Consider the following 123,025-nt stretch of genomic DNA (forward strand, 5'->3'; position numbering starts at 1 on the left):
TAGAGTATTGAATTTAACAAATTTCGTTTTCTTACTGATTAATAGAAAGCTACTAACACTAAATTCATTTTCTATTTTCGAGAGAACTTTGTTAACTTCATCATTTTTTAATTGACTTACTTTTATTTTAGGAGCTAGTTATGTTTTATTAGGAAACAATACTGTATCTTTGTTGCCTTAAACATAAGGGAGGTAAGGTATCATTTACATAAATAAGGAACAAAAATAGACTTAGAGCAGATCCTTGAGAGTTGCCTGTTTTCATGTTCAATAGACTTGAATATTTAAATAAGATTTTTCAGTTAAAAAATCAGAAAATATAGGGCAATGCATACTGTATGTTTTGTTTTTTAAAGGTACATTATTTTAATATTTTTTTATAAGCATCTTTTTGTCATAATATAAGCTTAATAACGATTCCGCCATTTGTTTTAAAATAATATAATATATTTTTTTTAAAAGTTTATAAATCTGTCTTTACAGTTCTTACACTTTGATAAATTTCCAGTTTACATTTTTGATCTTTGATTTATTGTATAGTCGCTTTTATATATATATATATATATATATATTATGGACAAAAAACGAAAGAAGAAGACAAATTGTCTGTTACATATTTTTTAGTTTGTAGTTGAATTTTCATAACTGGGCAAAAACCTATACTGGCTTGTCTTGGTCTTCCATTGTTAAGACTGTCAGGGTCTGGGTCAGAGAGCATTGGCATAGGGCTTCACTCGTTTATTTTTGTCCCTCCAGACCCAGGTCCTAACTCATACCTCGTTTCCATCCTAACAACTCAGAGAAATACAAAAGATTGGACACGTTTAAAAGACTTAAAAATATATCACATGGGAAATAATTTTTAAAGCAAACCTAATTTATTTTAAAATACTTATGTGTAATTATGATTATATATACAATAACCGACAATTGTATTTCAATTTACAACTCAATATCAAAACAAATCGACAAAAGATGAAACAAATTGAAGAATATTTCAACGTTGTCATTATCAAACAGATAAGGCAATTTAAACTACAAAATACTACGTCGGACCAGTTATATGCAAATAGTAAATATAACAGTATCAGCTTATAGTAAGCATTTACATTTCTTTCGCATGTGTTAACATGGGAAATTGTTAGATATAAAATATTTTCTGTATTGGTTTTATAATCAGACAAATATTTATTTAAATTGTATATCATTGTGTGATTTGCATGTACGTGCATATTAATCCAATGCTAAAGATTAGATATGTCTCAAAATTTTCGCTTTTCCAGTTTAAATATATACAAATAAACTCTCTTTCTAATTAAATAGAAAAATAAAATGAAAATCAAGTATAGCTTTATTATTCTCATATTTATTATACGGATAGAAACCATCCAACGGTTGCGGAATGCGGCACACTTAATTTTTCTAACGGACTTCGGGTCGAAAAGCGTGCGTCGCAAGCGCGAGGACCATGTAGTACGGGTCGCGGGGGAGCGGGCGCGAGGTATCGGCTGTAGTACGACGGCCCGCATTTCTCGTAAAGGAAGCGACCCTGGCGCGGTCATTGCTCGACGCGGCCGCATTCCTCGCCCCCGCCCGCCGGCCCTCTGCGGCGCCTGCGCATCAATGAACGGCGCGCGCGCATTGCCGCATCCATATTCGATTCGCCCTATCTCATTCTCGCAACAATCCGCTTTTGGCCCTTCCTTCCCTTCTGTAATAGTTGTTATCAAACTGTTTTGAGCTTCTCTTCAACTATAAATAGTTACTTAGTTACATTAGAGGATTTTAGATTAAGAACAGTAGTAATAGTACAAATTAATGAAATACACTATTTGTAACGTAATTATTCTCAAATATAAAATATAAAGATTCGTAATACTTTAAGCTATGATAATATTTAAAATATTCAATATTTTATTCGATTTAAGAGATTTATTATCCCATGAATATTTTATCAAGGAAAAATAAAAAATACGTAAATGCTATTGCTTCCAGTCTAATTTGGTATGTAGGTAAGTGCAATCTTATTTTTAACATTTAATGTAACTCTTATTGATTTAATAAAAAACGTTTCCTATCGTGTTATTTTTTAAGGTTTTTATGTCGTTGATCTATGAAACCGTGAGAACTGAATCGTTAGTTATTAACCATAAACCTATTATTTTTTTTTCGTTTTTTAATTAAATATTGTTGTCATCTCAGTTGTGATTTGGATGTCAAATAAAATTTTATTAAATGTTTTTTTACATATATAGTATATATATAGTAATATTACAAATTTTCTTACCATATTAGGCTTCTATAATCAAGTATCGATAATTGTTACTCGATTTTTACTCATTAATAGGTAAGTACATAACCTTTTTTGATTCACATTTTTTTTATTATTATATCAAAGAGTTTTTAATTAAAATATCTGTTATAAAGAAATCCAATTAAATTTATAAATACTTCATGTTATAACAAACTCTAAGTTAAATCAATATAATAAAATAGAACTATGTACAAAAAATTAATTATTTAGTTGATAAATTACTAAAAAATTTAGTATTTAATAATTTACCATTCGTTACTATACATAAATATTCATATTATCACTTTGATTATCTTATAACATTTGTAGTTCAAAACAAAATACCAAAAAAAGGCTTCTGGATTCCAATAATAACTTAACCAATTTTTTAAATAATTTTTGTTCTTCTTTTTATCATTACGAAAATAAGCCCTGATGCTTCGTTAATATTTTGAATGTATCGAAATTTCTCAAAGCTTCTCATAAAGTTCAATGTCAGTTGTTGCCTGCTCCAAAGGACATAAGAGCTTTGTAAATTAGTTTCGCTTTTCTTTAAATATAGTAACCGTTCACATTAGCTAGCGTATGCGATTACGCGCAATATTGGAAGCTTGTTTTTAACTGTACGGTATAGAAAAATGAACAACCTCTCTGGTAACGCATAAGAATGCAGATAAATAGCATTAGTGAGGAATACTCTCTGATCTAGTTCGTTAGCGATCTATTCATAGACAAATCCTGAACTAAATTAGTTCAATAGTATCCGAGATTAACCCAGACTAGACGGACACGTGACAAGAGATTATTTAATGTAGCCATGTTTCCCCTTACTTGTATGCATCAGTCATCGCTTTGCCAAACTAAAAGTCAAATGACCAATTTTGCTCTCTTTTATCTGCATCATTAGTAGAGACATTGTCAGTACTGCCCTTAAGCCACTGTGTCTTAATTACACTAGCTTTTTAATTACGGTTATATTAATTCTTTGGATGCATAATACGTTATAAATATGCAAAATGTAATACCTCTAAAATTGTATAAGGTATATATATCTATGGAAGTTTTTGTTTTCTAATAAACCACCTCCCAGTGCCACCTACCTAATCTACACCATCTAGTAACCATGTCACACTGAAACACATTCCAGCCGTTTAGGAGTTCAGTGGCATACACAAGGACAGAAGAATTATAATATACATAATTCATAGACAAGGAATATTAATAACTCCCTAATTATAACAAATTATAATAATAGTATAAGTTTAGTAATTATATATTATACAAACGTAAAGAGAAAAGAGTTCAGTTCTTTTTTATTATCGTGCGTTAACTTTTTGACAAGAGCACGTTTTTTATGGTGGTTGCTTTAGGAATAAGAAATGAGACAAAGGAGTGCGTTATAAACATAAAATAATAATTTAAAACTAAAACCCATTGTGACATTCATCTTCTACGTTATTGGACAAATAGCTTTTAAGACCATTACTTTTTAATTTTTTTTATTACGCCTAGTTATTTCTCAATACAAATACTTTATCATTCTTAAAGCACTTTCAATTTCTTTCCTTTCATCTATATTAAAACAAAATCATTATAAAAAATATTATTAATAATTATTCACATTGTTTACTCGCTAAAATTGTTTCTTATCTGCCTATGTTATGTCTATACAAGTATGTATGTATGATTTTAATTAATCACGTTATAATAGATTTCAATCACTGCAACCGGCTGTGTTTTATGTGATTGTGAATTTTTACCTGTATAATAATTTCGATGAAATTAAACAATAAATATATGTAATATTAAAAAAAATAAAAGATTTACCTGCTTTATCAAAATTATTATTAATATTTCGAGTTAATTGAACAAATGGTGCCAAATACATAATTATTCGCATCTAAATTATACTATTTATTGTTATACCTACTCATGTATATTTAAATGTAATAACACAGCCATAGAACAACATATATCCTGATCGAATCCATGACGCTTCAATATTTAATTCATACTAAATATAAACTATAAATTAAGAGAGGAATCGAAATATAATAAAAGTTCGTTGTATATGCACGTACTCGTCCGCAATATTAATTTAATTTATGTACTACTAGCTGCTCATCCCGACTACACTCAGATATATAATCTTTAGGTAAATAACCCATAAACTTTCTCGATAAATGGGCTATCTAACACTGAAATATTTTATCAAATACCAGTTATATATATATCCTGCTCCTGAGATTAGCGCTTTCAACCAAACAAATTCTTCAGTTTTGTGTTATTAGTAGAGGTATAGATGTAAATTGTTATTCATAATAAATCTCTTACGTGAATGTATAACAAATAATCAATAGATAGAGAATGACCAAACTAAGCCGTAAGTTTGTAACCATTAAGGGAAGAGCAATTGTAAATGGTTTACGGGAGCTATCGAAAGCGTCCACCGCAGCTTGTCCAACGGCTTTTCGCTTTGTGGCAAGGCGCGCGGTCAACGCTCGGCAAACTGCCGGACTTACAGGTTGAACATGGGGCAATGGAATCCGCGGGGGACAAAAAAGAACTCGCCCGCGCCGCGCCCGCCGCGCGCACTTCTCGACTACTAAACGGCAACGGCACATGGCTGCGTCTTCGTTGTCGTCGAATATGTATTACGCTGAATTATCTTACTCGACCCCGCTATAAACTTACACATATTGGTCTAATCTTCTAATATATTTAAATTCCTATTAAGCATGAGTGATACACAGCCTATTAGCAAGAAAAATATTAAAATAATGGTATAGTTAAACAAACATTTATTTATTTCATATATTTATTGAAAATATTATTATATACGTATATGTTTATTTTTATATATTAGTATTCTAGATACTAATAGGCAAAAACTATAAATTGAATATTAAGTAACAGTTTCTTAAATTTATCACACAACTGGCTACGAATTAGCCAGTTAGAATCTCCCGAAAAACTAACCAAAATCGCATAATTAGTAATTGACAAGAGCCAAAAATACCGAGAAGTGATGTTAGTCAACAAAACATGACATTATAAATGGGACAATTAGCGAACTAGACGTTCAAAGCAGACAAGCAACAGACGAAAGAAAGGCGGGCAGGCAAAAGGAACTAATTTGAAGAAGAAAAGATCTAGAATAATACATACATTCTCTTGGGTGAGAAACTATACTTATTGTATATAGATATTATACTTATTCTCTTCATAAATAACAGGTACTTTATCTTTAATTAAGAATTTATATGAATGAATATATCGGGACTGATCGGATATACTTATAATTAAAATATTGATTATTTGAGAAAGGATAAAGCCATCTTGACGAACTTAATACATATGAGTGCGTTTATCATCAACTGCGAAAAAATAGACCAATGATGTAATATTTGACGTGTAAATGTTTCCAGTCCATAAAATGAAATAAATATGGTCATATTATTATTTACTTATTAAATTACAAACTTTTTTGTATAACACAACCCTAACACTGTACCACCTTTTATCTTGATACGTTAAGTAGTTTTATTTATAATATCTGGTATTTAAGGTAATTATTTGTAATCGAAGTGGTACCGAGTCCTCCTAGTAGCTTTATATAAGGAGGACTATATGTTTTTACTAGGAGTACTCTCATTGTTATTTGGGTAATTAAGTAATCCCGCTTAATTCATTATCCAAGCTGGCATTAACTGAAGGTAATAAACGTGGCGTGTTTTGTTTACACGCAATGTAATTTGTCTACTGTTTGTGTGCATTAACAGGTGTGGTTCAGATGAGTTTATCATTTTCTTGTCAACTATAGCAATTATTGCATAATTATAGCAACGTGTTGACGGTGTGAGTGATCAATGTCTTAACAAAAGCAAGAAAGTATCTTTATAACGGCTTAATTTTCGCCATATTGACGTTTTGATATCTATAAGTTTATTTGTAAGCATACGTGTATTTCTCTAAAGTTTGTCTTTCTAATTCAGGATGACATCACACAAAAATCATCACTCAATTTAAATTATTTAGAGGATCTTTATTGCATAATGTAAATGTATGTAAGCATTCCAATAGATTCCATATAGATGATGTACTGCTTGGGTCCACGTCTCTATACACCGAACACAGTCACTGTGCTCTACCAATTGACATGAAGATCGGTTTAACAATAAAAAAAGTTTATGTGTTTTGGCGCCATCTAGCGGCGAGTTACAACAATGTGGATAGTATAAAATCGTACTCCATTAAAATACTTTAATGCTGTGCCAAATTTCATGGCAAACGGTCAAAGGGGGACAAAGTCCATTAATCTTGATTTTATAATACATTTTTATTTATAAGATTTGGAAATAGGTAAGAGCAAATATATTACGCACCTTTATATTTTTTAAAGTAAAAAAATATCATTATTAAATACTCGATATGCTTACTGACTATCAAAGCAGTCAACCGATTATTGAATGTCTTTTATATGAATATTGCAATTAATATAACAATAATAATGCACTAGGAATTTTGATTTATTAATAAAAATTAGAACTTTGCCAATGAGAATTACTTCTTATGTTTTTCATTTTTTATTTTAAATATAATAATCTACTAAAGTATACCCAATATTGTGTGCGGTTCTTGTAATTAATAGGTACATATCATCTTTTTTCAGAATAAGAATTCATGACTACTTTTTTGTAATAATTATGGTAATTTGTCGAGATATTATGCACTTTTTACAATAGACAGTTAAAAAAAATACTAAAAAACGTTCAAATTTAACAAATTGTTTTCCTTTCAATTACAGCATTTCAATTAAATTAAATATTTATAAAAATAAAAACATATTCATGTGTTTATAATGATAATATTAAACATTTGTGTGTGCGTGGCGCCTATATATTATCAATAAGTAAATATATATATTTATTTTATTAAATCTTTGTTTTTTTTACTGTTTCTTCATATTTATTGATATATTGGTCTCCTTTAATTATAAATTATTTTAAAAAATGCAAAATTCAATGTTTCACATCTGCCGGTCGTCTTGCGATGGCCACATTTTTGTTATTTTCACTACGGAGCTCTTTATTATTATCTGAACTAATGATAAGTAATATATATACTAGTAATAGGCAAATAGTCGGTTCTGATTGGCATAGAATGGCAAATTTTATTATTTAGTCAAAAATATTAATACAAGTACATTTACGATAACGAAATCCTTTCAGTTTATATTCATCATATCTAAATTTATACCTCAATTTTCAATAATGTATATTATATTTATTATTATTTATAACTAGTTTAGAATCATATTATGTAGGGTTATTAACACTTACTTTTAATAATTTGCCAATCATGCTACCAAAACCAAAAGGTCTTTCTCTTATTCTCGGAAGAGCGGTCAATTTTTTATGTAGAATTCTCATAAATGCGGACGCTACAGTGCATTCCAGGACCGAGCCCTTTCGGCAAGTCTTTTGCAATTTCGGATGGTTACGCCTTATTTTGTGCCATTGAACCCAACTGACTTAACTCAGGACGCTAAATTAAGCATAATAACAAATTGCTGCTATTGCGTTATATCTCTCGGCTATAGTAAAGTTTAAAGATAAATTACAAAATCAAAAACACTATTAAATAATTACAATAGATTATTTTTTTCAATGTAGAAAACTGTTTGACTATTTAGAAAAGGCGTCAGCAAATATTAATAAAAATTATAAATTTAGGTTTACTATTTTAATGCATAACTCACAATAAAAATGGTAATAATTTCATGAACGAGTTCAGCCACGGTCGCCAAAATATTTAACCACCTGGAGTAATTACTGGAACGATGACTAGCTTACTGAGTGAAAGCAGTCTTGTCAGTAGTCGTATAATGAAATAAAAAAAACTTAAAACTAAAAATTAAGTTACAATACATATAACGTTAAAAATTTTGGATTTAATCGTAATTAGGTATTATTAGGCTTAGACATCGAATAAAGAAAAAGTATATATACCACGATGGTAAAGATTTTTTCAGCCTCAGAGTGATTTCATCTGCGGTTTTCATCTGAGAACAGAGAGAACAGGTTGACTTTAGACCACCTCTTTCTGGCAAGCAATTGCAGGTAACGGTTCATGCAAAAAGTTGCACGTCGAATTTGGTTTGTTTGCAGTTTTTCTGGTTCAAGGAAAATTTAAAACGAATGTTGATGTTCTTATATTTCATTTTATTTTAGTTTCAACTGTAGTTAATAGGAATACTATGAATACTCGTTATGTACCACAATTAGAATAAATTTTATCATTTAATCAAATTAATTTAAATAATACCAATAAATACTTCACGATAATCAGTTTAAAAAAGAAGACGCAAAAGAGTAAAACAAAAACGAATAAATCGACTCGCTTTCCCATTTTTCATTTTACGGCACCATAAAAACCTAAAAAAATCTATACATATGAATATATGTACTTACAAATTTGTTCATACCGATAGAACTTATATTATATCGCTTAGACCCTTGACAAAAATAAGCTATTAATGATGAAAATCCTTTTCGACTAAATATTACCTTCCTAGAAAACTTTCTAGAGAACTGTTTCCTAGAAAATTGATATTATTGAAGTCAACAACCCCAGATGTGGCTTCCCTGTATTCAACTTCGCTTCAAATTTTTGTTTCTTTGGGTTAATTTGGGTTTGCTTTAAAGATTAAGTGTTGTATTTTAACTTTACATGAACCACACATGATTTGTTATTTTCGAAAGATGCAAATTGATTACTGCAGTACCCATTGCATATTTTTGAAGAATAGTTTCAGGGGTACTTTTTATTTTAAGCGTTTTTTTTTTATGTAGGAAGTTATTTTACTAGCTTTGTCACACTATTTTACCTGCATTCAATTTGTGAGAATCGATTTGTGAATTTATTATATACACTTAAAAACAATTAGCCATTCCATAGATAAGGTATCTGGCATAAATAACGCGGTTAATCACACACTAGCTTTATAGTGTAAAAAATATAATGATATAGACTTTTATGCTGTTTAATATACTAATCCTTTATAATATAATGGTAGTCTACAGTACGTACAATAAAGTTTACAATTCCCAATATTAGTTCCCTCAACTCATCAGAAACTAAATGATAACTCTCTATTCTATCTCCACTCAAATTGAATGCAGTGTTTGCCCAGCCATAATTACGAGATCACTCACAAGAAGTCGCTACTTATCTAATTACTTGTCTCTGGTTCCGGATACAAGTCAATGACCGAACATCGTCGGAAATAGATACTCCCATAGTGTTCCGCCTGCTATGGAGTATTATTGAATTGCCTTAGACAATTAATATTCTATGAGACTAACGCTGAGGATTATTATAATGTACTCGCTATATGATTTTATGTAAAATCGAAATACATTTTAGGTTTATTTAATAAGAAAACATCAAAATAAGCTTCTTTGTTGATCTTCAAACATTTATTATTGATTCAACTTTTATACTGGAGTTAACTTATAAATTGTGTTACTACATTTTACGTATCAAATTTGCTTTATGAATGAATTACAACGAAACAATTCAGGAAATATGTTTATTTTAAAGTTATCTGAAAATTCTGATATAATTGTTTACATTTAGTTTGTTGACATTTGTATTACGATATTAATGATGATGTTTGATTAACACTAACGGGCGTTGTAACAATATTATTCAGGTAACAATTGATTTTAATGTTTAACTTTGGTATTCCAATGATGTTATAATGTTTATATTTACGAGTGATATTCGTTCCCCAATATAAATCACAAACAAATTCACCAGTAAAATTAATTTCTTATACATAGAATGCTTCTATTTACTTTCTATCCATTTATACCTATTACTAGCTGTTGCACGCGGCTTTGCTCAAGTGGAAGTTGAATATATTTACAGATTAACTAAAAAATTACGTTAATTTAAGACCACATTGGTGTGTATTTCACCTCCTTAGGGGTAGAATTACCAAAATTTCTTCCTTAGTAAGTATCTACTCAATAAAACGATGCTACTCACCAAATTTCATGGCCCTAACTGTAATAGTTTACGCTCGGCAATGATGAATCAGTCACACAGGGCATGTTATTTTATAGGTATAGATTAATAATCTTATGTAATGTATGTTTTAAGAGTAATTTGTATAGATTTGTATATTATTTCTCTGTATAATATTTTATACTTACTAACATACTTATGTTACCTATCTAAGTTCAAATCTGAATATGTTATACTATAAAAATCTCTTCTAAGAACACTAGAACACTTAACTAGGTAATCACACTAAACTAACAATTATAAAGAGTAAGAAAAAATCATTCCTATGTTTGTTTTGCCGCTTCTCGTAAAAACTACTAATCCATTTAATACGGAACATATGATCCATTCATTTTATACTTAAAAACGGACATATACTGTATACTATGTTAATATGTTGCATATTAATATTTATATAGAGCTTAATATGCCGACCTACTCGGGAGAAAATTGGCAAATCAGGCGCTTCCGAAACAACGCTCCGAAAACACAAAAGCTGTATATGAGATGAATTCAATATACATATGAGATGACTACAAATGAAACGGCGACAGCGAGTATTACTGAAAATGTACTTTTTCAGTCTATATTACGTTAATAATAATATAATCGGTTATTTTTAATAAAGCATTAATTATTGGTGGACTTGTGGTGTCATATACTTAACTAAAATTAAACAGATCAATAATAAAAATAATAACTCAGATAGATGATTAGTTCCGGGCGAAACAATCTTATTTGTCAGCTGCGTAAAGTAGATAAACAATAGTTTCAATAGTATAATCACAAATAATAAACGGTCACAGAAACACGTTAAATTCGCCAGGAACATTTACGTGGACTTGCTCCTTAAAAGTCCCACTACTGGCCTAACGCCTCCATTACTTATAATGAGATGGCATAGAGCTTATTCCACTATACTACCCTATAGCGGATTGGTTATGCTCGTGGCATATTTTCATTCAACACATGCAGGTTTCCTCAAGATATTTTCCTTACCCGCTGAGCGCGAAATAGAAACACAAATTAAGGACATAAAATCAGAGGTATTAAAACGTAATCTTCGAATTGATCTAACATTGCCCTTTGGTCACCATTATGTCTATCCATGCACTGTCTTTACTGACATGCACGTTTTCTTCGAAAATTTTTATTCCCAAATTTGTCAATACTACTACAACAAAAGGAATAACTATAAAATGATTTACTTATGGGAAACTTTATGAAAAAAAAATGCATACGAAATTGCAAAAATATAGATTACTATCGTCATCATTATTTAGTGATGACGTTGTGTTTTTTTCCTATATTGTGTGTGTCTCAATAGTGTCAGTTTTTTTATAAAAGTAAAAGTATTCTTCTCTTCTAACTGTGTTTAATGCAGAGCTGTGGCGTCATATTCGGGATGATAAATAACGAATCCTTAGTGTTTTCTTTATGGAGCCCTCCCATTGAAGAAAAACAAACAATCGACTTCACTATTTGCAGTGCAATCTTCATCATCATCAGCCTATGTCAGTCCACTGAACATAGGCCTCTCCCACTTGAGCTTGAGCTTGAGCTTGATCTTCAACTGTCCTCGTCCAATCTCTGACTGTCGGCTCACGCCCTGTAATATTTAGCTACCAACGGTCTTCCCTCAAGGATTCTTGATTGATTAGTCTGGTCCACCAGTCATCTGACTTGTGGCACATGTGCCTACGGCCACTTCAGCTTGCTGATTCGCTGAGCTACTTGACTTGGTTTGTTCTCTGATGAATAACTTCGTCTCAGATCCACCCCTAAGAAAAACTCTAAATACAGCTTACTTCAAAGATGGCTGTGTGATCTTAAAAGGATAGGCAAGCTTTTCAGAATCTGTTGGAAATCCTTCAACGTTTGCAAATAGTGGGTAAAAGATGTTGTGAAAGATAATGTGATACGCCATGTATATATAACACAGAAGCAATATTGGTCGATAGTTTGTCAAATGAATTCTGACACCATTCTTGAAAAACAGAATAACTTCGCATCTTTTCTATGTTCAGTTAGCGGTGTGTGTAAAGTATAAAATAAGCTATAAAAATTTCTAATTCCCGAGAGAAACTTCGGCCTAAAAGCGGCCCAGTACCCGCTACCTTGCTAAGTGGCTTGGCAAAAGCTGTACAAAAACTTATCTATTGATTTAAATCAATATAAATAAACTGTCAACGCGTGGCGCGTTTGAAACAATTTGAACAAAATAGCTTTTAAAAAGTTACATTCACCAAAAATGTTGAGATACAACCATACGGAAATAGACATTTAAAAATATTTAGCATTTTTTTCAAACGTTTTACCAAAGATGTATGTAGTTTCATATAAATTATATAATGATTTTTAATCTTGACTTCAAGTTTTAAGTCTTTAGCTTCAATCTCTTCGAAATTCTGAACGTCGAAATTGCGCCTCAGGTTTTTGTTTAACCTGATTAACTAGCTAAAGAGTATGCAACTTAATTCAACGAATATCGTACTATCCGCTAATGTTTCTTATCACCACAACCAAAATACATTACGGACTTATAAGAAGCGTTCTGCACTGCATCGAATGACTGAAAATGAGAGGCTCATATAGTGTCATGGCTTCAACTAACTAAGTGTAAAGGCGATGGTTTCTTATTGTTATTTATTTTTATTTATGGCAATGGTTGGCGGACGAGCATATGGGCCACCTGATGGTAAGTGGTCACCACCGCCCATAGACAAAGGCGCTGTAAGAAATATTAACCATTCCATACATCACTTATGCGCCACCAACCTTGGGAACTAAGATGTTATGTCCCTCGTGCCTGTGATTACACTGGCTCACTCACCCTTCTAACCGGAACACAACAGTACAGTGTACTGTTATTTGGCGGTAGAATATCTGATGAGTGGGTGGTACCTACCCAGACGGGCTTGCACAAAGCCCTACCACCAAGTAAAAAGAAAAAGTTCATTAGTTTTCTATGTTGTCTTGAGTCTGGGTGCTTGTGGTAGCGTCGTTTCTTCTGATTTCCATAACACAAGTGATTTAGCTACTTACATTGGGATCAGAGTATCGGATGTGATGTTGTCCAATATTAAAAAAAAAAATGCGCTAAGTCCTGGGCGTAATTCTACGTTTAGATGAAACAAGTGACCTTCCTTCCACACAATCGGGAAGAATCTTGAAGTGGGACATAAAAATATTATTTGGAGTATTGCAACATATTTGCGGCATTTGAATTATGATCCAGAAAATTATTTTTACTCATTTGTAGAACAAATCTGTATAACTGTCAAAATGCTTAGAATAGGCCACACCAAAACCTCTACCTAAACGAAATAGAAACGTCAACGACAGAGGATATAAGAACTACCAACATCCACCAACGATTGAGTTAGGCGATTAGATCCCACGCACATCCCTCCTCAGATTTCAATCAGCTGAAAAACGGTGAGCGCGAATACATTGACCTCAGTAGTATAAATGTGGTATTTTTTATGGTAACCAACTACAGGCGCCTAGGGATACGTTTCCGCAATGCAAACGGATCAATGAGTGAAAAAATATCAACAGGAGTTGCACTGCAAACAACGGGCAGTATAATAAAAAACCATGAAGCACATAATATTCGATGTACTTAGCGAATTCGCAATAGCTGGACTCAAGAATCATCTACTGCGTACGCGCTATCAAAGCAATCTTTCTAATTGATAGAAGTGCAAAAAAGTTGTAGTTCGCACTACTATACAAAGAACTATACCAGAAGTAAGTAAAGGCTTATAAAAGATGAGATTTGAAGAAACGAAGATGATTTGTTATTTGCTCGTAAATGAATAATATTCCACAGGTGCCACTTAAGAAAAAATACATTTCACACCCTACAAAAAATCTCCACACCATGGGATGGTTTTCTAACAACCAAAGGCATGAAGATATGGTTAGAAAACCTCAGAAGAACAATCACAGATGGAAAGCGATCCTTTTGGTACAGGGAAGTGCCAAATAAACATTATCTATCGTTGGATTAACGGACCATGAATGTAAAGAAGACAATATACGAACGAACAACGAAGTGAAAAGAGACTTAATTGTTAGGATCACCTACCAGGCAGGCGGGTGTCAACGAGGCGAAGAAGCGTCGATACTCGTATAAGGCATTAGAGAGCAAGATCGAACCCAACACAATCAGATTTTGGTCGACAAGTCACTCATGAAGTACTTCAGAGCCATCATGGCGATAATTATGGTTCACACAGATGCTCAATGGAGCGCATTACCCTTGTGGTCCTCGCAATAGAGTTATACACATAATAATTTTATAAAATATCATATAATTCAGAAAAATAATAAAGTTTGCTGGCTCTGCCTTTAAAACTCTATACTTTTATGCACTCAAAAAACCCTCATAATACAAGTGGTACAATGCCTAGATTCCGAGACGGTCATCCTCACCAAAAGTTTGACAGGAATACTACCATCGCATAGCAGTGTATCCCATATAGTTTGTACAATATTGCGTCCTCGTATTTTATACCAATGACGACGAAGACGTCGTTCACAAAATTTATGCGAATAGACAAACAAAGAAACGGAAAGCCAAGAACGCGAGATAATTGACATGCAGTACTGCACAAGTATTCAATTGTGAGCGATACTTTTCGCGTCAAAACAAGCTCATCGGATAGTCAATAAAATTCGATAGCACAATTTATACAAAAAAACAAACAAACATGTTACAATTGTACTAAAATTGATCCTTCCAGAAGCATTCAGGCTGTAAATGGAAACTTTTTGCATTAGACGAGTCTCATACTCAGTGAGATCAAATGCTTTACAAATACTTAAATAATTTTCATTTATGAATTGTTTTATATGTTAAATAAAAATAAATAAATAATGCACAATAATCTGTCAAAATGTATATAGACGTAATAAAAATGTAAAGAAATTATGTTTTGTTTTATCTGAACTACTAATAAGATCAATATTCAACATATAACTTTGCCAGACGATGGAAGGCGTGGTATTCTTATTAAACTATTTAATTTATACATATGTATCAAAATACAAACTTATTTCTATCGTATCTATTGTTTATTATTTTTGCTACATAAAATCAGTATTTAACCTTACTCTTAATTTTATTTCACCATAGGTAAATAAATACTCAATGATGACAACCTAGCAATATTTGATAACAAAGTTGGAATGCGATCAGTCTAAAACATCCATCAACGGTGCAGACTTAAAACAATTTTGAAAAGTTACTAAACCATATATTTTAATTAATACTTTTGCGATATTTTTCACTTTTAAGAATTATATAGATATTTTTTATCAGAAAGCAGTCAAATCGGTAAGTAAACTGCATTTGTATAATAATATAATTGAGAAGGTCTTGAACTTATTTATACAATACAGTTTTTTCGAGTTATTAAGGATGACTTATTCAGTGTCTGAAAAACTATATGTCAAAAAGATATGGGGGAGTTACCTCAAAACAATACAACAGTTTCAAACCGGTCATGCCATTTCCGAGTAATTGCTGTCATATATAAAATTGTAACATACGTTCGGCAAAATATAAGCTCCTCCTTTTACTTTGTATTCAACCACGGGTAGCGGCCAGTGTGTTATATTTTATAGTAACTTATATATTTTTGAGAAGGACAAGATGTTATATTCTACTAGAAGGGCGGGGCGCGGCGTGTTGACTATATACGATCTCGCTAGAAGACTGTTCGAGGCTGTTAATTACTCTCTAATTATCAAGCTTCAATCGTAATATCCTACAAGACAAATGGGCAAACGTTTTGTTAGCAAAACCCTTCCAAAGGTTTTTTTATAAAAGTTACAATATTCCATCCTCTTTAGAATTCAATGCAATAAATTTTTATTTGATGTTACGCAAATCTCATAAAAAATTTCTTTAACGAATGTTGTTAGTTTTCAGGTATCTTAGCACGTTTATACATTTCTTTTTAAATAACACTGATCATTTAATGCGTATTAGGTAACTACTCCTATCAATTGGAAAATTAAGAACGATTGAAAAATTTACATGCTAAATCGGTCGCCAACTTACCGCAGATATTCGTGCTTCAGGTTAAAATTGTAATTGCGCGTTATTCTAAGGCTAATAGTGCGTACTATTGTGGAATTTAGTGCGGAGACTAGCGTATTTATAAACTTTTCAACTTATTAACTTCAGACAATAATGTAACTACATTCATGTGATGACATTATATAACTAATATTAAATATTACTTAAATAAAATAAAAATGAAATAATCTACCTACAAAATTATTATTTATTTTAATAGATTTATGTAAATATCAAAGGAATTTTAAGGAAAATAAAAAAGGAAGGTTCTAATCTGTTTCAAAAATTGTTTAGAACGTTTGTGGGTAATTAAGAAGATTTTTATTTCATAATTATGTAATTGAAAATGCATGAGGCAAATAATTAAATACAAAAAATACATATAAGCTACTTGAAACACAAACAAGCAACAGCGTAAATACTCAAATAGGACAACCTCTATCATGTTCTACGTCGATCGCCTACGCCGGTCGCCGCGCCCAGGGCCGATGATGGAACAATCAAACTCTCTGCTGTTAAACGTTCGAACGCGATAATAGGCAAAAGGGCAAGCGAGAAACTAGCTCGCGATATCTCGACATAAACAAAAGTCGCGCGACAGGCAACGAGGGCGAGTCTCAGAAGCTAGCGGTGTCCGCTGTACCGCATAGTATTCGATGTGAACGCGGTCGTAGAGTTCCGCGAGTAGGTGGGTCGGCTGATCTCTCCGACGGCATTGCAATGCACATCCGGGCCGGTCGATACGGGCGGCGACTTGCGCGCTACCGCGGCGTCCTCGTCACCCCGCACCGCTATCGCGGCCCCCTCGGTCCCCACGTCTTGGATTCCCCTCCATGGCGACTCATATCGATTCGTGCGCTTGATAATTATTAACTGCTTGTTGCGAATATGTTCTCTTACATTATGATAAAAAAGCTCCTAAGGTTAAGAGACAATAAGAAGAAAGTACAAACTTCCGTTGTGATTATCCGCAAACACAAGACACAGATGTTTTAATAATATAATGGCATAATTAAACCATGACTTGCTCGACATCAATTATCTGTTTAAACATTTTAGAAAATTTGATTATATTTTCAAACATTTCTTTGCCATACCCGTTCATAATTGTTTTGGGCGAGCCTTATTAATTAAGGCCATCTTCAGTAATTACATATTCAAGAAGAAATTTAGCCTTGGATACCGATAATAATTGGGCCACGCTATAGGCGTAACCCAGTCATAAAGTCATTGCCTCTGGTTCCGTGTATTCTTTCTTTGCTAATCTATTCGCTCTCACGTGAATTAATACTCGTAAAAGAAGCTTAAATGAAATCAAACAAAATCTATTTGCAACTTGATACTCTTTTATTTATAGCAATGACATAGCAATCTATTTCCAGGCCGTTTCTTAGCAATTATATGAAATATTAATTAAAATCGATAAATTTCCTTCGTCGTATGGTATAAGTACACATAGTTACAAGTAAAATGGGGTGATCACTTAGGCTTTTAACTATAAATATAACTGATATATTAAGTCGATTACAACCTTTGTTTCATTTTAAATATAAAATTTTATAATTTCAATTTGATGTCTATTAAAAAAATATATGATCATAATAATTGCTATGTAAATATATTGTACAAAATTATCGAGTAAATTTTAAGCATAGATGATTAATTACAATCGCTCGTATCGTAGTATAAGCTGTCAATTGCGTTCTTTCATTCATTAATGAAACTACTATGCATTGATATATTATTACTATCATTCATATTTTCACTATAGAGAGCTACTACAGAGCTGAAATTTCTGTTATGCTAGACACAGAAATAATATGAACGTATATTTTCAATAAAAAACTTACGTGTGGTATCTTTAATGTATTTTGAGTCTTCAATGTTCATTACCATAAGTCATAAATTATATACTAAGTTTCAGAAAATATAAAGGTACCGGTATTTAAAAATATCTAGTACAAACTAACGAAATGACTGAAATAAATGTAATATTAATTATTAGATTAGATTTTTTTTTTGACTTCTCATTTTTAAGCAGTTTTTTATATGTGATTAGTGTATTTTTATAAAAAGACTTAAACATTTTCACTAGTTACTAAATTAAGATTGTGAGTCGCTACCCGTTACTTCGCCTACGTATTTTATTGATTTTTCAGATAAACTTTGACACCCCTATCATACCTTATCCCTCCTGTATATTTTGAAGCGAGATGGCTTAATGGTAATAGAACCGAAGACGGCGTGTTCCGGCGGTTGCCCGGGTAACCCAGGTGACAAGCACTACTGAGTTTTAATGTGTTTAATTTGTTTGTAAGCTTCGTCTCGTGATCGGTGGTGAAGGGAAATATCGTCAGGACAACCTGCATGTATCATATGCATTTCTGCAATGAGGTGGAATAAACTGATTCGTTATCAAACTTAAGTACGGTTCATTTAAATTTGGACAATTAGGGAAATACCTATAACTAGGGAAATACCAGTTACCTACTGATTTAACTTCAGATAGCAAAGCACAAACATCCTGCGTTTTAATTTACACGTCTTTACACTATATAAAACAAAGTTGCGTCCCACCGTCTGTACACTTAGATCTTTTAAACTATGCAACGGATTATAATGCGATTTTTATTAATAAACGGAGTGATTTATAAATAATAAGAGGTTATGTATAATGCATATTATAGAGAAGCCACAATGTGCCACTAACCTTGGGATCAAAATGCCCTATTACCTGCAGTCACCCATCAAACCGAAACACAGCAATACCAAGTATTGTTGTTTGGCGGTAGAATCTGTGATGAGTACGTACCTAGTCGAGCCTACGCAAACCCCTACATTATGACGACGCATAACAAATACAAATGTATTTTTTTTTAGAATTCAAATTCAATTTCTTTATTGCGTACTAGGTACTAGGTACGAAATAGATACTTATTTTAGTAATAGATAATACAACGCTCATATAATCAAATTCTTTTAAGCATGCAATACTTTTTAACGTCTACTAATTGTCTTACACGATATAATTAAAGTTTAAAATTATATATATTTCAGTTTAACATCCATATATTAACATTTTACGGGCAACCAACTGGCATTCAAATATTAAACGCAAGGTAGGTAATACTTGTGTAGATCAATACTAAGTCATTTAATTGAAACCGAGCTGACCGGGTTATGGAGTAACCTATTTATAGTGACTAAATATCAAAGTATATGTAAACTATGAACTATTTTGTAATAACGGTTTACTTCGAAATATATATTTGAGTGACGTGAATAATTGTTTAGAGTAATGATTTTGTTTATTTTTATGCTTCTGTCGCATTTGTATTTCATAAACTAGAAATACCGTTTTCAGTGGTCAGAGGAACTCGAATTTATTTTATGAATTCGTCATACGTTAGTGGGACTTTTCGCTATCCAATCGCTTTGATTAAAATAAAATCTACCTAAAAGCCACAGGGGCAACACAAGTCACAGCAAGATTACTAACACAAATTTTATTTTTCAATTCCCGTATCGAAAAGTAAACCAAAAATATCTCTTGCATCCCGGATCCATATCAACCAAAACAAAATTAAAACGAATCTCCCTGTATGAACTCGTACTGTCGTCGAGATTGGCTTTTGCAGAAACGAATCTAATTCCAAGTCGTCTTGCGACTTCTCTTGACCTTTAATTTCCGATATCGACCGTCTACCAGAGATGTTAAGGCCAGAAGAGCAGATTTCAATAAATTCAAATATGAAAAATATTCTCAATTACTAAATGATATAAGTAGGTAAGTATATATATTTTTTTAAATTATAGATTAAAGTAATTTTTTTTTAAATCACACCATGGGCTTTTTACCAAAGAGTATGTTTTGCTAAAATACTATAAAGTACTTCGAATATATGTGTTTTATTTGTGATGAAAATATTTTAATATCGTCGAGATCAGAAAATAAATCAAATAGACGAATTATATCAATACTTTAATTATACTCTCTCTCATATTATGTTTTATTTAAAGATGACTTGCAAAAATTCATTATAAACCATTCTATATAAGAGTAAAAAAATATCTCTTAAGATGAATAAAGGTTTTGTCTTAAGGTAAAGTGATGTTTCTGTACAATCAAAAAGCAACAGTAGTATTTTAATCAGGTAATTATGGTTATAGAGAAAACTGAAAAAAAATGGATATAAATAATTCACAATTGAACACACCACCTCTTTCCTCTGTTTGTCTGTCTCTCAACAGTTACGGTATTTTATTATTAAACAGAATCCTAAATTCTAATTTTGCATTTTATTTTGAAGTGTTCATCCCCTTAATCCTTTGCAGTAAAGTATAGATGCAAATAGACTGCATTGTAAAAAATATAATAAACTATTTTTTCCAGTCAATTTGAACACTCCGCTAATTACTAACTCACTTTCAAAAAGCATTAAAAACAGCAATATTTATAATAAGCGAATGTCTGATGAACAGATATGCACCCATTTATATCATGATACAAATGGGACTTTCATCCTGCATTCTAGCAATACAGGATGTTTTATAAAAAAATCATAATTGTGAAGTGGTTTTACTGAAATACTTTTGTCTCTTTCGTGGCATAAATAAGGTGGTAGTGTTTAATTTGACCATCAATAAGAAAGTGTAATGCTTCTGTACTGAATAAAGGCATTTGAGTTTGAGTTTGAGTTTAAGAAATCACCGAGATAAGATAGGTAATAAAGGGTCAAGTATGAGCTTCGTCGATATTACTGCAAATAAATAACGATCATATTGATAAAATAGAAAAAAATATTTATATTGATAGAATATAATTTCGTTATATTTACATAGGCCCAAGCTAATCGATTAACTAAGTTTGAGTTCAATAAACTTAAAAACCAAACTAAATGCAAAGTATTTAAATATTCATGCAAAAATTTCGTTAGAAAGGTGAGTATTTAAAAATTACAATGGTGTATAAAGTTGCAAACAGATTACATTGAAGGTAAGTATGCAGTATTTGCTAACATTGGTAGCTAAGACAACTTTAAGGAAAACATTTGGTCATGAAGAAAATGGTATTTTAATTATATTATTGTAATTAAACAAAACTCTGAATGTTATATTAAAGTGATGACTGCTATTAAAATAACATTAAATACTGCGGCTTGCATAGATAAGTATATTGCATAGTAAAGATACAATTCTTAATTCAGTATAACGCAAGTATTGTAAGTATGGACAGTATATATTTCCTTATACATATAATAAAATTGGAGTGTCTGTTTGTAATATTAAAATAACCCATTTTTACTAAATGCATATGTATGTATACACGGAACATATACCAAAACAACATTTTTTACAATTTTTGTCTGTTTGTCTGTTTGTTCCGACTAATCTCTGGAACAGCTGAACCGATTTCGACGAGACTTTCATATAGCGGATGTAATAAGGAGAAACTTAGGCTTTTATTTTAGAATTATATATAGTATAAAAATAAAATCACGCTACAATATCCAAATAACTAAAATTCAAACAACGCGCACGAAGTCGCGGGCACAGCTAGTATACATTAAAAAATAAGGTACATATTCAGGTAATCAAATAGTAATGTAACAAAACTAAATGAAAAAAATATTTAGTTGTAATACGATTTAATGCAGCGCATTCGTAATAATCAAATCAAGTCTATCTTATTCAAGTAAACTTCACAACGAAGCGTTTTGAATCGTCGATATTAAAATACTACCACCGTTTCGGAAAGCAGCCTCCGGCGAGAAGAAGGCAAGAAACTCGCATAGTTGCTCTTTTCAAATAAACATATTTACAATGCTGTTTTTTTACAGTAATTAGTGTCCTGTGATAGAACCCGTGCCTAAATCCTGGAGTTTTTTCTAAAAAGTACTCTTTTAATGAATAATAAGATTTATTTAATAATAATTTGTTTATAGTATCGCAATATTAAAATCACTTCAAAATTATTATTACTTCGCAGTTGCTAATAAAAAAACAAGTAAGCAATCAGTTATAATCGAGTAGCGTATTCGTGGCACCGATCTATTTTCACTTCATATCATTCTATATATAATGTAAACTCCCACCTCGATGTCGCATTCCGCCAAAACTCACCTAAATTCCCGCCACAGAGTACTTAATCACTACGTTATTCCCGCCAAAAACGTACCTAATGGCGCCCCGAACCCGCTCAAGGATTAGCCTCTACTCTCATTGCTCGTGACGTATAATGCAACATTATATCAGTAACTTTGAATGAATTTGTAAGATTTTAGACAATAATAATTGTAACAATACAATTAATATTTAAGAAACTATTTAAAAAAAATAATAAGCCCTATTCCATCTCTTATATTATATCGTATGTATCTGATATTTGGCATATCCGACTTTACCAGAATTGACTTGAGAGACCTGATAATGTTTTTGTTAAAATATTGCTGAAATACGACTCACACCTCTAACGATGCCTTTATGAAAAGTGAATATTTGCTGACATTAAATAATTTATATTTCCATGTTACTTATAAAAACAATAGTAAGGAGAGTAAAGAATTATTATGAAATATATTTAAATTTGTAAGTTTAAAGAATTCTATTTATATTTGTTCATGTTCCAATTACGATCATTTGATTTATAAAGAAAAAAAATTGATCAAATAAAAACAAATGTATATCTCTTGAGGATTATAATTGGTATTTAAGTAATCTAAAACACATTTTATAATGCTTGCTCACTTAAAACAAGGTATTAATGCTAGATGCAAGTGCAATAAATCTCGGAAACATCTAAGTATAAAGTTATGGGAATTTTTCGAAAATTATAGATTTAGATGTCCAAGGTAGACCAGAAATTTTATGCCACGTTGAGGATTTCTTTGAGCACCGAATATTGCCAATATATATTTTCTTTAAATTAAGAAACTCCTAATATGCACAAAAAATAAAAAGTTAATTTAACATACGTGTTCACAGGTAGCGGGAAATAAAAAAGTACGAAATAGGTATGTAATTCTTAACCACCTTATAGGGACAATGAGTAAATTCCAAAAAGTGAATATCAGTGTCAGTATATCAGTGAATGCTTACTTGATCAGAAACACCGGAAAAGATCTGAGAGAAGATAATTTACCATCGAAAATGCGATGGTAAATTATCTATTATCAAAAGAAACTATTGCAAAACTTGTGTAAAAAATCTCAAAAATATTAGATCTTCTAAAATTGCAAATAAATTATATTTTACAAAGTTAAAAATTTTCTAAACTCGTAGATTATGTATTTATTAATGTTTCGTTTATTTGGTGTTAAAAACTGTAAGAAATTACTACGTAAAAAATTATTAGGTACTTTTAATACTTAATAATAACATTTCGACTCTATTTAAGCATTAAGTCTGTGAATTTTATAAAATTTAATATATGTGTTACAATTCAATCAAAGTCCACGAAAATACAAATAAAATCCCAGGGTAAAAAGTAATGCCATACAGTCGGAGACAAATTATAATAATAGGTTTCCCAATTGCATTAAGCAAAAATAAAAAATAACGATTACATTTATAGAATAAAATTTGTTTATTTTTAATTAACATTAACAAATATATTATAAAAACGGCAACTATCAAAATAATACGAAAGGAAATGTTTCATTTCTGGACTGCACATTGTACATTAGAAATAAAAAGGTAAAATACACATTTCATCAACTTTAATACATTTGTTTATTTACATAAAAAATATTAATATTAAGTCCTTAAATTTATACAAATATGAATTAAAAATAGTTACTGTATAAATCTTAACCGCGTGGAATGGTGGCAAGAATGCTAGCAGCATTTCCCCGACCATTATATTACTACTATGAACAAGAATGATAAATTATTTTTTCTATTTCAATCAATTATTTTAATATTAATTCATCTATACTCTATTCCATGTAGAGGAGGAAAAAAGCCAAATAAACAACATTTGACAGGAAATTGACACGATATCATTGGTCGAGACCGAGAGTTTGATTAATCTATGATATTTTGATATTTAAAAAAAATAACGTTTTGAACATCGACGAAACTGCAGGGTCACGTTTTTACATTGCTGCACTGGATCAATGTGAGACTACCTTAACTAACTTTAAAATATTTAACAAGTAATCACCATCATAGACAATTAATAACCGTAAACTTTCAGAGTGACCTGAAAATCTAAACCTAAATGCCTTTGTGTAGATTTTGGACAAAATATACGCATTATAACAAATAGCCATGAAAATATGATGAAATAATAATACTTTAAAGAAAATAGAAAACCGATGTAGGACTTTGCTTTATTGCTTCATTATCGTTGACAGACTTAAATAGTTTTCGACAATAAAATATTTTAAAAATTATTATATTATGTACTGTCATTCGATAATAATAATATTTTATGCTTTATTTGTATTTAGCTTAGATACAGATTATATTAAGATTAAAAAAACCGCATTACGCCAGTGTCAAGCGTATAAAGTATAAAATTTCACAATTATCTGTGGATATTCCCCTACCAAGAAGTAAGAACCAACCATTACGGAGACGGGAGAAGCCGATTTATGTTTTTATTTTTAGTGTTTTATTAATTTAATTTATTAAGTTTCTTTGTTACTTCTTTAGCCTATTGAAAATAAAATAATGACTTGGGGCTTTGTTACGTGTGGTCCAAATGAGGCACTCGTTGTATCAGGTAAGTGCTCTCGCCCACTTGACTAATTATTAACCTACACTATATACATTTTTTTAGTAATCATATTCAAATGTTTTATACAAATGCACGAGCGATTGTTCTTAATAGCTTAGCGATTATTTAATAGCGGTTTTATTTCAGCCGCTAGTGTGACGCCAGTTAGACACTAGTATAAATTATATTTCATCAAAATCATTTTATTAATCGTAACAAACCCGTTTTTAATCAGATATACATTATTGACAATATATGGAAATAAATAGTAACAAATAACAATTGTGTAGCATTTGTTTTAAGGTTTTTTCTTAATAATAGTTTCAATCTGTTATCATAAATTGTGAGTCAATAAGATTATGTAAATAATCACTCATTATTTATCAACATTCAAAGCTTTTTATTTGTTATACATCAATATTTTAATCCTATGTATTCTAAAAAAAATTTAAAAAATAAACATTATGTAGATGGTTGATGAAATGTTGATGAAAAATTATAACTCATTTGATATACATAAACATATTCAAGAAATAAAAGATAATTTTTCCTCAAGACTTCAATGTTACTACAAAGTAATGTATTTTCCTTTTAAAAGTTCATTTACTGTATAAATAAGATTAGACATTGTTCTGAAAATGTAAATCAATCATTTTTTTATATTAATTTAGTAAATTGGTCAACAATTTTTTCACCATTCAAATATTACATAAAGGATGTCCTCCTTTCTTTCAAAAATTCATTGTATTTTTAATTACATAAGATGGGGGCTGGATCTGGATGTTGATTATGCCAGCACTATTTATTTCTGTTGTGTGTAAATAACAAATGTGCATCAAGTTCCTCTAAAGCTTACATATTTTTATTTCTATATTTGAAACTGCCGCTGCTCATGAATAATATAAAGAAACATAAACAGATTAAAAACACATGTACTATGAGTACACATGCATAACCATATTACTAAGAGCTTTGCTAATTTCTGATGAGATATGATTACAAATTTTTTTTATGACAAGTTATGGCTGCTATTATATATTACATTGTAAATTTAAGTACTCTATCATCATGTTATAATTAAAATTAAAAATCTTTTTAAAAATTTATACATATATATTGATATATATGAGCCTAATTTTATGAATCAAATCTGTTTTCATATTGGAATAACAATTAAATGGAAAGTTAATCAAATAATTTAAAAAAAATATAGAATAGAATAGTAAAATAGAATTTTATCTAATTTGAGTACCATTATTGTTGAGATATTATAAAATTATATAGTAGTTGTTATTACTAATATGAAAATATATATATAGTGCCCATTAATGACATTCAACAAATCATTGTATATTTAAACATAGAGCTGTGATGATATGACACAATGCAATGAAGCATTGCCTTGTGTCATATAATCATAGATACAGTGCTTATTAAGGAAGGTCTTATTGATATCTTTACTAAAACAAATATATTCATTATTTTATTTTTCGTTTATCTACTAATTTAATATTTGCAAGATGAATGAGATACTAACTAGCGGGCCTCCTCAGCTGTGCCAATTATTTTGCATTTTTTTTTTAAAGTATATGAGAAGAATGCCATCTACTTAATAATCTATATACAAATATATTATATTTATTACTATGATTCGCTTACAATTTATCTTAGAATAAATTTTACCCATATTGAGTTAGGATGACTAATGTAATATAATATTATTGATGATAATCTTATATTAATAATTTTGTTTCCCTAATGTCACATTCAATGATTTACTTTGTATAGTTTCTGTTATCTTGTTCAAAAAATAACAAAATGCATGAATGTGACCATTACATACTAAACTAAAAATATTGGTTCCATGATAAACTAGGAATTTCAATAATATCAGTTTATCTTTATTACCAGGTATTAATAAAATGGAATTGGATATTGAATAAAGGCAGATACAGCATACTACTTGTAAATTAGCAATATTATGGATTGTTTTCTGTGTTTAATATTGAATTAAAGTAACAACAAATACATTTCTTATAAAGTTAGGCAATGTATTTGTTTTAAAGTAATCTTGATAAGTTGTAAGCGATGATCTGTAATTTTTTTATATTTTTTGTTACTGTCTTCACTATAATAGCAAGCGAATGAGCAATCTTGATGAACATTACCATATGTTTGAAGCATGTACTGCAAAGTTGTCTATATATTTGATTTGAATTGAAAAAACAATTAGTTGATTTAATCAATATACTCAGAAATGTTAAGAAATTTTAATAATTATTTGAAATTTTAAACTGTGCACCACTGTAACACTTTAAGATATTAGATGGAAAGAATTTACAAAGCTTCATTGATATCTTTACTAAAACTAAGTGATTATTATAACTAAAGCATCATTTATTTTCCATCTTTTCTTGTTTTTATTACACAGGATGTTGCTATTCAAAACCTTTACTTGTGCCTGGTGGGCGGGCATTTGTATGGCCTGCAATACAGCGGGTTCAGAGAATATCACTTAACACTATGACCCTGCAAGTTGAATCTCCAACGGTCTACACTAGCCAGGGAGTTCCTATATCAGTCACAGGCATCGCACAGGTACTAATTACCTTTTTCAATTAATGTAATATGATGTAATTGGATCCAATTAACTTAAAAATAAATAGGTGTATTTTACATAAACGAACGAAACGAAGCATTTAGTTAATTCTTTGTATAAAATAGTAATTATAATAAAATATATATTTGTTTCAAAACGATTTTTTTATTGGTATATGTATAATATAATTTTTAGGTCAAAATCCAAGGTCAGAATGCTGAAATGTTGTTGTCCGCATGTGAACAATTCCTCGGTAAATCCGAACAAGAGATTCAGCACATTGCTCTCGTTACCTTAGAGGGACATCAGCGTGCTATCATGGGATCGATGACTGTTGAAGAAATATATAAAGACAGAAAAATTTTCTCAAAGAAGGTCATTTTTAAAATTATTAAGAAGTTTAATTTTTAATGTTAAACATGTACTTTGGACATAAATATATTTTTATCATTTAAGGTATTCGAAGTGGCTTCCAGTGATTTGATAAATATGGGGATCACAGTCGTATCTTACACCTTGAAAGATATAAGGGATGAAGAGGTATGGTTATATGAAAAAATTATCACTACAATATTCCCAACACCCAAATTAAAAAGTTTAAACTAAATATGTATCGAATGTTATATGTCACAGGCCAACCGCAAAGCGAAGCAGCAAATGTGTAGTCACAGCTGTACAGACGATTTCGAACGTCGTCATAATTGCTGGTTCGTGTATTCAAACACAAAACTTTGAACATTGACAATGTCACGAAAAAAAAAATATGTAAAGAAAAAGTATTTCTTATTATTGCAAAAATTAAAACAGGGTTATCTAAAAGCATTGGGTATGGCTCGTACGGCCGAAGTGAAGCGCGATGCTCGTATAGGAGAGGCGGAAGCACAAGCGGAAGCGAAAATTAAAGAAGCCATGGCGGAGGAGCAACGCATGGCTTCACGGTTCCTCAATGACACGGAGATAGCCAAGGCGCAGAGGGACTTCGAACTCAAGAAGGCTGCCTATGATGTCGAGGTGCAAACAAAGAAGGTAATCAGGAATGTTGTTTTCTTTGATTAAAGAAGTAGGCAGACTGGCAAATAGGCAACCAGATGATAAGTGGTGATTACCGCCAAAGAATTATTAACCATTCCTCACGTCGTCGATGCGCCAATTGGGACGTTTGATGTTTTTTCCCTTTTGTCTATAGTTGGACTAAATCTTCGTAAAATACTAAATATTTTATATTTCCATAAAAGTCACCGCACTTATCGCAGTGTGAAATATAGTAAAATACATAAATAACAAGTAAATTTTTTTAAACGTTTGCGAACTTTCCTCGGGAATGATGACCGTCCTAATCGACACTTTCAGCACCCCTGGATTGAGATCGCAATGCATATTGGTGCCGACAACTTAAACTAAACTAAGTTTGTAGCTTATCCTTAGTAGTCGCCGCTTGTGACCTTTTCATCAGTTTCCCCGTCGTCTCTTTAAATTATACATGAAAAAGTTAATGTGTCTGTCGTTCCTCTATGAAAAATGATGTATTTTTTAATTCAGGCTGAAGCTGAGATGGCGTACGAGTTACAAGCAGCTAAGACAAAGCAACGCATCAAGGAGGAACAGATGCAAATTGCAGTTGTGGAGCGCTCGCAAGAGATTAATGTCCAGAAGTGGGAGGTCCAGAGACGTGAGAAGGAATTAGAGGCGACTGTGCGCAGGTAACTAGTATTAAATGAAGTTTAGACTAATGTTCACACGCGTCTGTTTGTTATTAACTCTACTTGTTAAAATTCCTTTGTGGACAAATTATTCGATAGGTCTTGTCCATAGCTTTTTTTAAACCACCTACTTAAAATTTATAATTGCTATTTATATAAATATTATTCATGGATAGTGTAAATTTTTTTTTTGATACTATAGGATAATATTTTGTATACCCAATAGACCAACTTTATGTTTGTTTAAATCAGTATTGATACATTACGTTCTGTGAAGGAATTTAAGAAACAAATGACTACATAAACGTTCTAGAAGTTAGTTTAGGTGTGATACGCTGTATAGTAGTCGTGAGACATTTACTAGCCTATTAAGATAATCTAAACCAATTAATACTTGTCGCCGGTTTAGACGAGGAAACTGACAATTCGACACTAGCCGGCGTGCAAGAATGTCGTGCACTAAATAATATTCACTCATGAAATTCAATCTTCTATATATATGTATATATAATAGCGAAATACCACTCACTGATTAATTCCTTATAGGATGTAGACATCCGGATTTTACGAAACTCCCCCCTAAAGGGGGTAAAACGGTAAAAATTGTTTGTGTTCTATATTTTTCGCGCGGCTAAAGCCGCAGGTTCAGCTTGTGAATAATATATTCGTATACGTATCTAATAAGTATTGCTATCGTGGTTTTCTCTTTTGTTATACAAACAATTGATAATATAAAATAATTATTCCATTAAAAATAGATCAGGAAATAATAGATCTATTCACTCATTAAGGCCCACCTTGTTTGGAAATGTTGTTTACGGTTGTATTTGGTGTCTTCTTCATTCAAATGTCAAATCAAAGATGAAAGAAAGAGATAAGTATGTGTTTAACTGAACGTTTATTAGTAAGGAATTTATTGTCTGAGTAGTTGAGTTTTATAGGCCTTTCAATGGTCTATATATATATATATATATTATATATATATATATATATATATACTTCATTTTTTTTTTATTTTTAGTTACAACCATACGTAGATACGTCGGCGACTATTATTTATTTATTTATTTATTACTAGTCTATACTAATATAGAATATAATTCTACTTAGTCTAAATAGTACAACTATACTATTGTTATACAATTTTTCTCTTGTCTATCGCTATCATTGTCATTGTTATCATCCGCAACAATCTTAAGTAGATAGATACTGCGCAGCATAGTTTTCCGATCTAATCGCCACTCCCTTTACTTCTCGACGGCTTCTTGATTGCCGATGCTTCTCTAATTTACACTGCTATATTGATCTCGTTCTCTCTTATTTCGATCGACGCTAGAAAAGGGCGCATGCGCCTTGTGTCTGTGTAAAAACACCTTTCACCTAGATGCGATACTGCGAAAACTGCGTGGTAATATTGCTGTAGACCTGCGGCTTCGTTCCAGTTGCACTTTCTCGCTGCTATGACACTAGGTCTCGTGTATTGTTTGCGCATACTTTTCCCTTTGGAGAGAATCATATTTGAGATGGACGACATCTGCCTCTCTATATATTTCAGTATTTCTTCGGCAAATACTAGGGGTTCAGTCAGATCGGCGGCTGTATCTTAAGCGTATTGCAGATCACTGATTAGTAAAGCTTTTGTCGCATCTGTGATTCATGACCGATGCAACGTATCAGGCTTTCTCTGCTAATATTGTATTAATATTTACTTTCAAATTAATTCGTTTTAACGTAATTTTTACACTATTCTACTCCTTTGAGTTGTTTTTATAATATATATTTTATTTTATGTGCTTAATGCATACTGTTATATTATTATTTACGAAAATAACTTTCTTAAATATTTGTTTACGTTTTATTATCTCAGTATAACTTTTATGATACACAAATAAAATATTCAAGTAGATTTGAACAAGTTTTGTAATATATTTTTAGACCGGCCGAAGCAGAGAAATTCAGATTGGAGAAGTTGGCGGAAGCACACCGGCTTAAAACTGTTCTGGAAGCAGAAGCTGAAGCTGAGGCTGTAAAAGTTCGCGGTGAAGTTAGTAAAATGTTAACTTATCTCATGGGATATAACTTGGAGTATTAGAGTACTCTAACTACTAAGTTGAAAATATATATTAGAAATACTTCCTTAAAAACGAAAATCTAAAGACGCCATACCTATTTCTATCCGACTACTGCGAAATCACCACAAGATAACCTACTTACTTACTGAACTGCAATAGACAGGAAGTAATGTATTTGTGCTGGATTTTTGGATTGCGAGTTCAATGATTTCAATTGTGGTGCTGCCTTTGAATAAGATGTAACATAATTAAAATTTTAAATTATAAAAAAATAGAACATAAAAATAATAACAAAAAATAAAAAGTATTATAAGACAAGCGTGTAAATTTTTTTTTATTTGTTGCGTATAGGCTGAAGCGTATGCTATCAAAGCTAAGGCCGTGGCGGATGCAGAGCAGATGGCGAAGAAGGCAGACGCTTGGAAGGAGTATGGTTCAGCGGCTATGGTAGACATGATGCTTGAGACATTACCCAAGGTATTCATACGATATTACATTACATTTTTTATCTACTCGCTCACTCTATGTTGCAAATGAATAATTCTTAAATTGTGTATTCAAGTATTGATCATTTCCGTTGAAAAATTATTAAGTATTTAGGTAAAACGTTATAATATGGACTTTTGCTTATAAAAAATCTTGACAGATTGTAGCTCTCAATTTACAATGAAACGTATAAGGTTTCTAATAGTTTATAATTTTAACGTTATTACGGAGTCGAAACGATAGTTAAGAAAATTAAAGCTCATTGGTTTGACCATCGTATGATGTAACAATATAAAAATGTTAACATTTCAAGAGCCTCTACATGTATCTCATTGTTATGGCATTTTGCGGGCTCGTCCGGTGGGCATTTATTACGCACACCAGTGGCGACCACTGGTACTGGTGGTTCCGCTATAAACGGTTGTTTGAGTGACCATCTTATATTCAATTCTCTTATACTATACTAGCTAAATAGGTAATAGCCGATGTGATGTCCGATTCGTGTTGCATTAGAAACGTCATGGTATGAAAATGTGTTGAAATTTTCATGACAACTATAACGAACTGCCTCAGCGATAAACATAAAAGTACCTAAAAAAACCTCAAGGAGATATTCCAACATCCATGTATATACATGAGATTGGTTTTGTATTTATTGTTGTATATTTATATTCTTAAATTAAGAACAAAAATAACTTTATCATATATTTACTATCAAGTTGTGTCGAAAACGATATCATTCATCAAAAATATCTCGTGTTATCTCAGTAATCTAAAGCTCATGTTAAAATGTTATTTGCGATTACGTCGTGTTTGTTTCTACCGAAATTCCCAATATTTACATATAAAATCGACACATTTAATCTACATGAATAAAAATTAAAAAGGAGCGTATCCGTTTTAACGGCTGAACCTATTGGTATGTTTAATTTTATAGTAAAGGATAGTGTACGGGAAATAAGGCCACCTGATGGTAACTGGTAACCACCCTCATTGATACTAATATCAATTACGCGACTCCCATTGCGCTATCAACATATGGGATAATGGGAGCTAAGATGTTATGTCCCTTGGGCGTGTAGTTGCACGGGCTCATTCACCCATCAAACTGGAGCACAACTTATTATTTATGTTTGACGGTAGAATATCTGATGGGTTCTTAAATGAGATTGCACAAAGTTCCACTAAGTGATACAACAAAGTCAAAAGTCAAAGTCAAAAATCTTTATTCAATATAGAAGTGTTTACACTTGCTTATTGATTGTCAAAAATCTACCACCGGTTCGGAATTTAGCACCTCGGACCTGAGAAGAACCGGCGAAAGAAACTCAGCGGGATATATTTTGAATTTTTTTTTTAGCATACAATAATGGCTGTTATTCGCCCGATATATGTAAATATTTGCGTAAAATTTGATAATATTTTGTATTAAGTAAAAACGTCTGTAGACGGGACAGATAGTTCATATAAAAACCTTACGTAAACGTATCTAACATTATGTAATAAAATGTCAGTAGCCGTATCTCCGTAATATGGCTCAAGGCATCATGAGTCGAAATCATATTTCTTCATGTTTTGTATTTTACCAAAATAGAAAATTCAATTCAATTCTTAATTCAATTTAACATGTTATATTTTACTATATATCCATATTATAATAAAAAATTGTTTTCCGAGTTTCAATGTAAATCCAATCTTGGTAAATTAAATCAACTTTATAAATAAATTAATTTACATGGAACGTCATTTATCGTTATTGTTTATCGAGCTATTTTTCTACGCTGTTAAACTTATCACAATGTAAATAATTGATTAGACGCCTACCGCAGACGTTAATAGAAATATAAATAAAACCTACACGATCTAGCGTAGTTACGAGCTCTTAGTTACAACGATCTTTAATTTGTTGTTATATCGTTAAACTTCATAATCCTGGTCCCAGAGTCCTCGCTTCGGTTTCGCTTAGTAATTCTGGATAGATCTGTAATCGAATTGTAAAATTATATTTATACCAGTGTGTCCTAAGTAATCGAAATTTGTACGTTTTTTTATTACTCCCGTACCCCCCCCCCCGTTCGTTCGTTTATCCGTTACCCCCTGTTATCCGACATGTATATTATTATTGAATATTTTTTTAACAATCTTTGCTAATGTAAATAATGTATGATAGAGCAGGTTACAACTTGTGCGCGCCACCACTATTGTGGTCGACGTATTTTTGTTATGATTCTGATTGCTTAGTTTGAATTTGACTACATGTGATAGCGGAGTAAGATTAGTAGTTCAGACTAAAACATAAAGAATCTTCTCATAGGACATGTTATTTGTCGGATTGCAATGTACTCTTTTGTAAAAAATATCTTATTATAGAGGGACTTTAGATCTGACAAATTCGATAGTCCGAGACTGCCCTGCAAAACGTTTGTCGGCTTACCGGAAGTCCACTTTATATACTAACCGAATAATTAGCACAATTCCGTTATTATACTAGTGCGATTGAGGTATTTAGTCTAGCTTGATTTGTTTTGGTAATGCAATGTTGAAGAGGTGATATAGAGTAAATTAAACCGCATGATCTTTGTTGCACCGAGTAGGCAAAGTTTATTTATATTATGTCACGTATGTCCAACACGACTCGCTCGTCAAAAATAATTCATAATAATAATTTTGGAATCATTTGTTAATTGTTATATTTAAAAGGTCATTTTAGAATATACTAAAAATAAGCATTTGTAATTAATACTATAAATAAGCATTTGTAATTAATACTATAAATTATCCATGTAGACCTATAACGTCTATATAAAATTTCACTGTGATGGTTTTATTTTCACGGCAGCGTTACTTTCGTTTGAACAATATTGGTCTGGTATACAAAGGAAAGGATAATATATATTTGAAACCTTATTATTACTTTACTTAGCAGTCGGTTGGCACTTGTATAAATTTTGTACGTTATAGAACTCTACATTTTAAGTCTAGTCCAATATTCAGTCTTTTGCGGCAAACAGAACGTTTTCCATAAAAACCTGATTGCAGAAATTTTGTGACGGGATTACACCACTCACCTATCAGCTATTATCTAAATATCAATACTTTTTTTATCTGGTTCCCGTTTGAACTATGAGTGTCGAGTCATAGATATTGGCATAATTTAAGAAAAGCATGGGACATTATCATAGTTCATTTGGTTGAATTGGCGTTGAAAGTAACAGAAATAGTATTTGTTCCAGTGACAACGTTAACGGGCGATGTACTTATCGCCAAATGTAATTCACCCTAACTTGTCGTAGGTTGCCGCGGAGGTGGCGGCGCCACTGTCGCAGGCTCGCAAGGTGACGATGGTCTCGTGTGGCGGCGGCGACGTGGGAGCAGCGAAACTTACGGGAGAAGTACTCAGTATCGTACAATGTATTCCTGAACTCGTCAAGGGCGTCACCGGCGTCGACATATCTAAAATCAAGGTTAGTAACTCTCGTTGTCTAAACGTTCTATAATATCAGCTCAGAGACTGATGAATGAAATAGCGCAAATTATGATCCAATCGCTCTTTAATAAATAACATAAATAATGAATCGTATATAATGACAAACAATTCTGCATTTCAAATCTTAATAGTGGACTCACTCGATGAATATTAAAAAAAAATTATCCACTTTTTGATTTGAAGGGTTCGTTCGCCAACATATTAAAAGTCTAAACCTGTATCGAAAAGAATTACAACGATGAGATTAACTCTCGTTTACGTTACACGACGACATATATGTTCACTTTACGAAATATATATTAAACATATAAAACTATGATGTGGAGATTTCGAGAAATAAGTAAAATAAATGTTCAAATTTTTTACACGAAACATAAGTATTGTCATGGAAAATAGAAAACTAAAGCAGATTCTCCGGTCTTGGTTGTATATAATTTGAGTTTAATTTATAAGCAGTTCATTTTTGACTATACAAGTACTTTTATTTAATACTCTTCTCTAATTTCTGTAACAGTAGACGTCTTAAGACGTGATAACAATCAACAAGGTGTTGCGTTTACAGTAATGTCGCTTAAAGTGTTTACAAATACACTATACTGCAATTACAATACATGTAGGTATATATGTATATATGGATATCAATTACAATAGAACATTAAAAATATTTAAAATAATGTCAGCTATATTATTTTGATTCGAAATATTCTATAATTAATGTTCGATACATATATTTATTGTATTGCTATTTCAGATTAGTCTCTGTTCTGATGTTATGTAATGTGTCTTCGAGTGTGTCATTATCAAGTCGTAACCGCTAGTTATTAACAGGTACTAAGTAGTGTTACTAATAAACAATATAGATGTCTGTTCCTTCAAGTATGTATGTTGCATGGGTTAAGTGTTTCTTCAATCATTCATTCCGTTCATTTCGGTCGCCGCATTTATTTATGTGAATAATTATAATTGTATTTGTTTCACAGTTGTTTCCTTTCTTGATATATTGAAGTTTTAATCGGTACTCCGATAGTGAATCCTAACCTTTAGTCGTTATCCTGTAAATGATATATATTTTTAATTAACGTAAAACTTTTAAAATAATTTCCAAGATAGTGGTATCTGGAGCGGAGAGGTCGCGATAACTCTAGCCTTTAGCCTTATTATTAATCGCGAGTCTTGCTCAGTTCTAGTGAAATGATATATCGCATACGAATTAACCAATAATAGTTTCAAATATTTACATAAAATCTCTTATCTATGACCTCGAATATAACAACACGAAATAAATGAAAAGGTGTTTGTTTGTTAACGGCTACTTAACATTTTCCACTTCAGCAATGGTATTATTAAAAAAATATTTCACTGTAGGTACATAAAATAAATTCCCCTTAAATTTGAGTTATCACATTATTTTGTTTATTTTTGAGATAAAGCTAGGTTCAGACTTATAAGCAAAGGCTAAGAGAGTTATGTAATTAAAAAGTTGATTATATCGTCGAAGACATTAATTTCACTCGCGCACCGCGCTCGGATCCGATAACGATATCACGATTTGATAAAATTGCTTTTAATGTTGCATTTACGTACATGCTTTAAACTAACGGCTGTCGAATTTAAATAATAAATAGCACTTATTATTTTTAACACATTTCATGTAAAACTGTTCATAATCCATTTGCTACTAACGCTTGTTTTAACCGGTGCATGGTGTACGTAGACGGTGGAAGCATCTATGATCCCCACGCCCACAGCCCGCGGGGACTCGGCGAGGAAGTTACGATAACTGATCAAGACATGAGATTAGGCAACAGCAATGTCCACGAGGCAAGTATATGAGTACACGTTGAGGCGAACTGCTACACTCGCTGTCATATTGTTTGGGTGAATGTGTCACTTCATGTCTGCACACACGCACACACACACATCCTTGTATTTATGTGTAGATAATGTTTAGTTCTAGGCAAAGAAGCTATTGGTACTGTTTGATTATAAATGTATTTTTTTTAAATAAAAATGTGTGTTGAGTAATTCACATTCATGACATCTCGATATTTCTTCGCAGGGTCTTCGCGCCGTTTAAAGCCGCAATCTACGTAGAGGTAAACAGTGTTTCCTAGCCTGACGTTACAACACATTTTCTGTCCGGATATATCTGCCAAATAATATTTATATTATAACATTAGTACGTTTTCACGTGTAACTGTTATTGTGCACTCGTCTCGTATAGGAGACCGTGTCACAGTACAAGTAACAATGAACAGATCGACGTGTAATCCTGCCTCATTTTCGAATGTTGACAAACGATAATCGAAGTCGGCGTAGAACTATTCGTGCGACGAACAGACAAACAGGAACATTGATCTGATAGAAGACAAATTAACGCTTTATTCAAGTAGCTACAAAATGACTGTTATACTTATAAAATTTATACATATATTTTTTTATTTAGCTAAACGTTTGTTAGGATATATTATAATATTTAGTGTTCACGATGAAACCGTTTAGAAATTCTAAATATTAAAGCAATTTACCCATTCGTAGATGTAATTGATGTCTTTTCTGAAGATATTGTTTAGCGTATATTAGTGGATATTTAGAGTTGCGCGTGTTATTAATATATTGGCGTTCTTATCTACACGATTACGTACATTCTTATATTTATTCGATTAGTCAATTGAGTGATGTATTTTTGTATATTAATAAAATGTAATAGTTTCAGTATTAATATTTTTAATAAGCTAAACCATTTTAAAACATATTTTTAATAACATTTCATCGATACTATCATTCTAATTGATATATTTTTTTCTCGTAGATCATTAAAAGTAAATTTAATGTTTCAAGTATTAAAGTTTTCACTCAGATGCACAGCACAAAATGCACAGTTGCCCGAAACGTAAAAAGTCGATTCGAAATTGTTTAAAAAAATAAAACGATATTATTAAATTATTTCGTTTGAAACAAATTTGACTAAGTTCGTTTTCAAGATTTGTCTTATCGTTAGTGCTATGATAAACCGTATTTTGATATTTCCATCTAAGGCTGAAGGCCTCTCGCAAATATTAGGTATTTTATAATATTATAATGAAAATCTTGTTAAGAGTGTGATGTTAAGAGTACAAAGATCTGAAGCAAAAATATTCCTCGATGTCGATAGTAATAAACTAAGAGTATTTATAATGCGTTTGGGTATTCTACTTAAATGTTCTTTTAACTGTAAGTCAATACGAAGAAAGATCGAAATATAATTTATAAGATGAATACGACATAAAGATCCCATTAAATGTATAAGTACTATGTTTGTGAAAGCGTAGTATGGGAGGAAGTACCGGTGTACTGGTTCGGGGGGTGATATCTAATCTATATCGTCACTATAAAGGCCTTTTAATTGTTACTTGAATGAATTGCGGTTGAATTAATTTTTTAGTTCGTATTCGAGATATTTCCAGCGGGATTGTCGATTTGGAGTGAAATCTTGCACGGCGCGGGCATTTATACACTACTCAAATACGTCACGCAATCTAATGTTGACGTACCTACAAGACTCTGATAACATTATTTACCTCAAGAAATTTGTTGGCTTCCGTGCCATAATTATGCGAAGCAATAATCGTATTTTAATATTAAGCACCTTTTTTGTTGTTTAATTATATTTTAAGATAAGAGATAATATATTATTGTAAAATAAAATAACAATTTATTTTGATTATATTTTTGGGTGCTGTGTATTCCTTTATAATATTAATCTCTTTAGCACAAATATATTCGTTTTAGTACAACTTTTAGCTAAGATTTTTTTTAATGCTGTTCTATTTAACACGTAGGTTTAAGTGATTATTTTTCACTGCCTCTTTACATAAAAAAAAAACAAGAATTTTTCTTATTTATATTGTATGATGTATTAATATTAACCATTAGACAAGTTAGCGATACCAAATCTAAATTTATTTTAACTTGTATTGAATAACAATCATTTCTGTATTTATAATTTATAGTCAAATGATGATAAATTGTAATTAGTAAATTAACTTCTTAATTTATTCATTGCGTAAATGCCACTAAGCTTTTGCATAAACTCTACATTCTGTTAGTCTATTGCCCGCTAACGACGTCTACATTGCAGAGTATTGCGTAGCTGCGTACGCGGTGAAAAATAATACTGTTATTAGTACATTTTTTTTTAGTGTGAAGATTTAATCAATTTTGTGGTTTTACCAAAAACGAATAGTCGTGAAGTAACCTGCTTGATGTGCACTAAGAGTGGCATCAAGTTAAAATTGTGTGCGAATCCCATTTTTATTCATATAAGTGTATTGACGTGGTTTTTATTCATATTTATTCAGTAAAATTTTGAACTTAAACGCTGTTTTATTGTTAACATCCCCTTTTAATTTAAGTCTCAACAGATTCGTATCGAAAATATTTACGTATATTATTCGGCTTAGGGAACTATATTATGGCCTGCATGTTAATAAATATTATTTTAATAAAACCGATTAAAATATTCATATAAATCAAATAAGTGTGCTATTTTAGTAAATAATGTAAATTTTTTGAGTAGTTGAAATAAAATAACACGTAGTCGATACAATTTTATTGATTTATGAGCAATAGTATTATTAATATTATGAAATAAGACGAGAAGCAATCCGTATAACCAGCATACATAGTTACAATGATTTAATGACATATAATAATAAAATTACAATCTACATAAATGATAATCTACGTAATTGTACATATTATGAAAGAGATTCAATGTTTGAAATAATTAGGAATGTATGAGAAACATTACATATTACGGCTTCTGCTAAAGTTACTAGAAGGGCTTGTTCAGCGTCTAAGCAGTTAAAATAGTCAAGTGGACATGTACCTGGAAATTAAAACAAATATATTATAAGAACATTCATAAATCATTCAATTAGTTATCGTATAATTATCCGTAGCTAATTTGTACTTCGAATGAAGTGTAAATACAAATTTGCCGACTTTTATTTCTTAATTTACAACTCATTGTTTGCTTTCGTATAAAAAGCGAATTGAATTAAAGAAATAATAATTTGAATGCATAATGGTATAAATTTGTAAAAACTGCCCTCGAAAATGAAAGCGAAGATACAGAAGCTTAAAGTGAGAAAGCGTGAGATAACATAAATGAATATTTGCGGTGATGCTACACATATGCCATATGGTGAGGCAGACATACATTTGTAAAAATAATAATTGTCTTTAAAACGTGTACATGAAAAGCATTATAATTAAATTTATATGTGTACTAATTTTCAATGATTTATATCACGATATATGCTCGATCTCACAATAATGCATCGCCCGTCACCGAATCAAGCTTAAAGACTGTTGTAACTGACCTTAGCCTAGTTTAAAAGTTGCATTTCTCTCCAGAGGCGGTGAATCAAACTGCTTAAATACAAGATAAATTCATTAGATTAATTTAACTTAATAAAATTTAACATTTAAAATTACTAACAAATTACTCCTTAAAATTATTACCGATTTCGTTTGTACATTATGGTAACATTACGGTAATCGTGATTTAAATATTAAAATTCTATATATTACAATAACATTTATTTTTATAACTAATATTTATCGCGTATAAAGTTGTGATATGCGTTTTCATTATTTTACTCGTATAAATAGCTTAATTTGTAATAGAGATATAGTGCATACATTTTAGTTACAATAATTGTTAAAAAAGTACAAAAATGACACTAATTTTATTTGACTAATTATTATAAATATTTAACACTTAGCCTAGACATCATTTTTCAGAATCAGAACGACTGCTAGAAAGCAGATAGGCACTTGCTGTAAAAATAAAAATGTCCTTTAAATTTGGCATAAACGTTTTAATTCAGTATAATTATTTCGAATTTCGACATAAGCGTAAACGTTAAAATATTGCAACTCCTGTACTAGAAAATTTATAAAAAAAAATACCTTATTGATAATTATGATTTCAATCACGTTACTCTATTAGGAAAAATACAAGTTGGTTGTTAATAATTACTGTAGGAGATATTGGTATCGTAATATTTACTTGACCTTAACCCATTCATTTGGACTCGGCGCAGTGTTTTAAATAATAATAATTGGGAAGACTTTTCGGACGGTTGTCAGCCTGACCTGTGGGTTGTTTTCCTGCCACTACGAGCTCATATTACTCAGTCCTAAACGCTTGTGTTATTACTTATTATCCATCCGCAATTATAGTCCCAACCACCAGATAGCGAGAAACAAGTAAATATTTATATTTTTAATATAATTCATATATTTGGGTGGATTTATCCTTTAAAAGCTAGCTACTACTAACCTTTATATAGTTACTTGTTTAGTGCATACTATTTTCAATCAAGCGGTACGGAATTGACAATTTTAATTTATTAATCAATTAACCCATATTAATCGGATTACGTTTAATTTTCTTCATAGCTAAATTAGTAAACATAAACTACAGCGATTTTAATGTGCTATTGTTATCGTTATTAAAAAATAAATGTATATTTTTTTATTAATGAAAACTGTGCAATGGTTTTCTACGGTGTATTGAAACCATCAATAAAATTAAATCTTTATATTTATCCGGAAACTAATTCAATCTTTTGTAATGAAACAGTTTTATTAAACACCGTCTATTACGTTCCGTTTAATAAATAATAACCTACCTGCAGGTTATAATTATTTAATCAAACAATAATGCATAATTATCTTTTCGGCATTGCAAAGAGGTATTGAAAATACGATAACACTCTGATTAACTTCCTGTGTAATTTACATAATATACTTAAATTATTTCATGTTTCGCAGTAAATATTTAATTGATATTTAATAAATATTATCAAAAATATAGAATTCACCGCGATCTATCGATATCGACGTTTATTAAACAAAGAGTAAGTAGGATATTATACATAGCAAATTCAACTATCGTATTAAGATCGATCTGTTGTCGTCCAAGTCTGATGAAACTATGTATTACCATGCCAACAAAAAATGTTTGGGTTAGCTCTTTTATTAAAGAAGGTTTGTACTAAATAGTTTAGTTGGGTGGCCAAGACCGAACGCCCGACAGATGGTTATTGAAAGAATTCATAATTAAACAAACAAAATAAATATTTAAGTAAAAAAATAAATGAAAAAATGATTTCGTTAAAAAAATAAAGATATTTTTCTTATTATTATGTAATATATAGCATTAAATATATACGCGCCATGCACGCACAAGGGATTAGAGTGTGGCGGAAAGCGGACCAGACGACTTAAGAGAGCGTCATACCGAATGTCGTCACGGCATACGAGTCGTTCTTAAACTCGAGGTACGCTAATAGATGTTTCACATCAAAATTTCAAGCCACTAAGGAGCAAAGCAGTAACCATCAAAGATATTGAATACTCAGTTGTTTAGCGAAGTAGTGACTACAATTATCTGCAGTTGCAAGTGAAGTTCGCCAGTGGGGTTTTTTACGGTTATTACGGTTAGAATATAGCAACTGCGCTATCAAATATTTGTGGCCGATATTAGAAAAAATATAAGTCAGTGTTATGGACCTATACAGTAGCATGATACTCCATAATACAGATTTATCGACTTCAACATTTATTAATCTGCAACAAATATTTTATAGCAAGTTGCTATGTTCTAACCGTAACAGCCCCCACACTGGACTCGGATGTATAGTGACCACGCACTGCTCACGAGTAGTGACGACCCACTATTAGGATTACGAACTGTCGGAACGGCATGGCGTGGAACTTACTAACATTACCAAAGTACTTGCAATTATAGAGTATCATATAGAACAAGACAGTTTGTACTACCAATTAAAAAAACTAAAATATGGAAGCACAAAAAGTATGAAGATTTCTCGTCATGCTGGTGATATATTACAAGAGAAATTTCGCTTGAGATCGAAGACAGAAATAAATGCGTTATATATTTCATAGAATGCAGTTGTTTATGTACTCATCGTGTGTATAAAACGCATTTCTAATCTGAATTGAACGCGCGGTTCGGCTAGTATAATTATGTTATTTCTTAATTATGAATTTTGACAAAAAATATATCCTTCCTACTTGTAATGTGTAGGAAACCAAGAAACCTACTTTTATTTAATATACAAAACTTTATACCTTTTTAATATACGCGTGTGCACTTAAACAAACTAAAATTAAAATTTTTTCATAACACGAAGTTTATAACGATAATAATGTATAAGATTATTGGTGTATTTATATTTTGATTCGATATCAACCAAAACAAGACACGGCAAATCTACAAACATAGGAATCGTATATCGACGTTATTATTTTATTGCCTTGTAAACTTTTATTCAACGTAATTAAAAGAACATATTTTTATGTTATGCAGAAACAATTTGTGAAGACGATTGTTTTTTGAAAAGGAATGTTTTCAATTTAATTTGAATGAACGTAGTCCTTAAAATATCAAAAAATTGCTGTGACGAAACGTACGACAAACGAATGACGATTTTTTTCTGTAAACCTTTTCTATGTAAACTTTCGATTGGAATAGGCTATAGATCATACGTTATCATTTAAAATAGGTTTTGTTTATTGTACTACTTACTTAGTTATTGTTTAACACAATAACAAAAAAATCTTCATTGCTTATGAAGTAAGGTAACATTAAGCTTGATGTGACATGCATAATAAAGCCTCAATCTCTATCTACGTGCAAAATTTCATGCAGTTTGCGTTAAAAAATCCGAAAAGTGACATGAATTTTAAGTGTCTGCCAATCTTTGATATCAACTTATTTGACATGGCTGATGATTATTACTTTAATTAATAAAAAAATTCAATTTTACAAAATACAAAGCGACTAAAAGAATATGTCATGCAGAAAATACACCTTTGACACTACTGAAAATGGATGTTACAACCAAAAGCATGGCTAATTGTTTCAGGAATATAATAAAGCTAATATTTATTCTGATAGAAGGGTTTAACTTTAACAGGATTGAGCAGACTCAGTCAGAGCTACATATATTCAGTATCAATGATATCTATTTAATGGTTAGCAATTTTTCCTTGGTTAGTAAGTTTAGTTTCAATGTCAAAGACAATAAATAAATTATTTTTTATAGATGAAATTCTTAAAGGACAACAGAAAAACATTATAAATATGCAAAATTTAAATTAATGAACTAGTTTAATTGATGGATGGATGGATTGGAAGATTGTAATCGGAATGATATATCCATATATGCTGACTATAACAAAAATTCTTGACCTGTTTCCAATAATTATCTATGAAATTTTTGTAGAATATAGTAGTAAAAGTGAAGTGAAAATTCTCCAATATAAAAATTCATACAAAAATAATTGAGCGACACCCGTAGGTCGCAATTTAAGTGTAATGAGTTTTGAGTTTTTTTTTATATACATCTAATATTTGTAAAAAACTTACTATTTCTATAAGTTTATTATAAAAATACAGTTGGATAGGCACTTTCTAAGGTATAACTAAGTGTCAAGAATGAAAAAAAAGTTAACCAATAGAATAGGCACAACAACAAATGCAATATCTATGTGCCATTGTCATAACCTGATCTCAATTGTAATACTGATCATAATTTTATAGTTAAGTAAAAATTATTTAAAAAAAATCTATTTGTGTTAAAATATATATCAGTAATTGCAAGGTTAGATCTTAAGAATATGACAATATTTTCCCAAAGAAGTGACAGAGAAGGATTCATGGCTATTTTTGTAGCCAAGTGTTTGTAATTTGAATAGTGATGATAATAAAATGTTTTAAATATCCTGTTATTATTAAACTTTACCCCATGCATGTTTATATCTGCGCTTTCTAAAGAAATGTCTAGGAAAAAAATATTTTATAACTAAAACAAGCATAATAAAACAAAATATGTACAAGAGGCTTATCAATCCAATGTCTAGGTTGGAGATTGAGCTTGGAGCAGCTGCTGTTCGGGCATCTTGAATTTTTATTGTACTATAAACTCTCTGAAGATATTCATAAACTGCAGGTAAGTGCCAAGCACCTCGTGGAAGTCTACATTCTGGACACTGCGTAACACTGGGAAATTGAATTTTTGGATGTTCTGGATCCTCAGTCACGTCACCAGCTAATCTTAAGTTCACTTCGTTATGAGAAATCCACAACCAAAGTATTGCTTTATCATTTTCCTTTACATCAAAAATTCTATTCCTTGCTGCCATTGCCTGGAAATGCTGTGAGCAATCAGTACAACCAAAAAAGTTTTTCACATAGGCATGCATGGCTTTCAATACTCGTGGGGCTTCATTGCCAGGTTTTTGTGCTGCATTTATGGTTAGTGTATGAAACATGGTCCAGAGACCGCATGTATAACCTCTGTATTGCGGTTGACTGCCCTTGCACCTTATATAATCAAGATTCGATATAAAGACAGGAGCATGGACTGTTTCAAGTTGTTTTACTAACTCATACACCTCACTTCCAGTCCATTGGTTTCTACTGCTGAGGTTTTTATGTAAATCTGTAACAAATTCTTTAAGCTTTCCTCTAAATGGAAAAGCTAAAATTATAACATCTAGATACTGCAATAATGCTTCAAGGGCTTCACCACTTAAAATCTTATGCCTTGGTATTTCAGTATGTAAGCTAGTTTTTAATGTCTTTTCCAAATCATTGTAGTAGACAACATCGGAATCTAAAGATTGAGACTTTTCATGATTTGAATTAATAAGACTTTCTTCACTTGAAATTTTCCTCAAGGGCAATGCATAGTTTTTAGACTTTAAAAATATATTTATAGCTTTTTGTAAGTTCTGTTTTGTTGGATTTTTTGGTGTTAAAAGTGTAGATTCTAAGTTAGATGAAACAGCAACAAGTCCAGGAAAATGTGATACACCAGCTACATCGGCCAGTTCACTAGTGTCATATACTCTCTTCAATGTAACATGTTCATAATCATTTATATCAAGTGCCAATTCAGATCCAATGGTAGAATTATCATTCTCAAATACCAAAAAAGTGTAAAGGACATTTTTTGGAAATGGTTTTAGAGCTGAATTAAAGTCACTGTATGCTGCTATTTTAAGTGAAGGGGCAAATACTAAGCGCCCAAGAGATTGTTCACTTTGTATTTTATTAATTAATTGAGTCTTTAATTTATCAGCACTGTCTGTAGACTGTAATTTATCACCAACATTAGCATTGCTTTTAATATAGTTTTCATGTAAATATCGTAGGGAAGGATAAGCCATAACTTCAAATTGGCGGCATATTTCATTATTTTCTTCAACAGAACAATCCAGAACTGCAAGTTTTATTATGTTTTTCCATGATTCCAATTCAGAAGCTAGGCTTTTAAATTTTGGCGCAAATGCTCTACAGTGACCGCAATAACTGTTATAAAATTGGACTACATACGCATTGTTTTGCCCATATATTTTTTTATCGAAATTTTTGTTAGTCAGTATAACGACTTGATCTGATTTACTATACAATCCTTGTTTATCAATATCATCGTTATCAGGCACGACTGCAGCATATGTCAAAATAGCGGAAATATACAAAGTTAACACAAATAAATGCCAGCAATTCATTTTTTTCCGAATTTAAAACTTAACAGAACTCAATAACAGTTAAAACATGTCCATAAAAACACTTAATTTACTTTTGACTTAAATATTAACACAATTGTTTCACTTAATTATCCATGCAATAGACGCATCTTAGTTCGATTTTGAATACTGCTTAATGAATAATGAAAACACGTACATAAAAAAGTCTTAAGTTAATATAAAAAATTGTGCTGTCAACTACAGGTACAGACTGTCAACTTTCCATATTGATACTATTAATGTGTACTGACAGTTTTTTTTTTTGTACTTATAGTAGAAGCGCTAAAGTATAATATTATAGAAAAATAGGTAAAAAACCTATTATTTTTTTTATTTTAAATTGCTGACTGCATTAAATCGAAATATTTTATTAAGATATTTCATTTGTTTTAAAAAATATTATTAAAAATTGATAATTCAAAAATTTACGTCACACATTTGGCAAGCCATGGGGTTTGCCGGGTGAGTCTGGACTTGCCGATCTAACCTATGCTCCATATAATATGTACATTTTTCTAAGAAACCAACAATTTCGAAATTGTCGATATAATAGTTTCGGGATCATCCCTATTTGACGTTTAGTTTCTGCAAAAGATTTAATCTACAATAATTCCTTTTAAAAAAAGCCCTTAAATTAACTCTTTTTTTTTTAGCAAAAAAGGATAAATATATAATCAAAACTATTTTTAATGTTTTCTTAAAAGTTACGTTAGAGTATTTTTTACTCTTAACAAGGCTACCTGGAAGGTAAATTGCATGGCTTTGTAATCAATACGGTCACTATTTAAATCGCATGCGCGGAAAGCACCTAGGAAAATTCATTTTAGAAGAAGCCGCCAACGGGTTCAGTGTAATTTGTGACGAAAATCCAATTTTTGAAATCTTATTAAAGCAGGTAAGAAATAATTATAGTTCTAGTGTTAAGACAAAGTTAATTCTATTTTTCATACAGTTCAAAATAGTCAATAATATTTTACTAAAAGAAAGAAATATACAAAATATTAAGTGATTAAGTATTTGATTTAAGTAAAGGTAAAAAGATTTGGTTAAGCGTTTGGTTTCTACTATTACTGTAAACAATTAAGACAAAATTATTTGAAGCATGTACTCTTTCCTAATTTTTGTATTTGTAAGTAATCAAATATTTATGTCCCATTGCCGTAAAATTAACTTAAATGTTAAAAGCATTCTAAAAAAATAGTATTCTAGAATGTTCGAATCCTCCCATTGTCTATTTGCATTCGGTGATCGATACGACTTACTACCGCCCCTCTTGGCCCTTGCCCCTTAATAATCTGTAGTCTCTACTCTATTCTAAAATCAATAGACCCCAAACCCAATAGACAGCGCGATTGCGCGAAACGCGTGCGTGGGAAGTTTTGTATAAAATCTTATTCTATATATCTCAATATCTCAATGACGGTTTGGTTCATCTAGCTGTTTAGATTACCAAATATTATATATACTCTGTCATCTGAATCTTTCATCTGAAGTATTGGTTTTCATGGTGAAATGTGAGTGTGTTATTTTGTAATAAATTGTGACTAACTAGGCTTCAGATTTTAACATCCGCATTATTTCCTGATTCGTAAAATAATTGTAATAGTGGTAGTAAATGAATGCGAGAGTTTTTAAATATACAAAAAATGTATCCAAAATTCAGTTAAAACTTCAGATTGTTTTCTGACACTTCATACTGAATGGCATGTCTAAGAAATATATCAGTCATATGGTGACAATATAAGGCCTGAAAAATATTCTGCGTAGGTACACTACATCAGGTGAAAAGTTATGGCTATACATTAATATGAAAAATTTGTCTTGCAGTACAATTTTGTATGAAAATTTCTAGGGCGGGATTTACGACCTTCTTTAATAAACATTGATACTGCAAGAAATATGATGTATACTTAGCTACTTATCATGATCTTCATGAAGGATTTACTGACCACTTCAAAAAGTTGACAAATGCCTTTATTGAGAGTAAATGTCACATAGCATGTTTTTTGATTTTCCTTTATTCTAAAATATCAAGCCAACGACAAATATGGATCTATAGGTTTTCGGATTGTAAGGGGATCATTTCCTATTCCCAACAAACACTTAATCGTCAAAATTTAGTTGATTAAAGAAAGAGTCTGTGAAGGCAAGGAAACAGCTTGGGGCCTATAGTCTCCTTTTCGTGAGCTTTTTTACCGAATTAATTTACATATTTTTAATAATAGTACATTTTACTATTTAGAAAGTCGAAATGTCGCAAAGAAATGTGAGAAAACTGCTTGGGGCTGCAACAATCCCGCCACCAAATGAAAGTTCAGATGAAGAATATGAACCCCTCTACACCAAAAATGCAAATAAAAGCACATATGAAGGAGTGAGTTATGCTTTTTCTGTTATTCAATGAAAATTGCGAATTTTTTACTTGAACTATACCCCATTATTTTGGTTTTTATATAATATGCAACTGCTGCTGATGCGAATATTAATATGAAATAATATAATAAATATGTATAATTGCTATAAAATAATTTTGGCTAATTACTCAACTCAACTTGCGAATGTTTGTGCAAAGGAGAATGTTATAAAACTATGTATGTAAGAGTTAATAAAAAGCTTAAATTTAGATAAATGTGTTATAATGCATACATATTTCAAGAATTGTTATCACAATCAAGATTAATTTTATTTATTGACAGCTGGTCGTAAGTTCCTCTTCAGAATCGGAACATGAAGCTGTGCCTTCACCTGAAGAGTCTGCGCCTGAGGATAAAAAAGAAAACCAAAAAAGGAAGAAAAAGAAGATAAAGAAGAAGTCAACTACAGATGATGTATGAACACATTATTTAATGTAATTTTCAAATAAATTACAAGATTAGAAATTGTAACTTAATCTTTAAATAAATATTTTTTTAGCTGGATGAAATCGATAAATCTTTACTTGAGGTTAATGCATTGTTAGGGGAGCCTTCTCAGCCTCCCGCTGTTGATCCTGAACCAGAGCCAGATGTTTCACAGGCAGTGTTTGCTACTAAATACAAACACTTAAATGTTGTATATGAGTTGAATAGGATATTCGGTCGTGATAGTGATGAAGAAAACAAGAAACGGTAAACTTTTAATTTGATTATATTCATCGTGTTCATACTGATAATTATATACTTTAATAAAAACTATAATTTCGCAGACGTGGAAGGAAGCCCAATTTAAAGCGTATTCAGAGCAATACTCTAATTAAAAAGGAATATAATTTCAAAAAAGGAGGTAAGTTTTGGTCTACTTTTATTAATAGTATAAAATTTACTTTACAACTATTAGGTAATTTAATAAATTGTTTCAACTTTGATTTTTTTTAACTTTTCTACTGTAAAAGCGCTATAGAAATAATGAAATATACTAAAGTTAGGGTCCATCCTCAATAAGATGATCCATCTATTTTCTTGGTCTTCGTCTAAAGACACGAATATGTCAGTGGCAGTTTTTCAATTTATATGACCCTGTTCATATTGAGAATCGTATCCGGATTTTTAGACGGACGTTTTGCCACTGCGAAAAGCCTTTTAATTCGGGGTCGGATATAGTGTGAATGAATCTGCCGACGGTACGGCGCCAATTTTATCCTTCTACTCTGCCGTGCCCACGGATCACTTTGTAAAAATCAATTTGGCTTCTGCGCTCGTGCAACATATACGTCGATGCCTGTTTCAAAATAGCTGTCTTGTGATACAAAAGGTTGGAAAAATATAAATACAAAAACTTAAGAGTGGCCTGAGATGGCCAAGTGTTACGTGAAAAAGCACGTCTGGCCGCGCTCTTTCGCTTAAGCATGCGGTACCTCTAGTTAAGAACGGGCCCTTACTTCATAAGATGTAAAGTCATCATAGCATTGCCTTTATAAAAAAATAATCCACAGGTCTCTCCATGTCAATAGACCGACGTGAAGACGGTCTGACGTTTTTCAAATTTGACCATAGTCGCGAATATCAACGACACCACATGGAGTTTTTGATGAAGCTGCTACAAATGTATGTATAGCTCTTTAATTAAACTTTTTTGGGAGATGATTTATATTATTAAAATCTCTGATTTCGAAATTAGCAATATACATATTTTGCTCTCGACCTTTCTACTATTGCAGGCAAGCAGACGGTACTGAATAAAAGGTATACTTTTTGCGTATCTGCTTCTTAGCTTGCGTCACTTCCTTATTTTAAATATAATGAAGATTATATATATATTAAAATCGTATCTGTGTGAAAATATTGTAGCTCTAAAATATTTTTAGTAAGGTCTAAACGTGGCATCATACTTTTTTTTATATAATTATTGTTTTATAGCATAAGGTCCTATTCAATATTAGCTACAAACATGTACTATGCAATAAATTATCTTTTGTTCCCATTTTATTATTCATTCGCTGCAGCTACTCAATTGCGATTTGTATTTTTATCAGTAGCTAGCCTTTAATGAAATATATTGGGTGCAATCGAGATAGTAGAAGTATGACGGAATCCACCTAATTCACTAAAAATATTTCGGGTGTGTGGCGACCAATCGATAGCATCGATCTATGGTACAATGGAATATACAATGGAGTGTGAACGTCGATTCGTCATCGAAGTTTTATCAACAATAATTTTACCGATCAGACAAAGCTGCAACGTCAATCTATCGAACAAAGGCATCGATTGATTATCGATCGATTGGTGTGGTAACATCCCAAGTATTTTTGGCGTCTAAGATTTTAAGCCTGTTTTTTGTTAATTAAAGCAATATAATAGTGTAGTAGGTGTCATATATCATCTCAGGAGACTTTATAGTGTAAAAATATTTGCGCAGACACGGGTGCACTCGCTTTACCCTAGAGTCCATTGAAAAGGCAATCTGGCACATACAGACTGAGTTCAGGCAGAATAGTTAGATAATAGAATGTCTTTACGTGATTTCGAAGGCAGTTTTATGCAGCCAACTTTTTAAATCTGGTTGAGTTAGGAATCGTTGGCAATAAAATTTGCAGCCTTGAAAATAACCACTACATAAACACATCAAAAAAATTACACAAAAAGACATCAAAATTAAATATACAATGTGATTTAATAAAATATATTTTCATTTCCAATATAATTAAAAATAATGACTGCCTGGAGTTGTGACATGAACGAATGAGTTGTGACACCCTACTATGATAAATGTCACAACAACAATTTCCGATAATTTTATATTCTAATTATTATCTAGGTTCAAAAAACTATGAATCAACCCGCTACTAAGATCAGCTTATACGAGGGGTGATCCAAAAGTATTTCATATTTTTATTTAAAAGATAATTAGTTATTTCCAGTGCACAATAAAATAAAAATAAAATCATTTTCACTTGTTCATTTACCCACTACATTAGCATAAAAAAACACATAAATAAGCCACGTTTTCCGGGAGATATATTTATTTGAATACCAACCGTCGAAGAGATAACATCAAAATGGAAAAAAAATAAATTAGAGCTGTCAAGTACCTCTGTTTGAAAAAAATGTCTACCAAATACATATACACCGACTAAGTGGAAACATCGGGGGACTCTGCTCCTCCATATTCTACAGTTACACGTTGGGCCAAGGAGTTTAAGCTGTAACATCCACGGAAATGAATATCGCGAACCAAGTCCCTCACTGAAGATAACGTGAAAAAAGTCGAAGGTTTCGTGTTGGCAGATTGAAGAGTGCCCCTCAGGCATAGAGTTGAGGTCACAGGGATCTCATAGTGGCAGTGTTCAAAGAATCCTCACGAACGAATTTCATATGACAAAGGTCTCTGCGCGTTGGGTGCCGAGAATGTTGACCGACGAGCAAAGGAAAAAACGAGTCGACATTTCAAGGGTGAATCTCGAAAAGATTCAAGTAGAGCAGGATTTTTTTTTGTCACGTTTCGTGGCCATGGACGAGACCTGGGTTCACCACTTTGATCCTGAAACCAAACAATAATCAATGAACTGGAAGCGAGCCTCCTCACCGACGCCGAAGAAATTCAAAGTGTCAAAGTCGGCGGGAATGGTTATGGCGTCCGTTTTTCGGAACACTAAAGGAATAATGATGGTGGAATATTTAGAAAAGGGAGCCACTATTACGGGCTCTTACTACGCAGACTAATTAAGGAAAATTGCGGGAGGCCATTAAGAAAAAAGACGCGGCAAACTGAGAGTTACTGCTGTTTCACAAAGACAACGCACCATCTCTGGCCCTATTCGCCAGATCCAACTCCTAGTGGAGGGTCAAATAAATTATTTTTTTCTAAAGGAATTCTGGGTTTAGAAAAAAGATGAACAACATGTATTGACTTGTTAAGAGACTACGTAGAAAAATAAATTATTTTTGAACTATAATCTAATATGTTTAATATTCATTATCATTACTTTTGGATCACCCCCGTAAACATCATCATATTTATTATAGGACTATGTATTCCAAAAGTGCATTTTTGCATAAAAGTTTATTCGAAACTTTGAAAAGGATGCTTTGAAGCACAAGTGCGTCATAGACCCAAAATAAATCCCGCGCAATCAGATTTAGAGTGTTTGGGTCACTTGACAGAAAAAAAAAATGTATTCGGATACATAGACCCTGGAGTTTGAGTCCAGGACCTCAGGTTGTGCGGCCTTATACCAACCGGCCACTAGATAGGCCAGCAGTACTAGGCAGGCATCTCGTCTTGTATCTACTCCAGTTGGAATACCGAATCGGCTATCTGCGTTTATGTATATTTCCTCACATAACTCCTATCCTCTCGTATGTGATGTTAAGAAATAGATTTATTGCTTTACTTATTTACCTTCGCCTTGGCAGTGTTAGAATCTTCAATAAAATTACCTACGAAATGGATGTTGATGTTTTCCCTTAAGAGCGTAGTTTGTAAGCGTGGGAATTTATTTTAGATCACACACATAGATACTTTCCAATAATACAGTTGCATTATGCAGTGTATCGTACGCATCCCCGGAGACAATTAGTTGCTTGTTTTAGGTGCAACAAATAAATTAAATTTTCATTGCGCGTTCATAACGTAGGATTTATTAAAATACATTTAATTACGAGAAATGTATTAGCTATAAGATTGTCACTCGCAAACACAATTATAAATTATTTGTTAGCATAGGGTGCGGTCAGAGTGCTTTAAGATGCTCAATATACATTATGATTTTTATTGTTTCAACCGCATTCGTCTAACTAAATAATTATTATTTTCTGGATATTTTAAGGTTGGTAGGTATACCGAATTAGGGCGTAAAGTGTATAAATTTTATAAATAAAAATAGGTAAATATTAATCAAATAATTTTTTAACTAACAAAAAACTAAAAACAAAATACTTTTTCTTGGTTAAACAAGTCGTTATTTAAAAAAAAATATTTTTATGAAATAATTCAATTAAAATTATTTTATATTACACGAAAATCAGGGGGTTGGGCCGTTGACGGTATCTGGTCATGAAAGGTACTAAGTCTAGCATCAATACACAATGGAATGTATATCAACCGTTTTTTCTTAGCAATATTTTAATAAAGCATTTAAATAATAATTAGAAATTAACCAGACGAACTAAACGACATGAGTAATGGTATGTTGGCGTTTGTTTTAAATTTCGAATTTAGAGAAAAAAATAAGCAGGATAGTGCAAACATTACATTACATTCAGGTATATTCAGGTATTCACTATGTTCATCCTTACAATTTTGTACTTTTAATTCGACATTAGGGGAAAGAGGTTACCCTTCGTACACTTTTTAGATTTGATTTTCTTACTATGTGATTAATTGTCGTATTTACCTAGTTTATGTACTTAAGTGTAACAAAGATATTATAGTTTGTTACAAAAAAGTCCAAAACTATTATAAGAAGTAAAAATTAACAATTGCATCAAACGACTCTCGCGCCCCACCCTTATGCTAACTTATTTATGTGTGCGTAGACGTTTCGCGAAATTATAAGACTCCGCTCGAAATAAAAACTGACGTGCTCTCACCTTGGGCTCTGGGGAGGGACTGAAAATTTATAGACAGAAATGTCGAATAATAAGTCAAAACCGTCAAATTATTTTCTCCATACTAAAAAGTATGGACGACGAATGCCAAAAAGTAAGCAATATTTAAATAAAAATTACTATAATATTGTGTGATATAATAGAAATTAAACAAGGTGAATTTATTATTTGCACTTTTGGGTCCCCATTTAACCCAAAATACATGTATAAACTAGCCGCTAAATAGCTTAAAAAATGTTGATAGAAAAGGTCGATTTCAGTATTTGGAGTGATGTTGACGATGAATTTACTAAGTTATTGATTTTATAAATATGATCCGGTGAAACTTGAGATATATATATATTCAGATACTGAATGTATTTTTTTATCCATAATCAATGCTCCAGTTTTAAGATATTTTGAAAATAGTAAGCGCTATTTTAGCGCTCCGCAAGGACTGTCCAATTAACGTATAGGGGGCAAACGGACAAGATGTTTAACTGATGCAAAACTGATTACTACCATCCATGGATATCCGTAACCAAGGGGCTTGGGCTTGGTGCGTTGTCAGCCTTTTAGTAATGAGTAGGCTCTTTTTATGAAAATTTCTCAATTCATATCGGTTCGGAGAAATAGGTTAAGCAGTAAATGCTTTAATTATCGCGCCGCTGTAATTTTTCGGACATCGGACACGGATTCGGATAGAATTCTTATGCGATATCCCATGGTGGCAGCTGGTTGTCATTTAATCCTAACAATTCCTCGGAACAAACGACGAGTGCGTCCAGGAACACCAGAATACCCACTAAAAAACCAGCGGTACCCTCTCCTTATCTTCGGCGGGCGCCATGTGACGCCAGTGTATGCGGATGGAATTTTAAGCCAGAGCATGCATTGTCGACAATGACTTTGATGCTCCGATCCTCCAAAAAGCTGGTGATCCAGTTGCATAATTTCTCGGAAAGCTCAAAAGAAGGAAGCTTCGAACGAAGTGCTTTGTGCCATATCCTATCAAGGGCCTTAGCTAAGTCCGGAATGGCTGTTAATACCTCCCTCTAGAACTCCGCTGCTTCAGCTCATTTATGACGACCACGACGGAAACCATACTGGCGGTCGCTAATCAGCTGATGCTTCTCTAGGTACCGCAGGAGCTGACATTTCATAATGGACTATATTTAGTACACATAGCTGGCTTTAAGCGTTTGTCCTTTTTTTAGAAACTTGTATACCAAGTAGTATTTTTAAGAGTTCGGGTCTACGCCTAATGTGCTGGAAAAGTAACGTTAATACTGGTGCCAACTATGGAACACAAGAATATGATGATGACAATATGAATGTCCAAAGAAAATTGCTTTATGATCTGCACTTTGCCTGAATTTTACCTCCGGCTTCATAAAGTTGTCTAAACCTTGGCGAGAGACCACAACGCACGTGTTCCCGATGGAAAACACACGGATTTCTTCACAATGCAGCAAGTATGCTCCGATTTCGCCTTTGCAATAAGGCTTTTGAAGTACCTAGTGGCAGACTTGTGTATTTTTTTAAACGCGCTGATTTTACATCATGAGACGATGCGTCAGTCCAATCTTGGTATCATTCGCACTTTAGGCGTGAAGCCCTTTCGATGAAACGACTAAACCAAGGCTAAGATACCAAGTACCCATATCAGTGACCGAGTCTGCAACTACGTCTGGATCATCCGGCGAGAAGTAAATACACCTCCATGGGTAGTTGCAGTTATCCGGCACTGTACTCCGAACAAGACAGTGATCCGAAGAGCCAACCCGTCCAGATGAGAGGTCAACAGAAGGTCCAACAGGGAAGGTGTATGATCCTCCTCCATGTGTTTTTCTTTTTTATATCCAACCAGAGATTTGACGTATTAATGGAGATTATAATTTATTGGGATCGTATTTGGCATAAACTTTCTCCACGAGATCGCATTTTCTTATTAATATTCTCATAATAGATACTGGATTGCAGAATCTTCCAATAAGGTCATGCCGACATGCAATTATGTATAGGAGCCCAGTTTCATTTTAAGTATGTTTTACTTGTAACAAAATGAAAGTATCGAGTAATTTACGGCTGTAAATACTGTATTTGCTTTTATGCTTCAATGGTTTGCACGCTATTATTTTATTGACCTATATAGTGTACCTAGACCTAATAAGTGAACACAGCAGTTTCAGTTTGTTATTGATAAAATATTCGCACCCTTCAATTGATCTACTTACATATATACTTCTTAAAATATAGTATAAACACGTAAAATAAAGTGCGCCTCTAGCATCTAATGACACTAAAGAAATACCTTATTTGAATAAAACTGTATTATTGACTTGGTGGTAGGGCTTTTTGCAAGCCAGTCTGGGTAGGTCCCACTCACTCATCAGATATCCCACCGCCAAACAACAGTACTCAGTATCGTTGTGTTCCGGTTTGAAGGGTGAGTGAGCCAGTGTAGGTATAGGCACAAAGGACATCTTAGTTTCCAAGATTGGCGGCGCATTGGCGATGTAAGGAATGGTTAATATTTCTTTCTGCGCCTTTGTCTATGGGCGGTGGTGACCACTTACCATCAGGTGGCCCATATGCTCGACTGCTAACCTATGACATGAATACTTTAAATACTAAATACTAAAACAAATACTTTAGGTACAGTAATAGTTATACAGTATAGATATGCAGATAAAAACCTAATCGATTTTTATATTATTTGTAACGCATAAATGGATTGTAATTAAATGGACTTTCAACATTTATGATATACATTTTCGCAGGCATCTTATCACAGAAGTTGAGGACGCCCTCAAACATATGCACGTCGAGGGTCTCTTAGAGGTATATTTTAAACACTTTATACTCCATTTCAAGATATTAAGTTTTATATTAAATTTGAATTCATTCCTATTTAGGCCATAGATATGATGTTCAGAGTCGATGATAACTCGGGCGCAAATACTCTCGTGGAACATTTGATTGCCTACATGCAACATGTTGCTCATCCGTCATTCAATATTACCGACGTAAGTACGAGTCGTTAACGTGCGTGTTCATTAATAATAAAATTTAAAAAATCCTAGCTTATTATTTATAATCCCCTTTATTATATTTTTTCAATGATAATGAAATTTCAGATAAGAAATCGTCTGGAATATAAGTTCCCGGAGAACCGTCCGTTCCATATAATTCTGCTCAAGTATCTACATCTCTTGACTAACAGAGCATGTCATCGCACATCGCTTGAGATAGCTAAGCTGCTTCTCAATCTCGATCCTTGCGATCCACTTGCAGTGGTGTTCATAATAGACACGGTGGCATTGCGGGCCAGGGAACATCAATGGCTCATTGAAGCCATTGAATATCTGGATAAGGAGCGTGATGTACTATTTCTCTTTAACATCAAGTTTTCATACGCCTTAGCACACTTCCACGTCGCTACCAAGAAAAAGGGTGAGTTTACACATTACATGTTACCAGTACAATATTGATTAATTCTTTGTAATTTACTAACTATTGTTTTTTTATGTGACCATCTGACAAATAGACCACCCTAGTCATTGAACAAATAATCGATTATTAGGACTAATGATGACTATAAAAAATTAATATTAGGATATCACACTTTCAAATATAATTATATTTCGAAATTTAATTCCGATTATCAATAGCAAAACCGGATCTGACGCTCTGCGACGAGCTGTTGAAGAAAGCTATGATAGCATTCCCGTGGACTGTTAAAGAGATCCTTGAGGCTTCCAAGACCTTTTCTGAAGAGAATCTACGTAATCATGAATTCTTCGACGAATATGCGAGCGCTACGTAAGTTGAGAGCTTTTATTTTTACAAGAAAAGTAAATATTAATTAGTTTTTCAAAAATAGTCATTAAATTTGTTTTAATTTCAGAACGTCTAAGCACCTAAAGGAGCTGACTCATTTGCACGTTGCGTTTGCCGGTTCATGGTGGAACGAGCAGCCGGTGCGCGAGTGGCTCCTGAGAAATGGAACCGAATTAGTCGAAAAATACGACAACGATCCCGCTCTCAAGGTTAAGAAATATTCCATATTTTTTAAATATTTTTTTTAATTTATTTTTTGGCTTTAGGCCATTTTGCATACTCATCTGGATAGCTACCAAGTAGGTAAGCCAGTTTAGTAATAGGTACAAATGGAATTTATTTTTTCAAATAATAGAAATCAAAAGATTATTCTATTCTTGAAATTTAATTTATTATTCCATATGGGGCATTCCTTTATGATCACAGCGTTAATGATTAACTAGCAGCTATTGATATCAAGTTTAAGTAACAGCCATATTATTTGTAAGACAATTGCTTATGATTTATTCAAATCTAACGAAAAGATTCCAATCCAACCGTATATATGACGTTTGTATTGGAATCTTTTCGTCTATGTGTATGTTTGATGAATGAATAGCTGAAGAGGAAATAACATTGTTTATTATTTTAGGAAGAGGTCAAGAGGATGGAACAAGTGCGAAACACTCTATTCCGCGGCATGCCGACGGAAGTGCTGCGGCACCTCAGCGTCATAAAGTATATGGCAGATCTGCTTATCGATAGAGTAAGTAATGAATCTCTTATAACAGGAGCTTGTTATATAATCGCTGTCGAAAAGTTTGTCCCGATTTCTGATACTAAGTCAGGTCGGAATATATCGGTCTTTTAGTAAGTCTAACTCTACATTTAAAAAAAAAAAACTGAAATAATTATACATCACATTTATAAATTTGTAACTTTTATTTTAATATTGTGTTATAATAATTGTTAGGAAAATGTCTGTATCAATAATCTCTCGTAACCTTCCACAGGAGATTCCTAATGTCGAGCAAACATACAGCTTCGACCCGCACCCGGCACGGGACAGCGTCAACCGCTACAGCTACGCCACTCCGTTGAACACAGCCTATCTGCAGCTGAATTTGGACAGTGCTCTCATTACAAACTTCTTCGCATCGCTAAATCCTAACTTCGAAGTGCCGTCTCCCGAGGAGTATGTTATGAATCATATTTTCAAACAAGGCAGCTAACATGTTAATTGTTGTCTGTTTAAATAAACGCAATATAATATTTCAGATGTTAGCGATTTACTGTTAGTTTGCCATGAGCAATGAATTTTCATATATTTTGCCTTGCTTGTTTTGCTGTTATCATTATATGTCGTTATTTCATATTCGAAATCACTTTTGGTCTTGGCGACAAGGCTGCGATTAAATAGAGAAAAAAAAAACATTACCTAAATCGATTAGGTCACTTCTTTCGTTCCGTTACCTTTTATATTCGAAACAAAAGAGGAAATTGTGATAAAAACTTATTTATTCATGTTCTAGAAGATTAACAAAAGTGGCTTCAGAATTTAAATGTTATGGATGTAGCATGTTTCTTAAGAAGATTAAGCTGCGTATTCACTATGTTCGCGAACCTATAGGGCTCAGCGTTTCTGCAATCGCTCCAGTGGTGGATACGGCCACACTCTCGACGCATGCGACGTTCCATGCTCAGCAGTGAACGCTCCACAGGCTCTTGTTTAGCGAAGACTAAGCTTAGTTCAGTGAGCTATGGCTCTGTATAGATGAGGCCGTGATTTACCGATTTAGGAGTGGGCCACCAGGGCAACTCTATCTTGTGGGGGCTGGGTCCCCCCCCCCAAATAGAGATTCCAACGAGTTAACAATTTTAATATAATAGATGTTTAGACGTCGAGATATAGACAAATTATTATAATATTTTATTTACATACTATTAATGTTTTAAAAGTTACTGATACAAATAGTAAACATATTATTGACAAACCTAAGTGACAGAAATGAAAATGTCCAAATTAATTTGTAAAATAAAAATTAGAATCCCCACTATTTTATGGCCGCAGGGTCTCCAGACCTTTAAATCCGGCCCTGAGTTTAGAACTACCGACTCTGGCAACGCCATGTTAACTCAAATCTCATAAATGAATACTGTGTTCCTTGTCTCCATTAGTGCAGTTGCAGATACGTTGATTGCTGTTGGTGTACGAACTTAGTGAATAGCTATTACGTGTTTTCAATAATATCCCGTTTCCTCTAGCGTCCGTGTACACTACACGAAATCCATGCTTTTTAGCTCTTCTTAGTAATATATATATATATATCCTTATGTATACATACAAATATTCCTTCAAATGTTTCTGTTATTATGTTTGAACGGCTTTGTTTCGGTCGCTTTGTTTTATTTTATATTTGTTGTTTTCAAATTACAGATACTGAGATGAGCTACGACGTTCGAAAAATATTTCCAAAGTTACCTGAATTTTATTATTATAAGTTCAGGTAATTTTGGAAATATAAAGTAAGGTAAGATGTCCTCTGAAGTCTTGACTAACTTGTGGTTAAGTGCTAAGCTACTAAGGGTAGTTATTTTAACAAAACAATTTTATATTGTATAATTTTGTTCATATATATTGGATGGAATTTTTGTCCGTTTGTCTGTTTCATCTACAAATATAGTTAATTAATAATAATTCGATCAAGTGCATGCATGCAGTTTCGCAAGTAGTTATTTATTAATAGAAAAAAAATGTATGTTAAATAAATGTATTAGTTTGACTGTGCTAATTTTGAATGTAATTTTTGCTTTCAAATATATGGTTACGTTATATTTCAAAATTATGAAAAGGTGTTATTATAGTATTTAGTATTACAAATCATTACAGATCAATACAAAGTTTTATACATTATGAATTTGAGAAAATTATAGTAAAGTGAATTGACTGATGGAATTGATGGAATTTTCATTCAATTCCGTATATAGTTATAATGTGCGGCTTCGCGAGCTCAAGCGAGATAAATAAGATAGTATGAAAATATATTAATGCAATTATTATGGAAGAAATTTTGAATGATTATAATACATTCATATATACAATAATACGTTCGATTGTTATAGTTAGTTCAAACCACGAAGACGCGCCACATTATATTCCGCGGGGTTCGGGAGGTCATCGGGAAATTTGCTCTAATAAAATAATTGTTTGTTCTATGTTTTTTTTTTTTTTTCACTAACATTGTTCAAGATTGTCTAATTCAAATTCTTCTTGTTTTGCGCTTATCAAATTTAAAATCAAAGGAAATATAAATGCAGAATTGCCTTCACGCAAATAATATTACATTTGAAGCAAGTTTTAAGAAAATAGAACTATACGATTTAATTTATAAATATTAAGATATATCTTCAATAAGTAAAAGTCGACTACTTATTAAATGGTCTGGGTTCCTCGCATCGCGCTTGCCCTTTATCGACCGCCCTGCAAACCTGTCGAAAACATATGATGTATAGCCAAAAATTATTTTGCCAGTCTTAATTATGATCAAAATTGTTCTTAAATAACTTCCATTTAAAATAAAACTGAATCAAGGAAATAATGACGTTTGAGTTAATACACGTCGGTTTGTTGAAAAATGAGAGACATGTGTTTAAAATAGTTTAATTAAGATTTTAGTTTTAGTATAAATAAATGTCTGTAAATGTACGGGCTTTGAATCAAATATATATAAACTTACGTATAATCAGTATTAAGCGAACATTCACACTAATATACTATTCATGATATGTACATAGGTACTTTTTAATGAAACTTATTTTGGACAATAATCTTACGAATATAGATTTGATGAATGCGAGTATAAGTGCTATTTAAATTTATTTTTATACAATCATGTTTTTGATTTTCTAATATTTTATATTATTAGGTAAATACTTTCCCATTATACTCCAACATTTTTAACATTCAAGGATGTACTACGTGCTAAATAGTGGCACCAAATACACTACACTACACCTAGTAGTTGCCTTTGAATCTATTTTATCGCTTAACTTACAATTAGTGTTCGTGCATAGCAATAGAAATCACACTAGCAGCTTACATTGTACACTTGCACTGTAGCGATTTCGAAGAAGAGTAGGGCGCGTTATCGTGGTTTAAACTACTTATACGCGTTTATTTACTATATTTGTTTCACGAATATATAATAATTACTAAGTAGGTTTCATAAAAATAATATATTGGATTATATAACTGGCACTAAAACATAAAATTAATCCCTTGTAATGTTTTCGTCCTTTCAATTGTTCGCTCATGTGCGACTGCTGCTTTACAGAGTATAATGCAAGTGATCGGTCGATTATGTTATTCATGAAGATCATATCTATCAAATAAAAATATTTTCATAACGTAATATTAAATAAAAATAAATAAATATAAATATAAATATTTTTAACGTTAATTTATCCATACGTTGTCAATAAGTATTACCGGCTACGAGGTAAATGAATTGGCACAATTTATTTTCTTTTCTAAATATATTCTACGATTAATTTTGCATATAATTGTTGTAAAACCAAATTCAAAGCCATGTTATCACAACAATTAAGTTACTTGAAAAACTGTAAATGCATGTGTTATTTCAATAATTTAATTGCTTATTATTCTAATACTTTATTTAAATATATAATAATCTTTAATTGTTTAGAGCAAAATGTAGGTAAATAGTAAAAATACTATTTATATATTAACAACTTAATGCAAATACTGCATTTTGAAATAGTTTAAAACATACAAAGTTATTTAAAATTCTAATACAAAATTTATTCATTTTATTTTATTGAATCTTTAATTTTATTAAATTTTCAGGTTGCATGCGTTATATTTTTCGGGACCAACATTGAATCAACTAAGAAACGCTATAAATGTAATTGATGAGATAGATGATGAAGATAGTGAAGATGAAGAGAGCGAGGATGAAGAAAGTGACGATGGGGATGCTGCAGAGAGTTACGAAGAGGATGGCGATATCGAAGATAGTGAGGACGATGACGAGGAAGCCGAGGAGAGCCAGGAAGAAGAAGAAGAAGAAGAGGAGGAGGATGAGGAAGACGAAGACGAAGAAGATGAAGATGAAGACAGCGATGGCGATGAGTCAGCAAATGAGAGTGAAGACGAAAAATCAAATAAAAATTCATGCAACAGGATTGACGAACCGGAAGAAGTCTGGACGGACTAAGATCAAAGAGACAAAACAACAAGAAAAACATAGAGGCATACAACAACATTTGAATTTCAATTTAACTAAAGAATAAAACAATATTAATTTGTTTAGTTTCTAAACATTTTTAACAAAGGTTTATTGCCTTCGAAACAAAATTTCCTTTAGTAACTTTCTGTTATTTATCTTCTGAGATTAAGTCTTTAAAGGTTTAGGAAAATATTTTCTTCACAAAATATAATTGTATATTTCTTTATCGTCAGTGTTTTCCGCAGTAAACAGTACAAGTACTACAAATTATTTACTTATATAAAATTAAGCTTCCTTTTCACAACATACAACATAGAAATGTTAGAATTGAACAAGGAAAACTATTATTGATGATATTTATTTTGACATAATATTACTTCAGACTCCCTTTTATTTTTAAGTTAAATTATTGTTAATTTATGATTACCCGGCATTTGAGAACGAGATGGGTAATAATAAATAAATAAAGTTCTCAATACTTAACTACACGTAAAACTTAAGTATTCGATGTTTTTATGTAATAGTTGTAAGTTGGCTTACTTTGATATTTATTTATAGAGCAGTTTTGATTAACTTTTATATAATTTAAAAGAAACAACGATATTATTTTATCTATTTTATGACATATATTAAAACATCTTCATTTAAATCGTTATGCTACTGTGGTCTAAAATTAACACCAGTAGTTTATTACTTTTACTTAGCATATCAAAATCTGATGATGAATAGCAGCCAAACGAGAAATTTAAATATTTTACGTTGCACAATTTTTTAGTAATAGTTACAATATAATCAAATTAATAATAATATTATAATAATTGTAGCATTATACGACAGATATATATGTAAAGATATAGATAATGGAAATGCGTCAGTTTGAAAACCATTGTATTTATACCCTGTACAAGATAGCTTGATCTTTTTGACAGATGTCAATTTTTCTGATCGACATAACTTTACAATGACGAACATATTATTTTCTTAATTTAATGATTTTAAAAATTGTAAAAATAATTAAGAAAATACATATAATACAAAAGTTCCTAAAGATTCAAGGGTTATCCGAAAATTTTTAGACTGTTTTCTATTATATATTATTGCTTTAAAGAAAAATTTAAATAGAAACACTGAAAATAATAGACGCTTGTACAATGTTACATCAGTCGGACGGTAGGGACGCGAACAACATGCAGTAACTGCTACAAATATCGATTACAAAAAACCTTATTAAAGGTCATTGTTAAGTTATTGTTACGAAATTCCTTTTGGTTGGGGTCTCTCTGGCTAGTGGTTGGGGTCTCTTTAGCTGGTATAACTTTCTCAGAAAGATAAGTTAAAAAAAATTGAATTCTAATTTGAATTACGCATTCAATCTTTCCATCGACTGTTATATATATGTTATATTATATTTTCTGTTTCTCATCACTAGCCCGTCTGTCAAAAACATCAAGCTAACTTGAACAGGTATAACGGTGCCTCTTGATTAAAAAAATACGTTTATTTTCCATGAGAATGGCAACAATTTCTTACAATAATATGGCGTGATTGGTGCTTCGGTTTCGATATCAATTACAGTTGGTATAAACGATATTGCATAATAATCAATTTAGTGTAAAACACTATTTATTACATTATATAGAGGTCAATGTTAAGAGCATCTGTACTGAGCGAGTCGAGTCAAAGCCGCGATGGACACATCAATATACCCAATTACCTAAATCGAAGTGACGAGAAATTTATTGGAAAAATAAAATAAATATGTATAAGGTATTTTTTTATAACAAAAACTTTTCGGTGAAAAAAAAAACAAAAACTATTTTTGGGCGCCTGGCGTGTGACGCCTTTAATACGAAACTGACGGAGAACAGGTTGCATATGAAATTGTTAGACACGCGAACTGAATAAACTCGTGTTACCTATCAAAACCCCTAAATATATATCTGTGCACTATAATCATATATGTCGTATTTTCGGAATCTTTATATAGGTGTCTATAATCGATATTAGATGTAATCAAATAACTAATGTTTTGTCAGGCACTATCAACTTTGCCTAAGGCAGGTCAGTACTTGCCGTGTTTTTAGTCAGTTACTTTGTCATAATAACTTGAGTACGTTATATAAAATTAAATGTTATTATTTGTATTGTATTTAACGAAATTGAAAATATTTATACAAAGGTTATGAAAAATTTATTACGTTGACATTTTGTTGTGAATGCGAAATGGACAGACGTTTCCAATTTTTGTTATTTATTGTTATTTAAGGAACATTTTCTTGTTTTAATCGGCGCATGTCCACCCAACGCTGTTATTATGATTGTCAATTATTCAAAATTATACGATGTGTATATTTGAAAAGGAAAGGCTGAACTGTTTAGAATTAAAGTGGGGTTTAAATCGGGAAGGTTGTGGCTTATGATGTTATACACATAATAGGTTAAAAAAAAAAACAAAAAATTGTTTAAATTTCATTTAGTTTATGCAATTAAATTGATAGTGTGGTGACTATAACATATATGCATACGGTAATACTTTGTATGAGATATTTAATATCTAACATATGAATTAAATATTTATAACCTTTGATATTATCACTTATTCTGATTTATATTTGAAAACATAATTAGGTGATAAAATATTTTTGTTGTAAAATATTTATGATTATATTAACTTACGCTATGTCCCGGCATCGGATGGGTACTATTCAATGTTATATATAGCCTACTCCAAGAACTAAGCGCGAAAATAAAAATAAACAATATTAGACGAGTTGATGCTCATTGGTACATCGCGAGACCTTTAATAAGTTATGATATTATTTACGCAACATATCTGAACTTTGGATGTAAAATTATTAGGATATGTTTATTAGTATTGTAAAAAGACATATAAAAATCGGTAACTGTACTGTGCGCAATATAGCTGATCTATTCGAAAATTGCATAGACTTCGTGAAATATAAGATTGTTTATCTTAATTCTTCGATTGGAATGGGCTATATATATATGTATTTATTATAATATTTTTTTATAATTTTCTTTGTATTTTTTATATAGGTATATGTATATATCAGATATTATATGAGAAGAGTAGGTGAGTTAAATTCAATTTAAATTAATTATCCGTATACGATATAAAAAATAATGAATGTATCTAAATGTTAATTCTTAGAAAGTAATAGACAAGTACATATGTATATTTGGTTTAACAGTTGTGTTAATTAAATGTTTTTTCTTCCTAAATAAATATGATTAAGTATCATGTCTATTTTCTCTTTTAAATGGTTTTCGTTTTCAGTATGAGTGAAATAACTCTGCCATCGACAATAAAGTAGAAGATACATAGAAATGTGTCTGGAACAAAAGAGTGTTATTTTAATAATTCATACATAAACTGAGTTAAACGCAATAAACAAAAACACAAATAAATCGTTGAAATGACGGTATTTGACAACCAAACCTAACCTAACTATTCTCAGTTATACATTTTTTATTTTGGCAATGTTGAATGTAGTATATTATCCGTAGGGTTGTTTTACTATATACTCTTTCGTAGTACACACCGCTGCCCATGTTGGGCATCACGGGGATAATAATCAGTGGAAATGATCTAACAAATACGAAGTAGTCATTGTCTATGGGATCATCCAAATGTGTTTGAGTAGATCCATACGGATCTAATTTGATAGCCCCCTTTTCTATTTATAGTACCTGATATCATAGTGCCATTATAACCTCACTCTATCTTTACTTATCTATACTGATATTATAAATGTCTGTGTGACTTTGTCTGTCTGTTTGTTACGCTTACATGCCAAAGCCAGTGAAACGAATTTGATGATATTTGATATGAAGCAATCTTGAACCCCCAGGGAGGACATAGCGTTATATAATTTCATAAAATATATACAGAACTAAGACAATCACGGAACGTTAACGACGAAGCAGACGAGTAACGCGATGTATTTTTTATTTTATATCTATGACATATCATAACAATATTTTGACATTATATTTTCACATCAATAATGACTAGAATGTTATATTTTATTGATCTTCTAAGCGTTCCATATTAATATTTTATTTAATAAGATTTATTCTAATTTTGTTTTAAATAAAATTTTGTATAATGCATAGCCGTCCAACTTCAATATTTTGTATAATTGCAACAGAATTTTGCGAACGTTTTTCTTTTTGTGGATTAAGAAGTAAGTTAAATTAATTATTATTTTAAAAGAACACTAATAATAATTTTTCAATTGTTATTGTAGGAGGTGTATGATTCAAACTAAATATATAGGGTATTTCCTTCTAAGGGCAAGATTGACAATGGTATAAGATCGTATTGATCGTATAAATGGAGAAAAAAATCAATATAAAGGTGCTCGGTCGGAATCAGTCGGAAATTCGATCGGAATTAGTTTACCCCAAAGCTCTAGATAAAATTTTTATTTATTTTTATTTTTCTTCATATAATAGCCGAAATGATCCAACGGAAAGTACAAGTTCTTAAATGATGGTTGTGAGTTCAAATTCGGTAAGCACTCTAGCGCGGGCGTCAGAGCAGGAACATTAGTTACTCTATAATATATAATTCATCATAATAAGGCTCTCGTCACAGATCCTACGTACTTGCATACCTTTGGCGTACTCTAAAATATACAGATAGATTTAGGTTAATATATCTGCTGTTGACCATTTGCGGCGATGAGTGCCAAGTGCCAATATTTAGCGTTCCCGCCGCCATCTGTTACTTTTTTGTTAGCTATATATTACCATTTAAAGTTTTTAGTATTTGATAATATTACGCTATTTGGTTGCTATTGTAATTACAATACCTATTTCGACTGTTAAGACTTTGTTTTCAATGTGTGTTGTTTTTCAATGATTTTCGTAAACGTTGTTTAATATGTATTGTCAGCAATTTAATTGAATTTAAAACGCTTAATTATCCTACCTACCTATCCTTATCCTTATGAATTAATTGAGCATACCCCTAAAATATTCTATTTGTAGGTTTAGCCTAGTCTCGAGTCAATAGTCCGGTGATTCGTATCTAGAAAATGCTTAAAAAAAGAATGAACTACATATATGGCTAATTCTTTTTAGCGATATTATCATTGTACTTGCGCAACGTACTATGCCTACACGAGAATGCGGCTACTGTTGTCTACCACATTTTCATCATGATGTGTTATAGTATGCCTTTAATTGGAGCTATTCTAGCGGATAATTTTATAGGAAGATATCGGTGAGTTTTCTCAAGTTTACTTATAATTTCTTCTTTATTTATTTACTAACAGGGAATAAGTTACTGTAAAAACGTTGTTGAAAACTAAATTTTGTTTTGACGGCTATACTGAATCTATAAAAGATCATTATTTGAATACAATTAGTTTATTCCACCTTCAGAGTAACGCGATGTATATTAAACCTTTTATTGGGGATCATTCCCCATGTAATAGGGATTATTATCCCTATTACATGGGGAATAATCCCCAATAAAAGGTTTAATAAAAAAATAGGACCAAAATATTTTTATTAGGTTCATAAAAGCACTACATAAATTGTCAGTAGGTTTAAAGCTATCACTGTTTCAGAATATAGAATATTTCTAGGTAGAAACCTAGAAGAACCGGCAAGACACTTAGCAATTATCTTTTTCCACCAATTTAAATATGTAGTTAATTACTTCAATTTATTATTTAACATGTATATAATTCAACGGAGATATGAATTTTAAAATATTATTATACACATCTCGCTTCTTTTCAGGGTGATTTTGTACTTTTCAATTATTTATTTTATTGGAACGATTTTGTTGTGTTGTTCTGCGATTCCACCATTAATGCTTCCTCAAACGTAAGTTATTTATATAATTACTTTTAAATTTATATTAGAGATGTACGTAAAGTGTAATTTAATTTAATTCAATAAATATAAATGTATATGAATAACGGATAACTCAGGTATCGATTATACCAACAAGTTATTATATCTAAAAACAGAATTCGTCACAGGGTGCGATTCAGTTGATATGATTTTTTTACGTATGTGTGATATTAAAATATTGTGAATAAGACAGGAAGTTTATGTAATAATACTCTTTAAAAGTATGGCTCTCATTCAGACATTCAAAGAGCGAATTTAAGTTTTGTTCGAATACGAATTTCTACCAGCGTCCTTTGTGGTTATTTTTTTTCGGTTGCTTTGAAATAAGTTTCGAGTTGTTATACATTTTTGGAGAACTGAGAAAACGGTAATGTTTTTAAAATGATCTGCGAGACCAGTTTTATGATGATTTCTTTTGTTTTAAGGCATTTTTTTGGAAAAAAAAATATCAAATGATATGATTTTCCTTTTCGAATTTTTAAGTTTGGACCGATAATTATTGTTTTAATATTGATATATAATCACTGTTTAATGGTTTTAATAAACCAGTAGAAAAAATGAGATTCATTATTTAGAAGTTATTTAGAAGTAACTAATAACTAATTATATATATGTACATACATATATTTAATTAGTTTTTAGTTATGATACCAAGTATCTATCTATATAGGTACCATTGGTACCATTATATTATTTTGCGGACTTTTGGAACTCGCCTCGTATTTAATTTATATTAATTTATTAATAACGTAAGATTAATTGTAACGAACTAGTGTTTTCATTTACGATACTTACTAAAGGAAATGTATGCTAAATTTGTAGTTATACATCGATGATTGGTTTGGCGTTGATAGCGACAGGAACAGGTGGTATCAAGCCCTGCGTAGCTGCCTTTGGAGGTGATCAGGTAATGTTATACTTAATACCTGTTAGTTCATACATATTTATTAAATATAAATTAAGTACTATGCGAGTAATTTTGTGACTTAGTAGGAGAATGAAGTTGTATCAGTTCAGTGCAAGTGAACTAGATGTCGCTGCTAAAGATACAATGATATATTCACATTAAAATATACTTTAAATATAAATTGAGTGTTGAAAGTGTGTCTTGAGTTCCGATAGGTTAATTAATAAAATATAATCGGCTAGATATGTTTATACAGGAAGAACTATTAAAAAATGTATTCAGTGTAATTTGCTAAAGTATCAGTAGATGGAGCTATACGTTTTTGTAGATAATAGGGTATTTTCGGTGGTGAAAAATAAATTATGAAATTTGATAAAAATTACAATATATGTAGAAATATACTTAAATATTTTGATTTTGAGCCATAAAAGTGCATTACCAATTTATTATATTGAAATTAAAAGTCGTAATTTTTAGTCTGTATATCACCTAAAACACGAGTCGACATGGGAGATAGGCAAAAACTGTCATTTCAATGTAATCTGATTGTTTGATAAACAACTGAAGCTGTAATTCTAGTATTTGTACATTACACTCTAACGATAGTAATTGGAATTCATTATTTTCCCAAAAACACCGAATATTTATCGGTATTAACGTTGAATGAGTCTTAATACATGCACAACTTTTTGTTTTTATCAATATGACGTCACCAAAATGACTGTCATAAAAAAGGTTTAAAATTTAATTTAATTTCATGACAAAAAAACGTGTTTATTTTGCCAAAATATATTTTTTGTGGCTTTTAATTCAATATAATCAACATTTTGAAGTACTTTTTCAAACATAGTAGAATATCTCATTGTAAAAGCAAATTATTTTGTTTGTGTTATTTTTAAGTTGTACTATAGAGCAATTAACACTATTTGATTTTTATTATTGTACGTATAATTTCTATTTAAAAGCAATTTATTTTAAATACAAATCGATATCACAAGTGCTGCAAAAACGTAGTTTATAAAAATTGAAAAAAGGATTTTATGAAGGTATATTTTTGTGAGTCCCATACTAATAAAAAAATACAAATATACGATATTACCAAATTGAATATTTACCTTTATTTTAAGTTATAAACTAGAATAATTATAAACAACAATAAACTGTAGTCCTCTATTTGGGACGGAAATATATATTTAAAACAAAAAAGAAATTAATAAAAAAAAATTAAAATACTTTTGTAAAAAACAAAACTAATGTTTTTAAAAACTTATGTTTTCTAATCATGATTTTAATTAATGATTGCATGATCATGATCATGTTAGCCGAAAACTGCGGGTTCGAACACAAATTACTTTTTTGTACTTAATTGGCGTTTATAATAATTCTCTAATACTTTTAAAAGTGGTAGTGCCACTCCGCATACAAAATATGTATATATCTCGTGCCCAACGCTCGAAGCGTGCTCGAAAGGAAAATATTTTTTTGACTAAAATCTGCTATAACTCTATGCACCAAAAGGGATTGGAACAGTGTGGCAAATTAAGCTCCAGGCTTTAGCCCGGAATAGGGACATTAAAGGGCTGCTACTTTACTATATAAATATTAGTTTTTCTAATTTATAGTTTCGCTTGCCAGAAGACAGTCATCAGTTACAAAAATTCTTTTCAACATTCTATTGTACGGTAAATTTCGGAGGATTTATGGGAATGGTTGTAACGCCAGCTCTTCGCAGAGGCATCATGTGTTTTGGTGATGACGCCTGCTACGCACTTGGCTTTGGTTTTCCTGCGATTCTTGTGCTTATTTCAATCGGTTAGTCAGTTTAAACTATAGCACAAAAATCATTACATATTTTCATCTTCCATTAACTAATATCTCTGTTGTAGTCATATTTGTTATGGGAAAACCGTGGTACAAAATTAAGCAGCCGCGTGACAATATTACATTGAAGTTTGTTTTATGCGCATGGGTAAGTCAATACCTAAATTTAGTTTTATATTCATCATTTACAGCCGTGTTCCTCGTTTTACAATAATCCTAAATCTCTAATGCAAATATGTTATCACAGACTTAGTAAGCGCCACAGCGACGGGCGCGGAGCGGTGAACTTAGCGCAAGTTAGAGATATGTATAGATACATACATAAATCGGAAGAACATATTAAATATAAATAGTTTAACATCGGGTGCATGGAAAAGGCATTTTTATATTGTATTTTGTTTACAAACCGAGATATCTTGCATTATACCGATTATATATTTAACATCGCGACCACATCAGGGGTATCATAGATTAAATCAAATCAAAAAGAAAATATTCTTTCTTTAAGTATGCATCGTTTTTTCAAGATGACATTTATTAATAGGTCATGTTAAAAATTGACGTCTTATCATAGAAACGAAGGCCGCGCGCCAGGATACATCCTGTATTGACTTTGCGAAGTCGGACACTAGGTTTTATAAGTTAACCTTTATTCCTCGTTTCTAAAACAAAATATACTTTTCGAGGAGTAAATTAAAAAAAAAACAGGAGTCGTTTCAAAACACTTGTTAAAAATTAAGGTCATATACGGAGCGATACCACGTAATATGATTATTGATGACGAGTACTGCATACCCATTAGTGCTTTTAATTTTAAGACTTAAAATATTACTAATCTCTGTGATATAATAATTCGATATCGCCTTAGATTGAAAGTCGTAAATTTTTGAAATGTGGTTTGTTTCACCATTTCTTCATTTTGATGCGGCATTTTTTTTGGCATTTCTATTGTTTATTAATGGAAGTTTTAATTTTATTCTGTATCAAAAAGTTTTATGTGTTAAAGATGTTTGATTTTTTTTTACATAAATAACTTACCTTTCTATGGCAAGGTTCATTGCTATTTTGTATTTTGTTGTTATAATGAAATTATAAGTATTTATGAATATAATCTTTCAGGATTCACCAATTTAAAATTTCAATAGGTATTTATTATTTAGTTATTTTATAAATCTAAAAACATAATAAATATAATACAAGCCAAATTTACTCCCCAACAAGTTAGTTCCAGACTTCACGTCAGTATTTCATTAAATTGCACGTCGTGAAACAGGACATGAAATGCCTTCGGATATTGTTTTCCGTCGTAGCATGTGGAGGTGACTTCGGATAAAACGCATTTCTAGTTACTAAGGGTCGGTCTTGACGCACATTTAAGATATATTATTTTTATTTCCTTCTTTACGGCACGATATCGCCAAATATCGCTTATTATCTGTGAGAATTTACAGATTCTTCTGTCTGAATTTTAAATTAGGAATTTCATTTACCATATAGTAAAGACTTCTGGGTGAATACTATTTATTTTTAATAATACCGTCAAACATCAATACTCCGTATTGCTTTGTTCCGATTTGAAGATCGTGCCGTGGCATAATCAGGCACTAAGAATATACTAATTAAGATAATATCATTTGCAATGCATTAACATGTTTTCCAATTTTCTTAATTTAATCACACAGACCAGAAGGCAACATTTCTCACCTGTCTTTCTAAATATAAAAAAATAAACACAAATATGACACATATGTATGAATGCTAAGAGTGTGTGAGTATTATCGTAGAATTCTGATGCATTTATAAACGTATTAGTGCAGTGATGCAGTTCTAATTTTTTCGCCAGTTTTGGTTGGTCGTTAACAAAAGTATTTTTTAAAAATTGTACTGATCCAGTTTTAGTTTTAAAAATTTTTATTCTCAAGTCTCTTTTGAACATTTATCGACATTCATTCCCATGTGTGATTTTGCTACCCGTACACATATTAACTACCAAAATAAGTTATAATAGAAAAAAAAAAACTACATTTTTATAGTTAATTATAAAAATATAAAACCTATTTTAGATCACATGTACGAATCAATATTATTTTTAAATAATCTTATCATTGTTAATATAGAATAATTGTAAATAATGTAACAAATGAATTCCAAATTGAATTATTTAATGCAAAATGCATTACACAATTTGGACACACAATACAACATTATATTACGTTTTTTTACATTTTACTTACTATAAATTGATATTTTTAAATGGTTTTCGTTTGTACTGAATATAATAGGAAATTGTCAGAATGCAAACATTTAATCTTCAATATCCTTTTTCATTGATAATAACCGTTAGTTCATCATAGTTAATAGTTATACTGTATAGTTAACTGATAAGTACCTATGATTAAGTTCTTCTCGGTGGACGGTTGGAATAATGAAAAACTATTTGCAGAAAACGTACCAAGGCTTTTGGTGCGTTTATATAGCCATTTTATATATTATGTTGATAAATACTTGAAACCAGATTGTTCTAACGAATAACTTTATTCGTTTACATGCACTATACAAATAGGAAAAAAAAACAAATTTTACGACTCACAAATAGATAACCTAATAATAATAACAGACATAGCGGCACAAAGCAAAATATCACAGGTTGCATACTAGACAATGCATTGGCTTATATTGTCTGCAACGTCCAATCTTAAATGGCCTTTACATAAATATGTTGATTTTTACGAATTTGAATTGATAGTTTGAAAATTTTATTGATATATTTCGAACATCATAAATCGTGTTCTTCGTATAATTGATGACCCAACTACATCACATAAAGGGTACTCAGGCACATCCATCATTTCAATAGAACGAAAATAGTTACAATCATTTTCTCATTTCTATGTTGTTACTCTTTTTTATAAGTAGTTTAGTTATTATACCGTTAAGGCTGCTCTACGTTTTTGTATACGATTTTATTTTTTAGTATGCAATTAAGAAGAGAATACGGTACAATAAAAATATTGATGGCCCTCCCCGTGGACATTGGCTCGATTACTCAATCGAGAAATATGGAGAGAAATTAGTTTCCGATATGAAAGTCGTCTGCTCAATATTATACCTCTACCTCCCGGTGCCGATTTTTTGGTCGCTATTTGATCAACAGGTTCGTCCTTTTTATTTTGATACTCATGTAACATGACAAATATAATACATTATTTTTAATTAAAACGCGCGTAAAAATTGGAAGAATTGATCTTTTACTGTTTCATTTTATAATTCTGAAATATATATACAGTTGTAGACAGGAGTATTCATTGTCAAATACATATAAAAATATTTTAATACAAAATTCAGCTACAAGTACAATATTTGAAAGATTTCTTTAATAATAATTAATTAATTTGGTTTAAATTCATTGTTGTATAAAAATTGTTAGTTGTAGTAGACAAAATAGTAATTGAATAATAAAAACCATAAAATATTTGAAACAAGAATTATGGTTTTATATTTTTAAATGAAATGCAAACCACCACATTTATCATTAGCCAAATCATTTAAATCATTTGTGCTAAAACAGTATTTATTTAAAGCTAATATCAGCAATATCTAAATAATCAACAATATATAAAGTTTTAATTATGTTGTAATAAAGCTATTGATATCTGTTCAAAATCTAAGTACCAAAAGCAATTTTAGCATCGGGCTTTTTTTTTTATTTACGTGTTGATCTGCAATATAGCTCTATGCCTAAACAGACATCAGCTTACACTTGACTGTTAATATTTTCCTTATTTAGTTAGTTTATATTGTAGTGTAAAGTCGTGTTTTTAAAGGGATAGAATGATTTATTTATTTATTCGTCAGTTCTATAAAACGAAAACATTTTCAATTTTATTGTGAAAATAGTTTAAATTGGGCCTAGTTCGACATTGTACATTGATTTTTTTGCACCAGAGAACTGAATGTATATACAAGTTAAGCCGCTTAAAGTTGCTTAGTGTACTAGGTCAGCGCTAATCAACATCACGATGAAAGTATTTTTAAATCCATTTTGTCAGCTGTGAATACGCTATTTAAAACTGATTCACTATTATCGTGTTGTTTACGCGGAGGTTCATTTGATTCAGGATAAAGAATAAAAACATTTGCATAATTATTTTATTCACATATAAGCAATTGCAAACGCTTAAGAAAATAATTTAAATAGTCGGCTTGGCCCCCTGGGGTTAGAATCCTTCACGGTTGCATGCAAAATAGATCCCGTGGCACCCAGCACACCGAAGAGACGGAGAGGGTACCGCTGGTCTTTTAGTGGGTATGCCGGAGTACCTGGGCGCACTGGGCGTCCTGGATTTGATTTTGATTTGAGGAGACGCGAAAGACGTTATTCCAGCCAAATAAAAAAAGGAGTTAGAAGCCGAAAATTGCGGATTCAAAAACAGACAAGCGCCTCTTTCATGTACTTCATGTGTTATTTAGTTCATCTTGTGCTCAGCGGTGAAAGAAAATACCACGTGGACACCTCCAAATATTGGATGCGAATTTGCCACGTGGGTATCCATCAACCCACACTGGATCAGCGTGGTGGAATAAACTTTTTTCAAAAGAAAAGGTGGCCTTAACAGTTATGTAGTAATAAAATGAAAATCATCTCTTATATGCAAAATTTGTTGACATTTTTTTAAAGAAGAGCAAATTTTAAATAACAAAGTTTTCTGCAATATTATTATAAATATTTAAATGACCACGTCAAGGTCTCGCTTCCATAACCGTAACGCTAAATTACAAATCTTTCTTACTTGTTAATTTAAATACAACATGTTAATTAAGGCTATTGTCCAATACCCAATGTTTAATTAAAATATCAAGTGGTTTTCGTTATTATAGCTGATCTAGTAGCGTGTCATAAATAGATGTTAATAAATCTACATACATAAAATTCTATACGCGTTCCTCTGTACCGATTTTTTACGGATCATTGCGAAGACTTCAGCATATTTAAAACAAAGTATTTACTAATTTTAATATCAGGGATCTCGTTGGACCTTTCAAGCGTCTAGATTGCGAAGCGAAGTATTTGGCGTAACATTGATGCCTGATCAGCTTCAAGTGATGAACCCTGCAATGGTGCTATTAATGATTCCTATGTGTCCCGGCGGCGCTTGGCCACTCTTACCTGATCTCTCTCCGCTACATAAAATGTTTGCGGGCGGGATTTTAGCCGCAATGTCTTTTGTTTGCGCTGGTATACTCCAGATAAGTATAGAGGTACCTATATCTACTCATAAATATAATTGGAACGTAGTAAAGCAGACTATTAATTTAGTTTCAATTCTAACATTTATATTTTATATATTCAGTGAAGACAGAATTATTTAGACGTTTTATGTCACTAGCGTTCGACTTTACAACCGCCGGGGCATGAACAGACCGGTCTCGTAGCACTGAATACATTAGGATGTCCGGTGGAATTATCGGTAAGCGGCGAGGGCTCAGCGCGGGTGGACGCACGCGGCACGGCGCTCCTGTCCCCTTTACCTCACCGCACGTATGATGTCACCGTGATCTGCCCTCGCGATTGCTCCGGTAGAATTATGAAGCGATATACCGTCAGAACGCATCTGAAAACTGTAGCTGGAATGGTTAATTTTTATATAGCTATAAATATCATGATATACACAATGGAAATTTGAGATGGGGCAGCAAGGCTAGAAAAGAATAGTTTTTTAACCGTTTAAAGTTGGTGTCTTAAGAGCCGTCTAAGCAGTTTTATATCAGCAAGTTGCGTCTCCACAACATAGAAATGATGGCCTAGTATCAAAGCAACTAAAGCGTTTCTGTCCTTTTTTTAATTTCCATCGTATACAAAAAAATCACCATAATTTATTTCCAAATTTATATCTTATACATAATATAATTTATCTTATAAATTATATTAAATTGTCTGCAGTTTATGCCAATCATTATAGGACAAAACTCAGACGATGAAGTATCACTCTACTTTATGGATCCAGGAACATTTGTGAAGTCGCTAACGGGAAAACCAAAGTTGAAGTATGATTTGTATTCAATTTTAAATGTTAAGGTTCCGAAAGAAATTATATAATTATAAGTTAATGTAATTTTGCTAGGGTTGTTTATATAGGTAACACGGGACCGAACAAGAACGTGACGATTAATGTGGAAACGGAGAAGAGATTGAATGATATTTACTACGTGTCGAACTCGCCAGTCGATCATATCGGAGAGTCCGCTTACATGTGCCTACAGCCAGGAAAGTGAGTCATTTGTTTTATACTCGAATTTGCTCTAAACATTATTATATTAAATAATAATTAATAGCGCTCGTTTTTATATAAATAAGTAATGCAATTACGTAGACTTCAATGACGATGCCAATTAGCAGAACATCTTCGTTGTTTATTTTCATTCTATTCAACATTGGATCCCTAGGATTATATATACTTCAATAACCGTTATTTAATAATATTATTAAAATGACTAATTTCTATACGAATAAATAAATACAAAGACTGAATTTAAAATCGAGATAAGTGTTTCAGTTTATTGACCTGTGTTTATAAAATTGTATAAATTATTTTATCATTTCGGCTTGACCAGTTTGGATGAGCTGTATCGGATAGATAAGGTGATAGCAACGTTTGAGTTGTTCAGGAGTTTCTTTGATAATATACGTTTTTATAATATTTATATTCACGCTGATATTGTAAGCATGTAAGTAATGTTTGTTTGTTTTTACAGAGGGATAACTACTAAATGGGATTTCATACTATTTTATTGATAATTTTAAGCTTTTCTCTAAATAAAAAATATCTTTTGCTATTTGGATAAGTATTTACAAGTATACTATTATAAAATAAAAGCGGGCGTTATAACGTATCAACCGTTAAGCGAACAAAGAGGTATCGACATTGTATTATAATTTATAATATTTGTTGTAACTTATTATTGAGAGAAATAACCAAACAGCTAAAAAATCACTTTCCACGTGTAAAGTCAGCGCCAATAACTAGTTTAATAAACTTCGATATCATATTAGTGAATCGTGGAGCTGCGTGTTTAGAAATTTGGTGGAATTGTCAAGTAGTACTTGAAATTTCTCGTGACACGGTTGGACTTAACTTTGATATTACACCGTTTACTGTAAATATAATACTTGAAAGCTTATCACATATTTAAACGGCAATGCCATAGTCATATATGCTATGATCAGTTATCACGTCTCGTACTGAATGTCGTCAGTTGCTTGAACTAAACTGAGAACACTGGAGTGCATTGATTTCATTTTTATATGCTTATCTGTATTACGTTATAATATTTTTTTAAACTTGTGAGTGTGTTTCTTCCTACAGTATTCGAGCGATAGGAAGTCGGCATACTGACATAGATATTGTTTTGCTATATATCTACTGCATGAGAGTTGCGGTTGTTTTGTTCGAAGCTGCTAAGACCTGCATACTTATAATCTCTTGTTTGTCTCTGGAGCGACTAATAAATAAATGAAAAGGTTCTATGATAAAGTCCTCACTCACGGTTCTTCGGTTGTTAGTCGTTTGATTTTAATGAATAGAATGTTTCCATGAAGTCTCTTTGCGCCAAAATAAAAGGCTAAATCTTGATATGAGGAGAAAACATTTACTCGTTTGCACGCTTGTTTATTACTCTCTGCAGAATAAAAGATAATATACATAAAAAACGTGGCGTCATACTATGTAAAAACAAACGCTCGTTAGAGGCTTACTAATTACAGTAGATATATATAGTTTATTTTTGAATATTCATACTAGCATGATGTTATTAGATTTGAATGGCGCGCTACGAGTGCTGATGGACAGGTATCAGGATCGGGCGAAGGTGACGTGCGCGCGGGCGGCGTCTACGTGCTGTGCGTGCGCGAGCGACTGGACCGGCTGGACGCGGCGGTGCTGCACGCTCCCAACCCACCTAACGAGCTGCAGCTGGCGTGGATCGTGCCGCAGTATCTGCTCGTTTCGATGGCTGAGATCATGTTCGCCGTCTCGGGGCTCGAGTTTTCATTCACTCAGGTGATTTTTTGATTGCGGAGGCTATTATTTTGTTTGCTTTGCATTATTGAATATATCTTATATTTTTGACGATGTGACAGTCTTTATTTAATGCAAACGCATATGAACGTATATAAGATGTAAACATTTTGCACGTTCAATAAAACTATAACTATAAAAGAATATAAATAAATAGTATTTACATGTACATTTTGAAATAATTTCAGGCAATAAGCATTTATTAACAGATTAATTTAAATAAATTAATTATAAATTATTTTTATGTTAATAATATATTTTTTGTTATATACTTACGCAGTGAGCGATTACGTTTTATTTCCAGGCACCTAAAAGTATGAAGACAATCACGATTGCCGCATGGTACATGTCTGTAGCGATAGGAAATCTCATAGTGATCCTTGTAGCACAAACCAAGATATTCGAATCTAGGGTAAAAACTTTAAATTTTGTATTTATTCAATGCTTCAGTATCATTCGGCTGTTTTATCTTATCTTGGGGATCAGCGCAGCGGTTTTTTTTATTTATCCTCAATTTGTTCTATTACTATATCAATAATATGAAAATAAATAAATAAATATTCAATTAAATGTATTCACTCGTTGGAATTAGGATGTTTTTTGTTTTCTAAATTTCTATTGTGATCTCTTGTGAAGACCTGTAAATTCCTGTCTTTAGTAATCGTAAGCATTAAAACCATCTTTTATCGATTTCATTAATAAACATTAAATTTTGCTTTACGAATTTAATTAAACATTAATTTGAGATATAATCCGGATCCGATCAGACGATACTCCGTTATTATTTATTTTATAGATTAGCTATCGTACGATTATATAGAGGTTAGATTAAATTTTTTAAAAGTACATCACGCGAAATAGTTTCACTCTTAACACACGTAATATGCCACATTACGTAGACATAATCCGCTAAAAATTGTTCTTCTTTTGGCTTTGCTAGAGTCGGCTAGTTATTCAGAAATCCTTTGCTAACGTTCCTTCGCTCGAGGACTCGCATTTTCGATATTCTTCGACTAAGTTCCATCGCACCCTGATAGAGCGCGGATTAATATATTATAACATTTCCGAAGACATTTCCTAAATTATAGTCTAAACCCTTTTCATAGTTTAAAAAAAGTTAGAGAACGAATAGTAGACGTGAAAAGCCTTGTTTCGTAATATTTCAAATTAATTTTATATTTAAATTCTTCATACATACATTAATAATATTAAATTAAACCTATATCCGTTGGTAATTCCCGGAAATTCTCGAAGTTTCTCATGTTGCCACATATTAGACCCGGTGCGGTGAATCCTTGGGATCCTAAAAAAGCTCGTCACTCTTAAAAAGCAATTTTAAATACGTTTTATGTTTTTATAATGTTTTTATTTATAATTATTCGAAAGACAACATGCTTGTAATTTAATTAATTAAACGTCACCGTACTCGTTAGGTATTTTATGTAAAAAAAACCTAAAAGCCCTTTATACGCTATACTTTAACATAAGTTTTAATAGAGCGATATAAAGTGATAGTCTAAGCTGATAATAGAATGAAACATATTTTATAACAAATTTAGCATATTGCAAATATGTCAAAAATGGGTTGTTTAAAAAAATCCTGGACATTACATTTTTGCTGTAAACTCTTGAACAACCTTCAGCTTTAGTTAATGCAACAAAAATAAATGACACGTCTCATTTTTAGAAAATGTTTTAATTTAATTAAATGGTCTAATTTTTCCATTTCTTGACATATTTTCTAATATGCTAAATTTTTTATAAAGTATGTTTCATTCTATTATCAGCTCGGTGAAGGTCGTTTTTGGTTCGGATCTTCTACTATAAAGTTATTTCTTGAAAATCATTTTTCATTTGGAGTTAATTAATAAAATCCATTGCAAGTTGGTATTGAAAACTTCGACCGTGAGCGCGATCGGACATATATACTTGGAACCATTCGTTTTCATAACTAAAAACCTTCTTGTAATATAATATAATATCACCAAATTAACACATATTGAAAAACTAATCTTTTCAATGTGTAATTGCATGCATTAAAATTGGGTCGAAATCAGACAGGATTCCTTTACCTGCCACGAAAGTTAACATTAGTCAGAGGACTAATGTTAACTTAAATCTAGAGGGATTTTATCAGTTCAGGCAAAGTACTCAATGAAAATTAGAGTAGCCACTGTTTTGTTTAACAATTCCCAAACCACTGCATAATCCGCCAAAATGGGTTGTAGGCCATCGTTTTTCAATAATGTAGAATGCTTTAGTAAAATGAAAGTGATATGGGTCAAGTTAAATCACTGAAAAAGTATTGAAATTAATTGTGTAAATACACGTAAAACTATAAGAACAGAAAATGGTAACTTGATATTACTTTTTATTTATTAAAAACAAAAGGTTGTGTCTTCCCAGACTAGCAAACGTTTTTGCTGCAAGTTATTATACTTTTACAAAATATTAAAAAAACAATTAATTTAACATATTGTATTTCTGTACGTATAGGCGAAAGAATTTTTTGTTTACGCTGGTATGCTGATGGCCGCCATGTTTCTTTTTTATCGGATGGCTGAAGGCTATTGTTCAAGAACAATAGAGGGAGACGGGTCCTCCTCAGAAAGTCATCCATTACTGCAGCACACACATTCTAGGGTTAGAAAATGTTATAATAACTAAGATGTATCAATTTAATTTACGAGTGTGTCGGTTGCGAAATGTAAACATCACTGTTTTTTCTGGGTTGCACTTGCATCTTAATCAACAACGAGACCTAGACGGGAGCGTCGTTTGTATTCGTGACAAAAGCGAAATCCGCCCTATTTACTTTCCATGCTGCCTTTTACGTGACGAAGATCTATTCTACTGAACATCTGTATCTATTGAAATATATCAACTGTAATTGAAATGTGTTTCATATGACTTATAGCAAATAATCGTATAGCATGTAATATCTAGTAGTATTATTTAATAATAATAGGTATGATACAAATTTGTCATTCCGATTTTTAACATGAAAATTTATATGTAATTTATCTTTTAATATCTACGTTATGTTTAAATCTTTTTATTGGAAAACAATATCATAATATTTATTTAAGTACCTACAATCTCTATTCTTTAGTGAGCTGTCTAGAGCAAACGAGCTCTCCCTCGTGCCGAGCTTGAAGTATTCGTAGTTCGAAAGGATTGCAGGAAGTCATCAACATAAGTATTTCACAGAAATATATAAATGTCGTCGAATATTATAAATTGAAATCTGTACAATATATTCTTAGAAATTCAACGCTTTGAGTTTCTTGAGTCTGTATTTTGTAAATTAATAACACATCCACATCAACATAAAATTTGCAGGGTACCTGAAAATTTTATGATTTTAATCTTTTATTTATTTATTTATTTATTAAAGAACCATAACCAAATAATGTACAAGCTTATATCATAACTTATGAATAATATTACATTAGTACGTACTTATTCTGTGAGTTCAGGAGCCTCAACTAGGCCGAGCCTGTGTCTCGAATGGTCAGTCTCTTCCGATAACGTTATACAATTATATACAAATATAAAGTGACATGCTAATATATAAGTAATATCATCATAATATTAGAAAAGTCGTCTGTTATCGGTAGAAGTGAGTTAATTATAACAAAATAGATGTAATTATTTTATCTTCGTCTACCGTCTATTTGTTCGGTTTTACTATTTTGTGTGTTGTGGATGGTGATCTTATTGATGTTGATTGACTTTAATGTTTTAGTGTCAACGCTCATGTTTGCTTCAAGGTGGATATATTATTTTGCTTATCTTATGTACATGTATATTTATAAATTGTTATTACAACAGAAAGAAACGTAACGTAATATATACCTACTATAATAGAGTAATATTTAAACGAGCAAATGTATATTTAAATTCAAGTAGTCAAAGTACTGAATATGCCTTACCGAAATATAAGTGAGCGAATATAAGCTATGCTCGGAGTATTTAGAAGGCTAAAATTAGAAATAAGGGTTTCCGGAGAAGAAATAATAATTACGGACATAGTTTGCAAGACTAGCAGTCTGAAAGATGGATGGCTGTTGAAGCAGACGAGTCCTAAACAAAAGTCCGCGGATCAGCAAAACTCAGCGTAGGACCAGGCCAGGTGGACCGATGATCTGAGGAAGGGGGCGGGACCCGACCGAATACCGGAAGGCGGATAACCGGCATCCAGTAATAGATTCTGATTGGCCGATAATGATGATAATGACTTAACCGATATAATTATCGCTTATATCGTATTTAATAAGAAATTCCACTCGATACTTCCGCTTAAGTGTTTAATTAGGTCTCTTAAAAATTAAATTGCTAGCTTAGAATAATTACTGTTCTTTTTCAGCAGTGCGTTTTACTTATTTTAGTGATTAATTAGAATCGCCAGTAAATTTTTCGCATATGTTACGCTCAGTTTAATATTAAATTATCCCATTAACAGCCGCCGATAACGTTTTTATTCCGCGGTTTAATAATATCCCATTATAATTCGGTGTCTTTATAAGCTTAAATATTTAAAGTGATAAAATTATTTTTGTATTTGTTTTTCTATTATAAATATACAGGCGGGTAATTAGGGTTGGATTTTAAGCATTTTCTATAATTATTTTATTGTAGGTGGTATCGGTTCATTCGGCGAAAACATCTGTAAGTCGGCAGTACAGTGAGCCGGGTAGCAGCGAATCCTGTCTAGGTCGCATGGAGCGCGCTAGACCCTCGGCCTGGCCCGCGCACGCTGTCGTGCACGTCGGTACACCGAGCACCACTGACCGGAGAACTACTACGTTAGCTAAAGATTAACTTACACTTTCTCCTGTTAAATAATTTAATTAGTTATTGCATAGCATGTTTTACCAAATGACTGTATTTGTATAATTTAAGCTTTTCCATCTTAATAAATGATTAGTTACGTACCTTTATGGGTTTTTCATTGAAAATGCGAAGATATTCAATTTAATACTTAAACTAAAAGTGCCCGGACTTACTTACATTACATTAGTTATCTGTGGACTACTTTACATTAGTTATCTGCCAGTGAAAGTCCCGATAAAATCGGTCCTGACGTACCAGAGATTAGCCGGAACAAACAGACAGACAGACAAAAAAAGAAAAAAAAGCTGTTATTTTGGTTTATGTACCGTGTATAAATACATACATATGCATTTAGTAGAAAGCGGTTATTTCAATATTACAAACACAGACACACCAATTTTATTATATGTATAGATTTAATAATGAGTATTACGCGGAGTTATTACAAATTTACAATACAATTGAGAGAAACACTTGAGACTGAGTCCTGTCCTTTACGAACCGTTGGGAGTATTGTTTGGTGATACAATTCGATAATTTCATTCTTAAGATATTTATATCTCAAATTAAAATTATTTAGGCACATCGATATTTTTTCAATACAAATTTGCTTTATTTGGCGCTACTGCTTAATTACTCCATCTTCCGTAGAACTGGCGCAACTTTATAATTATATTAAATACCTACTTCATACATATCTTTTTCTGTTCCCTCTTTGTTCTTAAAGTTTGATCAATAGTCTAAAAATTGTAATTAAATAACTGAGTCGTTCGTCTGGTACCATCCACTCATTAGATATTTTACTGCCAAACAATACTTAGTGCTGTTGTGTTCTCATTGAAATCAGTGTAACTACAGGCACATGGGACATACAGTTTCCAAGGATTGCGGTGCATTGGCGATGTAAGGAATGGTTAAAAATTCAATCAGTCATTCAGAGTCAATGTCTATGGGTGGTTGTGACCACTTACCATCAGGTAGCCCATTTGCCCGTTCGCCTAACTAAATAATAAAAAGCATTGTGACGTGAATAGAAAGAGTAATTGTATTGCGGAGTACCTTCATTTTTATGATTAACAAGAAAATCTTTCGATAGGGAAGCAGTAATGCATAAAATTTCATAACTAATTCAGAGCTAATCCGTTCGTTGGCTTTGATATAAACCTAATAGTGATTTTCATTTTGTAGTAGGAAACCTTCCTAGTACAAAACTCAAGCAGCTTAATTTGTAATCCTTTTCAGACAGACATCTTCTCAACATACAAGTATATGCAGGTGATTAGTACCGTATTTAATATGCGATATTTCATAACAGACTATGCATATAAATAATTTAAGTGGTATAAAAATGTTTAAATGTTATATTAAAATTTATTTCACTTTACCTAACTTATTACATTATATACAGATTGTTAACCGTTTAAGCAGTCAGGACGTTTAATTTAATAAAACGTATATATTAAGGAAACGAATGGATGGAGGAATATATTTTCTGTTGAATCCACGAAGACGCGCCCCACTATTTTCCGTATGGGGAAAACATGGGGTGGGAAACTCAATCTAATCTTTAGTCTTGAGTCGAACACGGCTCGGTGTACTTGGCTAGTTTAATCTACATTGCCGTGTATATTAAATTACTTTAGGCGGTTAAAGGATAGACTTAAATCTCATCTTCCGAAAGATGCAGTAGTCTTACAAAATGCAGTGTACCATAACTCTGCAGGGAAAAATATCTTACAAAAAAACAAATATCCGATTCAATTAAAAATATAATTTTAGAAAGAATAAAGTCGAAAACTTCTTAAATGATCATAGTTTCACTGCATTGCGCTTGCCCTCATATCAATCGGACCTTAATTCTATCGAAGACAATAGAAAAATTTTACGCCAATAGAAATCCTTTATAAAGCTTTTGATCAAATAAACGTTGACGTTTGGGCAATACAAGTCGGCACGTTGAAAAAATAGAAAACGAGTGTTTGAAATACTTTGATTGAGATTTACTTTAGTAGATGTCTGTGATGAGGATATAGGAATATTTGATTCAGGTTCTGAATCAAATATTTCTGAACTCAAAGACCATTTAGACATCGGTGTCGTTGTTCGTAGCTCTTTATTTTTGAAACTTATTGAATTTATTTTGAACATATGCATTTGCAATTTAAATATGTATTGCGATAAAATGTGATTGCTTTCTTTCTAATTTATTGAATATGTATATTGTATAGGTATGTTAATCATAAATGTATTGTATGAAGGACTCTCGAAAGGATTAAATTGTAAAAAAAAGTTTTAATTTTACAATTAATATTATTAGAAAATAATAATACGGAACATTGCGCACTGAATAAAAAACATAATTACCAAATTAGGAATAAGTAGAGCATATTTCCGGTTGACTATGAATTTCTTCTATCATTTAAGATAGTGTGCGCCTGTCCACATAGACACTGAGCGTTGCACTAGAAATCACACTCTAGCAGCGTACATTGGACACTTGAACTGTAGCGCTTGGGAATAGAGTGGGGCTTGTCATCATGTAGTGAACTATCTGGGATGAAAATGATCTTTGTTGAGTTAATTTAATATTCTGATTATGAGTTAATATGTGCATGTGTAGTATGTTAACATAAGTTTCGAAGTTGCAACATGCAGTGATAAACTACACTCTATTATTTATGGTATACTTACTTACTTACGATGTTTTAAATATGAAATAAATCTCTCGATGCTATAAGTATAATCTGCAGAATCGATTCGCACTCAATTGAATATATGCTCCATTTACATTCGCTTTAAAATGAAAAAAAACGCCAGCTTTGTTGTTAATTTTCTGTTAGTTATCAAAATGATAAATAAAAAAATTTGCGATATTCAGAGAAAACAAACATGATATCTTTGACGTAATATTTGCTTAGTTCATTCTAACAGACAACATACCGTACATTGTCACGAGCATCTTAATTCTCTGTGGCTCTGTAGGTGTGATTTTTACTTATTAATATAAAAAATAAGTGTTATAAAAGTGCATGTTAACTAATTTACAATTGATCGATTTTATAAAATTTCGGTAGTAGCAACTGACCTATGGTAGGTATCAAGCCGGAAAACGTCAATCATCCATGGGCGTTGTGAAGTATGTAATAGCAAAAAAGTATACACGGATATTTTATTATTTTGTGTCGTGTATCTCATATATTATATATTTTTACATCACTGTAGTAAACTCTTTGAAGTTTCTTGATCATAATGTTAACGATAAAGATTATGTGATACTGTAAATTTTTGCCGTTTTTTAGACCATCAATGAACAAAGAAATTAAGCCCCTTATATGTATCATATTGGCTTTCTCACCCTTCAACCAATAATATAAAATGACATTAATACTCAATATTGGAATCATACTTGTTTACAAATATATTTTTAAATAACGTACCTACACTCAGGGATTTCACTGTATCACCAATACGAACTATTTTTGAATTATTTTAAATATGAATTATAAATCAATTTGTTCGAAGCCATTTAGATTTTTACTGTTTTTCAGTGAGTTGACAATGATAGCTATTGCATATCTTATACGTTAGTATTTATAACTTTTGTTCCTACCAATGTTTATTTTCCAATTTATTTAAATTGTATATCGATTGAAACAGTATTTTGGCCGGCGGGATCTTTTGGCCAAGGCGACCGGTATAATGGAACCAAGGAAGATTCGAATGCGACATTATTTGAAGTTACCGGTTATCCCTTGACGGGTGACATACCGCTACTTAATCGAAAGGTAACCTTCCAAAGTCCAAAGATAAAAAAATATACGTAAGCTTTGCAAAATATATACATAAAAACAAAGTTCAACGTCTTTTCTGCATCTGTACCAAAGTTTAGGTATTCCTACTATAATTAATATTCAATTATTCACCAGAATTGTGATTTCCTTCGCCCATAAACTTTGGCACTGTTAGACATATAAACCGTCTTAAACTGTCTTTGGGCCACCAAGTACAAGAATCTTAAGATCTTATATCCACTGTACCTATAATTAAGTTAGGTCAGTCTCCATTCGAACCGGAACATGGCAGCCTAAATTATTGCTTATTGGCGATAAATTGACTGGTGAGTGTGAGTTACCGCCCCGTGCAGGCCGGCTTAAAGACCTACTTGTTTTAAAATCGTTTATACCCAAATAAATTTGACTTATTATATGAATCAATGAAACGTAATAGCAAGGACGAAATATGATTTTTATAGAAATGTGTCTTTAAAAGAGTAATCCTATTACGTACAAAGTGAATAGGACATATAAATTGAAATTTGAGACACAGTACACAATGTTAAAGAGTGCCTTTGTTCTAATAGTGCAGTTAGGGATGTGACGTATTTCGTGGAAAAATTTAATTAAACTTTCACTCAACTTCAATGAAATCTATAAACGATAAAAAAAATTACCGAACCTATAACGCTTTTTAAACGGCAGGCAAAACTGCTGTGTTCCCGCTATAGCTGTAGACTATAGTATATTATGTTACTGGTCTGTTGATTCAGTAATTCGGTGTTTGAGCTCTTTATATTTATTAAGATTTTTTTTTTGTATTATCCGGGTAGACCTATAACTCCACTGTACCTGATGGTAAGTGGAAGTGGATTCCAAATGCGAAGACGACTAGTACAATCAGCAAGGATGAGCTAAATAAATATATATTAAGTATATTCGTATATATCTCATGTATTTTTGCTTTAATTAGAATAAAATAAAAATATATTATATATTGCATAATAGCTAAAGCTTAGTCAGAAATAATCAACGACTATATTTATTTTGAATATAAATTTAAAAAGCTTATGATATGAATATGACCATTCTTTGTAGATATTCCGAGGATCTCGAGTAAATATAAGAGAGCATCCTTACATTGTGAGCATACGTCGAAACAACTGTCACTACTTAACGGGCACTTTGATTACGAAGAACCTTGTTCTAACAGTGGCGCATCCTATAATAGGGTATTGACGTATATTGTATGATAAAATACTTGATATTCGAAATAAAAGAAAAATAATGATACCAAATATCCAAAATTGAAAGCCGTGCAAATAATCTGTCTTGTTGATAAATAGTAATAATCGTTTTGTTTTTGTAATCATAATATCATTTATGAATGTTGTGGTGGAAATCGTAGCTGCGATTTCATTAGCGCGGAACATGGATGCTTTCGTGTTTTTCGAGACCATCTGTATTACTCTTTTTGCGGAAAAATGCATTCGATGACCGATGAAATTTTCATGTAAGGTTTCATGATGAAATCCTTAAAAACGAAGAAGAGCGAAAGTATATATTTTTTAATATAAATTATATTTTATCTAGGCACTTGAATTATTCCATTCTGCCTTTTATATTACGATTGTAAAATAAATAAAATGACTTAATTTAATCAGCTTTTATATTTCTATTAAAAAATTCCGTTGTCAATAAAATAGCAGTCACTTCTTATTTGATAAACTACGCCGTGATTCATATAATAGCGTTTTATTTTTCAGGTTTTCATATTATACTGACTAAACAATAACATTAATTTATCATTGTTATTTGTTCCATTAAATAATCCAGTCGCAACAGATAATTATTATACATATTTATGTATTTTATAAAAGCTTTTAGTTTTTTATGACTTAATCCTAACTTATAACGAATATATTTTATTAGTTAATATTGCGCCGGTAATATTAATAAATTTCAATTTTTATAAATATATGACAAGAGCCTCGATTTTGAAGGTATTAGTTGGAATTAGTTACTAGACTAAACATTAACTACTCGGTACTACGTTCAAATTCATCTACTAAACTAAATTAAAGTATGAAATGTTTCTTGCTGTGCATATTGTTAAAGATTACAGAAAACAGTTCTCGTACGACATAAGTTATTCCTTGTATATTTTGAGTTATAAATTATATTTTGTATGGTTTATACATAATAATAAATATAATGAAAATATGTCGATACTTTGATTGAATATTAATATTTTAGTGTCCCAATACAACATCTAAAGATAGTTGCAGGAGAAAACTATTCAGACAGAGGAACATCACTATTGACAGTAATACTGGTCGTAGTTCATCAAAACTTTGATCCATTTACGCTCAACGCGGATTTGGCCATGCTCAGGTTTTACGAAGATGTTATATTCAAGTAAGTTATTTTTATTAAGCAATTGATTGTATGTAATGGTATGGTTTACTCATATATACAATATAATATGAAGGTATAGAGTATTTTGCACCAAATATTTAGAATAATGTTGTAGATATATCTTTAACTGGCTTAATATAGAAGTTCAAGCGACATACGCCAAATGAATAAACAAAATGTTAACTCGTGAAATGGAAGCGCAATGAAAAGCAAATGTTTTGACTACCGATCGCTACTTCCAATTGACAAATAATCTACTATCCCTGATTGCTTTTAACTCCATTCAAATACCATAACTAATATAAATGGTTGACATTTTGCAACGTATAAAAGCTCATCTGACATTATTGAATATATTATAAAGTGACTACATCATAAGCACGCGATTTTGTTTACTTGGACCTTTGATTAAAAATAGTGTTTTGACTTGCAGTGAGTCATTCTGAAGTCGTTCTTTTCGTATTTATCGAGGAAACCATAAACTTTGATTCAAACGCCCAGATAGTTAATATTTACAAAAGTTAATGTATTTAAAAGTTCGAAATATCAAAAAATATTTCGTGAATCTATGAATAAGACATTTTATTTGTATTTTTCTCTTCCGTAACGATAATAATATAAAAGAACCAAGGTTCTATGAAAATATATATTTTAAGTACTCATTTTAGTAATCAAGTATCTTAGTATCCTTAAAGAAATAGATTAAGAAACTATTTTATTGCTTTACCTGAAAGTAATTAAGAGAGACAGGAACAAAATGAACGTAGTTTAGTTTAGTTAGCAGAAAACTTTTCAAATAAATACTTGGAAATAAATTATATATACACAATATGGATATCACACACTTCCAGTGAAATCAATATTAATGGAAAACTGACATCCTATTTCTCTGAAAGTTTTGTGATCGATTAAGCATGCCCAATGCACGATTTTTATTGTTTTCACTTTTGATAAATTCGAGCAGCTACGTTTCATAGCCGATTTTTTCAGTTAGATAACAAAATACATAGAAAAACATTTGTAGGTATAGATATCTTTCTGGCAAATAGAATACCTACAAATACACCTATAAATACGTATTGTACGTCCAATCAAGATTTATTATCTATTACTTTCAATGGAATTTATTAATTAGAATTTTCCATTTCGATTTATTTTTTCTTTATATTATATATAATATTTATCTATTTCTTGAACATCATTCATTCATCATGCTGCGGGGCGGATCAAATCAAGACCTATAAGTAAAGTCTTATTGGAGTTGCATTTAATTTCTTTTACGCGGTAACTCGTATCGAAAGAAACGAATAGAATTAGAAAATTGGAAATATTAAAAAACAAAGACGTGTTAGATCTGCGTGGGCATATAGGTATATCATTAACTCCCTGTCTAACAAGGTCGCCGACGTATATCCACTTCTTAAGAGCAAATCCACCCGGAGCAGCTAGTTATTTAATAATCGTGATTTTGATGAAAGCGGTTATATTATTCAGCGTTCATATAAATCAAAGGCACTACAGTAGATAAACAAATCAGATTTGTGATTGTTCTACGACAATGACTAATTCTATTACGTAACCTTAATATTGCTGTGTACGAATGCTTAAATTATTGAATTTCATAAATCTTGACTCAATGAAGTTATAAAACACAATAAAAAAAGTTAAATTAGTGAAGCTAATAGTAGTTGATGTTTCAGATCGTCAATAAAGAGCATTTCGTTAATAATGCCTCACAAGCCATTTTTTGACAGTGACGCGTTTGTTACGGGTTGGGGCAGATGTGACTTAACGGTGCGAAGTTAATATAACATCACTTTCATGGTAACAGATATCAATTGTCTCTGATTTCAGCATCATTTATACAGACATATTTGATGATAAGTCATCATTTCACCTCCATATTTTTCCTGTTTTCTATTTTTTCTAATGACTTTATTAAATTATTTGCAATCACAAAACAGGACAAAGAACTCTGTCTGCCGCGTTCTTCGGACTGGTTCCCTGATGAAAGAATGGATCCAATGCTGAGAACCGTCTCGTTTCATATTGATCGTGAAAATTTTTACTGCGATGGATATAAACAAGTAGAGTATAAAAAATATTGTATCTGAAAAAATATATCACTTTTAACACAACATTGTATGGAATTTAATTTCATATCTCTTCTCGTATTTATTTGCATTGGTTTATGCTATTGGAAGTTCACATATTAAGAGTAATTACGTAGTATATAAATGTAACATCCAGTTTTATTAGATGGTAAGGTGCGTGTCAGTGTAACTATACGAACAAAGGACATGACATTTATTTCACACATTGTAATGGTTGCATGATGCATTGATGATGTAACCATTCCTGGTTAAAATTTCTTACGGCAAAAATAGATATGAGTAGTGGTGGCCACATACCATCGGGTGACCATTTACCCGTCCGCCAACTAATAATATAAAAACATATGAAGCTTAATACAAATATTATGTAATTTATCCTTCAGCATGATACGAAAGTGCGGCCAGGGATGTTATGTCTGGGTCCGGCTCGAGAAGAGAAACCGTCTTTTGCATGTTTAGCTGTTCCCGGGGCCCCACTCGTGGTGAAAGCCAAATTGGCCGGTATTTTGTCCTGGGGGTTCGGTTGCGGCTACCTTCACGATCTACCACTTCTATACACAAGTGTTCAATATTATACAATGTAATTAAATTTTTATCGCAGTTATGAACGTATTCACTTATTTGATATTAAGAATATTAAATAATATTTTATCTCCCTTGTATTTAGAGGGACTATTGATATCCTTCATCAAATTTTAAAATAATTCAATTTATTACACGAACTTATCAATCAATTATTAAGAGTATAACATTATCTAATAATTATCTGTACGGAATAAGAATGATACACATTAAATGATGGTAATGAGGTAGAATGTATGCTCAGTGGGAATTTTTTGTTTACCATTTTAATTTTAGTTTATCCGTCCGAAATTATGTTTTCCAATCCAGGCAAGTCACATTTAACCTATAACTAGAAAGCAACGAGATATGTACTTTATAAAAATTTTAGGTGAAAATCACGTTTAATAAATCAATCTTAAAATGTTTTTAATGTCTAATATTCGACGGGTATAGCCGTTTGTCCGAAGCTGTTGTATTGGTCCGGAAACACACACAAAGGTCTAAATTACGAGAAACAATCAATCAACAATGGCGCATAGAAATATTTGTCATGATGTGGTTGGTCACGAGTTGGTTTTGCGAATGTATTTTGTTTGTTTTCGACTCGACACACCTAGGACACTACATTTGCGAGAATATAATGCTTAGGAGACGTTTTATAAATATAAATTAATTTCTTATTCACGTACTTTCTCTATTTGTTTTATTTGTTTATTAAGAAACCTATTTATTTATTTTTAGGTGGATAGCACAGAATATAATATCGTTTCGCAAGCTATCCATGCAAAACTTTTCTCAACTGTTCCAAGCAACAAAGTCCTTCATAATATTGGAATGGTTGGTAAAGAATAGAGTTTCGAAACCGCCTTATCATCAACATGGTGTCAGCTACAGAGAGTTGCAAATGTTAGAACTGGACCGCGAACTTTCCAAGATACAAGGTGATCTGTACGATATTAGAGATTTTATTAATAAAGAAGAACTGCATTCAAAGAAACAACTAATGTATCGAGTTATTAAGGAGGAACAAATTAAAAATAAAACGAAAAATATGGAAAAAATTGTTCTAATGCAGCAGTTGAAAATAAAAACCTACCCATTCATAAGTAATAAAACCTTAATAGATATTAATATCAAATATGACGATTACAATAATTCTGATGATGATTAAAAATTCGAAATTTAGACAGTAGTTCAGCTAGATGAGTAAACCAATACCACCTTCACCTATAACGTGGTTTAAACTTATATCAGCCTTTAAACTGATAGATGGGGTGCAGTGACTTGTAAAAGAAAATAACAATAAATAAGCAACAAATTAGATTCCGATGCAATAGTAAAGAAATATTTTGATTTACTAGTTTGTTGTGAGAATGTTATCTTTATATAAATTGACATTTTTTTGATTCGGTAAAATAAAAGATATATGTTAGTTTTTATGCTTTATTTGGTTTAAATCCCTTGGTACATAATCTCTATAATATTCAGTAGAATTCAATATACTTAGATATATTTTTTTAATGTATGTGGGCCGAAAAACATCGTGGAGATTGATATAAAATAAAATAAATTAATACAGTTTCCCTCTATCTAAGGCGGCGTTCACTTGCCCCGAAATAATGTTATCTTATATACATACATAATATTAGGAAAAAGGGTACATTAATATGACACTTTAAGCATAAAACTACAACTTAATTTCGTAATATTACAACTAGAGTAATCGTGAGTAGTGAAAATAATCATTGCTTGAATTCGACAAATCATTTTAAATAAGACTTAACACGTTTATACAATAGAAGTAAAACTTAAATTTAACCTATGAGTAAAGTAATATATTTACAAGCAAATTATTCGCTTTCAAAAAGCATACTAAGAATAAGCAAATAAATAAAGGTCAATACTGTTAACAGTAATTTTCAAGTATACGTTTTCAGATGGGCCTTGTTGGGATATTATTTTTTTTGTTCACTCAATAAGTCTGTTTGTTAAAACAGTCCCACTGACCGAATCGCGATGTACCGCGTCAATAAAGTGAGTCGATTGCCGCTTTTTAACAAAAGATATAAACCAGCCGGTATTACATATTGTGTCTCAGCGACGAAAGCTTTATTCGATAATTACAGAGTACATTTATAAGTTACGCTTCGCAATTTTAAAATAATGTAAAAAGAATATTAATTTCTGAAAAATAAGTATAGACAAGGCGAGACTCTGATATTGATTTGAAATAAACAGACAAAGTAGCTAGAAATTATATATTTATCCTACAAGAATCTACTCAGTTCCATGAAACTTTAAATATTAAGTACCATTGTTTTACTAGGTTATCTTTGGTATGATTAATATATATAATAATTATTTTGAATTTTAATAATTAAGCACATATGTGTGCGACTATATGATTGATTAATTAATGTATCGTAATAAACAACGTACTGTTTAAGAACAACCAGGCCGGCGGTACATACGCATCTCGCTGGTTGCCACAGCGATCCACTCATTCCTAGCAGAGTCGAACCAAGTGAGTCCGAGGGTGTACTTTCCATTAATGTTAACATGCTGGCAGTGCGAGAACCACCACCCGCCTTCGTAATTTCCAGCACAATGGGTGTTCGAGATATCCCGATCGCGATCAATAGTCGAAAATTCCATATGGTTTTGGTATTCAAATGCGTCACTTGCATTTCCTTTGAATCCGCCGATGTCCAATACGTAGCCAGTGTCAGCGCTGCCCACAACAAAGTACTCGTATTCGGCATACCACCAGCTACCGTAGATATCGGTCATATCAATCCTCATAGAGGAACAGTTATCAGAAGTCAGTTGATGCATAGACTCTAGTCCTATCCAGTATTCGGAAGCTGGCTCACCGAAACCGCGAACGTACTCGTTAAATTTGCGATTGAAGTCAACGGATCCATTGTAACGACGTTGAAGTAGAGTGCTTCCATTAACGCACCAGGTCTCAATCGGATAATTGCCGGGGTGGATCAGATATGCTTCTGCGGGACCAGATATGCTAGAACAGTCTTTTGACAGCTGACTAACAAGATCCTCGTATTCGCGTTCGATAGGTTGCAGTTCTTTAACTTCAACCATAAGATCAGGTAAGGAAAGCCCCATTGTACCGTTTGATAATTTATCAAAATGGTTAGCTTCACTCTGTAACAACGAAATTAATACTTTATATAGACATCGTCTATTTGGAAACGCTGGAGAACTAAAAAATATCAAAATAAACACTGTTAAATAAAACTAACAATGTACCAAAAACAATAAATAACTTATCAAAAAGACTAAATTGTGTTCATGCTGTTTATAAAATAAAAATCTTTACCTTGAGAATATGATCGTTAAGGCGATAGTAATGCTGCTTAGACTTAATCTCCAGATCAGCTATTGAATCGTTAATATTCTTAATAACGAGGCGGTCTATTTCGGCACGGTCAATAGCATTGCTTACGCTTACAGCAATCGCTTTCACCGATTGTCGCAGATTCTCCTGATCTTCTTTTAAATAAGACGATTGTGCATTAAGCTATACGAAAAAAATAAAAAAATTAAAGCATATATTTTTAAGAAAGGAACGAAAAGGATAGTAAACATTTTTATTTTATATACCTGTGCGAAACTGACGTCTAATTTGGATATTTCTTTCCGGAATTCTGGTATAGTTTTATCTGCCTTGTTTTCAATGCTTTCGACGTCTTCGCGTAATTCTAACATTGAAGAATGTATTTTGTCGAAATCTGACATTTTCTGAGAAGTGTTTTTGAGCTCATCTCGTAGTGATTTGGCTTCAAGTTCGAGAAAGTCAACTTTAGCAGAAACGAGGTCCCAGTTAGGTTCTTCGACACGATCAAGTCGCTTTTGCATATCAAGCATCTGTGCCTGTAGATTTTGTTGATACTCATCTAGTTGATCTTGGCTGCGAGCCAGGCGAGAAATTTGCGCATGAACCATTTTGTTGTGACGGTACTTATGACCGTGCTCCGCTTTCAATTCTCCCGCCCTGATTTCATGTGGCTCTAGAACGTCGTTGTAACTGTCCATGTTAAGTTCTTCGAGTTGTTTTGCTTTGAGCTGGAACAAATTATTATTATAAATGATAGCCCTTTATTAAAATTAGTTTAGTCTATTCTAGATAATATTGTTACCTGTAATTATTACAATGAAACAATTGTCCGTATTGAACGAACGATATTAGTTTTGACGTAATAAGATACCTGTTGAATATCTAGCTGAACTGAAATACACATGCATGCCGTCTTTGAAGTTAAATAATACAGAGAGCTCTGTGACTGTACCCACAAAGTGGCCATTGAGTCACAAATAATTAATTAACAACAACAATATGTTTAGTTAACATTGTTGTCCATACAAATTGCTGAAAGCAGTGACAACTGACAGTGTGACATGATTGTATACATTTGTAGGTTTATTTCTTAATTTGATAGTACCAAACAAGATTAAATAAGATAGTATATAACGATTATTTTAATTTTGAAAATTATGAAATCTAATTTTTAGTAATCTAAGACAAAGATATTAGTCAAAGTAAAAACTACACTATCGACTTGGAACATAATACACCCAGACTTGAAGACAACTGACAAAACGAAGCCCCATTCTATTACATAATAGAAAGTATTAAATTATTTTGCGTACTATGTGTAATTGTTAAATTTCTCCTAACTGTCGTTTAAATTTTGATTAATAGTTAATTTAATTCTCAAAGGCTCTAAACTATAGTAGACGTCAGTATCCATTTATATTCTATGAAGCCCATTTTTTAAACATTTTCATGATAGAAATAGTTTACCTGTGAAATTAGGAAATGTAAAATACATTTAGTCAAAGACTCATAGACCGTTAATTAGAAATATCAAGATAAAACAATATGTATCTATGTTTCCTATAAAATCAAATACATATAACTAATACCAGAAGCATATTTTTCTCATGGAATGGCACTAAAGTTATATTGTAATATTTACTGATACAAAATTAATTATTATTAAAAAATACTCTTAATAACATATAAAACTCCTGTGAGTTAACCGCAAAAGCTTTAGAATAATAATAAAAAAAAACATAAGTCTTTGACGGGGCCGTATCCGTTTGTATTATTATCATTTATTGAAAATAAAAATGTTCTCGTTCAACAATTCTATTCATGCTTCATAAGACCACGGAAACCGAACCAGTTTTAGTCCATATCTTAGTTAGTACATTATTTTACTGCATTTTGCTAACTTCCACCGACATACAGATTTAAAGGTTTTTAAATTATTTAAAGATCTCAAAAAATCAGAACTCTGCCGCCCATTAGATACTTAGTCATATTCTGTTTCAAAAAAAGCAGATGAAAAAAATGTAAAATTCTTAACAAATTTTTATTTGGATGTCCGCAAAAAGTTGTCGTATTTTAAAAATTAAAATCACAGCAATGCATGTTTTAGCGTGTGACAAAAACTTAATCACGTCAGCCTAATTAATTACTGCCGGGGATCAACTTTCGTATAAAATGTTTCGCGCGGTGTGGTGTGAGGTCTTCAAACTTTTTGCCAACATTAAATGGGTCGACTTAACAGCATTTCACGAGTAACCGGGTATTGCAAGCTAATACTTCAAGGGGCAATATTTTCTCACGGTGCTTCTTTCACCAATCCAGAATTTAGAAGTACAGTCACTTTAATATTAAAGTAAAATACAAGTCTTCAAAGTTTTCTATTACGTTACTTTGCTTATTGATTTACCTTTTCATTTAGAAATGAGTTACCTCATTTAATAATTCATAAAAGAGAAATAAAAACAATCATTCTTATTATTTTAAACGAAATTTATCTCACTCCCTTCGGGATGTTTTTAATTAAGTGTAATATTATGTATATTTACAATAATATAGATCTTTTTGAAAGAAATGGTGACAATCATTTTATAGGCACGAGGAAGAAAGGTAAACTAATAACAGCTAGTTTCCGACTTCGCAACGTTACGATCCTGGGGCACGGTTTATATAATAAGATCCCACGATCAAGTTATTTTTAGCTTGGTCTATTAAAAACTTTAAAGCTTAAAATTAAAAAATAAATAAAAACATTGATCAATAAAGAAATTTACTCAATACAAGATTATATTAAAGACGTAAAAGCGTGGACATGGTATTTAGTGATTTCTATGAAGAATATTGAGTTATTTTTTGAGTATTTTAGTGTAGGCCCATTTTGTATTTAGGAATTATTCTAGTTTAATTTCAAAGTTCAACCATTTAGGAATTTATTCTTAAGATGATTTTTTAAATTAAAATATATTTCGAAGATATAGCCATTCTAGTGAAGGTTATGCGTTTGCCTTTAGACGTGATAAAACCCGGATTGAGCGCTCAGAAATACGAGCTTCAGGCGCTTCAAAAGAGGTTAAAACCGCTCGTTTGGAAGAGAGTTCGGAAAATGCGTTTTTTGAAGTAGAGGAAGTCCAATGCATGGAGCAGGAAACGCAGATTGAAAAACGTAAGAATAAAGTAAGTTTAGTTCCATTACGTTTGTTGTTATATATAAAAGAATACTATTAGCAACCAATACTGATTTGGTTTTGGAATAAAAGGTGATATAGTAAAAAGGAAAATTTTATCTATATACCTAAAAAAAATTACATATGCTTCTTTATGTAAGTGTATAAAAAAGTTTTTGGGTATAGGAAGTCGTTTATCGTTCTCTCTATTATTGAAAACCGCATCAACAACAGACAGGGGCAGAGAGTTATTTTGTTTTATACTATATATAGTTTGTATGAAGCTATCATCAGATATATCCGGTACAGATGTAATGGTTTGTTGTATATATTTTCTAAACTATGTACATATCTCAAATAAGATACCGCATAATTATATTGCTATGGAGTATATAATTACAGCGTATCACTCTTGTAGGTTATCCTCAAAGCGTCATTGTGAAATGTATCAATGAAAATTGCATTGCGATTGACGCAGGTGGATGCCATTCAAATTTCGCGGCACTGTGGTTGCCATACCTATAGAATTATATTGCTACAAGGACCTTTGTAGTTAAATCGTTGACCCGGTGCAAAACATTGTCTTTATAAGGCACTTATGGTAAAATATCAATACGTTTCGTTGAGCGACGAAGCGATTTTCTATTTAATTATTTAAATCATATCCGTTTACAATCATATCGACCAGTAAAAAGTCGCAGGCGCAACGGTTAGCGACGGTTATATTCATCGAGCGTGAAGAGGGTCAGCACCTGTTATTAGAAGTTACATTTCATCTTTACCACATTCAGTCAACGAAAACCTTTTTTTCTATAACATTTAATAGCAAGTTTATAGGTAATATTAAATATCTAATTATTTTGTTAAGTTACATCATTTTAGGGTCAACACTATTTTCATTTGAGAACTCTTATGTAGATGTTCTTATTTTATAGTGTGATTAAAACAAATTTAATATTTAAAACAATGTAGTCAATTTAACCGTGAAAATAATGAGTATTTTTATACTTAATATATAAAAAAGGTTGAATAAAATAAAATTGTACTATCTTGTTAATATTGTTAAAATGTTTGTTTAACAAACGTATTGTTACTGAACCATGTTCGAATGACTGATCGGATTCTAATAAAATTTGGCACGGAAGTCGTTTGTGTATTGGAACACGGTTTTTAGTGAAGCAACTCCGGATCCAATACTGATATAACCAAAAGTTTTTCCTTTGATATTTTTTTCAATGCATTTCATAAATCGTTTACAAAATTTAATAACAATGTCCAACACAGACGTAAAACTATTCGGAACTCAACAATTCTCTTGTTAAGAGTCCGAGCATATCCCTTTAAATGACATTTCATATTGCATTCCACGTGTTCGTGAGTATGAGTGTAATAAAGGAACTCTACGAAGTTGACCGTTAGGTTGGCTTTCAGCACTTCCTTTCTCTAGAAGAGCTATTAATCGGGTACAATGCGTATGTACGTACGTATATGTATATAGCTTTATAATTAATTTGAAAAGTTTACGAAAATTTTCAGATTAAATTTATATCATTTTAATTTCATATATCAGTTTAAAGTATATCCGCCCTTTCCTATTTGATGATATTTCACATAACTACGCGGTTGGTTTTGAACATAACCCGAACTTGAATTATCGAAAAGTGATGCGGATGGTATTTAGTTACTAATTAAAATATCATTTTTGAATTGCTAAGAAAAAAAACATTTCGTACTTAAACATATCATGTAAAAAACTCAATTTTCAAGATAATGGTTAAGGCTCGCCCCTTTTCCACAAACTTCATTTACACTCAACTTAAACACTTAGTACTTCTAGGCGACCGAATAATTGGTCTAAATTGTAAACACGAAACAAAATATTGAATTCGGAACATATGCACACCAAAATGCACCCTGTACATAAATTATGCCAATTAGATGTCCTGCTTACCTCCTTAGTTAGTTTTCCGAAATGCGTGCGCAGATGTGCAGTCATACTTCTCATCTGCTGGCCCTCTAACTTGAGACGTCCCATTTCTCTATCCAGGTTGTCAACTCTTGCCTCTTGTGTTCGCGCGAGCTGAGTCAAGTCCGTAGCTTCCGACAAAGCTCGTTTCAACTAAAACAAACGAAATTATAAGATATTGCTATACCTGAATGGCCGTGCACATATTATTATGGTAAAATAAGTTTTGATATAAAACATTACATTTATTGTGTATGATGAGTATATTTATGATTAATAATTGAATTGAATACAAACTCACCTCATTTCGAATGGTATGGAGCTGGTGAAGGAGTAGAGAACTATTGACGTTGCGACTAAGCTCACGCATCTCAGTACGAAGTTCCTTCATGGAACTCTTGGCCCACTCCAAAGTAGCTTGCTCGTTGCGTTCATGATTGTCGGTGCAGGCAGAAGCTGGATTTTTCCTAAAAAACCGTAAGTAGTTAGAAACGCATTTCATTGTTTTACAACGCAGTAATAATACCTTATAAATAAAATCACTCCTAAAAGAAGATTACCTTTCACTAAGAAAAAAATTAACATATTTAATTACTTATAATTACTTATAAACAGTAGATATATTTACGCAAATTAGTGAGTAATAGTGCTCGGAATAATGTACCTCTATTGGAGTTTACTTCCGTTACCGTGAAATATAAAGTTTCCGATTAGTGGATGTATAAATAAATGTACGAGTAAACAGGATGCGATGCTTCGCAAGAGCGCGCGAACCGTGTCTCCCTCGTGTGCCCTTTTATCTGACTATTGATACCGAATAATAATAAAAAAGTAATAAAGAATTATAATAAAAATAAAAATAAGTATATCTTTTATACGCTCAGTGTCAACTGTCTTCGTCATATTGTTTAAAAATTGTTTTATAATTAAGTATAAAAACATATTCGGACCAAGTCCAGAGACCAGGAGACCAAGTTTTCGTGTATCATAATTATAATTTTACAACGTAAAAGGCTACAAACTACAACGTATGAACTACTTACATAAATTTAATAAGTGTCCAAGCAACTTATTACGTAAAGTTATATTTGACCGAACACACACATGCAAATAAATATGGTTAACACATGTTATGTATAACTATAAATACTACAAATCAATTCATATAAACCGTGTGCTGTAATACTAATGCCAGATTTTTTTTTTTTCATTTATAATTAATAACAATTATTGTATTAATAAAAATAAAATCAAACTTTGATTCAATCATTCAACATGTAATGTATTCTACGGTTTAATAGAAATAGGTAAAAATAATAAATAGATTCAGGTTCAATGCTTATTTGTATTGATCATATCAGCCAAAATTATATTTAGACAACCCTGATGAACACAATGGTAGCATCGAAGTGCTTTTAAATAAGATGTTTTCAAATGAACCATCTAGGGCACATAAATTAGATATTATTTAAATTTGTTTCTGAATTAAATGTAGGAAAATTAAATATAAAAAAAAAGATTACTTTGAATACAATATATTACAATAACAGATTTGAATCTACCGACAATTTCCAAAACTAAAGCACTGATATAACTAACAGGAGCTATATTTTTGGGAAGGTTATATACGTACTATAAAAATATCAAGGCAGGCAGACAGACTTATATCTCTATACCTTATATCCACATATATATAATGGTTACAATAATTCTCCATATATGAATAAATGGTTTATATAAAAAATATATATATTATTACTTTAATTAGTTAAAGCATCTTGCTAAAGGGCAACTGCGTGGCCTCCACTTTAAGATGTTTATGATATCTAAGTTATTTCACTGTAGCTTGCTCTCTTTATTTGCTTATCAAATGTTGAAACTCATATCGCGGTATATGTCGTCACAAACAGTGCTTTAAAAAGAACTTTTTGAAAAAAATAGGTTTTTTTTATAATTTCCGTATATATAATCGTTATTTAGTGAGTGTTTAGTTAACACTGATTTCTAATGACATAAAGAAGGTACAGTAACTTATCAATCACGGCCTAAACAGCACGTCTTTAAGTTCTTTACCGTGGTTATCTGTTATTATCTATAACACTTTTGAGTTACTTCATAATTTATTTGTATATATACTTAAAAGAGGTCAGTTAAATGATCATATATTAAACATTTATAGATTAAATCTCCCTGGGTGTTTATTTAGAACTATCAAAATCAAATTACTTATTAATTAAGCTTAAAATGGTTTATAACACCTAAATATAACCAACAAGTTCTTGTCGATTTTCTGTACGAAAAATTGAAACTTATTGAAATTTAAAATCTCGCAATGGTTATATTCATTACAGTGACTTCCATTAAACAGGTTGGCCAATGATGCAGTGGCGTTAATCGTGAAAAATCGATAAGTCATTTTAATACAGATTACTAACAATTAGCAAAATCATTTCCAACCACATGTTTGAGCGAATTAATGATTTCACCGATAATTATAGACCTTTTTACTCAATACAATTCGTGCTAACACTTATTTTGTGTAACGTGTTATTTTTTTTTCTTTTTCTCCTTTCTCGTGTTCGATAATATTCAATAAATAAATATGATACCTTAACTGATAACAATTTATTTAACAAACATTATTTTAAATAACTTTTTAACGTTTTATCGTGAACGTTATCGCTTTACCTGTATTAGAACGACGAATTAAAGAGAGGCCAATAGCTATAGCCTATTGGATCAACGAGTAGCACCTGCCAGTTGATTACGAATTAGAAACACGCGGAGGACAGCTTTAAATCTCTCTTATTAATAATTACAAAGATTTCGAGATATTTGGAATACGGGACCGATGGTTTCATAAGCGATATTAATATATTTCCTAATATGTAATATTAATATATTCCGTAACGTTGCGATAGACTTTATGTGTTCATACAACTAACTTTTGATTATATATAATTGATATATTAATTATTTATACATGTGATATAAAAATATTCGGTGCAATAGATTTTATCGCCCTACTCATTTGTGGGCTTCCGGATGGGGGCTGGCAGCATATTATTTCCGGTTGGAATATAAATAACCCATAATAGCCAGATGTTCACCCCCATCGATATATTTAAAAAACGACCTTTATAGAAAAAAATATATACTGATAAATGTATGAACGGTAAGGTGTAAATTCTTGTTAAGGCGGATTTGAAAAATAATTAAAATAATGTTTAATTATACTGTCTTGTACATTAAAAGTATCTACGAAATCATTACAACGAAGAAGCTGACGTATATCATCAGTAATAATTCAAAGGCAATCAAAAATAATATCAGATTTTTTATTATTTTTTTATGTAATCAAGATGTTAGGATTTCGAATGACAAATTAGATTTTATTTTAATTCAATACTTTTTTATATACTTAGTTATTTAATCTATTATTTTTAACATTTACATTAAAATTACAAAAAAAAACAGCTAATGTTACCAGTATACTTTGTGAACTTGCTGTCGATAAATGCTAGCAGGTGGTCAGATATGGATACGTCAGAAATATAAAACTACACTTAATAATCTTAGATTCACAGCGCCAACGCTATAAGGTCCATAAGATCGGTCTTAGCCTCTTAATAAAATTAAATTGTTAAAAATCGATGAACAAAACACGAGCGAACAGCTGGCTTCATTGCATTCCAAGTATGCAAACCCATTCTGTTGGTATAGTCAGAGGTTCACGTTTGCAGTTTAGCGAAACTCGTAAAACCAGCCGCGGAGCGTCTCGTTCGAGATCCTGTGCGGAGGATTAAAACTGGGAAATTTGTTTCGCCAAGCACCAAGCATTCTATATCTCAGTTAAGTATTAATATACGAGCACGGTCGCACGGCGATTAATACTTGAGCGGTGCGCTAAAGCCAGTTCTTAAGTTGCGCGTCTACTGGCGCAGGTGTTCTCAAAGTGCTGATTCCACATGGTTTACGGTCCATATTTCGACCAATTAAAACTTTATACAAATATGATACAGACATTTCTCTCGGATTTAGCTTTTGAGTATTTACAAGAACGATGACACTTTATATTTTGAAATCGACGTATGAATGTCTGAGAGATTATCGATTTTCATTAAACACAATGCTAACTATTTGTTAATGTCATAAATTATTATTTGGGATGTGCAAAGTATAAGCCAAATGTACTTTGAACAGAAGAGATGACAGGCCTACATGTGTACATAACCATATTGATTATGTTTATTTCATATTAAAATTATGTCTAATGTGTATCAATATTTACTAAAGTAGCATGGTGGAATATGTTGGACGTTACCTTTTCTCAGTATTAGACCATTAATTTATAAAAGTTTTAAAACTGTGGAAATTTGAGAATTTTCAATTTTCACCGTTCTCATTAATTACTATTACAGTTAGTAGTGAAGCTAGGCGGATAGATACCTCAGTGTGGGGTTGATTGAGGCTCCTACTCCTAATTTATATATCATTTAAATACTTATATAAATACAGGTGACCGTTTCCGTTTGACTAACATTCCCTCTGACCAAAGTATCTATTCTAGTTTTTATTAATGAAAATGTTTTATCGTAAAAAACATGCCACAAAATAAGCTATAAAATACAAAATAATACGAATTTTAATGAAAATAATCGCTTTTGTGTTTTTTTTTTCGTTTTTAATGGCTCGCCCCCACGTTGACCCCTGCGTCTCTTTCATTGGTATCCAAAGAGACAGCGATCGCTCGAGCGTGCGGTGTAGCTCGATCGCACATTCATTCGACGCTTAAAATGACAATCCTTTAATTTACTTTTAATTTAAACTAATTAAATATATAGTGATATATACTATATATAGTAGTAATGTATAAGTTTAAAATTTATGCCTTCGAGATTCATAAGTTTAAAAATATTTTATAACTTATGATTGCACTTGCCTAAAGATATTTAATAAAACAGAGTAGTTAACGGAGGAAATGTTCTCTTAGTCAATATAAACCATATTTTTATTTTATAACGTTTACGGGAGAAGTCTTTCAGTATATACGCGCTTTAAAAACATCAAAGGCCAAATATAAGACTAATAAATGTATAATATGAAATTACAGTTAGAGAAAACCTTAAAATCTGATCAAAGTTTATTACATATACACAACATTTATATATATTTATATACTCGGAATTAAATCGATATTTTGTAAAATGATATACGGTAAGTTTTATTACGAAACTTAAATAAATTCGCATAGTTTTTGTAATTCAGAAATATCAAATAAAATAATTTAAAAAAATCATGTAGTTATCATTCTATCTGCTAATGTATCTTGAATCTTCTACAAAAAGTAAATCTTTATGAATAATCAAAGTTTGCGTTCAAGGTGCTTGATATGAGGGAAATGAATGTGTCGTATTTTATTATATCTATCTTGATTCTTGGTACCATACCATGCTTATACAATAAAATATCTGGCGTGATTATATATGAATATATTTTTTATTAAGTAAAGTACGTAAGAGCCGATGGGGCAGTGGTCAGTGAGCCAGTGACCCTTCTGTTAAGATTGGCAGAAGAGATCTTTCTTAAGTGAAGATTTCCGATCGGAATCAGAACCGAACGGGTTCAAATCAGGACAAGCGTCATTGAATTTTCATACGAGTGAATTTACGTTTATAGTTAATCTCTTCGTCAGCGATGAAAGCAAATATCGGGAAAAAACTGATGAAAATTCAATCGCATATGTATCCACCGACACGCATTCGAGCAACGTGTTGAAATAAGCTACAGGCCTCAAGAGACAAGGCCTTTGTCCAGCTGTTGGACAACCATAGGCTTTTTCTCCTACTGTACGTAATTTTTTTTAAGTAAAAAATTAGTTATTTTACTGAAAAACCTGCTGCTTTCGCCAAAATCAAGGTAACGAAATGTTATTCTCGGTGTTTCAATTGAAGACTTGTTATCGCCTGCCACCGCACAACTGATGTTTTTGGAAGATATTTTGTTAAATCCAAGCTATGGCAGTCCATCGCCGCATCTTGTATCTTTGAATATTATAAGACGGCAAAAGTATTAATACCGAAATCTTACCTAATCCTTATGCAATTTATATCATATCAAATATCCGTTCATTCTCATTACAATTTATATCCTGAACTGGAACTGATCCTACAAAACGTCGATACGAAAGTCTTGTTCAGTCATATTCCAAGTATGTTTTGATTGTATTTGTTTTGATCAAGAGCAATAATAAAAACTATTTAAGGAAGGCACTGTTTATAAGGAAGTATTTATTACAAAATTCTGAAGCATAATCCTAAAAATACAATAACAATATACATTATTATTATAAACACAGATAACTGGGATTTAGGTACGACCGAGAAACAAGCAAGGAAAGCCGAAAATCAAATAACGCTATTATCCTTTTTACGTGACTAATGAAGTAGATGAAGAAGTTTAAATATGATACTATTAGCTTGGTATATTTGCTAAGGGTGATCGTAAACATTTTTACGCAATATGTTCAATATAAAGATATGGCTCTCGTGTACAGATTATGTCGAACAGATGACCTGGTTCTCGGTAAGAGACACTCCGTTGTCTTCAAACACCACTTGTATTCTCAACTTTTATATTATGACACGTTTGCGCGATTCCACGGGCGTAAGTAACGAACCTTTTTATGTCGTTTGAAACCAGGATAAAATTTTAGTAAAAATTGGTTATTACACGATAATATACCCTTAATGATTTTAGAAGTTCGTGGCTAGTCTAACTTTATAAAGAATATACTTCAAATTCTTTATACTTAAAATTTATATTTATTAATGTTTGATTTTTTTTTTCGTAATTTTATTGTTCCGAAAGGACAAAAGGAATACTTTCAAAGACATTCAAAACGAATTTACTCTTTTGACAAATAAATTTCGAAGTAAATAATATATTTAGTGGTTTGTGAATATTTCACAATATGTTAATATTTTTTTATAAGTTTAGAACGTCCCTTCCCCTCCGTCCCCTGTCTTCACAAAACATTTAGTATGAAAATAGTTTTCTAGCTGATTAGAGATTACTATCGCAAAGCTTTTGGGTAACATTTATTACTTATTGAATTACGACAGCACACATTGACGTCCGCAAAACAAATACTACGTTTGAAAACTATACACAGTTTGATAATAATGTTTCGCCATGAACTTCAACTAATTAAAAATAATATAACTATACTTTTAAACAAAACATTCAACAGTGTTGATTAAAAAGAGCCGTTTCTTCTCGATTGCGGATCCTTCAAAGTATGTTCCATAAAAACTTAATCGATCTTCAAAGTTGCTGTGCAAATAATTCGCATAAGCCTTTTAAAACATTCGCCATTTCAACAGTTTTAGTTATGGGTAAGTTATTTATAGTGAGCAAATTATTAACAGTTGTTTTTGTGTATACAATAAAGTTCCAGTATCATAAAAGACAAAGTAAAGTAGACATTAATAAAACTTACAATAAAATTAACCACTTTAAAAATTATTCCTTAAATTTTTAAACTTACTTGAGCTCGTCGATTTCCTTCTTCAGGCGGGATACGTCGGTCAGATGAAGAGTTTTAAGCAACTCGATCTGCTCACCCAGCGCCTGCAGTTCTTGCTTAAAGTCTATTTCGCGGGCATTCACAGTCCATAAACAAAATAAAAGGGCACAAAATATAATGCACTTCATGTTCGCGATGTAGCGAGCGTAACTCGTGCGCGGGTCTCGGGAGACTAGTTGCGAGTGGCGAGCGTACGATGCGCTCGGAGCCTGAGACAGGAATGGGCCGCGTACTGCCCACACTCTTATTATACAGAATGCAGGGTGCGTTAGGCGCAGATGCGTTCAACAGTTGTTCCGAACACCGAAACCCACAGTGATCTTGTTCCAAGCGCAGACCTATGTACCAAATTGTAGTAGCTGCGTTATTATATGCTCTATTGATTATGTTCATCGATATCGGCTAATTGAATCACATTGTAATAATTCATTGTTAGTACTCAAATTGTAATAAGAGTAGGTTATTTCTAACAATAAGGATCGCCGTATATTGTTTCGGAAATAATAAAATGTTCATAATATTAGGCTTCGGAAAAAGATTCAGTCACGAAGCCTAATTAAAACAAAAATTAAAACATATATAGATTTATATAAGATTTTAAATTAACATGGTTATTTTTATTACTAACAGTATTTAAAACGGGATATTTACCATGTTTTTTATTTTTATTTGTTGGAGCTCGATATTTCGACATTATCTACGAATGACTTGTTCACGAGACTGAATACATAGATTTAGCTTTGTGTGTTGAAAGTAACAAACGGTAGATAACCATACATATCCACTGCGCGAATAACGTTATCTTTTCTTAATAAGACACTTTAGATTTTATTCCATTAGAGCGGATTGGCGAATTCAGTATGTGAGATTCAACTGACAGGCAGGTTGCCTCTCGATCTTACCTCTCGTGTAACACGAAATTAATTACAAATACAAATTGAGCAAACGATAACTCACTGCTCCTATTCTAAGCTGCGAACACCGGCGATCATGAGCCGCGGATTATAATAATATAATATAAAATCGTACTACAAAATTATATTGGAAACTTATAAGCCGTTTCATAGGAAATTGAAATATAATAATGCATCAGGCCTTTTAATTAACTTTTACAATGGTATATATGTACAGATTATATTATTATGCAAAAGGCAATTCGATATGAAGCCATTAAAGAATGTTCGTACGAATTGTTATTATTTCCACTCGAATTGTGTAACAGTAAAAACTTTTTAACAAATTAAATATAATATATGATGAATATATTAACAATAATTATATTTATATTTAGGCTTATTTTAATATGTTATGATATGTAATACATATTTTTTTATAATATTTTTTTTTAATACTTGAGTCTTGTTTCAATGGACCTGAACCAATACATGGTTACGACAATTCTAATACATAGGTATAATTTGGAATTGTGATATGTAATTAAAAAGAGAAAAAAAAGCGAAATAGTTATTTAAATCGAAACACGTGTAACATTAAAGTTATTTTTACTTTAACTAATCATGGGTTCCATACATATGTATGTATATTTAAAAACAATATATATATTCGCGGAACACTTATAAGAAATTTAAACGCCCTGATAATTCAACGTGGATCTTAGCATAAGATCTCTAGATCTCTCGTTCAAATCTAGACAAGCCGTTCAGTGATTTTATTTGTGTTTATCAATTTTGTGAAATAAACCCTCGATCCCTTCCTGTTATGGTACTTATCTGAAATAGCATTCGTTTTTAATAATCGTCTGTTATTTAAATGTTAAAAATATATAAATTTCCACTCTTGACTACATACGCAATTTTGGAAATTTAATCTCATAGCTCGCTCTATCATAGATTCCACGTATTAATTACGACTATTGCGCATAATTTAATCGGACTAACTACGTAATAACTGCAATAATTAAACTAATATCCGAGTCCCACAATAGTAACGTCATATAGCAGCCTATCTATCTACATACATGTTTCTCGATTCAGCCTATAGGATATAGGCTGAGACACTGACACCTGATCATTTCCTGAAATCACTTGCAATTACGGCCGAATGTACTTTACAAAGCATTAAACTGTTTTTGAAAACAAATGTTTCTTAATATTATTTATATATATATATATATATGTGTGTAAGTTACCAGCACAATTAGCCTACTAAGCCTCAGTCCTACCGTTTGACATCTCTGTCGAAGCACACAGAGTGAGAGTCAGAGGGTAGAGGAAGGTGTTGATTTTGTCGTATAACATATTGAAACGATATATTTATAATTCGGCATACCGAAGTTAGAGAGAGGTTCTTGCTGGTAAGCTGGTCCCTTATGTCTCGACTTATAATAGATTTTAATAAAAATATTGAATATATTTAACTTTGTAGGAAGGTCACTATTTAAGTTTATTTCGAGACGTTTTGGTCGAACCCATCGATCGAATTTTCCTATTTTAAGATACAGGCTCGAGACGATGAATATAATCGTCAGAATTTAGAGGGACATTAATAAGTTATTCAGTATATAATTAGGTGTCGAATGAGGTGTGTAATAAATATTTATAAAAATGATGAGAATATTAAAGTTATTTATGTATTATATATGCGCGAGTAAAATCAGAGTCGCAGACATTTTGTAAAACATTACATACTTAAAAAAAAACTGTGCGCAAAAATCGATTTGGCTGAACGTACTTTCAAGACGCTGCGGAGATCAATTCGATAAAAGTTTGGTTGATTCAATTCAACATATAACTACGTTTCAACAAAATAATGTTGGTCGACTATGTAATCAAACGATGTGACCCTCGCATAGAGTTTTGCCAAAATGTTGTCTACACTGGGTCAAATACGATAACTTAAATATGGGAAGTTAATAAAGAAGGTGAAGCTCCTAAAAGCCCGCTTAATGTTACTTGAGAGCTCTAAGGAACGCTTTACGCTCTGAGTAGTCGATATTGATTGACACGACAGATACTGAATTAAATTATTTTTTTATCATAAATCGTATTCAGGAAATAAGTTGTCATGACATTGTATGATTTGTATAAAGATGCTTCGATCGAATAATTATATCATTAACGAATAATGTCTCTGAATGTTTTTTACTAACTTTTCGGTCTAACATTGACGCGGTAAATGTTCGTTTTTTAGAATACGAAAAAATAAAATCTAGCCTTTGTATGTTCACATGAAATAATATCTTTCGTATAAAAATACAATTACATGCGTAACATATTTTTTCATTTGAAGACCAGCCTTTTGTTTCGATGCATTTAATTTCAATATATTAACTTACAATTTTTTAAAGGGAAACAAAATATTAAATTTTTGGCAATATTTATAAAATGAAAACATAATAGAATATGTGTGTGTGTATGGATAGCAGATAATTGTTCATGTTATTTTAATATAATACTAATAAGAGTAAATTATAAAAAACCATTACGAACATTGTAATTAATACCTCGGTTTGGTTAATATTGTGCAAATAAAATAAGTCTATAAATATTAAAAAAGTATAATTGTAGTAACAAAACCGCCTTAATGGTATTTTAGCCGGCATAATTTTTAGTTATGAAATAACTCAAAAACTGTAACTAAATAAAGTAACCGTAAAATTAATTTAAGACCTGGAATTGTAATAACAATATGTATAACATATAATTATAGTTTGTTACTTAAATTAAATAGTTATATAAACAAAACTGTCTTCTTCTTCCTCAATTCCCACAGTTTTTTAAATATAGGTAACAGTGTTCCGGAGGCTTTACTAATACCTAGTATATATCGCTATCTGTATACTGGGCTCGAGCAGTCATTGCTGTAGACACTGGCTTCTTCTTATTCGAGTCTCACCTTTAACAGCCCTTCTTGTTTGTTATTATAAACATTATGGAAGCTGTATTGGAAGATTTTTGTAACTTTCGTAGCTTGGAGTATTGCTAAATACCCGATGAAGTCGTGGCCATGTGGTCTACAGATTTGATTATCTGTTTTAAGTTTGGCGACTGGCATGGTCCCATGTCTGCTTTAATTTTCTGGATGACGGTTGATTTGGAGGTTATTTTTTTATCGCGTATGACGCTTACTTTTTGGGTTAAGATGGCTCTCGTTTGATTTTACTTACACTCTTTTTAGAGGTAGAATACATGATGAAATGGTGTTACTTATCAAGACATGGTGGACTCACAAAGCCATACAAGTAAATCTGTCCTCTTGGTCTTAGTAATTATTTACTATTTCATCTGCTTTACTCTTCGTGATTTGACAAAAATATTAGCTATAGTTGCTTGCAAATATATGATTAATGTTGATCTTTTGCTGAAGGCCGCTGTTACAAATACTAGTATAATTTTACGCGTTTATTTATTTTTTATAATTGATTTTGTGCTCGGCGTTCAAGGTTTAAAACATAGTGAGAAAGTCTTTCTGTTTCGGATGAAATCCTGCACAATATAGAGAGCAGTGTGGGATTAGCTCCAAACCTTCTCATTAACAGAAAATAAGCCTTTTGTGCAGCAGCGGGATATTTACAGATTTTATAGTTGTTAAGTATTTATTTTTGCTAATTGCTTTGCAAAGAGGATATGCTATTTTTATTCTCCTAAATGAAAAAAAAAGCTACTATAGATTTATTCACTGATACGGTTTTGGTATATTATTTTATCATATACGTAATTGCGCTTCGTAGTTTTATCCGCTTGAAATGTAGACTTTTCATGTAACAAGCGTGAATGTTTTGTTCTTTTTTTAATTTAATTCTTTTGTGTAACGTCAAACTCAAAAATATAGTAACCCTTGCATTAATTTTAACTTTATTCGATATTTTTGTAAAGTACAATAAGACAGAAAATGTTTTATCATATTATAATAAAACTAATTTAGTAGATACTTTACTAGATTTAGGTTCTTTAAACCAAAAATTAATTAAGTGAATTACTATTTAATTAACTTCTAGCTGCACTTACAAAAAAGGAAAACATGAGTGCTTAGAAAGGGCACCTACTCTCGAAATGAGTTTCGCTGTAATCACAAAAGTCGCAACGCAAATATTACTGTATGTGTATTTAGCCGAGTAAGTCTTCTATGACAACATATACATACTCATACAATATCATTTTACGTCAGTAATGAAATATGCACGTTCGTACTCCAAATAAATGTGATTTAGAAAAGTCGTGTGACTTAATAAATAAACAGGGCAGATTGTTCAGCCGAATTAACGTACATTTTACATGGACCCAAAACTTCTTAAACATAATGCTTTTATAAGTAGTTATAAGAACAATTTGTTTCAAGTCTAATAACAAAAACTTCGTTTGTAGTCATATCAGTGACAAAAAGGACATTTATTATTTTTTTATTTTAATTTATGCTATTTGTATTTATAACATTCCTGTAAAAGTCAAATATTTAATCTTGTACAATGCTTGGATATTAGATAAGAAAATACGCGGTCATTTGCATTTTAACATATGAATGATATGAGAAGTCTATGGACTGTTAGAACCTTTAATCAAAACTCTTTCTTCTTCTTTAACTTCGTATATATAATATTTAATAATTTTGCGGAATTATAAAATCGCGTTTGGTTTTAAATTAAATTGTTTTTTAAGAGTTTTGCGCGTGTTGAATTTTTACGTAATAAACGAGGAACATTGTATTAATATGGAAAAAAAATCTTGCCAAAAAATAATAATTTGGTTTATTTAAAAAGAAATGGTTATAAAGGTAATGGAGATGTCGTGAGCTCGGCGAGAAATATTTTATAATAGCAATAATAAAAATGTTTGTAATTGCTTAGAAAATTCCAGCAAGGTTCCATTAAGGATATAACTCTTTCTCGACTATCTCGTTGGTATCTATGGCTAGTTTATGAGGCTGCAAATTCTGAGGTCCTGGTTCGAAACCGCAAATCGGGCCAACACAAATGTTTTGGGTTTTTCTTTCGAGAATTCTCATTACAAATCGGAGTTTAGTAGTGGGCAAAGTTAGCCGGTCGTGTCGGAATTGCATTCCCATTAGATTTAGTGAGTGAGGGAATAAAGACTAAACTTGTATGGACGAAATAGTATCTTTGAAGAAAATCGGTCAGATGGTCTTACCTTTTTATCGTAATACATAGATATGCAAAAAGTTTAATAAAATTAACAAATTATTTCTAAGATGTTCATAGAGCTTCTCTTAATCTATTGCAATTTATTTCACGCTTGCCGATACACGTTTTGAACATAATAATACCGACATATTCGACAAAAATACAGAGATGTATAAACGCCAACACCTACTTAATATAAAAGAAGGCATTTGCCCAGCTGGGCCGTAAGACATTTATGGGCTGTAATTACCTACCTTACCTAACTTACACGTGTGGTACTACCGCACGTGTAAATTATTCTTCGAGTTTCAAGCTATCTCTTTAAAAAAATCTACGTAAGTCTATTACATAGGTTCAATTAAGAATTTAACATTGGCAATGATCTTGATCTCTTTGTATCGTTACTTGTCTTTTTAATAGAAACTAAGAGAATAAAATTACACTCGGAAACGAATCAAAGATAATAATTACCAATAATTTGTATTAAATTTTACCTTTTTTTGTTTTACACGTGTGTTATGTGCCTTCTTTGTGATGATGACAGAAATTCAGATGATTATGTGTTTTTTTAAATCTACAGTGTAAACCCCTATGCGTATTGCGTGAGGGGCAAAAAATCGTCTTAAATCCACTCACGGAGCAGATGAATTACGCGGGCGCCAGGTGAATCTGTTCATAAGATAGTCTATAAGTAAGGAACATACCAACTCCTAATGTATTTTTAATAAACATTTATTACTTTGTACTGGGTTATATATTTAACTACGGTTATTTTTTAATTATTTTAAGTGGAATAACATTTATTAAAAAAGCCATTTTAAAAATAACCTTTTTTGAATATATATGTCCAAAATAATTATATTTAGTAAACTTGTTATTAAGTGTTGTTACCATTTTCTTCGGTTTTTTTTAAATGGTTCAATATTAGATAGTAAGATTTAATACACAAATAGTATAGGGCATATGGGCCACCTGATGGTAATTGAATTCGGTAATCGTTGGTTTGTCACATAACCACCAATTTTATCGAATACTTGTAAAGCAAACATTAACGTTGGGTTTTCAGGTTCTGTGTCCGTCTAACCTAACCTTTTTCTGTACATAATTATACTTTACCTTCATTTCCATCCAATCCGCGACATATACGCAGCGGTTCGGAGAATAGGGTGTTAAATTGAATGATTTGTTTGTTTGCTAGAATACTTTGCGTTACTTCCCTATTTATTTAATATCAGACTGAGCCACAGCGAAGAGTGACCGGGCTTAGCTAGTAGGTATATAAAAATAGCAATAAATGAGTTTTTATTAGCAGAAAGAGAGTAAGTTTGGTAGGAATACTGGTGGGCAAGAGGTATGTATAAATGCAAAGGTAACTTTGTCTGTATGTTGCTCTTTTACGGCCAAATATCTGACGACTGATTCCTAAAATGCGAGTAAAGTCGTGGGCGATAACTGTTATTTAATAATGACGACACGAGTGCCTTTATGCTTAAAGAACTGCCACAGTAAAAAAAAATATATTTTTTAATGTGATATAACAAATACATTATTGTCTGTATATGTGTTTCAATACTACAATATCGAAAGCTCATTAATTAATAATAATTGTTAACGTTGTGTATCTTCGATGCTTCTAGATCCACAAACAAAATTGCACCATCAAGAGGCAGCCTTGGTTTTAACGTCGTCAGGTGTTTTTGAGTATAAAATAACTCTTAAAAAATACTTAAATTATTACCAATGAAGAATTAACATCGAGAAACAAATAGAGAAGGTACTTTGCACAATGTACGAATTCAGCACCGCTGAAATTTAAATTTATATATAAATTTTAGCTTTTGTGTGTGCTATCAAGTTGTTTTATATTTATTTTTTTACATATTTTCTCAAATATAGAATTCAAAAACGATTACGGATGATATAATCGTATTAAGTAGATAAAATTTATTAGTATCCCAAAACAATAACGAAATATTACTAATGTACACTATAAAATTTTAAGGAATAGAGTCTCAAATTATTTGAATATTGATAGGCGTGCAGCTGTCCGAAACATCAAAAGCAATAAGATTAGTGCGTGCCGCGTGCGCTGATACATTTAGGCCGAAACACATTGTTATTAGCGACAGCTGCAAGACACGCTCCTATTAAATATGAGCACAAGCAATGCGCGTCTACCTGAGCTACAGTTTTTTGGTTTCTTCGGAGCGCGCCTGTTTAAAATAATGTCGTTAAACATCACTTCAAATGTTGAGTATTCAATATCTATCCGACGAGGAATACAAGTATTTCTTCAGCAAAAAGAATTGACTATCAATTTATGAAAAAACATAGTCCATACACCAGTTACAATTATACGTTATAGCAGCTATTAGTATATTTTATAAGGATTAGTTAACTAAAGAATAAATCTCAAAATCGATTAAAATAGTCGTTTAAAATAGTGTCGAGCTATAAACTAATTAACTTAGATTTTACTCCTGAGAGCACTGTTTTTTACAATCAACTCCCTACTCAATGCAATCAAAGCCCATTCAGTGGTTTGTTACGTGATTGCAATGAAAATTTTTTAAAAAGAAGTTTCTAACTTTTACTCACAAGCTTCGTTTTTAATTATTATACACGGTACGTATGTGTGTGTGTTGTCCTGTTAGTTGCAGAGCTAAGATTTTCAAAGGGAATTTTCATATTAAGTTCATATCTTTTTATTAACTCATAAACAATTGTTTCAAATGTTAAAAACGAATTAAGCCGTTTGCTCTTTTAATGAGAAATTTTTAATAACTTCGCGTGGCAAGAACAAGAAAAAGCAGTTAGTTACCAAGTGCCTAATAAATTATCGTTAGTTATTTTAACGTAAAATCTAGTTGCGTAAGTATGGTCACTTATGTAATTAACAAGAGGTCAATAATAGTCCGAGAGTAATTCTCCTATATCTTTAGGAGTTATTGAACATTCCGTTTAGACAGCCTCAGCATAATTTTAATATCTTCTTAATACACACACAAATTTCTATTGATGAAAACAAATCAAGGTAGTTCCAGGTCTTCTGATTTTTATTGGTTTTAAAAACAAATGGTTTTTCTGCGCTAGAAAAATAAATAATATATTCCCAAAAAGAATCCTCGCTTGTATAGAATCATTTGCACCTATTGCTATGAAAACATCAGGTATAATTACCGAAAATGACTTCTTGGGGACGTTTCCCTTGCATTAATGATCAGTAAAGCGGTCCCGCCGGAGGCGCGGGAGCATATGTCGAGGCACATCTGTCCTATCCTATCTCGTGCACGTTAACAAAGTAGCGCACGAGTCATGTTTATTCCTTTAACAGGATGTGATATTTATAGTGCTTTTCATCGTTTAGAATTTTTTGTCGGCGAATCGGTTAGATTCGTTAATATCAAATTTATCATATTATGTATAGTATGTCAATAGATTTAACGCCTAATCCGTATAAATTGATATTTACTATTTTATTTTTTAAATATATTAGAGCAAAGAGTAAGCAACATATTTGAAAACAGATTTTATTCAAAGTAAATAAATATGTGTCACAATTTAAGGAGGTGTTTGATATTATGATTTTTAAATCTACCACACGACCAGTTTATCGATCGACAACAACCTGTAGGTATATCGATATCGGCCGAGATCGCGGCGACACCTGCGCGTACGCACCTGCCCTCCTCTGATTCGCCAAAAACGAACAGTCGGACTCATCACCTGCCGCTTATCGATAATCTTGTTTGTCGAATATCGACTAGGTATCGATGTTTAATATCGTATTTTGACCTAAATATCGTAATTGAGACAGCTTTAGGTAACTAATACAGTGTAATAACCTACCGGATGTTTCATGCATGAAGAGATATTTTATTAATAAAGTGCATGCTAAATTTTGTGTAATATTAAAATACAAGGTAATATTTTCAATACCAATAATAACCGTATAAAATTCAATAATGTATCATTGTTATAAAGAAGCATCAAGGACAAAGTTTCGTCACTTGATCGGGAACGTCACTATGTGATGTCGATACGAAGTAATTAGCATTAAAGACATTAGTTGTGAGGCCACAAGCTGTATGCAAATCAAACCGCACGTCAACGTAGTATAAAATACTTTCAACTTTCGTTTCCTGGTACGAGGTTGATTTTTGTGCACGTGGCAATGCAATTTGACTTTAGTCACGTTTTTTTCTTATAACCGAACATAAAGCGATTAATTCTTTGATAGGTTTATTTCAGTAGATTTGTTATTTTTTTTAAATCGAAAGTATAGCAAAACATTTTTTTTAAATTCAAAACACAGTGCATCTCTTAGATTTAAATAAAATACATATAATTACGATAAATTAGAATATCAAGAATTATATGGATGTACATTATATGATACATTTCCTATCTTTAGTCATGTAAAGATTTTAAATTTACAAAACGACAGTATGTGGGATACGTTTGGTTCACATTACGTCGATCGTCGACTGTTTTATTCGCTAACCGACTGTAGTTCTTGCTACTATATTTAGTGCCTAAAATTTATTGTATGGTAGATTTGAAGTAGGTAAATGTCGCATTTTAATTAAATAGTACGAATGTCGAGCGTGTCAGTTTTTCCAACTTACGATGAAGACACAACACGATTAAATTTAATCAGCATCATTAAAATTAAAAAGGTATCGAACTCAATTTTAATATTGATGAGCTATTTCACGCAATATCTACCATAAATTACGAGGCCTTAAAGCTTTAAAGCTTTATGAATTCAATTATAAATTTCTAACAAAATTATTCAATTAATTTTAGGATTCAATGCAGAAACAGGAGAACCCCTTTGTTCAGCCCTGTCCAGCAGCGGATTGTGAATTGACACGGATCTCCTATCTATCGTGTCAGAACCTCCGGGGATTGTGTCGTGGGATATAGTTTCATCGTATCCCATTAATGCGAATGGTGCTAGTAAATACAAAAAAAAAAAAAACATTTGTCGGTGATGATGAATGTGTTGGTGACCCAGCTCTTGTCTTATCCAAATAAGATCGAATGTTGCTTAATACCTGTGACCCGTGGCTTACATAATTATATAAACGTGCCTAGAGGTTACCCACATAGTTTTTAGTTTTAGGCGTTTTTAGTAAGTACTAATAATGGCGTAAGTGGCATTTTCCAATATCCCAAATTAGAAGTGTATTGGAATTAAGAAGAACTTATATTCTTGTCGATATTTGGAACGTTTTGAAATAATATAATCACTCGTGACTCGCTAAAGTCTTAATTCGTAATATATACCAATATTATCATCGTTTTGTTATGATAACATAGAAAAAGGAAGGATTCACATCAGTAGATTTATTCAGAAATATGGTTATAGTAAAAAGTCGGAAATGTCAATAAAACAAACGTATGTCTTTGAACGTCAACTTTATTTAAACTAATACACGGACGGTGGTTTTATCACAAAAGGTTACATTGTCTTCTATTTATATTAACTAAAAACAAATCAAGAGATCAGATTCTTGAGCTTAACTTCTATAATTGTATTTACAGCAAGTACAAGCAGATGTAATCTTACATAGTCTGAACTAGGTATTGTGTTACTTCAATCAAATAATACTGTTAACTAATGTGCATAATTTTGAACGGGAATATAATTCTTAGATGTATTAGAATATTATGTTTACATTGCACGGATGGGGTGTGATGCATTTACGCTAGGCGATAGTTAGTTACGGGTCGCCCAGTACCGAAAGTTCAAATATTATCAAATAATATCACAAAATTATGATATATACTTAATTTAGGTGTATGAAATAAGACAGTGTTGAGAGCAGATATTAATGATTTTATACAGATTTAATATTTTATGAGAAAAAATTAATCATATATTTTTTTACAAAAGCTTCATTTACAATTAAAAACAATCATCGCTTTTAAATACAAATCTGGTAATAAGTTATAATTAACGCCAAGTCAGAATTATTTCTATATTGTGACTCTAATTAATACAAATATTACATAATATAGCGTGCACCTGTAGTGCAGTTATTACGTTGTGATTCTTAGTAATACAACGCCTTATATGCGCGATTGTAAACAGTACATTCGTATTGATATAGAGTGCATTATTAGTGCGTATTACAATTTTGTACAATGCGATTTTTTAAACGCAATATAATGACTATAAATAAAAGAGTAGAATAAATAAATCACAAATTTAAATATTGTACTTGTCATTATACATT

The 123,025-nt window shown here is 31.5% G+C and overlaps 6 protein-coding genes across 7 annotated transcripts; 4 read left to right on the plus strand and 2 right to left on the minus strand.

Moving 5' to 3' along the window:
- Positions 1–25,006: 25,006 nt before the first annotated feature.
- On the plus strand, positions 25,007–39,861 carry LOC125075894 (flotillin-1). Of its 2 annotated transcripts, XM_047687740.1 has the most exons (11): positions 25,007–25,185; positions 27,611–27,777; positions 27,974–28,153; positions 28,235–28,318; positions 28,586–28,804; positions 29,318–29,478; positions 31,414–31,522; positions 31,902–32,027; positions 35,330–35,500; positions 37,238–37,344; positions 37,583–39,861. In XM_047687740.1, exons 1-10 carry the CDS (start codon positions 25,134–25,136, stop codon positions 37,301–37,303), a joined length of 1,335 nt encoding a protein of 444 aa, XP_047543696.1. In that variant the 5' UTR covers positions 25,007–25,133; the 3' UTR covers positions 37,304–37,344; positions 37,583–39,861. The 2 variants fall into 2 exon arrangements, with proteins under 2 accessions (XP_047543696.1, XP_047543695.1); XM_047687739.1 differs by lacking the exon at positions 37,238–37,344.
- A 238-nt stretch (positions 39,862–40,099) lies between these two features.
- LOC125075798 (sulfhydryl oxidase 1) lies at positions 40,100–47,347 on the minus strand. The gene is made up of 2 exons (XM_047687560.1): positions 45,440–47,347; positions 40,100–40,393 (listed from the first exon to the last, which is right to left on the minus strand). The coding sequence occupies exons 1-2, from the start codon at positions 47,116–47,118 to the stop codon at positions 40,378–40,380; spliced, it is 1,695 nt and encodes a 564-aa protein (XP_047543516.1). The 5' UTR covers positions 47,119–47,347; the 3' UTR covers positions 40,100–40,377.
- Positions 47,348–47,972: 625 nt separating this feature from the next.
- LOC125075795 (transcription factor 25) lies at positions 47,973–65,202 on the plus strand. Its single transcript, XM_047687556.1, has 14 exons — positions 47,973–48,031; positions 49,379–49,510; positions 49,833–49,964; positions 50,050–50,243; positions 50,321–50,397; positions 51,047–51,158; positions 57,926–57,986; positions 58,061–58,171; positions 58,283–58,598; positions 58,817–58,967; positions 59,053–59,194; positions 59,617–59,730; positions 59,978–60,159; positions 63,832–65,202. The coding sequence occupies exons 2-14, from the start codon at positions 49,388–49,390 to the stop codon at positions 64,199–64,201; spliced, it is 2,085 nt and encodes a 694-aa protein (XP_047543512.1). The 5' UTR covers positions 47,973–48,031; positions 49,379–49,387; the 3' UTR covers positions 64,202–65,202.
- Positions 65,203–68,342: 3,140 nt separating this feature from the next.
- On the plus strand, positions 68,343–85,818 carry LOC125076328 (solute carrier family 15 member 1-like). Its single transcript, XM_047688446.1, has 15 exons — positions 68,343–68,421; positions 69,323–69,464; positions 69,989–70,075; positions 70,928–71,012; positions 72,635–72,824; positions 72,899–72,981; positions 75,808–75,987; positions 77,856–78,092; positions 78,221–78,466; positions 78,775–78,878; positions 78,956–79,102; positions 80,647–80,890; positions 81,213–81,320; positions 83,405–83,551; positions 85,550–85,818. Exons 1-15 carry the CDS (start codon positions 68,343–68,345, stop codon positions 85,730–85,732), a joined length of 2,262 nt encoding a protein of 753 aa, XP_047544402.1. The 3' UTR covers positions 85,733–85,818.
- Positions 85,819–89,282: 3,464 nt separating this feature from the next.
- LOC125076088 (hypodermin-B-like) lies at positions 89,283–95,898 on the plus strand. Its single transcript, XM_047688039.1, has 8 exons — positions 89,283–89,327; positions 89,402–89,529; positions 90,616–90,749; positions 91,774–91,935; positions 93,636–93,729; positions 93,900–94,022; positions 94,433–94,629; positions 95,355–95,898. The coding sequence occupies exons 1-8, from the start codon at positions 89,303–89,305 to the stop codon at positions 95,782–95,784; spliced, it is 1,293 nt and encodes a 430-aa protein (XP_047543995.1). The 5' UTR covers positions 89,283–89,302; the 3' UTR covers positions 95,785–95,898.
- Positions 95,899–96,077: 179 nt separating this feature from the next.
- On the minus strand, positions 96,078–110,887 carry LOC125075807 (protein scabrous-like). Its single transcript, XM_047687578.1, has 6 exons — positions 110,645–110,887; positions 103,397–103,562; positions 103,081–103,248; positions 98,238–98,699; positions 97,954–98,154; positions 96,078–97,778 (listed from the first exon to the last, which is right to left on the minus strand). The coding sequence occupies exons 1-6, from the start codon at positions 110,809–110,811 to the stop codon at positions 97,056–97,058; spliced, it is 1,887 nt and encodes a 628-aa protein (XP_047543534.1). The 5' UTR covers positions 110,812–110,887; the 3' UTR covers positions 96,078–97,055.
- Between the last annotated feature and the right edge of the window lie 12,138 nt (positions 110,888–123,025).

Source organism: Vanessa atalanta, chromosome Z (assembly GCF_905147765.1).
Source record: "Vanessa atalanta chromosome Z, ilVanAtal1.2, whole genome shotgun sequence".
Classification (NCBI taxonomy): Eukaryota; Metazoa; Arthropoda; class Insecta; order Lepidoptera; family Nymphalidae; genus Vanessa; species Vanessa atalanta.

Excerpts from the sequence above, each read along its gene's own strand:
- LOC125075798 (XM_047687560.1), bottom strand. The coding sequence starts at position 47,118 with ATGAATTGCTGGCATTTATTTGTGTTAACTTTGTATATTTCCGCTATT.
- LOC125076088 (XM_047688039.1), top strand. The coding sequence starts at position 89,303 with ATGATAGCTATTGCATATCTTATAC. Across the intron at positions 89,328-89,401 it reads AGCTATTGCATATCTTATAC|TATTTTGGCCGGCGGGATCT; the intron begins GTTAGTATTTAT and ends CGATTGAAACAG. Across the intron at positions 90,750-91,773 it reads GTGGCGCATCCTATAATAGG|TGTCCCAATACAACATCTAA; the intron begins GTATTGACGTAT and ends TTAATATTTTAG.
- LOC125076328 (XM_047688446.1), top strand. The coding sequence starts at position 68,343 with ATGCATAGCCGTCCAACTTCAATATTTTGTATAATTGCAACAGAATTT. Across the intron at positions 69,465-69,988 it reads AATTTTATAGGAAGATATCG|GGTGATTTTGTACTTTTCAA; the intron begins GTGAGTTTTCTC and ends GCTTCTTTTCAG. Across the intron at positions 72,825-72,898 it reads TCTTGTGCTTATTTCAATCG|TCATATTTGTTATGGGAAAA; the intron begins GTTAGTCAGTTT and ends TCTCTGTTGTAG.
- LOC125075894 (XM_047687740.1), top strand. The coding sequence starts at position 25,134 with ATGACTTGGGGCTTTGTTACGTGTGGTCCAAATGAGGCACTCGTTGTA. Across the intron at positions 28,154-28,234 it reads GAAAAATTTTCTCAAAGAAG|GTATTCGAAGTGGCTTCCAG; the intron begins GTCATTTTTAAA and ends TTATCATTTAAG. Across the intron at positions 28,319-28,585 it reads AAGATATAAGGGATGAAGAG|GGTTATCTAAAAGCATTGGG; the intron begins GTATGGTTATAT and ends AAATTAAAACAG.
- LOC125075795 (XM_047687556.1), top strand. The coding sequence starts at position 49,388 with ATGTCGCAAAGAAATGTGAGAAAACTGCTTGGGGCTGCAACAATCCCG. Across the intron at positions 49,511-49,832 it reads ATAAAAGCACATATGAAGGA|CTGGTCGTAAGTTCCTCTTC; the intron begins GTGAGTTATGCT and ends ATTTATTGACAG. Across the intron at positions 59,195-59,616 it reads ACAACGATCCCGCTCTCAAG|GAAGAGGTCAAGAGGATGGA; the intron begins GTTAAGAAATAT and ends TTATTATTTTAG.
- LOC125075807 (XM_047687578.1), bottom strand. The coding sequence starts at position 110,811 with ATGAAGTGCATTATATTTTGTGCCCTTTTATTTTGTTTATGGACTGTG. Across the intron at positions 103,563-110,644 it reads AAGGAAATCGACGAGCTCAA|GAAAAATCCAGCTTCTGCCT; the intron begins GTAAGTTTAAAA and ends ACGGTTTTTTAG. Across the intron at positions 103,249-103,396 it reads TCCATACCATTCGAAATGAG|TTGAAACGAGCTTTGTCGGA; the intron begins GTGAGTTTGTAT and ends CGTTTGTTTTAG.